The sequence below is a fragment of the Barbus barbus genome (genome assembly GCF_936440315.1).
Source record: "Barbus barbus genome assembly, chromosome: 42".
Classification (NCBI taxonomy): Eukaryota; Metazoa; Chordata; class Actinopteri; order Cypriniformes; family Cyprinidae; genus Barbus; species Barbus barbus.
This window is the reverse complement of record NC_136720.1, coordinates 22,008,503-22,152,681: the sequence shown is the minus strand read 5'-3', so window position 1 is coordinate 22,152,681 and position 144,179 is coordinate 22,008,503. Positions and strand designations below refer to the sequence as shown.

Below are 144,179 nucleotides of genomic sequence, written 5' to 3'. Positions count from 1 at the left end.
TCTGGGCCTTGAACGTGGTAGTTCCATTGCTGTCTATGGAGGGTCAGAAAGCTCCCGGATTTCATCAAAAATATCTTAAATTGTGTTCCGAAAATGAACAGATGTCTTACGGGTTTGGAACGACATGAGTAATTAATGACAGAATTTGCATTTTTGGGTGAACTAACACTTTAAGCAGGTTTTCTTCCACAGGTATGTACAGTAGAAACCAAACCAGATATGCATAAATGACTTCTCATGCTGTAGACCCATCACAGTGCCAGGTGGTAAAGTTGCTGTTCTGGTTTGAACAAGATATTCTTGTTGGTTAAGACATTTAAGCAGCTCAGCAGGAAGCAAAGCATGCTGGTGACGCAACATATGCTGGTGATTTTTCACTGGTCTTTTCTGTAGGGGTTATGCTGGCTCTGTCGAAAGTGGCAGCAAGCCCACAGTTACAAATGCGCTGTCCATCATAATCGCAGCACCATCCCAGAATTCCCTCCACGGCCCGGTCCACAGGACCTCTGGTGCTTTCCTTCCATGAATCATGTCCAACTGCGTGGTAAACAACCTATTAAGTGACCTATTTGTCCGTGGCCGGTTCTGCTAGCTCACTCACTCACAGCAATTACTTTGGCTGAACGTCGGTGGAGCACTTCAGAATGCTTCGCTTTCAAATCGATGACCGCACCCCTCCCTCTTCGAGAAAAGGCACTCTACTGTAATATTAAGATTGCATGAAGTGGTTCAAAACTGTACTGTGAATGTATAGGAGATTCCTTGGCTTTGGTTCAAAAGCTTTAGATCTGCAACATATGTTTTTGACAGTCGAGTTTAGACATCTACGTTCCCGCTTCATGCAGTTCGTAGCAGGCGGTGTTAGATGTTAGCTGATGTTTGATGGATACTGATGCTGAGAGGTCAGGTGTCACACAGTGGAAGGATCTTACGGTTGCACCAAGAGTCATGCAACCGCACGCATGTCAGTTCCATTTAGTTATGAAGTTCGTAGTTGTACATTTCCTGCAATTGAGCTGTCGGTGCCTGTCAATCGGGGAAATGAACAGTGCTGATTGCACTGCTGGTAATTACAGAGAAGTGGGTTATTGCAGATAAAGCGCTGCTGTGTCAGAGAAGTGGGTTATTTTTAAGCATGTATTCCAGGAAAGACTGACAGGTAAAGATGTCTAAGAGTTCTGAGGCAATCATTCTTTGCAAAAGCCTGGGGGAACTTGAAATGATATAAATATGGTCAAAAATACACTGTTTTTATTTGTCGGCTTGAATAGTTTGAAAGAAAATTACTCCATTTCTTCTTCCATGTGTGAAACTGAGGTTATGTCCATATCTATTTGCGATGCTTTTAGAAAGCCAGTGGAATCACAATTAAATTGAGTTTTAGTGTGTTTCATTCCAGTTTTGAGGTCATTAATATGCTAGTTCAGTCTGAAAGTTGACAAAATCCACTTTTAAAATTTGCAGAGTTTCTCAAGATATAAGATGAGCAGGTTGTAGTGACTAGTACACCAGGACACACACACAAAATAATTTCAAGACAGCACATTCCTTAGCAGGAGTTAAAGTGCATATTGCAGGTTAAAAAAAAAAATTCAAATTAATATATAACCTTGTATGAAAATACCATATGAACCGTTAATGCAGGATTTGAAAATGTTTTACAAGACGCGAGGGCACAAATTTAGATGAAAAAGTGACGTTTTCCTGGACAGTTCTCAAAAAACGCTTTTTTTCAACATCGCGTCATATTACGTCACATAAGGTAGTCTGCTTTGAGCGCGCGCGAGTCAGTGTGTTTCGGTAGTTATTTTTATTTCAATTTATCATTGTCATGGTAAATTATTGTGTTTGTGGAGGTTACACAAACTCCAGCCTGTCAGGACATCGAGTCCACAGGTTTCCTAACAAGAAATAGGACGGTATCTTCCGGGCCTGGACTTCACTAATGCATCTGCTTCAAACACCGCAGTGGTGTGTAACATAACGATCACTTTACACCGGAGGATTATCATGCAGGCAATATGAGTTTCACATGAGATGCTGAAGCAAGAACTTAGTGAGACTCGGTGCGGTTCCTTCGGTGCATCGGGTCCCGGTCCGCCTGTGTTCGGCCGCCGGCGGGAGACATGATGCTCACGGATCCGTCAGAGATGCAGCTGCACGAAAATGTCAACTGTGCACCATAAGTCTTGTTTTTTTTTTACATTTGTTAACTACAAAATCAGTGAACATAATTATTTCAATAATGAGCCACAACGAGATGTGTATAAGTTGTTGTAAAGCACCGCAGCTAGCTTGTAAGCATTTGCAATATCGTTATATATTTAAAACCGTGTAAAAATGTTACCGTATGAGAAGGCATAACTAAATGAGGCCATTCAAACCCTTTATAAAGTGCTCCTTCCTCTGTAAACTATCTTCTAATGGCTGACACAACACATGCAGTTAAGAGCTGCCCAGAACACCATAGGTCATGTCTGCTGGCCTGGAGAGGTCTATGCTCCTGTCTGAAGGGCATAGAGGCTATCTGTAGCACATATGGGTTCAGACAGCGTGCCTCAAAGCCTGGGTGTAGAGTCAGGCACTGCACATCAAGTGTGGGGGTCACATTCTCCACTAAGACCCAGTATGTAACGTATCTAACTCCCTGCAGCACTGACTTTCCTCAGCTGTGACCATGGCCTCGCATTTCCCACACAAGCACCTATGAATCAAAAAACGTGTTTCTCTCTCTCTTGCTCCTGCGGTGATCAAGTAACGTTAGTGTCGGATATTAACGAGTGTGACACGCCTGATCAACGCTTATTAGTTTCTATTACTGGTATCAATACTCAGATGACCAATACTAGCATTGCTATTGCCTGATTACATTAGTTAACGTGTGTATATCTGTAAGCTAACACTGATCTCTCACCAAACACCTGCCCTGTTCTCCTCACATCAACTCAATTTGTCTTCTCTGACCGTTGTTCTGTCTAATCCTGGCCTGTCCTGCTCTCTTGGCTGCATAGCAGGCTCATCATTTTATCTGTGGTCCGTCATACGAGTGTAAATACACATTTAAAATTTCCTCAGCGTCCGAACTGTCATTGCGATCCATTGTTTTCCTGTGGTTTAAATGGACCGCTCTCCCTTTTGATGCGTCAGTTCCGGTTTCAGATGCGGAAGTAAAATTATCTCCCAAAAACGACTCCAGAAGCATTAATAGCGTATTTTAAAGTATATTTTAAAGAAAATCTAGTATAAATCTATACATCGACTCACTGGAGTCTCTAACCTGCAATATGCCCTTTAAGACTTCCATTCCCAGCATCTGCATTTGACTGGCTGGCCGATTTCCAGCCCTAAATCTCCTTATCTCAGGAGACCTCTAAAACCCAGGATAAATTTGAGGGAGCATCTGAAATGGATTTAGAACAGAACCTTCAATGTTGTTTCTGACCGGTTTACCATAAATAAAAGTCGCATAATCAACAGTACAAAGCATGTGGCATCTGGAAAGGCTCCGGCACAGACCCTCCCTGATATCTCCTGATTGTTTAACGCAGTAATTCAATGATGGTATCAACAAAGATGATGGTTTTACAACAGACGTCCGAGCTAAGAAAATCACCAGATCTCCATCCGGCGTGACATTCCCATGACCTCCCGTTTCTCCCCAGCAGAGAAACGCACCTTTTCTTCTTATTGGCAGAACAAAGAAGATCGGACCTTTATAAGTCTTCCCAAAAGGACAAATAATAATCACTGCTGCTATTAAAGCAATATACACAAAAGCAATATATACAATATATTTACAATATATATTCAGGTTGTATTTTATTAAATTAAATTAAGCTTGCTGTGTTATTGGAATCTATGTTATTGTTGTAATCTCTTGATGTCTAATTTTTCCCGATCACTATTGTTTAGTTTCACATGCTTGGTGTGATTATTTAGAATTTAGGATCGTTTAATCTATGCCTTAACCGCGTAATAGATAAAATTGATATATGTACTTTGGGTATGCAAAATACTTGGTGTTTGATTTTGAATGAAAGCTAGTTGCGTCAGCAATAATTTGGTGTGGATGAAAGTTGACTTTTCTCATCGTAATGTATGATTAAAACACTGATAGAATATGTTATTCATTTTATGAAATAACTCAGCAAAGGATTTCGCACGGAAAACTGAGTCGTGTGGGGCGGGGCTCCGCCCTACAGAAACACTTGTGATTGGATCAAACAGAAAAAGTGACAGACTGAAATCAGCCCAATAAAGACAGACACCCAACTTCGGTGTGCTGTTGCTTGCTGCTTGTTCGCCCGCTGTTTGAAACTTCGGCTCCTCATCTGATCGCGCTGTTAAGCGCTCTCAGCCATACACCATCTGGCGAGGATCCACACATGCCTTCAAAGTTCTGACCAAAGAAACTTTAACACCTGAGGCCGAAAGAACTCTAAACAGACTTCCTAAGAGCGTCATCACGTCACAGACAAACCAACCAATTGCAAGAGGGCATCCCCAGTGACATCGCACAAGGACGACTTCAGCAGCCAATCTGCACCCGGGGTTCCCTCAACCAGGAAAGGAACGAAACAACTCAGAGCAAGTAATCAAATAATTCTCCATAATTCTGCTGGAAACTGGTTGCATTCATCTTTAAGAGTAAAGATAGTAAAGTTCCTTTCTTGTGACTCCCTCAGGTTGAAGTTAGAGCATTCTTGGAAACGAGCATTAGAACCTTAAACTCTCTTCAAATTAAAACAATTCATTGCCTCCAGCGTGTATGTGTGTTTGTGTGTGTACGTATTCTGTTTTGTGTTATTTTAGCTTAGTAGTGTTGTAGAGTAGCAAATAAACTTTGATTTATTAAGAAATCTTGTGTCTGGTGCTATGTCATTTTCAAGTCTTAAACTATTTGCCAAAGATCGCGTTACCTATGCTCATGAATTTTGAGTAAAAGTACTATTTGGTTTATTTTATTGTTGGCCACAAATAAGATAAAATTGTTAAAGATATACTGAATTTAACGATTCGCTGGACGAGTCTTTAAAACCTTAGAAATTCTACGTTTTGATTGGTATCATATCAATATCGAATCTTAAGAATAGATTCCCTAAAAGCTAAATTAAAATAAGGGCTAATCCTTACAAGGTGATAGAATTGAGAAATGACACATCAGAGAGACTCATTTTGAATTACAAGGTGAATGTCTTTGGATGGTCGTTTGGATTCTGTTAGTGGGTCGTCTACTTTAATAACCACATTCTGCTGGTGGGAGGATGAGGGGTGAAAAAGAAAGCAAAAAATCAATTTGATAAAAACAAGATTTGGCAGTTTGGAAGAGCAGAGAATACCAAATTTGAAGGGACAGACTTTTTAAAGTTGATGTGTGTAATTTCTGTGCTGCTAACATCACCAGAGAACTGCAAAAAATGGTTGTTTTAAACAGAGAAAATGTCTTAATGAAGAAATTACACATCTCTTAGGTCTGAACGTCCCTACAGTGCCCTTTTTGAATACTCAAACATGTTTACCACTCAATCATTGTTGATTTTCTCTGTAAATGTTTGATTTTTTATTCTTTTTGGCAGAAATGTATTAAATGGTGAGTCAGCTATAGCAACACATGGGTCGCTGATTAATTGATGACTCAGGCTGTTCTCCAGAGCTCTCAGTCCGAGGAGATTTGGTCCATTGTAGCCACTATGACAGCATAAGATTCATTCTTTTCAATTAGTCACTTTTTATATTGCTTTGTATTCATCAGAACATTTGAATACGCTGAAGTTTTAGTCAATGTTAAACTGCCGCATGCATTGCAATAACTTAAATGCCAACATTGTCAAAATTCTGTTAACTTTCTATTAACTGTGCATGATTTGTAAGGAATACCCACTTTTAAATATCCGATGGAATTTGAATATTCTGTTTCACTCTAAAGTGAAATTGCATTTTGAATGCCATTTCATATTGACTTTAATAAAGGTAAAAGACGGCACCCGCACACACACACTATCAGAAATGCTGCAAGTCTTTGTTTTTCCTCCTCAGAGATGTTCAATTTTATTGGTGCGAACATTTTAGATGATAATTCATCTCTTTGCTTTTCATACCATAACACCTTTCAGCATGTTGTAACTCTTGGTGTCATCCGCACAGCAAGAAATTGTGGCTACAAGTCATCCTAATGCAATTAGCACGGCTTTTTTTAGCCATAATTTGATGTTTGGGTGCCCTATGAATGTGAAATTCCTTGAGTTGGCTTCCTGCTTAAGTGAGTGTAGAAAGGAAGCTGTTTCCATTGGCTTTCTTCCCAAGATTTTCTCTCCTCTTTTAATGTCTCTGCCCTTTGTACAGTAAATTACTAAATATTAATCGGAATCAAACACTTGTGTGTCTCATGCAGACACACACATCAAATGCACATGTCCAAAGAAGAAAGCTGTCGAGAACCATGCCATTTCGGTGAAATTACTCTTGGAATCCCTCTCCAGTCATGCACCATAAGTGAGGTACTTCTTAAATGCATAAAACATCTCTGCCCATTAAAACCGTGATTCTTCCACTAGTAATTTTGTCTAAGAGGTCTAAATGCAATTTGAATGAAATGATGGTACCATCTAGATCTCATTTACATGCTAAAAGTGCTTTATAGAAACTTCAGTGGAGATTTTTCATGATAAGCTTAAAGTTTAGCGTCTGCCCCTAAAACTAACTTTTCCTATATGAATTATGATGTTTTAAGGGTTCTGCTGTAATTTAATTTCTTTTGGCTTTGACTTTTTTTCCCCAAATCTCATTTTGCAAATAAAAAAAAGCTCCTTGAAGAATACAAGAGGTTTTACAAAAATTAATTTCGCTTCAAATGAGACAAATTATATATATATATATATATGTATTTTCTCAAGAATATAATTGTTCATAGTCCCCGCATTACCTGTTCTTCTGACACTATATTTTACAGACTTCTGAAATGAACAATCTTCAGCCCACCACTGTGGTTGTTTAACTTTAAATATAGACTTTTTAATTAGAATTTGACCTGCTTCATGTAAACAGTCTGTCAACATCTTAGCTGCTATATTAGGATCTTCTTCCACTGCAGTAGAAAAGCCACCTAAAAAGTTCCCATTCAGTCAATAAGAATTTTTGCAAAAACCCTCTCACCATTTGTTCCCTATTTAAAGCTTGTCTAAAGTCTTACATCACTGATTTGTCGACATTTTTGTCCTTGATTCAACACTACTTAACCTCATGGTATATGATAATGGGAAGCGATCAGAAATATCTACATATAAAATCTTTAACATATGTAAAGAGCTCACTGGATATAATAAAATAATCAATCACACTACATCCAGCTGCTGACATAAATGTTATCTCTCCATTTATATCTTTCCCAGTTCTTCCGTTTACAAAATGAATGTTTAAATTACGACACGTATCTAAAAGACTGTCACGGTGCACACACGAGGGAGGACACAGGAACACGCAGACAAGGATGTAAACTCAAATATGTCTTTACTTATGACATCAAGGCAGGGCAAGACACAGACAGGAACACCGGGGAGTAACGAGTAGACCAGACAACACGAACCTCAAGCAGGAACTTAAATACACGCGCTAATGAGACAAACACACCTGAACAGAATGAACTAATAATCACATGAAACAAGGACAGGAAACAAACCAAATAAGGAAACATGAGGCGGGAACACATGACAGACACGACAGAACCCTGACAAAGGCTGTGTCCAAATTCAGGGTCTGCATCCTCCTTAGGATCCTTCCTACCCGGTTGAAGGAGGAGGGATCCTCCGACGTCCGCAAAACCCGGAAGTCGGTGTTTGTGAATTTGGACAGCCTACCCTTCTTTCAGTTCCCTCCCTTACCCGTTGCTCATATCCTGTCGCCTAGCAACCGTGACAGCGCCAAGCAAGAAGCGGGAAAATGGACAAACAAAGAGTTATTCTCCTCATTTTAATTCTTTTGGAAGAAATAAAGCAATTAAATAAATTAAATACTTTCTTTGCTCGTTGTCGGAGAGTTTTTTATATCAGACTACAAGACAGTCACATCCAGGTAAGCCATTATAGCCTATTTTTATTTGTTTTTAAGTATTCTACTAATTTCTCCTACAAATTCATTGAGCCGAAGCATAAACTTTAGCTTGTTTTGTCAGAGAAACTCCTCTCCCACTCCGCTACCGCTCACTTCGTCCGCCATTACGCTCTGCCGAAAAGAATTATGGGATAGGTAGGACGGGAAAGGATCCACCACACCCATCCTTCCAATTCGGGGAAAAGGAGGACGTATTTGTGGGCCGCATTTGAAGGATCCTACGAATTTGGACAGCCTTCGTCGCGGCGCTGTGACGTAACATCCTTCAAATGAGTACTCCGAAGGATGCAGACCCTGAATTTGGACACAGCCAAAGACAGCGACCAAATGAATTAACAACCTTATCTTTTGATTTTCTATACGCTTCAAAATGATCATTACTATAATAATTACCACATGCAATATATTCAGAATCATCACACTCAATGTAATCACATGCATTATCAGTTCTAGCATTAAAATCCCCTGCAATGATTAACTTTACATCTAGAATTTAATTTTCCAAAGAATAATACAATTTTTCTCTTCTCTATCTCTGTATGAACTAGATCCCTCGGGGAAGATATAAGTAAAAGTAAGAACAATGTTATCCTCAAATAATCCACTCTTTTTGTCGGAAAATAAAAATATACAGGCAGTTGCTTGTTCACAAATCCGAGAAAAATATTACACAATAGAATCATACATAAACACAGATACCTCCAATATTAATTTACGACCAAAATTTGACACACACTTATGTACAAGACAAAAACATGTATAATCAGCCAATAAATGACAGAACTCCGTCTCCGTCATGACCAAACTTCACTCAAACAAATAATAGAGTTTCCCCGCAATGTGTCCAATAACTCACTATTGTTGACTTTAGTCTTTAACCCTTGAACATTCCATGCGATTATAGTGAGTTCTTTGGGCCGAGGCCGTCATCCTACCTTACACGAGTGTCAGATGTTCCTTCATTGTTCAATCCAATTTCAACCACAGACTCAGACTCGCTGTCATAAGTAAAAACTCTACCGTCCACAAGTAATTTATCAAAACTTAGTGACATCCGTATATTGGGTTGATTTTGACGTAGCGCTTGCATGTAGTTAACCAACTTTCTCTGTATCTCACACGCCCGAGCACTAAAGTCCTCCGACACCCGAATTCGGACATTTATTCCATTATCTTCAGTGTTACTTCGTTCACGCCATTCCCGTGATTTCTGTCGTACGTCCTGTAGAATATATATATATATATATATATATATATATATATATAGCCTATATATATGTAGATATTTTCTTTTGTTATTATGCCTATAGAATAAGTCTATAAATTATTTTTCACCAGTTTTATCATCTGATAGGTGTAATTGGCAAGTCAGATTGCTAACTAATGACTTGATGAATTTCCTGAAATTGTTGACACAGATTTGGAAATATCCACATGCATTTTGTTTATTTATTCTTTGCCCTGGGATTGCATAATGGGCTCTGCATGTGTATGGACGCTGGTTGTCTTTGATTTTGCTGTGTCACATGGGGACATGGAAGGAGGAGTAATCCATTCGGATTTAATAATTTAAGCCTGGCCACCTCATGAGGAGATGTCTTGAGTGTCTAGACACTCAAGACATTTTCCTCCTCCTCTAATTGATTTTTATGACGTGCCCAGATTTGTTCATCTACAGAGCCAGTGCCCAGCAGATATATTTGCCATGCAGAGAATTATCAGACGGGTTCGGGCGAATTACAGCAGTGGCCTGTTTGTCAGTCCCTGGCTTAATCTATAAAAACATGATTATGTACACAAGGCTTACATAGATTTGCCCCAACGTTGTCAGTGATTACACTTCAACTCCAAAGCTTTCTTCTGTAGGTCATTTAGTGTAGCTGCTCGATGGCCAAACACACACGTACAGTATCTCACAGAAGTGAGTACACCCCTCCCATTTTTGCAAATATGTTATTATATAACCATGAATGCCAACGTGTACAGTGACATACTGAAGCATAGACTGGGCCGCAGGGCAGTATTCCAACATGATAACGACCCCAAACACGCCTACAAGACGACCACTGCCTTGCTAAAGAAGCTGAGGGTAAAGGTGATGGACTGGCCAAGCATGTCTCCAGACCTAAACCCTATTGAGCATATGTGGGGCATCCTCAAAAGGAAGGTGGAGGAGCGCAAGGTCTCTAACATTCAGCAGCTCCATGATGTCGTCATGGAGGAGTGGAAGAGGACTCCAGTGGCAACCTGTGAAGCTCTGGTGAACTCCATGCCCAAGAGGGTTAAGGCAGTGCTGGAAAATAATGGTGGCCACACAAAATATTGACACTTTGGGCCCAATTTGGACGTTTTCACTTAGGGGTGTACTCAGTTTTGTGGCCAGCGGTTTAGACATTAATGTCTGTGTGTTGAGTTATGTTGAGGGGACAGCAAATTTACACTGTTATACAAACTGTACAATCACTACTTTACGTTGTAGCAAAGTGTAATTTCTTCAGTGTTGTCACATGAAAAGGTATAATAAAATATTTACAAAAATAAGATACTATGAATGCAAACGTTAATTCTGAATGTGATGCTAGCATCTCAGATCTTTGTAAGTTTGCTTCAGTTGACACTTTGTAGGAGTATTCAGAAGCAGAAATTGTGAGCTTTTAAATGGAAGTCATCAGAGAGACAATGACCAGATGTACTGCAGCTGCAGTAAGTGCTAAGATGACACAGCCTTGTGTCATGTGTCCATGTGCTCCTTCTCTTTTGTCTCAATGAAAGGAGAGGAATACATAGCAGCGAAGTACTGTACAGAGAAAGAACATTTGATGTGTTAAAGGATTAGTTCACTTTTAAAAAAACTTTTGCTGATAATTTACTCACCCCCATGTCATCCAAGATGTCCATGTCTTTCTTTCTTCAGTCGAAAAGAAATTAAGGTTTTTGATGAAAACATTTCTCCATAAAATGGACTTCATTGGGGCCCAAACGGTTCAAGGTCCAAATGACAGTTTCAGTGCAGCTTCAAAGGGCTTTAAACGATACCAGATGATGAATAAGGGTCTTATCTAGCGAAACGATCGGTCATTTCAAAAATAAATAAAAAAGTTTAAGTTTTATAAGCACAAATGCTCGCCTTTCTCTGTTCTGTGATGCGCGTTCGTGACGTCACGTAATACGCAATGACGTTGAAAAGGTCACGGTTGACTTAGGCGGAAGTACCGAGTCAGTGTTTACAAATGTGCGGAAGGAGGACCATATACACATATTCAAATGTCTTTGTGTCAGTTTATCGTTTAAAATGCCCATTTCGTGTGCGTATCCTGGGTGTTTTAATATTAAAAAGCCTACTGACTCGGTACTTCCGCCTACCTCAACCGTGACCTTCATCGTCTGGTATCGTTTAAAGCCCTTTGAAGCTGCACTGAAACTGTCATTTGGACCTTGAACCGAAAAATTGAGACATTTTGGTCTCCCCGCTCCCGGCAGTCTCTGCATCTTCATCTATGGATTGCGGCCTGCAGTTCCACTGCGGCCCACAGGGCCAACAGGTCCCACTTTACACCCAGTCATGTGCTTATTTAGGAGAGAGGACTCATTCAACCCCAACAGAGTCAATATTGCAACTTCGGCCATCGAATGGAACCATCCAGACCTTCTTCAGAAGCTTCACGGGACTCTCGTTCTCGTTGCAAGTATCCAAATGCAAGTATCGTTCCCTGCACCACACAGAGGTTTGTTGTAAGCTATCATATACTGTGCTTAGAGACTGATGGTTCTTTCAGATGGCCAACTCAGCCTCATTTCCCCTGTTTCTGTCCGGTTTCATTCATCGAGTCTCACTTACCCTTCCCATGTACCATGTATGTATGTGTGATGTGTGTGTGTGTGTGTGTGTATATGTATGTGCTTGTTTAGTCTAGTTATTTGTTTGTGATTTAGTTAATAAAACTTTGCGCATAATAGATATGAGTATTTGTTTCTGATTCTCTGCTTGCAATAAAGTCAATTTAATGATTCGGAGTGTCTATTTACACTAAGTGCAAATAGCCCATCTTGATGGCAAAGGCTATTTACACTAACTCCGCCCACTAACGTGTGATTGGGTTAGTCAACAATATATTGTTCCTTGGCCAGGAAAATAATCTTTCCTAGAATTGATAAATAATTATATTGTCTGCTCAGGGGACGGACAGATCAAGTAATTGTAATATCGATTCTGCTAGTCAATTCTAAGATCTAATCTAAATATTTATTATTAATTATAACCAGTTATAATTAATAATAAATATCCCCTTTTAAGCTAATTTGCTACAATGTTTATTTAGCCTGAAAATCCCTATTCAGCCACGTGGAATTTAATTAAATTTGATATTTAATTGAATCAATGTGCTTTTACACCTTTTGTTTTAGTTTCCTATAGCTATAAGGACATTCTACTTTTACTCTTCATTTTGACTTTATTCCTCTATTCTATTTTATCTCATTTATTTACCTTTGTTTCAGGCTGAATATCCCTATTCAGCTAAGCTGAATTTAATTGCATTTGAAATCTAATTAAATCAGTCTGTTTATTTACCTCTCCTTTAGTCTTCTAGAGCTATAAGGGAATTCTACCTTTACTTTTACCTTATTTTAGTTATTTTATCATCACCATCTTCCCTCTTTGTATATGATTACAGTAGTTCTAGCAATTGTTGCTTCCTTAATGAGTTGTACAGATAGCCTAATCCCTGTTTCCTCTCTGCCCCTCCTCTTTCCTCAGTGCCAGGCATAGTACATTGAAGTGCAGTTACTGTTCAACACAATGTAGGCCCCAGATAGAACTAGAAACACTTCCCATTGTTTCTTTTTCTTTTGATCTTGAGGTATTTGGTGTGTTCCTGTTAGCTTAGCTAACAGTTTAAACCTAGGTTTATGAGTCTTGCAGCATCACCCACAAGTGACATCTGCTTAGCCATATCTCCTAGCAAAAACTAAATAGGTAAAATCCTTCTTCCTTTTCTTTTTTGATTTCATCTTATTGTTTTATTTCAGTTTTATTTGTTTATTTGTAGAGGAGATATACAGTACATATTTGGACTGGGTCTTTTTGCTTTTGAGAAGTTACTATTTGCTCTTTATTTATTCTCATTGCTGTCTAGGAGAAACATTTGAGGTATTAAAAAGAAGTCATTTGTGATTTATCTCCCCTAAATTTCCAAACAAGCTGTTTTCCACTCAGTTTTCAACCAGCATTTGTGAGAAAAAAGCTCACAAAGGGTCGATATCTGACGATGTTTATTCTTTCTGCTGGTTTGGAGATGCAGATCGTTTGCATGCATTATCACTGCTCCATAACAGACCAGTACCCCACTGGGCCAAAGAGTCTGATTAATGAACCAAACGCCCACAAAACAGCGAAGCGATGGACACAAACACACACACTGGAGTGTCTAAACAAAAGGACTATCAGTGTTGACTCAACAAGAATCATTTTGTCTGTTTTTGTGATGCTCTTTTAATTCAAACCTTTTTCTGGAGAAAACATTTGGCAAAATCCACAAATCTCTAAGGTGCCAGGTTGTTGCTGTGAGGTTGTTAAGCTGTTCTGAGTGGTTACTAGGTGGTTGCTTTCTTCCTAGTCTCTAGATATGGCTCAAGTCCTTCATTCTTTGTATGAAAAATTTGCTGGGTGGATTGTTTACAAAAGTAATGGCACACCTCAATGTGTGTCACAATTTGAGGCATCATGTTTGTGCAGAAACTGTGAGCTCCCTTGGTTTTGTATAGTACTATTCATGTATTAAATTAAGATAATGTAGTAGTTTATAAGAGCTCATATTAATAAGGTTTCAATTTTGGCTCTTGGAACCCATCCTGACAAAGATGAAACCTAAATTTGCCTCTCAATTTGGCAAGCCAAAGGCACGTGGCAGATTTTCGGTATGCATGGATTCTCTCAAAATTTCCAAAGGGAACAGAGATTATCCCTCTCAAGAACTACATTTGCTCAATAGCTCTGACCAAAAGGTGCCCTTCTGGGTATTCATAGCTGATGGATCTTATTATAGTAATGCTTTCTAAAAAAAACCCATCTCTATTGCTCTTGCTGTGTGAAAAGAGTACTTCTCTACTACATCCAAAATGCGCATCCAATGGACACTTTACTATCCCATAAATCCATGGGAAAGGATTTGTGAATGGCAGTGTAGTGAAGAAGCATGACAGATGTACTGTAGTATGTCCAGATTACATTTATTCTACACACATGCATATTATATAGAACATGTTTTTTTAATGGCTGCAAAGTAGCAGCCTAAAAGTTTGTTGTGCAACCTGAATATGATGGATAAAATATTGGGTAACACTTTACTTAAAGCCTTTATGTATAATGCATTATAAAAGTAGTTTTAATGCATTAATTATGCCTTGTAATACATTTTACAATCTCGTGAATAATTGTAACCACAGTTAATACATTATAACACTTATCAATTCATTGTTACACTATGCATTTTAAATTCAGTTATAGTAATTTACAACAATATATTAATGTATTACAACACAAATTATGATTAATTAATAAATAATAAATTACATTATGTAATTTATTAAGGCTTTTAGTAAAGTGTTACCAAAAACTGATATGGTTTTCAGTTACCATAAAACTGGCAAAAACTTTCTGGCATAAAGATTCACTTTGAATGAGCACCCAAGACATTTCTATTGACCACAGTTTCACAGAGGCTTAGGAAATGGATTCTTTCGACCACCCAGAATACCTTAGCAATAAGGAAAGCACCTTTCACATTTTCTTCAGAGGACATAAAAATGTAGTTTCGGTTGGATCTGAACGCATTTTAAACCTCATATGCTGTGGATCTTAGATGAAGGCACACAGAGTGTTATGAGCCGATGGAGCTGTTCCAGTCACGTTTATTAGCTGTTTGACATTCAGGCAGAGGCGACTGAGACAAGGGGGGTGGGGTAGCCTTGGAAACCCTCCATATCACCACACGTGTGAGCTGCCATTGGTGGAGTCTGTCCTGATGTGTTCGGGTGTCTCTGAGCAGCTGATAAGTATTCCTTGTGTCTGTTCATGAAGAAGGACATCCCTCCTCTCTTTCTTTCTCTTCCTCTCACTCACTGAAGACACTCTGTGCCTGTTTAAGCAGGAATCCTTTTCCCCTCGCTGTGAAACGAGGCCAGGTCCATTCCTGACGTCTCAAACGAATGTGGAGCGAATTCAATTTCACGCACTTTACAGACAAACTGCCCTTTCTGGCGAATATGTGTTTATTTTGGTCATTTTGGTAATGACTGAGAATGACTGAGAATGTTAAGGTGATCGGACCAGTTTACTAAAACGCTTGGACAGGCATTAACAAAATCACTTGTACGCTAATCCCATGTGTGCGTCGATGTAGAATACCGCAATGCTCGATAGTGCTTCAGAGAGCTGGAGACTTAATTGATTTTGTTGTTTGACGGGACTCGGTCAACCTCTACATGCCTGTATGTCCTCCCAAACACGAGCAGACCGAACCAAATGGGAATTATTCAAATGCAAACAGCCTTCGTATTTACAAAACAAGCTGAATCTGTCTTGGGCAGGTTGGCATGTTTCATTTGATTTTTCTGGGCTACAGTTGAATTGCATGGCTTTTTTTTTAGATGGCTATATCGATTCAATGCAAAGACAGTCTCTATGGCAACCTATCAGGTCTGGAAGGGAGCTTTTCCGCCCCCTCATACACTTATGCCAGGCATAGGCCATGGAGACGTGATATGTGATGGCTCCTATAGCTCTGTGACAGCTGTGAAAACCATCTGATTGGACGGCTTCCACTTCTACCATCATTACCTACCCGTATGGAGTCCAGCGACCGCTTTCACTTAAGAAAAGCGCAAACGGCCTGGGGTGCGCTTGTTTTGGCCTGTGTGACTGAGTGTAAGTAAGTGCTTCAATGCAGAAAGTCCAACCAAATGGAGCTCCGTTCCAAAGCTTGCTGTTCATATAGGCAACATATTTAGGGATCATAGGCATGCTCCTGATTTCAAAATGCAACCAGAATTCCGGAAATGTTGGGACGTTTTTTAAATTTGAATAAAATGAAAACTAAAAGAATTTCAAATCACATGAGCCAACATTTTATTCACAATAGAACATAGATAACATAACAAATGTTTAATTTTATACACAAAATGAGCTCATTTCAAATTTGATGCCTGCTACAGGTCTCAAAATAGTTGGGACGGGGGCATATGTACCATGGTGTAGCATCTCCTCTTCTTTTCAAAACAGTTTGAAGATGTCTGGACATCGAGGTTATGAGTTTCTGGAGTTTTGGTGTTGGAATTTGGTCCCATTCTTGCCTGATATAGGTTTCCAGCTGCTGAAGAGTTTGTGGTCGTCTTTGATGTATTTTTCGTTTAATGATGTGCCAAATGTTCTCTATAGGTGAAAGATCTGGACTGCAGGCAGGCCAATTCAGCACCCGGACTCTTCTACTACGTAGGCATGCTGTTGTAATAGCAGCAGTATGTGGTTAAATAATTAAGAGGTTCCAATCAGCTAAAGATGTTATGAAACTGCCTGGAAGAGGATGTGTGTGTGTATATCTTCCTAATGCACGGTGAGGAGGAGAGTTTGAGTGGCCAAAGACTCTCCAAGGATCACAGCTGGAGAATTGCAGAAAATCAGACTCCAGCATATTCAGTTGTCAGACAAGACTGGAACTTCAAGTGGCACTGGCTTCTATGGTCAGATGAAACAACAAAAAAAGAGCTTTTTGGCAGCAAACCCACCAAATGGGTTTGGTGCAAATAGGGATAAAAAGTACCCCATGTCCACGGTTAAATATACTGCTGGATCTTTAATGTTGTGGACCTGTTTTTCTCCCGGAGGTCCTGGACATCTTGTTCAGATGTATGGCATCATGGATTCTGTCAAATAATTGGGTGCCAATAACAAACCTGCCAACCTGTATGCATTTTGCGTAGCGGGCACACATTTTGACCTCAAAGTACGCAGGTACGATTTGTCACTTTAAACTACGCAAAAACCTGGTGACGCCTTTGTGCACACACAAAGCAATCAAGCAACAGCAATGAAAGAGAACTTCGACCAATCAGAGCGCGGGGTTCATTCCCCATCTAGCAAGAGGGATGATTGACAAATGCGTAGACCTATCATTAAAAAGAGACTGCAAATAGACAGTAAAACAAAATCCAGCTCGGCCTCGTACCTTTTTTACTCCCGCCGTCTGATTTCTTAAAAGAAGACAGTACACACGGTACTTACAACTAAGGGAAACGGGTTGGGGTGGATGTGGAAAGTTACAATATTGAGTTGAGTTAACTTAATCCTCTGGAGTCGACGTGATCGCATTGATATTGAATAGAATAAAAGCACACATTCATATTCAGTCAGATCTGCTGCGGTTTACTTGTGTTCATATAGCTGCACTCACTGAACAGCGTCCTAATATTAGGACTTTTAGTCCAAAAAAGTGCACGTACTTGGATAAATACTGATATATTTGCACTAGAGCTTTGCCCATGTCCTTAAACCTTTAAAAAAGTCTTACCGGAACATTCACATTTGCGTTCACGCAGCTGCTGACACAGTTACCGTGTTTGGGTAACCGCTTCACAAACAGTCTTTTCAACTACACAGTATTATTTCTGTATTACAGTCATTCATAAGTTAATAGTTCAGTTATAAATACTGATGTTTGTGGTAGCGATCAAAATAGACCTTTTGAAAGTTAACTGGCGCTTCAAATAACGTTTGTGTCGATTGCATTTTCGCCACTAGTTTCAATTTTCAAGCTAGTTTGCCTATTCATCAGGCATTTAAGTTGGCAACGTAGTGTAAAGTTATGTGCTCGGTTACAGAAAAGTGCGTGTGTTCATGCCTTGCAGCTAAAAACAAAAACAAAAAAAACCATGACATCAGATGAGGACACTGACAGGGAAAGAGAGAGTAGCAGACCTAAAAAGAAACCAAAAAGAGTCCATGCCCCACAGCAGTTCCTCACAAAATATCAGGATATGATACATGCCCCCCCCCCCCCCCCCCCCCCAAAAAAAAAAAAACTTTTTCAAAGGTTGGCAGGTCTGCAATAATAGTGCCCAACATGAACTAGAGAACGCATTTATTTCACAATGAGATTTCCCCCCACTTTCTATTGTTTAACTTCAATGATAGGTTAGAATTTTGCGATTTTTTATTTTTTTTTTGAATGAAAGATTATAAGGATAAACAATGTAGATTTATTTTCACAGCCACATTTGCTCATGTTTACCAGTGGTGCCAATATTAGTGAAAGGCACTACTGTATGTAGCCTAGGTTACTAGGTTTTTCTACAAAACTTATCTCTTGCATATCCTGCTAAAAAAAAAAATCAATTAAAATCAGCCTAAGCTGGTTTGATAGTTTCCAAACCTGACCAGGTTTTAAAGGGTTTTTTTGGGGGACAATTGTCAGCTATAGCCAGCCAGCTAAACACCAGCTGAGAGCAGCAAACCACTTCAGCCTAGTTCAAGCTGTTTTTTTCTAGCAAATATATATATATATACACACATAAGCCAGTACACCACGTCCACATGAGCTGTAGGCAGTAATTCTAATGAGCTGACAGCTGCAGGCTGAGGTGCTGTTTGTCTAGCACGCCACTCAAGGTAAAATCGATCTCTGTAAAAAGCTGTGCGAGGAAATGTATGTTTTTTCCCCCTCATGCATAGCAAGCATAAAACCTCCACCAGAGCAATAAAAACAAGCTCACTGGTTTTAGTAATCAAGGCCAGGTTTTTTTTGCTGTGAGTCAGGTGTAATTTGTGAGTACAGTGGAAGCCGTGTGTGAGCGCCTCAGTGGAGGTAGAGTTATAGCTGCCAGCGTTTGCAGAGGTGAAAGTCAGGGCTGTCGACTTTGTTTCACATCCTGTGGAAGCTGTGTGCCTTGTTTCCTCACTTCTCTACTACCATTAAAGGACTTGCTGAGGTGAAAAGAGTGGTGTTATTTTTTTTTTATATTTTCTTTTTTTATTAAACATGAGATCACTCATTCACACTTTCCGCACAATTTTATTTGAGCATCTGCTCTGTGAGGTTTGGAATGTCTCATCAACCTTCACAAAGAAGTACCATGGTAGCAGATAGTAATACTGTATTATATTACTTATATATTAATACTGTAACATGTATAACATGTTATATTGCATACCCATATTCAGATTTATATATTATATTATTAATTTTTGGAGTACTTTCCATTACAAGGGGAAACACTATGGTACCGTATATATAATATTTTAGGGGAATGGGATGCAAATGAGCACCTTCTATAATCTCTATGTGCAGTGCATTTTTTCCTGTCTTTGACTAGAATCATGTTTATTGTATTGCCCCTATCCAGATAAATGTATAAATAAAAGAATTATTAAATTACTTAATATTTAAGTAAATTATTGCATTTCATAATTATATTGTTATATTATATATTTATTATTATATACTATATTACATTTTATTATATATACTATATTACTTTATATATACATTTATAGATGGTAATATAGTATGTAGTCATTTGTGGTAATACTATGGTACTTTAAACCATATTTATAATATTTTAAGAATTATTCAATTATTTTCACATTTAAATACATAATTTCATTTAATAATTGTATTATATTATATACCTTTATTATTATTATATACTATATTACTACGGTATGGTGCTGGTATCAAATTGTAATACTACTTTGAACCATACCATGGTACTACAATTCATGTGATTCAATTGAAGTGATTTTCAGTATCATAATATGTATCCAAATAGCATAGTAAAACTATCTGATACTATCACTGTACCATAGTATGTTTTTGTAAGCTTATTCTGGTGTAAATTCACTATACAGCGACGCACTGGTTACTGGTTGGAGGACTTAAACTTTATTTAAACCAACACGTTTTGGAAGAGTATAAATGTTGTCGTCGACATTAATTACCATTGCTGATGTAATCATCAGCAACTTCAGCTTATTTACAAGACGGCACGAAGCAGGAAAAAACCTCAAGGCTGCACACTGGTCACCAGTGGAACATGTTGAGAAACACTGTCCTGAAGTTTTCCGTGTTCCACCGTTAGATGTTGCACTGAAATGCCTTCACAGTCTGATCTCTCTATTGCGTGTGGCGGTAACATATGCAGCCTCAGAACCCTGTGATGTGACCCCATGTGAATCACTGGCGACGTTCTCCACGCTGTATGGAACGGATGATGTTAGCGAATGTGTATGCACATCAAAAGAGGAAGCCAGACGTTTTGAGATCGCCTCAAGCCTTATTTCTGATTTTGTACGAACAGACAGTCGTTGACGGCTGTGGGGACAAAATGCACAAGAATAATATCTCACACATAGCATCTCTGCACTTCATCATTACTGCGTGTGGCTTCTGCTGTCGGCATAGGCTGACATTATTATTTTTTTAGCCTGAATAAACATGGTGACTTTTCGCAGCTCCCATGCCGAATGCATCGTTACCTAATTATTCTTTATTCCTGTAGGTATTAGAATAAAGCCTGTTTTAATCGAATCTCCCCAGACATCTCTTCAAAATATGCCTCGGTTTACTTGCACCTACTTGTGTTTCCACCTACACTCCACACCAAATATACCCATCACGAACTAGCCATCATTATCCAAAACACCTCCTCTTCATCTCCACAAACAAGCGTCTCGCTGGTCCCTTCCTTTCAGGTTGGACTCGGAGCCGAGCATCTGTGCTGCGTTTTTGCCTTCAGCAATGGGAATGACGGCAGAGGTTGTGTTTATGCCTGGTCTGAGCACTTGTCAGGCAGTGAACGCTGGGCCTGGAGCGGGTGATTGAAAGCGCTGAGGCTCCAGTGGACGGAGGAGACACTTCCTCAATCCATTTGCAGCCTTCTTTAGCACCTTCGGATGTGTGTCGGTTTGTGTGTATGGAGCTGTGTCCCTAACGAAGCCGTATATCCCTGCAGTACACTTCTGCTTTCACTAATAATAAAAAGGTACTTTGACATTACTGTGGTTGTTTAGAAATTACCAAGGTATTTTAGAAATGCATTTTGGATATGTAACCATGGTAATATTCTTGGAAGTTCTGTGGAGTACCATGTTAGCAATGTTATCGCCATAGTACTGTTGTAAGGGTAACAGTAACAACCAATAACTTTTTGTTCTACCATAATAATAATAATAATCATCATTTGTTTTCAATCAATTAGAATGTATAATTGTACTATACATTTATTTTTTAATACATTATTACTTTTTGGAAAGGGTACCAATAACTTTGTTTTACCCATAATAATTATGTATTATTATTATTAGTAGTAGTAGTAGGAGTAGGAGTAGTAGTTTAGTACATTTAGTATAACTAAATGTGTTTTTAATAATCTTTTTTACAAATTTATTTTTAGTACATTATTAGTAATAATAATAATAATAATAACGACATTTATTACTATACATTCATTTTTTAATACATTATTACTTTTTTGGTAAGGGTACCAATAACTTTTTGTCTACCCATAATAATAATAGTAGTGGTAGTAGTATTTAAAATGCATTATTATAAATGTCTATTTAGTAAATTATACTACAAATATATTTTAATACTTTATTAATAATAACAACAACAACAACAGTATTTGTTTGTTTGTTTGTTTAATGTAGCAAGGATACACTGTGTTTTTGGGTTTATACACCTAATATCCTACTCTTTCTTTTTTTTTTTTTTTTTTTTTGGAGTCCCATGTAAATACCATGGTATATAAATTGTAATCATTTATTTAGTACTTGTTTAATAACTTTAATATCTCATAACTTATTAATTATGCTACCTTGGTACATGAATTGTACTTAACTATAGTAATTATTAGGAGCATGCCATTGTACTTTTTGTAAGGGTTTCGCTTTGATTATGCTTCCAGTCAGATGTAATTATGTGGCATTGAGTCTAAGTGTAAGACCCACTTTATATCTTGAACTACTATGTACTTACATTTAAATTAAATATTTGATATAATGCACTGATTATGTATATACACATTGTACTTATATTTAAAAATACCTTCTTATAATATACTGTATGCTCCATCATTTTTGTAGTTACATCTATAATTATACTATTAACCATACCCCTATACCCCTTAAGCCTAACCAAACCACCAAACCTGTCTCTAACCTTAACCATTTCCCTCCTCAATAGAAGCAAACGTGATTTGCAATACAGCATTTTTACAACATTTCATTATTTTTTAACATGCACATATTAGTTAAAGACTGCTAATATAAAGTGAGAACTGAGTGGACTGTATATAGAATAAAAGACATCGTTATTGAGGCACAGGAAGAGTGCGAGTGTGTAACAGAAAGAGCACAGGAATAAAAGAGCATGACACACTGAGATATACTCATCTAACATTCACAATCTCACAGTGTACGTGTGTATGATAGAGAGAAAGAGAATGAGACAGAACGTTGAGAGTAGCGGGGGAGTGAAACTCTCTCGGAACAGTTGGGATGAATCATCCAGTTTTCACCTCTCTCCGAGTCTTGCAGTAAACTGTTCTCATGGTAAAAAAAAACAGTACACGGTAATGTTAACACGTGTTCTGACCAGGCCTGATGCGTCAAGTTTCCAACTACAAGTAATGTGTCTGTTTACACTGAGAGCATATCTGATGTGATAGATAGATTATTATTAACAACAACAACAACAGCAATAATAAAACATTTTATTAGTAGTAGTAGCAACAACAATAATTATAATAATAAATAATAAAAATGAGAATTGAATCTTGAAAACAAAGGAGATGAAATGATGGGGAATGGAGTTTGGAAATTGTTGTGAGCCAGATTCGAAATAATATTTTCTGTTTGAGCACCACAACTCAGTGGTTTTCCATATAAAAAGTACTTTTGCGAGTTCTAATGAGGATGTCCGAAACAATATGTTATTGCTATGGTCCCGTGTCCAAAAAAAAAAAAATTGCACCATGCATCAACCGCTAGCCCACAGCTCCAACACTATGCTAACATTTCATTCGTCTTGGCACTTCACTAATCGGTATAGACTGCTGCCGAGGTATCCGGGGCCGCGCACTGCTGATTGCATTCTGTTGTGAACTCACAGATGACTAATTACCATAAAAATAAACTGAAGTGATTGGCTCAGGATGAGTAGCTGTCCAGACTGGCCCTGTGACAAACCGCAGAAGGAAAAAGTGAGAGAGAGAGAGAGAGAGAGAGCAACGCAGTCAACCCCTATTTCCCGCGGGACGTTGTCTCAGGAGTGACCTGTCTCCTCGCATTGAGAGCCCACGCCGTAGCACAAGACGACACCTCACCGTGATTCATCCACTGGAGCCACCGCCACCAGGGCACCACAGAGGCCCCTAGGGGTCCATGGGCACACTTCTCTACAACACTTCTCCTCCTTCACTATCTCTCTGTTTTGTCTTCTATTCATTCTCAGCTCTGACCTCAAGGAGTTCAGAGGGTTTTGGATCCACGTGACAGACAGGCTTCAGTTGACTGACTGATAGCAAAGATTGAATAGTGACTTAATGGGTAAGAAGCATCATTAGAGAATTGATGTGTCTGTTTTCATCAATCCGAGGTCTGAATGCAGATTCAGAGTCTATTATATGCTAAACTTGACAACATAATGAAAATGTATGTTTAGATTCATGTCATGTGTGTTGGGAACAAAATGTATGTGCTTGCAAAGATCATTTACAGTAATAACGTTACCATTGAATTTAGTTTAAAATGTAAATGTTACCATTTAAAGTTTTCTTAAACCATAGTCTGCTGGTCTTTGCTGGTTTATGAGGGTCTTAGGTGGTTGTCCATCTGTTCTGCCAGTCTGATAAGTGCTCTAAACCTCTCTAAAACCTGCAAAGAGATTAGTTTGAGCAGGCTTGGAGACCAGCTAGAGTTTAAGATGTTGTTTTTCTAGGCTGTATTAAAGTCTGCAACAAATCTGTCAGTTAAATCCAACTGTAATTCTGAATCTAGAGGTTTTAAGAAATATATTAATGTTTACCCTGCTGAAAAGGTTATCTTAAACCAGCCTAAGAGTTAGGTGGTTTTATGATGGTCTTAGATAGTCATCAATCTGTTCTCCAAGTCTGACAAGCAGAAAAATGCCACAAACTTTTCTGAAACGCAAGGCAAGTATATTTATATAGCACATGTCATACACAATGGTAATTCAAAGTGCTTTACATAAAAGGAAGTAAAATAATCATAAAAAAATAATCACAACAATAAAACAGGGAATTAAAAAATTTAAAAAAGATTTAGTTTTAAATCAATTTAAAACAGTTAAAAATAGAAAATGATTATACTGTACATAAAATACAGTGCAATCAGTTTGGACGTAGCACAGTGATCATTCAATAAATGAACAGCTAGACCGATGAGTTTTGAGTCTAGATTTAAATGTGGCTAATGTTTTAGCACATCTGATCTCTTATGGAAGCTGATTCCAACTGCGGGCAGCATAATAGCTAAAAGCGGACTCCCAGTAGACCAACACAGAAGATCGGCTAAGACTAGCAAACCAGTTTAGGCTGGTTTAAGATATTTTTGTTCCAGGTTACGTACAGATCTGCAGTATCTCTGTTAATTTAATCCAACTGGCATTCCAAATCTAGAGATTTTAGGATATATCCTAATATTTACCCTGCTAAAAAAAGGTTCTAAAATTGTCTACTGGTCTTATCTAGTTTATAATGGTTTTAGCTGGTTGTCTATCTGGTCTCCCAGTCTGATTAGCAGAAAAGCAATCATAACTTCTCTAAACCGGTCAACAAGGCTAGGAGATCAGCTAAAACTAGCAATCCAGTTTAAGATGGTTTAAGGTGTTTTCTTTGCAGGTTATAAGATCTGCAACACATCTGTTAATTTCAGTTAGACTGCAATCCTGAATCTAGAGATGTTAAGATAGATTTTAAGATTTATCCTGCTGAAAAGGTAATCTTGAACCAGCCTAAGATGGTCCTGCTGGTCTTATCTGGTTTATAATGGTTTTGGCTGGTTGTCTATCTTGTCTTGATTAGCTGGAAAGCCCTCATGACTTCTCTAAAAACCTGCCAACAAGGCCAGCTAAAACCAGCAATCCAATTTAAGCTGGTTTAAAATGTTTTCTTTCCATGTTCTAGCTCCTCTGTCAATTTAATCAGACTTCAATCCTGAATCTTGAAATTTTAAGATATATTTTAAGATTTACCCTTTTGAAAAGGTCATCTGGAACCAGCCTAAGATGGTCCTGCTGGTCTTAGCTGGTTTAATGATCTTAGATGGTCACCCATCTAGTTTCCCAGTCTGACTGGCTGAAAAGTGCTCCAAACCTCTCTAAAACATGGGTGACCAGCTAAAACCAGCAAACCAATTTAGGTAGGTTTAAGATGTTTTTTGCCGTGTTATGTTTAGATCTGCAGCACCTTTGTCAGTCAGATCGCAATTGCAATGAGATCTAGCTCAATTGAATCAAATTATTCAGATCTTTAACTTTATTAAACTAGACTAAGATGTTTTGCTGGTCTTAGCTGGTCTGGTTGAGTGGTTTTAGAGGGTTTTTTGTGCAGTTATAACCTACCTTCTCAAGCCACATGAAGGCATTTCATTCTGATTGCATTTTAAGTCAAATTATTAATGAATCATTAGGCTGCATATAAACTTAGCAACTGCGGTTATTTATCAAAAGTTGCGTTATTGTGAATAGCATGAAAGGACAGTCGTTTAACTTGATTGCTTCTGCAGTTTCCACAGTTTCTGCAGAGTCTGCAGAATGCCGCTCTACATCCTGTTTGTAACATACACAACACTATATAAATGCGTACAGGGAGGGATGAGGTAACTTGGCAAGCCCACAGGTAACCCAGAGAGGGAGAGAGAAAGATTAGAGAGCGTTAGGAGCTATGTGTGATCCGTCCTTGGGAGCTTGGGATGTTTCAATAATGATGTATGAGCACTTGGCCTCTTGGGATACCCAGGATGTAACCCAGATTCTGTGCTCAGACGTGCGAGAAGATGGATGACTGTGTTGTGTGTTTTATGTGTTTTATGTGTGTGTGTGTGTGTGTGTGTATGAGAACGCAAGGCAGATCTCCGTGGTACGTGCTGCTATCATGTGTCAGGTAGCCTGCTCTGTTTTAGCAGTGAGATAATGCTAGCCTTTCAGTCCCCAAAACAAACTTATTCAATCAGTATTTGTGTATATTACATTTTTCTACGTGGCAGCTACACGTTTCACTGGCTTTCATTGCTGCCTGAGTGTGTGACCCAGCACAATCTGTCACAGTGAATTTCATCCAGACTGCTTTATTCCAGTTTGAGCTGTCAGGAGTAAAAGTGTTGTTATTGCTCCATCTAGTGGCTGCAACCCTACTTTGTCAATAAAATAAGTTTAAAATAAAATACAAATAAAATTTTTTTACTTAAAAAATATAGTAAAATAAAATAAAAAACAAACAAAATAAAAAAATAAGGTACAAATTTTTAAAAAAGTACAAATAAAATGCAAAAAAGATAAGAAAATGCAAATACAATGCTAAAAATGAAAGTACAAACAAATTAAAATGCAAAACATTAATACTAATTAATAAAATACTAATAAAAAATGAAAGTTAAAAAAAAAAAAAAGATTAAAAATAAAGGTGCTTCACGATGCCATAGAAGAACCTTTTTGTCTAAATGGTTCCACAAAGAACGTTATCATCTGAAGAACCTTTCTGCTTCTTTTTTTTTTTTTTTTTTGTGGCAAAAGAAGGTTCTTCATATTATAAATAGGTATGAAAGAGATCGTTCTCTAAATAACCTTTGACAATGGTTTTTTTGTGGAACCAAAAATGGTTCTTCTATGGCATCGCTGTAAAGAACCTTTTAAGCATCTTTATTTTTAAGAGTGTAAAGATAAAATACAAAAATAAAATACAAAAATAAAGTATAGATAATAAAAAACTATAAAAAGGGAAAATCTTAGTAATAATATAATGCATCCTTTCAGTGATTTAGATTGAAATTAACTTATGGGTATGTTTGTCATGAAGTTGGTACATAATGAAAAATGTGACATTATATGCAGATTGGTGAAGCTCAGCAACTTTTAGAGTCCGCTTTAAGATGCCTGTACTTTCAGAAAGAAAGAAAGAGAAAAGGAAAGGGTGCCAACACATAACACATAATTAACTGCAAAGCAAGCATGCAAGAAACATCTGAAGTATTCACGCCTCAGAAAAAATCCCTCATGTGATCGTAGCGTCATTTTATCGCTTGACTCACGTGTCTTTCATCTGTGAGAGGGTTTGGGAATATTATGTTCCCCCTGAGTCACTTTAATAACAAACCCTGCTGAGCTCAATGGAAACGTACGAAGTTAGTCAGTGCAAACTGCATATTAAAACCACAAATGGTGCAAATTCTTCATTTGGTTTTGTTTTGAATAACTAGAATATTTTTTTGGGGTGACTATTATTTATTAACTTGAGTTGTTTTTAGTGGTCCAGTGTTTAGTGGTCAGTTTATTTGAAGCATTTTTCATTTGCTTTCATGTTTTTTCTACTGCAAACCTACATAAAATATAATGTGTGAATGCCTGGATCATCTGCAAACACTTAAACACTGTATGCAATGTAAATACATGAAACAGAAGGACAGCACATAAATGTGCATTTTATGTTATTATTAGCTAAGCTTAAAAACACATTTGAGAAGTTTAGATGCCCTTTGAATGTCCTTAGATGTTAATACAGTATCATTTTTCTGCTCTTCCAGTCACCAGACCAGCTCTAACCAGCATGAACCAGCATGGTTCAATGTGGACATTTATGCTGTTTTTTTGTTTGTTTGTTTTTCCTTATATAATCAGACAAATATTCATTGAGTTCACTGTAGTATTTTAGCCCTATTCAGTCTTATATCTTATGTGTGAATAAATAAGTAGGCCTATAACATTCTTAGTTTCCTCCTTATGGAGATTTTAGTGCTTTTAAGAATAGTTACATAAATGTTAATAAATGTTGAATAGAGGTATTAAGAACAGTAAAACTATGAATGTGTGCTCTTGTTGTGCAGATAAGCAAGTCGAGTTGTACGTGAGGTCAGCAGCCAAACACCGAAAGGTCAGAGTCACAGTAGACTGGATCATATGACTGCAGCAACACACACACACATCTCTATTACACACTCACATACAAACAGAGATCATGCATTTGCCCACAAGTAAAACAAGCACATGCAAAGACCAACACACTGGCAAATTCAATATACAGCGTTGTATTTCATCTCAAAATTATGCGTCTGTCTCACTAAACACCCATAATCCAGTTCAACGAGACATAAAAATCATGCCATTCTTTTGAGCCCAAACACATCATGTTTCTATGTAAATTAGGCTTATGATAGATTGCACCGTATTCACATATGGACTACTTTTATTATGTTTTAATGGCATTTTAAAGCTCGAGTCTCCATTCGTTGTAATTGCATGGAGAAGAGCATGAAAACTCATTGATTGTGATTGTGAATAAATGAGGGGAATTTTCACTTGTGCGTAAATTAGGTTTTTAAGGTTTTTAGGTATGAATTACTTAGACTTATGTTCACAGATCAGAAGGTCGAGAAGCCCTGTCCTTTCTCCAGCCCTCATATCTCTTCCTCTCTCTTTTGGGAACAGAGACATGATGGGATTTGCAGGAAATGTCACGTCCGTCACACACTGGCTACATAGTGCATTCAGCATGCCTTTGTATGAACCCAGTTTAACATTACATAAAGGTACAGTACCAGTCAAAGTTTGGACTGAATATTGTTCCTTGTGAAACTTTTTGATACTAAGGCTCATGAAGAAATTATTTTGTATACAATCATAAACTGTGCTTAGATGTATGAATTTGTTTGCAAAAAAAGGTCACACTTTATTTTAAGGTCCAATTCTCACTTAGTTTAGTATTACATTTAAAAGACTCCTGTTTTAAATGGGACTTTTAATGGGAACACAATCGAGAAGAAAGAAACAAACAAAAATGCCTCTTAAACCTCAATTTGTCAAGTGATTTTGGGCCCATAGAATCACTTCGTGTCACTTTTAGTTTAGTCTCAATAAACTCCTAATTTGCTGCTTATTAATAGTTAGTAAGGTAGTCAAGTGTAGGTATTGGGTCAGATAAGGGATGTAAAATATAGTCATGCAGAATATGTGCTCTATAAGTACTAGTAAACAGCCAATATGTTAATAATAGGATTGCTAATAAGTAACTAGTTAATATTGAGAATTGGCCCTTATACTAAAGTGTTACTGGAAAACAATATTTTGTGTAATTTTCCAGTTAAAATATCTAAAAATCCTTAAAACAAGATACATGGCCACAATGTTCTTTTTTTTTTTTTTTTGCACTATATGAAAATCAGACATCATAGCTTATGCACTGTTGCTTGTGAAGTAATTTTGGGGATATGTTTACTGGGAATCAAGGCAAAAAAAAAAAAAAAGAGTAAATAAAAAAAAACAAAAACAAAAAAAAAAAAACATTTTGTATCTATACTTTTGACTGCCACTGTATATTATGGAGATCTAACTGTGAAAGCAATTGTTGCCTTTGACGTTACATGAATGTTTTCTGTCATTTAATTATATCACAGAACTGGATTTGCACATATCCACTATTTTAGCAGCTTGAGTTTAGTATTATATTAAAAGACTTTTAATGGGAACACAAGTGACAAGAAAGAAAAAAACAAAAATGCCTACTAAATCTAATTTTATCAAGTGATTTTGGGCCCATAGAATCACTTTGTGTCACTTTTCATTTCAGAGTCACACATAATTTGACAACAACTTCCTCAGAATTTCAAGAACTTCCTGTCTGGTCTCAGTCCACATCGACAGCCCCGTCCAGACGCTGCTTCACGCCCTGGCTCCACCACCAGAAAAGAGAAAACAGATAGAGGGCCATGCAGGTCGGCAGGTCGTAGAGATACACCGTTATAAAAATGACAAACAGAATAACATACAAAAGAGCCTTGGCCGTGTGACCCAGCGAGCAGAATTCTCTTAACAGCCTACTGCTGTTGTTGCCCACCCAGGACAGGTGAATGCTGGGTAACGGCGTGAAGAGTTCATCCTCTCCGTCCAGTCGCTGGGGTTCTTGAAAGTTTCTGAGGGTCTTCCCAAGCTCAAAGTCCTCCTCTGCAGAAGTTACCTCTCTTTCCTTTGCAGATGTTGTCCGAAGGAGGTGCCTGGATGGGTCAGTGCTAACTGTTGGATAGGTAGGTAAGTGGGTGGGTGCAAATATGGTAGCATGAATCTCAAACTCTTTCTCTTCTCCATCTGTGCAATTGTCACCCACTGCTCGGGAGTCCTCTATAAGCTCTTCTGAATGCTTTTCATCCTCTTCAACACTAGCAGCTTCTATCGTCATCTCATTCAGTCGCTCCTTCATTTTAAGTCCTTCGTTTGCCTCAAAACGCCTCTCTTCGTTTTTCAGTAGCTCTGAATTGTCTTTGTTAAAACTCTTGTTCGACGCGCATAATTCGTTCTCATTAAATGCCTCACTCTCGCACGATGAAACGCTCTGTATTTCTGTGCTGTGATCCGTAGTTGTCTCATCTTGTCCTTTTCTACTGCTTTCCGTGTCCTCTTCATGTAGTTCTCTACAAAATGCCCTCATTTCCACCTGCTCCTTGCTAGCATCTTTATTTATATCCTTCCTTTCTGAAGAAGATCCCTCGGCCTGTCTATTTGTGAGTGGCACGTCCATGATCCTCGTAAATGTCAGGGTGTCTTTGACCGCTCTCTGTGTGTTTTCTGTAACCTTTGAGGTGTCGGAGCTGCCCGTGCATTCTTCAGGTGAGATTCCATCTCCGGCTTTTGAATTCTGAGTCTCGGTGTCATGTGCGGCTCGAGTTTCGTCCCCAGGGTTTGCTTTGGTCGTGTCTTGACTCAACGATCCACTTGTGTGCTCGTGATGTGGGGCTTGGCATTCACAAGATGCCTCTAACTCGCTTCCCGTCCTCTCTGGCGCTGATCCCTGGGCAGAACATGGTAGGCTAGTGACCCTTGGCTCTTTCACTAGTTGGTAATCCACAACCTGATCTCTAGAAAGACTCGTGCTGAGATCATTTGATTGCTCTACGTGATCAGATTTTACAGTTTCCATTGCTTTCCTGCCAGCAGATTCTTGACTGTGGTCTTTCTCAGCTCTCTTGTCCACCATTGGGACTAAAACTTCTGACTCGGGAGGAACACATACTTGGTCCTGCATATCAGTGCCGTTAAGAAAAGTTTCCCAGGCCTCAGAAGCAGATATGGCTATGTGATCTTCAACCTGATGTCTTGTTTTACTGCAGACATCGAGAGGGTTTGCTTGAGGGGGTGTTGTTGTGGTATTGCCCCAATCCAGGGAAAGCAAAGGGATCTGGTGGTACATAAGTACTGGTGGCGTGTCCATACCATATCCTTGTTGGCTGTGAACAACCGGCAAGTCGGTTCTACTTGGTATAGTCAGCTTTGGGATGGATGTGGTACTCTCATCTGTGTTGGAATTACATCCCACCTGGGTTCCCATTGCTTTCTGAGAAAAGTAGTCCTGCACGCGAGCCAAACGAGCAGCTTGACGTTTCCTACGACAATCCACCTGTCAAAAAAAGAGCGAAAAAAGGTGGTTTTAAACAGACTTTGTCATATTTGTAATGAGAGGCAGTTATTCAGTGCAATATATTGTTGCAAAATGCATGAATTTATCCTTACTAATAAGTTTCTGCTTTGTATTTAAAGAGATTGTTCACCCTATAGCGTTGTATATTTATCAGTAAACTACAAACTGGCAAACTACCCCTTTTATGGGTGAACTACCTCTCTAAATGCCTGTCTTTGTCTCTGAACCATGTCTCTGAGCACTCATTGACCCTACCAGAGTTTTGCAGCAGTCCTTAAGGGATTTGGAGGAATTGATTCCTGCTTCTTTCTCTATTTTGTTCTCCCTAGTATGCCCGGCCTTGGGTGTGACTTGTTCTGGAAAAAAAAATAAACTCAGACTCAGTCTCTCATCTTCAGAATCAAAGTTCCCCATTCCCAGATCTCCACATAAGAAACCCACCTGAGATCTCACCATTCGCCTCTGCAGGTGTCGCCTCCAAGTAGGTCATTTTACTGTAAATATAAGGCAGGTTTTCAATCACACTCACCAGCCATATGTTCAAACATACCATCTCCAGTCAAAACAGAGTGCTTGATTGGACAACCAGAGAAATACGTCTAGTTTTATTGAGCAACTAAGTATACCTACCTATTTAACCATGTTTAACCATGTTTTTTAGTTCTGCTGTGCATCTGTTGCTGTAAGGTGTTCAGAGTCATCTTTAGTACTGCTATGCAATTGGTGGGATGTTTTGGATGGTTGCCAAAGATTTTGCTACGTGATTACCATACTGCATTGCACCAAAATCCTGTTTTAAAGACTTTTTTTCTTTCAGTGTACATATATGGGATTTTTTTGGACAGTTTTATCATTTTTAAAGTGATAGTTCACCCAAAAATGGAAATTCTGTCATTAATTATTCACCATCATGACGTTTCAATCGCGTAAGACCTGCGTGTTTGCATGTGCAAACAAGGCCCAGCGTATCCGGGTTCTATGTCAGAACGCTGGCTCCTGTGTCAGCAGCATCACACGCATGCATCGTGGTACTCTCGTGAGCGTGCGTCGACTGACACGGAAGAGAAGAAATTGTTGAATAAAGTCGTAATTTTTGTTTACTTTATTTATTCTCGTAGCTTCATAACATTACGGTTGAACCACTGATGCCACATGGACTATTTTAACAATGTACTTACTACCTTTCTGGGCCTTGAATGTGGTAGTTACATTGCTGTCTATGGAGGGTCAGAAAGCTTGGATTTCATCCCAAAAAGTTAATTTGTGTTCCGAAGATGAATTAAAGTCTTGCAGGTTTGGAACGACATGACAGAATTTTCATTTTTGGGTGAACCCTTTGCAAGTCTGATTACTTTGTAAAAGTAGCAACACACATCTCTTAAACAGTCTGCATTATTTACAGTAGCATTCACATCCAGGATGAGTTATACACCAAAGTTCAAATCCCTAACACTTAGCTTGAGTAATAGTGATGAAAGTGTCTGTTTTTGCAGTGTTCCCCACCTGATTGTTTTAAGGCAGCTCCTGATACCTTTTTGGTTACTCTCCTCTACAAACTTCTCCTTTTCACTCTCTTTCTTTTTAAGATCGCTCCTTCGTCTTTGGTGGCAGAAGACAATGTAGTTTGTCCCTCCATTGTTGGCCCAGAAGGTTCCTACAGCGCTTTCGTACCTCAGACAGAACTCCACCCGCAACCCTTCGTCCTGGAATGGAGGCGTCAACATGAGATGGAAAGAGAAACAGTCGGTCTCGCCATCGCTGGACCCAGGCATGTACTCCGCCAGCAGGTCAAAGTGGCTCTGCCAGCCGTCCAGAGTGACGCGGATGAAGACGGCCTTGTGGAAGGAGAGGTTAAGCACGTGAACAATGCCCCGGATCGTGGTGGATCCAGGGAGCAGTTCAATGCGCTCCAGTTCCAGCTTCTGCTGCTGAAGTCTCACCTCCATGTCCTGGTGCAACGCTGGGACATTGAAGAGACATGAGATGTAGTATTCCTCACCCTCTCTACCATCTGAATCCAGCCTTGATGAATCTCGATTGTCGTACTCCTTCACGGAAACCAGGTCCAGACCAAAGGCATCCGCAAATGACACCTTTCTTCGTACGGCTACCGGTGGGGGCTGGGGTTCCGCCTCCTCGGATTCATCTCCAGAGCTTCCTTCTAATACCCTGTCCACCATTTTCTCCAATTTTACATTTTCCTTGTTGTTTTTCATTGTCAAGTCACTATAGATGGGAGGCTCCAGGTTGCAGGAGACCATAGAAAGTACAGGCTCTTCCCCAGACATGCCTGGGTAATGCTGCATGGGTAAAGTCTGAGAGAACAACACTAACCGCCTGAAACCCTCACTCACAACTTGACTAGGCACAGAGCGTCAGGTTGCAGCTGAATATTGTGTGGTTGCCAGGCTTAAAAATAGCTGCGGGTGCTACCAAACTATGCTGGTCTTCCTGATCAGTAATGTCTGGTAGACGTGGGACACTTTGATGTGTTCATGTCGTCTGTTGAACTCTGCTGAACCTGATAGCTTCGACTAAATGCTTTTGAATTATGTATGCATATCTGTTCTGAAACAACACAATGCTTCTGTTTGGAAATGTAGAACAGACCGGGGCTGGTTGTCACATGGGAAACTGGCTCAAGGGGCGATATCAGAGTAACTACAAGTTTAAATGCTTCTGGTTTTTCACATGCATATTGGTTTCAAACACCTAGATGAAACTGTCTTACAGAATAAAGAAAGATTTTTGTGAATTCTGTTCTTCAAATTAAATTTTGCAACGGTAATATTTTATGTCTGTTGGCAAGTGAACACAATATTCAAATTCAAATAATATGTCAGGTTGAGAAATGTTGTCATGTTTTTACAGTTTATATAATTCATAATTATTTCTTCTGGACAAATATTTTATTTTACTGTTTATATTTTGACTGTTTTGTTTTATATTAGTTTTACTGTTTAAATTGAGTTGAAAAGCCTTTCAGTCTGTAATGCATTTTAAATGCATATTGTTTAAGATGGCTTTTATTACATTCAGATATTATCTCATATTTCAAAACAAAAGTATTTTATAAAAATAATTGTCAGTGATCTGTAGGTTCCCATTGTGAAAACTTACCCCACTGTGACAACGTGCTCTGCCATGGCACATATTATCACACAAGATCAGTTTGTGTTCAATAAACTGTATGTTTTTATATAGCCAAGAGGTGAAGAACTGAAATTGACTGAAATCATTCATTTATAAAAATGTAAACTTTTTATTTTATTTGTATGTGCTTCTGCCTTTATTGTATAGTTATTTAATAACTGTAGATCTTTGGGAGTTGTGAATTCCAGAAAGCTTTTGCTTTGTGTTGACCACTAGGTGGCAGTGTCTAACCAAAGTTGTGCGCACAATGTTTGTTTCTTTGAGACTCAAAAGTGGTTTCCAAAACATTCCAGTAGGTGGCAGCAAACCCTTGTTTCATGCAGTCTTCTCAAAACGATTTTCCTCCCCTTAAATCCATATAGAAAATGCAAGCGTTTTTGATTTCTTTGTGATAAAACCCATGAAACGGTGCATTTTCTTAATTAAATCTTTTATTTAAATGGCATGCACGTGGTGAAAAGAAGGTATCAAATATTCTATTTCTGATCAATTAAAAAATTCCTAACACCTCTGCAGACATCTGGCAGATATTTGTTATCAGATTTTGGAAGTGTTAAAACATTCTAATAAAACCAAATCAAATTCTGCTATGCAGTGCATTTATTTAAATATGCATGGACAATATTTTGATGATATTTTTTTTTTTGCATACACATATCATATTTAATGCAGGTAGTTTTTGCTTCCATAATATGTAATGAAGAGATTTAATTCACAAAGGGAGACTTGTGATTTTATCAATCTTTGATCTGAATATAATTTTTCCCCTGTTTTATACACATGAAAATTTCAAGGCAGTAGCACACAGTTACAGTACACTTATGATTCATAACTCACCATTTCAGTATGTGTATCAACTAAAGAGCTATAATAATTCAAACACATAAATGTTCAAAAGCAAACATTATTTCACAATATCAGCTGATTACTCAAATAAACAATATTTCATCACAATGGAAAAAAAAAAGATTGCTGATGATCTACAGTTGTTCAACCTGGGGTGTGTGAACTGAAGCAAGTATTAATAAAGTATTCATGCTCAAAGAAATAAAAATGCTATGTTAAAAATACATAAAATAAAGCCTGAATTTATGTTAAACAATTAAGGAAATAAAAAAGAAAGCATTTTCCAACAAAGCACAAGAATTCTCAGTTATTCCTTTGTTTCCAACACTCCTCCACATTGATCATCTTCAGATTTTATACACAGTTTAACCTCCATAAATGACACTTTTATTGACTTTGTTTGTTTCATAATTTATTCATAATACATAATAAGCTTGTATCAAACACGAACACAGATAAATAGGAATTCAAATGAAAGAAATAATAATAATAATAAATAAATGATAGCACACACGCAGTCCTGTTCCTGATATCTACTGGTATTTAAAAGACAAAACAAACTCCTTCAACTTCTAATGACTGGATTGTTTACCCAGCAGGTGGACATGACGTCAGGTGGGGTCGCAGTACGCCAAAAAATAACAACATGCGCGTCCGCGTTAGTGCCTCCCCGCATTCTAATAAGCTAGTCCCCCCCCCCAAACTCGGACGATACATTGCGATGTATTGAATCGAGATACAAAAAAACAAGCCTCCGCTTCGCGTTGCGCGTCATGCGAGCGCATTCAAACAGGAGTCTGTGTTATTCGAGCGTTTTTTTACTGTTGCATCGGTAATAACAGCAGCACACTGACTGAAGACAGCAGCGGAGGAATATCAACAGCGTGTTGTGCGTTTGTTTTGAGCGCTTTTTTAAACCACAGACTCGTAAACACGCCAAACTTTGCATCCGCGAAGGAGATACATTTGGTGAGTTTTCACGTTTATGCTTTTCATACGAGTTTGACTTCACTGAGAAGTTGCAGGCGGCTTGTTTAGTGCTTGTTGGATGGTTTATTTATTGTTTTGACAGTGTTTGCGGTGTTAGAGAGTCTTTAGAAACAATAAACATCCGGTGACAGTTTTGGCATATTTGATTATTGCGCGTGTTTTATGCCAAGCAACTTTTGTTGTGTTATAGCAGTGGTTATTTGTGCGTTTTAGTTTTAAAACAACTTGTGTGAAACGTTAACATGCGTTAGTTTGTTACTGAAAATAACAACACAATTTCTATCTATTTAACAGTAAACGATTTTAGTTAATGCATTGCGGCATAAAATGTAAATATATGGAGAATTGCACATGCTCTATAACTGATTTCACTACATTTACTGTTTGTACAGTTATTCTCAAATGATTGAGTGTTTAATAGGTTTATAATTTTTTGTAAGTTTCTAAAAAAAATAAAAGAAAAAAGAAAAGAGCTCATTTATTAATTTTAATGCACTCCTGGAGTTGGCTGTTCCGTTTTTTTAGTTTTGGAATGTGTTTGTGTTTTTGCATGAAATTTAGTATTATCAGATTGTCACGAAGTGTGAAAAATACTGTATAGAAAGTGATATTATTATATATAGTATTTAAGAAGTAACACACACACACACACACACACACACGTGTGTGTGTAGTAATAAAGATAGTAAATAATGTATAGTAGATTTTATTATTATTATTATCAAGGTTAACATTAATCTTACCGTGGTTGCTTGCTCCATTTCCATAATCCGGAGTGAAATCTTCATTGCTTTAGAGCTGCTCACAGGAGCAGTGAGTGTCAGGATAGTAAGGTTGATGTATTGGAGTGTTAATGGACAGCACTCCTCTTAAGACTCAGCCACATCTACTGCCAGTGCAGTTTCAGTGGGTTCAAGGAATCTGGGACTAAATCAATAGGGTACGTGACACTTACCTTTTTTTTTTCTTTTTTTTTTAAACAAGGTGTATAGTATTACAGCTCCTATCATGGCTGTGATTAGCTCTGAGAGTTTTGGTTGCAGAAGCACCTTAGTTTCACTCCGGCAGCTGTGCAGGTGAAGTGCAGGTGTGCATCACGCCGCTTCGTCACTCAACGCTGTGTCGCTTCAAAGAGGCCGTAATAGCAGTAGTAAAATTTCAAATACACACACACCTCGGCAGCTCCAGACGTGCTCTGTAATGTGAAGCCCGGCCCTTTGTTAGCCCCACGCAGTTCTTCCCAGGTGATTTTAATTAGCAGTGTTTCAATGAGTGTGATGTTTCACGTACGACACGTGGAGGGAGGGAGGCACGGCTGACCCGCGACAGGAAAGAGGGGCCTAAATTCAAATTATCCCGATGTTTTTGTAGTCACAGCCTGATTATGGCATTCATCATCGGCTGGGGTGTGTGCAATGCACTGCTTTGCGTTAAAAGGAAAAAGACATATCCTTTTAAGATTAATGTGTGTGCATTTGAGTAAAATAAAATCATTTGTCTGATCATTTGTTAAGATGCCACTGCGAGCTGAATACTTCTAGGTTGTGCCTTTATTCGAATCGAGAGAAATGTGGGTGGGACTGTTTCATTGTTTGAAATCATGAGTTTAATTCTTTCGTATGGTGTCAAACAAAAAAATGCCCATCTGAACTTAAACTTAAGGTGTTTTGAGGGTTTTTTGTTAGTTCTCATACACATTAGCAACGTATTACCATGTGTGTGTTTTAATATACATCTCTAAACAGGGTCATAAAACTCTAATGGCAATTAAGCCGGAAAGGCTTCTGTTTGTATCCATGTTAACTTCACAGAAATGTTTCCATGACAACCTTTATGCATGTTAAGGCAACCAGAGGTGATCAAGTCTTTTTTTTTTTTTTTTCCTCCCTTTCCTTTCCTCTCACAAGAGTGGAATTTGTGTTGACAGTTCTGGCCTTTAATGGCACTTTGGTGCCGCGTAAAAGTATTTGTTTACCGGGATCATATGCTGCTAGCTGTCAGCCTTGCAGAGATTGACTTCTCCAGATAAAAGACCGTATTACATGCTTAAGAGGTCTTATGTGCTGTAATTATCCACATCATCCTAATGACGTTTGGTGTGCTTCAGTTCAGTAACTAAGATACTAAGTGTTTCCTCTGAGGTCACCTATTAGAAATAAGAAATGCTTTTTTGTTGTATTAAAGATCTGTGTGTCATTTTAATGCTTATTTTATGAATTTAAATGTTTAATGTTTTGATTAATGGAATGTTTCTTCGCAGTCTGAGGTTGCAATGCTCTAGACCTTTCGCTTGATTTTTTTTTTTCCTTAAACATGGTATATAATCACCAACTCTAGTCTTTTGACTGTGACGACGCTCTTTCACATTAACAATATCACATGACCTTTATGGAGAGGTAATAAAATCACCCACAAGCATCTTATCTTAGTACAAATGCCCTTGAAATTATTCATTGTATGCTTAGCTGATATTATCAGTGCTGATATGTTTTGTCATCCTTTTTTTTTCAATTTAAAGGCATGACAGGATCTCGTTGGCTGAAGGCACTGATTTATTGAGCGTTTTAGTCTCTGGTTGACTTAAAACCCCAGTCGTTGTGGATGAAGGGTCGCGTCATTTGTAGTAAACGGCAAGGTCAGTCCCACTCGGACCAAACTTGCCTGTGGCCTGTGACGAGAGGAAGTGAGGAAGTCGACTCGATGCTAGTTTGTGTGTTGCTGTTTACACTAGGCTTAGTTGCAGCAGCTATGCAGCATGTTTTTTTGCACATTATTTGGTTATTAAAAAAAGAAGTGTTTTTTTTTATTCTTTATTTAAAATTAAATGAAAAGATGTGTGTGTGTGTGTGTGTGTGTTGTGTGTATATATATATATATATATATATATATATATATATATATATATATATATATATATATATATATATATATATATATATATATATATAATGATATTTCTTTTAAAAATAATCAAAAAATTCTTTAAAACATAGATACTGTCCAAATACTGACCTTCATAGTGGAATCTCTGAGGACAATTCTGTGAGCATGAAAAAAAATTGTTTATTTTAGACACGTTGTGGAAAAACAGAGGATTTGTGACCGTAACGTCTCTTGACAGGCGTATTAGGCTGCAGAAAGAGCATCGGGCCTGAGGCTGCGGGCATATGGTGCTGCCTTCTGCTGGCATCGCTCTAGAACAAGTTGCAACACTGTGGCAGGGTCACGATGGGCTCAGGTTTGTTCCTCCTGCCCTCTCTAAATAATAACAGGGCAAATGAATGCTCCCTTTGTCTTTGACAAGGGCAAAGTGAATATTTTTAGTTTGATTCTTTGGCCCAAATTGTTGTTTTCTTGGTTTTGCTTAGTTGTTGTTGAGTTACTGAGCAGACGTTATTAGTTAATGTGTTTGACCTTCATGTTTCTCTATTGTTTTAAAGGAATTCCTGATTGCTGTGCTTGACATTTAATTTGTGTAGCAAAATATCTTTTATGCTTACAAAACTACTCTGGTATTGCCATATTTGCTTGGCTGTGATAACAGTAATACAATGTTTTGTTTAGTTTTTTTAGACCAGTAATATTGTTATTGTGGACATGTACCATTGTATTCTTCAAAATAACTGAATGGCATGTAAAACCATGGTATTTGTAAGAATTAGTGCAGAAAATTCACATTTTATCTTTGCTATTTATGTTATTTTATTAGTGATCTCACAAATTTAGAATGTACTGTATATGGATCATGATTGTGTTAGTCTTTCAGTAGCATGGTAGATACCAAAATACCTTTTTACCATGTTGCCACATTTCTTGTAAGAGTTAAGGAAGAAATCAGATATTATTATTGATATCTATTATCAGTTTTAGATTAGATTAGATTCATCATGAGCATGGTAATCATTCAGCACCATGGTAAATATCAAAGTATAATACCATCAGTGTACCATGGTTCCACTAGAGTAGCTTTTTTGTAAGGGTTAGTGTAGAATAATCAGATTTTATTATTAATATTGATGTTATTTTCTTTTACATACTTAGCATAAATCATGAATATGTTAATTGTTCAGTATGTATCAAAAACCACGGTATTTCCTTCTGGTTCCATGACTATATCACGATATTTCCACAGTAATTTATTCTGAGGTGTTTATATTGATTTTATATTTAGATATTCTAGCCTCTAAATTGATCTAACACTCATATGTAGTAAATTTAATAATTTCCACCAATATGAATCAATAGCACAATCATATTTTGAGTACTGAAACACAAGCATCCGTTCTGAACTGAACTGTAGCTATGACTCTGAGTGTGTGTGTTCAGAGGCCTGTGGGAAAGTGTGTGCCGTTCTTGTGTTTGGTGCTCAGGGATATCTTTTAGACTGTGGAGGGTTAATTATACTCCCTCTGACTCACTCTTTGTCTTTGATAGGGCCACTTACAGCATATGGCCACAGCAATACAATAGTTTATTTTTATGATATTTGATGAGTGGTTTTTAATTTAGATTGTCACTTCTGGCAACCAGCAGGGCAGATGGTGTAGATTTGAATGCCCATCAGAGCCTAAACACCCTCCAGGCAGCTGTTGTTAATAAACTTTTTTTCCCCTTTGTTTTTTTCCCCCTGTTTTCCCCCACGCAACACGTTTTAGGTCAAGAGGAGTCAAACCTGTTACAACACCTGTTTCTGCATATGTAAATCTGTTGTTTTGTCATTTCATTAAACAAGAAAAAAAAGGCAACAGTCCCTTGTGGTTGCAAATGCGACTGGCATCGAGCCCACTTGGCAGGGTGAAGACAGTGAGGGGAGGAGGGAAAGATACGTAAAAGACAACTGCGGTTTGTGTCGCATGACCGCAGGGCCGTTGGATGCTGCTTCCATGTGAGGATGTTTTCAGAAAGGGCCCCAGTGGAGAATATAGCCCCCCCTTGGTCTTTTTCATTCTCCGGAAGCTGGAACCTGGCACACGCGTGGCTGGCACACGCTTCCATTCAACCCCCACTGCCGTATTCCCATTGCCTTCTCATCATGCCGTGATGTCAGAGCCCTACTCTGAGCCACATGTGCCGGTCCCGTGTGTGCGCTGCCTCTGGGGCTAATTGCCCCAGCCCCCCTCTGTAAACCGCTGGTGCATGACGATTTTAATCCAAAATGCATCTTCGAACCCTCATATACATTCCCTCTCTCTCGTCCACCGCACTTTTCCACCCATTTCTGGGGTAAATTGTGGGATTTGAGTTGTAATCCCATCTGTGTACGCAGGATGCAACAAATATGCCGTGAAATTAGAGGTTATTCCTTGGCTTTGAAGATTACTGTCATCATTGTGGCAAATGCAGCTTTGTGTGCTGCACTGTTACAAGCGTCCATCTTGCGCTGTTATTCCCCTACCTGGGTGTTTTAATTTGGCTGTTGATTCGCAAGCTACCCTGGGTTTGGCTCGGACGGCCTCCTGTTTGAGGGTCCCCGTGGTGTGCTAATCTCCCCGGGCCGCTGAGGTATCCTTCCTGTGATTTAGCGTCTCTCCACGAGCCTCTCCGGAGCGCCACGCCATCCCTCTGTGATAGGGAAGTTCATTAGGGATGTGTCTTTGATGGGGCAGCTTTTCATGTGACGGCGCTCTCAAATACCTTGATGTAGAAGCTTAAGAAGCCATTGTGCCACGAGCGCGTCTTATTTAGATCTGCATAGTAAATCGACCCGAGTAAATACGGGAAGAAGCAGATGGAAGCAAGGAGATAAGGCCCAGACGAACAATCGCATTTGTATTTTGTTATGATGTTGACAGCAGCTAAAATTCACTAATCTAGCGCCACTGATCTGCATTTCAAAGAAATCTCATTTAGCAGCAGGGAGGATAAAGTTCTTTTCATTGTGGTCGCGCTGCTTCTTTTTTTTTTTACTTGCATTCTTCGTTAATTTATCTGCCGCAGATTTAACGTTGGGCCGGACGCAAGCATGCTGCATGTTGCAAAGGAGATCTTAAATACCCTGAAAGCGGTAACGTCTAGACTGTGAACCGGGGGTAATTACACGTCCGCTGATGAATGGAGGGAGTTTGAAGACTCATCTTTGTTCGGGGGGCCTGAATTGCTTGACTAGCGCTGATAAGGGCCGTTCGGCTCTCAGTCAAAATATATTACGGTGGCTTCCACCTCCTAACACGGGAATGGTATTTACTTGAAAAGGTAAAAAATTATTGTGTACTGTAATCTGACTTGTTCGCATAATGTCTTCTTTCATCTGCACACCCAGCAGAGGGGCCGGAGAGTATTCCTGCCCTTGATTTGAAATAGTTTATCGCGAATTTTAACGCCAGGCTTCATGTAAATATCAGACAGTGGCATTAGGACAACCTCTGCTAATGCAGTATGTGTGTATATAATTTGATAGTATTTAGAGATCTCAAATTGAAACGGGTCCGGTATTGTGTAAACCCGTCACCACGAGGTCATGCAATCTAATAACATCGGAAAAGTCCATTTAAAAGGTGAGTTTTCACAGTTCAAAGACATCGCGGTATTAACACAAACTGGAAATGAGTTGGGAATGAACGGGACATTAACGTTCTTCCAGAATGATTATTCTGAGCTTTTTATATTGCATTTCATTTCCAGAGTTTGTGTACAAGTGCACGCGCAAAAAGCACAGACAGAACGGTCTTAAATCTAATTTTGATAATAAATCTCTCATTCAAATGTTGACTGAGCAAGTGAGCTTAAATATACACTATTTGTGCTCCTAAACCGAGCATACTTCCGGAATTATGAACAGCATATACGTGCACGTGTAATTGAGTGCGTAAGATGTGTATCTTAATACTCTGGCTAATAGACAGTTTGTGCTATTTCCTCCAAATACTCAGTCTCAGTTTGTAACACCTCCTCAAACACAGGCGGTTAAAGTAGTAGCGGGTTTGTGTTTGCAGAAACGCTCTCCTAAGCAAACCCCCTCTTTTTGTACAGTTCAGGGAGCACATTCCACAGGATCCTGAAGTTGTTAGTTGCCTACAGGGGTCTTTGGAATTCTAGGACAGAGAGAATCCGAAGCCATTCGGCTGGTTTGTGTGTGTGTGTGTGTGTGTGTGTCCCATATTGTAGCTTCACAAGTGAACTGTACTCTTCAAAAAAAAAAAAGAAATATGTTACAGCTTGCAGTTTTTTTCAAAAATGAGGTGAAATGAGCTGCACACGCTCATTTAGTTGAACATATCTGTGAGTGTCAGCAAAAAAACAGCAGAAGCCTTGATGGAAAGTTTGATTTATACTCTGTTAGTTTTAAACTGCCAGGCATGGCAAGCTGTTTCGGGGGCAAAACATTTTCCCTCATTTCTGACGCATATTATTATTCTGGGTGTGATGTGTGTCAGTCTGAAATTCAGACGAAGGTATCGAAGTGCGTTTAAAAATTTACAATTGAAAATGTTGCTTTCTGAAAAAGGTATAATATCTTTTTTTGTTTGTTTCTTGACAGATTCTCTCATACTTGGACTCGGCTCTCCCAAAGCAACGGACATCAACTGAAAGTTTCCCCTCAGGGTAAGATCGAAAAACACAAGCTTCTCTTGTACTTCTGTCAACACTTTCATCTTTTTGGCAGATGCACTCTTTGAAAACGAGATAAAAAAACTAGAGTATGATCGTACACAACTGAGGCACGTTGACGTGAAACGAGCCCAAATCCAGTTATTTGATTGACCTGTCGTATTGATGGAGTGTGACAGACTTTGTTGTAATTATTTTGCCGTGGAGATGAAAAACACTCGCGTGACACAAACAGTAAACCTTGTCTGTCATTAGTCTCCTTAAATATCACTGACAACATGCTTACACTGTCATTTTTTGCTATTTTTTTGCTATTTTACCACATTTATAGCGTTTAAAAAGGTAATAAAAAAAAATGCATGCATCAAGGAAAAAATATGTATGTTTACACGTTTCCCATTCTGTCTCGGTCAGGATGAGACCTGGTATGGCCGTTGCTCATAGCGCAGCAGGAGTACTCTGAAACCAAGGCAAAAGTGGTGAGTAAAAGCAATCTTTAAAGTGCTAATTTGCATGTTCGGTCTGTCTGTCTCAGCCATAATTGATATGTCCTCTCAAAAATCACTTCCATTATATATTCCATCAACCACATCCAGAGAGGAGCGTTAATAACAAGGAGTCCGGGGACCTCTTAAAGATTCTTGATGCATCATGATAGTTGAGAGAGTCCACTTAGTTTCTGACGGCTTCGACGGTTATGGGGTTTCACGTTAATGGCAGTTGAAGTCAAGATAAATGTAATGTGGTGCATAACCCAAGAGGTAAAGGTTTGAAGCATGTTGTCCGGCTCCCTCTGGCCCTTCGTTGAAGCCCTGATGATGGTTTTGTCACCAAGTAAGTGACAAATACGCATAAGGAATCCCACCGTCTGTGAGAATGTGACCGCTGATTATGTGGAGGTTGTGGTCACCATCATTAGCAATGTAGACATTGCCAGACGGGCGGCTACAGTTGCGAAGGGCAAATGAGAGAAACCTGCATCTATTCAAAGCAGATCATGCCGAGGGCAAGTTCACATCATGTTTGATAATTTTAGCAAGAGATTTGTTGTCTTTTTAAGGGTCCTGATATTAGCCACTGTAGGTACTCAGTTGCTATTATAATTTTTGTTCTAAAGAGATAAAAAAAAAAATGGTATTCAAAATGAAAAACTGTGAAACACAGTAGGAGAAATGTTGAATATACTGGCCAATCTTCTACATGTAATGAATGGGGGGGGGGGGGTGGAATCTATTAAAATATGGTGCCTTTAGATGCAACGTGAAGTTTAATCACAAAGGAAGTTTAAGTATGTAGAAGTGAAAATGAAGTACATTTTTTGAAGGGTCCCCTGAAACTTTAATGGCAACCTGTATCCTCATTCATTTATAATCAGCACTTAATTTTATATATATATAAGCTTTAGAAGATGGGTAAGTACCTAATCTACTGGTGATTTGAGATGAACCAGTCAATGCACTTGCATTAATATCTTTTTAATAATAATAATAATTCATTACATTTATATAGCGCTTTTCTGCTTTTCTAAGCACTCAAAGCGCTCTACATTGTGAGGGGTGGTGTCTCCTCGTCCACCACCAGTCCAAATAAAATTTATTTTATTTTGATCTAGGAAAGAGCTAAGAAAGTTTCACGTTGCGCTAGCAATAACAGCCCACACTTTGCTGCCGATTTGCTAAACTCAGCGGAGTCCAGCGCTCAAATCGGCTCTGTCCATCAGTAAGGCTATTCCAAGCCATTACTCTGCCTTTGAGGTGCGGTACTGATTAAAGTTTGCATTTGCTGAAGAGGTTGGGTAGCTTGGCTTCAGGCTGGGGCTGAAATCCCCAGAAGTCACTGCCTCACAAGGCTAAGCAAAGCCCAGCTCCTCTCTCCCCACCTTAAAGAGATTTGAATATTAGTTTTTAATTTGACGAGTATCCACTTAAATCTTCAAAGATGAACTCTTAAAGCATATCTGTTCTGGAACAGAAGTCCTCTGATCAGTGCGTAAAAAAGTATAATTGCCGCCCAACTTCACACTGCCAATGCACACACATTATAAAATCTACAGCAATTACGCATATCTCACCCGAGTTTAAAGACGAGGGATGGCATTGCTCACTCTTCGGTTGGACGGCCTAGCATGTTCTTCGCTTTGAAAATTGATTTCTTGTTCTAGTAGAACGCCTGTCATTTCCATCTAAAGTGGCTCAGCGAGAGCTCTTCCACTCCCCAGAGTTGAGAGTAACCTCCATGGGGCTTTGCTCTGGACACTCGGAGCCGAGAGCTCAGAAGGATATCAAAGGAAACCAGGCTCTGTCTCTATTGGAATGTCTCATTGTGTGGCTGATTTGGGATTGGAATTGGAAGGTGGTTGAGGACGGAGATGAAGCAAAGCCCGGTTCCTCCTAATCTTTATCCCCCATTAACCCCCAGAACCCGAGCAGCTCCTGAGATCAGGTCACTGGTCAATCCCCCATTTCGATCGAATATTTTAAACTTAAGACTTTTTATGATGGATGGGAAAAAAAGTTGAGGCCATCTGAGGTTCACTTCATGGTTCTGGTCTTCCTCTTCTTAAAATCTCTTCGCTTCATTGTTTTGTCTCCGTAATAGAAAGAAGGATTTTTTTGGATTCTGCCCAAGTTTCCATATTCCCGTTAAGCTTGGTTTGGGAAAGGGCTCATAAAGCCATGCTGTGAGCAAATTTGAGCTCCTTGTCTTGCCCATTCACACATCTTTTTTTCTTAAACGTGATAATAAGAGGTTTGCAAAGTAAACTCTGGCAATAACGGTGGCGCCTTCGTTCCCTCACTTCCAGGCATTCAGGTCCAGCTAAAGTGAAAAGCTACATGCTAATCTTTCTCAGTGGCATCTAGACAGCTTTATTTACTCGCATCCCAAAAGACAGTGAGACAGATAGAAAAATAGAGCCAGAGTTTGTAGAGAATGGACAGTTGCCCCAAGAATAGAGTTACAAAAGAGAGTCTGCCATCATTCCTGATAGAGGAGACAGACTGAGTCAATGAGGTTATTGATCCAGCAGGAGTGCTATGCTAATCAGCCGTCTGAATGGGCCGAGAGTCAGTGTCCTTCACTGCGATTTCTGCTTGGTTTACTGGTCTTTTTAGTCTCTTAAAACATGCCCAGCAATTCTGATGTGCAGAAGCTATAAGCACTGGAATTTTTCCAAGTGGTGGGATGATTGTGAAACGAGACCCTCTTTTTGACATCAGAGCGGTCTGACACAACTCTGACCCCGATGGTCCAGGTGGCAGGAATTAGTCAGACGCTTGCTTGCAGGTGATCATGGCCAATGCATTGGTCTCACGCTGTCTCGTCCCCCGCCTGGGGTATATTTTGCGGTATACTCCCCGTGCGGTCATGAAATGGATCGCGGTGTAGAATAATCATGGGTGGATTAGGAATGAATGGGCGCAGATTGAATATACGAGAATGTGAGTCCAATTACCAATTTCTGCCAATTTCATTGGTAAGAATGTGTATTAAACAACCACGAGTCAGATTAGAAACTTATGTTCGGACAATTGTCACATCAACTCCAATTGAGTTGACTAAACTAGGATTATGACACGAAACATGCGATGGAAACTGCCATTGGTTTCTTGCAGCCAATTTATTTAGAGGCTTTGAACCAACTGAGTATGAAGGATTTTGGCCTCCTGTGGAGTTGTAAGACTCCTAGATTATGTGAATAATTGGCCACAAAAAGGATTCATTTAAATGTAAATTAGATTAAATTAACTTGGTCTTATTTTTTGTGTGTGTTTTATAAAATGCGATTCTTCACAAGAATTCTAGGATTTCAATGCATTTCTCGCATTTTTTAATTTATATATATATACAGCTAATGTTATTTTCGTCGGAAGACAGAAATCTAATACGTTAACAGAGTTCTCCCCCGCAACGCTTTGATAGCGCTGTTTTGAAATACTTTCTCCATTTGAACGCTTTGTCTGGCTTCATTCACAGGAAAAGCTTTACTACAAAAGATACAAGCCCACCGCTTTGTTCTTCACAATAATTTGATCGTGGCTTGAAAAGTGATCTTGCGGAAGGAGAGGTACTAGAGCCTGGAATTTGGCTTCCCCACCACAAACCACACGCCTGTACAATCAAACTGTGTCACGGTTACCTGCTTTGATAGATGGTGAAACTGTTTGTTGTTGGGACGAGAGCAACCCGATTCGGGTCACATGTCCGTCTAAGGCTGGAATGTATGTGTCGGAGCGACCGTGCTGCCAAATCCAAGAGTCTCTGATTTCTCTCCATGGCGCACATTTCACTTTTGTAACCCTCTCTCATGAAAGCCATGCCTCTGGGCCAATTCTGTGGTCACACTACCTGATTCTGAGGCTCGTTGAGTGATGTTGAGTGCTGAAGCCAGAGGGAGTCATGTGAGAGAGATTCCGTCTGCATAAACATGCCCTTCTTCTTCTGCGAGAGAGACCAAACAGACAGGGCGTCCCTCAGCCCACCTCACCTGTGAAGGCTTTTCAAATCTCTTTCACTCTCCTTTCCTGTCTGTCTCCCTATTCTTTTCCTCTTGTACTTCTCCAGCTGTTTCCTTCAAGTCCCGTTAAATGAAACTCTTAAAGAGCCAGATACTTTTTCCATCATTCCGGCTGGTGAGGAGGAATTAAGTTAAGCTCTAACGACAGCATTTTTGGCCTGGCGATTACTGCAGAAAAAATCTAGACTAAAAATCTTATGGTAAAAATCTTGAGTGTAGTGTAGTGCAGTCAACTTCAAAACGCCTTGTTTGAAAGTGTAACCACTAATTCAGTTTCTTGATTTGTTTAAATAAATTAAAATTTGAATTTGAATTGAAGTAACAAATAAGATCCAGAATTGGAATTTGAATCTTAGGATATAGAATATAATTATTGGAAATTCACAGAAATTGGATTAAAACCAAAGTGTCATTTTTAATAGAAAAGACAAGACAAAACTTTTGAATGTTGGTTTTGTTTGAAAGTTTGTCTAAAAAAGCCTTAAAGTTTGAAGGACCGGATGGATGGATGGACAGATGCATTGCTGTAACTGTGATTTTGGGTTGCTTTTATGAACTGGGGGCCAATTTGAGTTGAATTTCAAAATGAATGTAATGAAAATGAATTCCACAGATGTTGTTGATCGAGTATTTAAGTTTCATGTAAGTAAAATGAGTTTTGTTCATTTCCCTTATCTTCTTTCTCGTCCCATCCTAATATTTCTCTCCTGCTCTCTCCAGACCTATTTTCATCACTTAATTCTCTCTTTCTTTCTGTCATTCATGGCTTTGCTCCCATGTTATTAGATGACTTTCTCTCGCGCTCTCTCTCTCTCTCTCTCTCTCTCTCTCTCTCTATCTCTCTCTCTCTCTCGCTCTCTCTGTCTTGCCTGTCTGTCTGGGGCATGTTGCACCACACACACACACATACACAGATGGATGCAGGCTGACAGTGCTGCCACTGGACTGATTGAAACTCATGTCTCAAAGTTGCTAATGCTCACTGAACCATTTTATTGAAGATAAAGTAAATAAAATAGGTTGCCTTATGAGAATTCACTGAAATAGACCAGAATGATCTAGAGAAAACACTCGCACACGGTGAGCAGATGCTCCTCTGATTGGTTCATAGATTCCAGGTGAATGCCTGGGATGAGCTGTTTTCTAGAGGTATGGGAAAGCTAGGCATTTCACAAGTTCAATGTTTTTTGAGAGGCCTGAGAGAACGCAAACGGCTCAATTTAAATCTCTTTCTAAGGAATGACTTTTTTTTTTTGTAAAAATACTTGACTTGTATACCACAGAGCTCAGTCATTGCTGTCAGTTGATGTAATCCAGTGTTTTCTTTTTAGTAATTTTAAGGGACTTTACAGCTTGTTCGTACTACACAAGTAATTTCATGAAAGGCGCAGAGATGTTTTTGATGTTTTATGCTGTCCACAGAAGGATTTTCACCACATAGTGTAGTTTAATGCTGTACAATATCATAAAATGACACGCGTTACCATCTTAAGGTATAAATTCAATCTATTGTGATGCATCCTCTTTTCATAATCCAGTCAATTCCTGATAAATAAAATAAAGACAAAAAAGTGTATCACACTGTGACAATAAAATTGATTGTGAATTCCATTACATACTGACTTTAAAGACATGATATTAAGTCATATGTATGTCGGTATGTTTTCAAAAAAACAAAAAAAAACTTGATTTTGTAGAATTGCAAAATTCAATATCTTCACTTCTAAAGCAACTTTAAAAATACATGCCTTATTCTGAAAATTTAGTCAATTGTCTTCTAAACCTGTAACTGTACTACAGTTTAAATCTGAATTAGATAAGCGAGAAGATGTCCTAATAGCATTTTGCAGTTAACAGAGACCACAGGCCTTGTCTCGGACCGATCCGAACATGTTTGTCAGTCTTTTGACTGCATCTTTATCTGAATGAACAGCAGGTTTAAACACCGAAGCCGAACAAAACGAGTCACATTCAATAAAGTCCTTGTTCCCTTTCAACCTCGTGAAGAATCATCCACGTTCTCTATACATTTACATTTGTCCAAATTTTTATAAAAAACCTCCTCCCAGCGCAGCATTCTCCCTCGAAAGATAAAGCCAGCGTTAGAATGTGATTCCCTTTGGCTTAGAGGAGGTATAGGTGTCACCCTAATACATTAGCATTGTCCTCCATTATAAATATTCTGCCAGCCCTTCCTCAGTCGGCTGCCTCTGAATGCTGCCACTCGCCGTGTGTATTGTGGAGAGCGCCGGGCCGTTCTGAATCCACTCTGTCTGTCTTTTATCAAACATCCCGACGCTTTGATAGTTTCCTCATTTATTTAGTGAATAGTTGGAGAGGAAGAAAGAAAGAGAGAATGAAAGAAAAGAGTTTTTACATTATGTAAATGGCGGAGGGGGGAGTTCATCTCTAATCTTTCGCACGCTCATCACGGCAGACTTTTGCATTCCGTGATACTGCCCTCCTGGAAACCATTGTTGGGATTTCTAGCCCCGTTCCAGCCCTGCTCAATGCCTTTTAGAGGATTTTAATACACACGCCTTTCCTCGCAACGACGTTTACAAGCTGCCGTTCAATAAAATCTCAAGTACCTCAATGTTTCCTTTGACTGGTCGCAGGCAAAGCATGAAGTATTATGAATGATACAAGAACATAAGAGCGATTTTTGAGTGTGTCTGCGTGTGCTCGCGTTGTATAATGCACTAATGCGCTCACACGCAGGGTCCAAAAATCACTTTTTACTGGATAGCGGGTGAACCCATTATTTCACACTGCTTGCGAAACTGTGAAGCTTCAAAGTTTTCAAAACATATGCTACTTCCGTAATCTAGTGTAATTATGAGGGAAGTTTGGGGGAAAAAGGAAAACTGTTTTTCCAAAATTCACTTTTTACTAGATATTTGGTGAATTCACAAATATTACTACTTGTTATTTTTCGCTGGCTGTGAAAATGTATTTTGCATTATTTTTAAACTAAAAATAATGAATTTAGCCTGTAATGCCACCTGTTAAATAAACAGAGGCATTGTGATTTTATTCCTCATGGTTTCATTTATGGGGGCTTACTGCAAGAAATGTCACAATATTGAGCTTTGGAGAAGCAAAAACCATAAAACCATGTTAGATAAACTTAAATTTCCACAAATTTGTGGTTCGAGCAATATAACGATGTACCTCTTTACAAAAAAAAATAAAAAATAACTCTTTCACTAGATGATGAATAAAATCTGTGTTTTTGCTTTGTTTTTATTCACTTCATGAAGGTGCTGTAATTTGAATCATTATATATGTATGTTGTAATTGTGCATGCAAATAAACAAATTTACCATCAATACACATGATGCATTTATTACATCCCCTGTATTTTCTTAATGACGCCCCCTAACTTGGAAATTCAGGCTTAAAGAAAGTTCTGAGCCCCCGGCTTGCAATTATGACATTGTGGTGATGTTCATGTTCGTTTGACTCGTAAGTGTGATCTTTCCGACATGACTTGAACGCACCATTAAATCAACGCGATTCTTTCTCACAGTTGGATTAAAACCAAATAATGTTGCATTTCTTGAATTTTTCAGCCAACTGGCAAGCATATCCAATTCTTAGTTGTGTTTGACGCTCAGGGAGTGTTCATTTTGGACCCTGCGTGTACAAACACACTGTATGTTCGCAAGACCGCCCTTCGTGCTCGACAACAAACTGACAGCGCTAATGCAGGGTAATTATTACCTTTAAGTAGGGATAAGAAAGGAATTGTTGACAGCAAATTGGCTTTTAGCATGCATCTTGTGCACCTGCGTGTTGATCAGAGTCTGTGATACACACAGCCAAGAAGGCTCTCTCACAGCATATACACACACTTACAAGTTTGTGCATATATTTGCTGTTTCTCCACGCATATGTCTACTAATGAGCTTTCTAAATATAAAATGTATCCACTTCACCACGAGAAAGAGGTGCTTGTGTGGCTTTTTTCCCTGCTCAAATTGTTTCCTTTCATTGCCTTGACAGCATAGAGGATTAGCAGCATAACCGCTAACAACCATCAACGTGTTTTCACCGCTGTGTCACATAGCATAATTTATTTTTTTGGTACCCCCCCTTTCGCTCCCTTGATTCACAACTAAAAATGAAAAAAACAATGGCTTCGACCTCCGGTGGCCCTTTCCAACATACAGTGAGTTAAATGGTTTGTAAGACGTTTAATTACCAAATGGTATAATCATTATTCATCTCATGATTAGTTGTATAATATTAAGTGAATCTCCTCCCTTGAGTACTGTGTTTCACAGATCAATAGATTTAGAGCTGGAATAAGGGGGAGGATTGGACAAAATATTCCTCTGATGTTTCTTTAGCAGACCAATCTCTCATTTATTTATATAATTAGCCTTCATATATGTTTAATTAAATGCAAATTTAATCGTTCTGGCTACTGCACTATATACGCTTTATACAGCATGCAACATTTATTATAATGTATAAGTGCACAAAAAGCAATAAATACATGTTTAAAACAGCATTTATTATATATTTTTTATAAATAATAATATTAATTATATACTTTTTATATAATGTGAGAGGAGGGACTGAGAATAATAGAGCTTGTTGACAGTAGGCAAAAATAAAAGTCTTAGAAATCGTAATATTTTGTGCACAATAAGATTTAAACGGGGTCAATTTAGATTTCATACTAAACCTAATTTTGATAGTTTCAACTCTGTAGTGTTTGATTACATGATATGACGTTTTATGAGGTTTAAATGGAGTATGTTTTCAAACTATAAATGAAGCGCAGATGCTTTTGAGTACAAGTTTATCAGATGTTCCCATGTCATGCTTTCTGGACAAGATCAGATTGCATTAAGATCAGTAGTAGTTAATAGCAGCCAACGTTTTACCCTCAGATGCTTTTTGTCAAGTGTTCAGGACTGAAACGATCTGCTTATTTTCCCCTACAGTGCCACAGATTACATTACGACAGGTGAGTTTTGTTCTGTTTTTTCTGATGTAACTCTTCACAGTTGCTGAACCGCTGCTTGAGAATCAACTCGCACACATGCGGGGTCTTACCGTTATTCACTCTGATGTGTTTTGCCTACTGCTCCGCCGAGACGTTTCTCTGTCTTTAGTCACCACAAAGAAGAAATGACAGATTACAGGCTTTTGCCAGAGTACATATCAGTCTGTGGGCTTCCTGGAGATCAAGCCTTGAGGTCAGCACTTGAGGAATGCCCAGACACATCACTGGATGGCACTGTTTCCATTTTTTGCTCTCCTGAAACCCCTTGGCTGGATCAACAGGGTTTGTTTTGTGCAGGCTGAGAGCACTTGAAAAGGCAGGAGCTTTAAGAGAGCCGAGGGCTTCTCAAAACTCTGTCCCAGTGCGGAAGCATGAATCCTGGGGAAAAAGCCAAGTGATGGGATATATAGTCCAGAAGAATGTTTATTGAAACATTATAATTAGGTCTGTTTATTTTATTTTTGTACAGTATAATTATTTAAGAGAATATCAATATTTGATTAGAATTATATTTTATTATCTAATTTAGCGTGTTTAATAGATGCAGTGACAATAAATTAAGTAGTTTAAGTAGTTTAAATAGGGAAGTTGGCATCCTGTGGAGTGATCTGCACTATAATAAACAGCATTTGCTAATAAGTTTTTATTATTTGCACTGCTTTTATGAGCTGATTTTAATGAAGTGACTGCTTTAAATATTTGTGCATTTAAAAAATTATTTAGCACTCTGCAGGACCATTTAAAATGAAGCAGTGAAGGCAAAAAGACAACTAGTTGTGGTATCTACACCTTCTCTTATATATTCATGTGGATTTTAAATTAAAATCTTAGTTTTGTTTAAAAATCTACATTATGCATTTTCATAAAAATGGGTATTTTTTTATATTTTTTTGTTTTAAAATCAAGATATGACTTATTTTTGAATTTCCAGCATTCATCTGTGTGCACATTTTTACAACAGGAATTTTGTGGTTATTCATCTGTTTAAATTAATTAAATTAGATTCCTCTGATGCTGCCAGGCGTTCAGATGATAATTGCATCAACACGCCAAAACATAATAGCGCTCTGAGTGTTTCCAGCGCAGTTCATTTCAATCTAAATCCAAAGCTCCTCTGGCGAGACCGTGTGTTCAGAAGACCCCTCATCTTCATCTGGAACATCTCCTCCAACTTAACAATTTATCAGGGGCCAACTTGTAAAACTGCGGTCGGAGACGTTTTGTTAATGAACCGTTTACAGAATCGTCGTAGCCAAATGGTAGGGCTGATATTTGACATGCTCCAGCTGTTCGCTCCCTCCAAGGAGGGCCACTGCTGATCCAACTCACGATTTTTAGACAAAAGCTTGCTCGGCGGAATGGACGTTTTGAGCCTGTCATACAGTCGTAAATAAAGGTGGGAGTGTAATTGAGTGATGTGCGCCGGGGGAACAGCGAGAGATTGAAGGCTGTGTACTGGTAAATAGATAATCACACAAAAGTAAATGGGGTTTTCAAACCTCAATCTACTCCGCCAGCGTGAGCTCGTTTGCATGTTAATCACCACAGCGATTTCCCTCATCACGAGGAAGTCCGCACTCTTTCATAACCAGCTTTTAATTGCATTTAAAATGTCACAGAGGTGAAACACATGTAATTTAGCCATAACTGTGTCCAAATTAATGGCCTCTACTCAGGCGTTCCATTCAATGGACTCAAATGAGTTTGTCACTTTGGTGTTTTGAGCTTTTATTTATTTATTTGAAATGCATTAGACAGCTTCTGAATATATCTCAGTGAAGCCACGCATATCTGTTCGGAGGGTGCGTCGATTTACGAAAAGCACTATTAATTCCAGGTTATTTCTCCTGAATGCATTTGCCTGCACGCTAACAAGGGAAACCGGATGAGATTAGACGAGGGTGAAAAAGTCAGCAGACTAGATTTAGAGAAGCCCCCAAAAAGTTTATTTTCCTTCATCACCAGGTGTTCTAGCACATATAAATTACTGAGTTGATGTTTCCATAACAGAGCGGAGGGCACTCCAGAGAGCCAAACCTGCAAAACAGACATATTTAATTTTTCATAGAGGAGGACCATCAGGAGCAATAAGCCAATATTCTCATTCCCTTTTTCCAGATGCTTTCTCTAGGATTGCATCTTTCCAAACCCTAGCCTTTACATTTTTCCAGAAAAAAAGGCGGTTCTGCCGAGACCTACATGAAAGAAGAGAACTGTTGAAATGTTAATTTTACCATCTGCTGTCGAGGCCTGCTACCTTTGTGCGAACGAGTGTGTGTGTGTTTGTGTGCGCGCACTCTCTCCCTCCGTCTTAAATTCCCAGCGGTTCTGTTCTGTTTTATGAATGTGCTGGTATTTTGGTTGTTTGAAGTTTTTTGGATCTGGGAGTTTGAAAGTCTTAGACTTAGAAAAACAGAATGCCACAAGACGCACCGAGTGACAAACCGATTATCCTGCCCTCGTAGTCCTGATGGCTCGTCCCCTCTGCGTCTTCAAACAGTTGGAGCCTCATCCGTTCCGGTTTGCATCAGTAGCCCTAGTATCCCAGGAACTTCATGTACCAGTAGCTCAAAAGCATTTCTGCTGTGCAGACACACATTGAGGTGTGGCATTTTTTAAAGTCCCATATGAAGTTGATTTATTATTTATTTACATTTAGTCTCTTCCAGGCAAACGGGAAAAAAATTGGAATGACTCATGCTGCACTGCATAGTTTGTCTAAACTAATGCCCTCTAGAATGCATATAATGTGCACCTAGAAATACATAAACCATATATAATAATCTATATTTTAAAATGCTTCAAAAATATATAAATATTTTAATAAAAATGAAAATACAAATGTGTGTGTGTGTGTGTGTGTGTATATATATATATATATATATATATATATATATATATATATATATATATATATATATATATACATAAAATGCAAATTTTTATATATATATATCCGTATCTCACAGAAGTGAGTGCACCCCTCCCATTTTTGTAAATATTTTATTATATCTTTTCATGTGACGACACTTTGCTACAATGTAAAGTAGTGAGTGTACAGCTTGTATAACAGTGTAGATTTGCTGTCCCCTCAAAATAACTAAACACACGGCCATTAATGTCTAAACCGCTGGCCACAAAAGTGAGTACACCCCCAAGTGATAATGTCCAAATTGGGCCCAATTAGCCATTTTCTCTCCCCGGTGTCATGTGACTCGTTAGTGTTACAAGGTCTCAGGTGTGAATGGGAAGCAGGTGTTAAATTTGGTGTTATCGCTCTCACTCTCTCATACTGGTCCCTGGAAGTTCAACATGGCACCTCATGTCAAAGAACTCTCTGAAGATCTGAAAAAAAAGAATTGTTGCTCTACATAAAGATGGCGTAGGCTATAAGAAGATTCCCAAGACCCTGAAACTGAGCTGCAGCACGGTGGCCAAGTCCATACAGCGGTTTAACAGGACAGGTTCCGCTCAGAACAGGCCTCGCCAAAGAAGTTGAGTGCACGTGCTCAGCGTCATATCCAGAGGTTGTGTTTGGGAAATAGACGTATGAGTGCTGCCAGCATTGCTGCAGAGGTTGAAGGGGTGGGGGGTCAGCCTGTCAGTGCTAGGACCATACGCCGCACACTGCATCAAATTGGTCTGCATGGCTGTTGTCCCAGAAGGAAGCCTCTTCTAAAGATGATGCACAAGAAAGCCCACAAACAGTTTGCTGAAGACAAGCAGACTAAGGACTAGGGGTGTAAGAAAATATCGATACACGTGAGTATCGCAATATTTTGTTTGGCGATACTGTATCGATTCTCCAAAACGGAATATCGATTCATGGCAGTTGTTTTGTTTTGAGTTCATATCCCGACCGCTAGATATCAGTCTTCATCTCTGAACTTAAACAGTAACAGGAAATACTAGCATCAGGGCACTCCACTAATGTTAGCGTTAATATAGTTCGCTGCCAGTAATGGAGGATGAAAGAATTGTTCCAGCTCCCGTTTCGGTGCACAAAGCTGAAGTGTGGCGCCATTTGGGCTTTTGTGGTAATGTCCGCCCCGGGATTGCAGCGCGAGCGCAACCTCGGTTCTGCCGCTTGCCGCGTCCCGTTTTGAAGAGCCTTTGCGCGGGGTGCGGCGGGCGCTAATGTCGCTGCACGGCTGCAGCTTTCTCTCGTAATTCGGGGACATTTTGTGCAGTTGGGGCGATGCTCGCGTCGCGGTCTCGCGATTCCACACGGAACATAAATACAAACTGAAAAACCTGTGAAATCCAAGTTAAAAATTTCTGAGAATGTTTAACATCTGTATTTATTTGATTGTTTTACAATTGTTTTCATTTCTTTAGGAATCCATGCACTTGAATATTTCCCCCTTTACTCGTACTGCACAAAAAGTGGTTCAATCATGTTGAATGTTATAGGGACTGATTATTGCAAATGCAGATCCCAGTGTGTTCTGCAGTGTGTTGGTTAAACTATTTTTATTTATTTATTTTTTGCTAAGGTTTGCATATGGTGGTGTGTTCTTAATAACAGCTTTCCTAAAAAATATATATCCTATTCCTAAAATAAGAAATATCCCAATATATTGCCTTGCTTACAGTATTGCAATGTATCACAATATATCGTATCGCAACCCCTGTATCGTGATGCGTATCGTATCGCCAGATTCTTGCCAATACGCAGCCCTACTAAGGACATGGATTACTGGAACCATGTCCTGTGGTCTGATGAGACCAAGATAAACTTATTTGGTTCAGATGGTGTCAAGCGTGTGTGGCGGCAACCAGGTGAGGAGTACAAAGACAAGTGTGTCTTGCCTACAGTCAAGCATGGTGGTGGGAGTGTCATGGTCTGGGGCTGCATGAGTGCTGCCGGCACTGGGGAGCTACAGTTCATTGAGGAAACCATGAATGCCAACATGTACTGTGACATACTGAAGCAGAGACTGGGCCGCAGAGCAGTATTCCAACATGATAACGACCCCAAACACACCTCCAAGACGACCACTGCCTTGCTAAAGAAGCTTAGGGTAAAGGTGATGGACTGGCCAAGCATGTCTCCAGACCTAAACCCTATTGAGCATCTATGGGGCATCCTCAAACGGAAGGTGGAGGAGCACAAGGTCTCTAACATCCAGCATCTCCGTGATGTCGTCGTTGGAGGAGTGGAAGAGGACTCCAGTGGCAACCTGTGAAGCTCTGGTGAACTCCATGCCCAAGAGGGTTAAGGCAGTGCTGGAAAATAATGGTGGCCACACAAAATATTGACACTTTGGGTCCAATTTGGACATTTTCACTTAGGGGTGTACTCGCTTTTGTGGCCAGCGGTTTAGACCTTAATGGCTGTGTGTTGAGTTTTTTTGAGGGGACAGCAAATTTGCACTGTTATACAAGCTGTACACTCACTACTTTTCTTCAGTGTTGTCACATGAAAAGATATAATAAAATATTTACTAAAATATGAGGGGTGTACTCACTTCTGTGAGATACTGTGCGTATGTGTGTATATATATTTTTTTATTTATACACACTAGGGATGCACCGAATCCAGATTTTTGGGGTTCGGCCGAATACCGAATCCACTGTTTAAGATTCGGCCAAATCCGAAACCGAATACCGAATCCTACTCGCATCCTTAGTTTTAACATCGGCAATGTTGTGTACTGCTTAGGGTCCTTGCCAAGAGGGCTGCATTGGGATTGGGACCCAACGCAAATCTCGCGGGACCCAACGCAAATCTCGCGGGAGCGGGCGGTTTGAACTTTGCTGCGGGCGGGAATGGGCGGCTAACCTAGCGACATGATGTCATTGTCAACAAAATCAAAGTACTTGAAGTCTAAAGAAACGCGCGGTAGCCTAAGCGTTTTAGATGTCCCCGATAGCCCAGGTTATATTCATCTTCCCTACCAGTGCGTCAGAATACATGCAGGTCAGGGAAAGGAACAAACATGAATCTCTTTAATAATAGCAATACAATAAGTTTTTTTTTCCTGCGGGACGGGAGAAGACACAAAATCAATGCATCTCTATTATCGTGCGGGAATAAATTCTCAGAGTTTTGCGGGTGCGGGCGGGAGTGGACATACATATTGCGGGAGCGGGCGGGAGTGTAACACACACGTTGCGGGAGCGGGCGGTAATGGTCAGAAATTCGGCGGGCGCGGGATGAAGAAAACAGTCCCGCGCAGGGCTCTACTTGCCACCACGAGACAAATTGGCATTGCAAATTGAACATAAAGATCGACTTGAATCGCCTTCTTTTGGTTGAAAGTATACTGCCAAACAAAACTTTTTTTGCTTACGAGTTCCATTTTCAGATTCTTACAGCCTACTACATTCGAACGGGTCCTATGTAAACACCTTCACGTAATCAACGGCCGTGTGACGTCGTAGCGCAAGTCTAGGGTTCGGTTTCGGTGGAAAATAAATCTATGGTTCGGCCGAAACCGAACCCCGTCAAAAAGCCCAGGATTCGGCCGAATCCAAATCCTGGATTCGGTGCATCCCTAATACACACACACACACACATATATACATATACACTCACTGGCCACTTTATTTGGTACACCTTGCTTGTACCGGGTTGAACCCCCTTTTGCCTTCAGAACTGCCTTAATTCTTCGTGGCATAGATTCGACAAGGTGTTGGAAACATTCCTCAGAGATTTTGGTCTGTACTGACATGATAGCATCATGCAGTTGCTGCAGATTTGTCGGCTGCACATCCATAATGCGAATCGCCCGTTCCACCACATCCCAAAGGTGCTCTATTGGATTGAGATCTGGTGACTCTGGAGGCCATTTGAGTAAAGGGAACTCATTGTCATGTTCAAGAAGATATTCTGAGATTGTTTGAGCTTTGTGACATGGTGCATTATACTGCTGGAAGTAGCCATCAGAAGATGAGTACACTGTAGTCATAAAGGGATGGACATGGTCAGCAACAATACTCAGGTAGGCTGTGGCGTTTAAACGATGCTCAATTGGAACTAAGGGGCCCAAAGTGTGCCAAGAAAATATCCCCCACACCATTACACCACCACCACCCCCAGCCTGAACCGTTGAGACAAGGCAGGATGGATTCTTTACGCCAAATGAACAGCTTTCATGTTCTTTACGCCAAATTCTTACCCTATCATCTGAATGTCGCAGCGGGTGCCGGTGTGGTCTTCTGCTGCTGTAGCCTATCTGCTTCAGGGTTCGACGTGTTGTGCGTTCAGAGATGGTATTCTGCATACCTTGGTTGTAACGAGTGGTTATTTGAGTTACTGTTGCCTTTCTATCATCTCTAACCAGTTTGCCCATTCTCCTCTGACCTCTGATATCAACAAGGCCTTTTCGTCCACACAACTGCCGCTCACTGGATATTTTCTCTTTTTCGGACCATTCTCTGTAAACCCTAGAGATGGTTGTGCGTGAAAATCCCAGTAGATCAGCAGTTTTTGAAATACTCAGACCTGCCCGTCTGAGTATTTCACTAACAACCATTCCATGTTCAAAGTCACTTAAATCCCCTTTCTTCCTCATTCTGATGCTCAGTTTGAACTTCAGCAAGTCGTCTTCACCACATCTAGATGCCTAAATGCATTGAGTTGCTGCCATGTGATTGGCTGATTAACAAGTTGTGTTACCAAGCAATTGAACAGGTGTACCTAATAAAGTGGCCGGTGAGTGTGTGTGTGTGTGTGTGTATATATAGATAATTAGTCAACTTTTAGAGTATACTAGTGACAGACTTGTACTAAGAGCCATAAAACTTGATTTCAAGGTCTTTAACTCGCTCCACGCATTATGAATTTGGGAATGTAACTACGAGTTGGTCTCCCTTTTTAGACAAATGAAAAAAGAGCCAACCGAAACTCGAATCCCATCAAAACGATTTTCTTTTTAAAAAGCTAACACTTTTTAAACTACATTTTATCAGGTCTGCCGACGGGGTCCCTGCCAAATGGACAGATTCCATTGTGAGATTTGATAGTTGGCAATTAAGCCGAGACATCCTGAAATGCGACTGTGCAGAGTTGCAGAGCGTTTGCCTTGGCTGGGTTCGGATTGTTTAGTCTGCTCTCATTGTGAAGCAGTGCTGTTTCTGAGCAGCAGTTGACGGTTGTTTGCAAAGCGCGGGGGGAAAATGTGAGAGGCCACCATTCCCTGCCATTTATTTATTTTTCCCTGTCCTTGGGACTGGAATCGTTTGTTTTTGTTTTTTTGGTTCCTGTTACTCTATTCTTTGGGAATTATGCTTTTTCACTGTATATGTGGCTGCTGAAATGTAGACTTTTCATGACCTCACTGTGCAGGCTGTGTTTCATTAATGACCAGCTCTGTGGTTTGTGTAGAGGAATAGTTTTCAAATGACACCGTCTTGCATTAGTGCAAAGCAGCAGCTGCAGAGAGGCTGAACGCAGCCAATTATGTGGCTTTGAAAGGTGTGAAAAGTTCAAGTCCCATTGCAGGAGCCTTGCATTTATAATTTGCGTGTGTAAATTTTGTTTTGTGCATGGTGTGTGTGTGTTAAATCGGAACTGCCGGAGACTTGTAAAAAAAAAAAAAAAAGTTACCTGCTAATGAAACATTTTTCTTTGATTCTGTGGCAACTTGTCAGGCGAATTTGAATGTTGACCCCTTTCCGTGTGCCAGCGTAATTGCTTTGCCACTTTCCTCTCACTTTTTAAGTAATTAAAAGACATTTTAAAATATTTTTTTGGCTCATACCTTGGTGGCAACCATCCACCCCGATGCATTTATTTGTCAGGAGGAAACATTCAAATTGGTCTTTAATTGACTGGCGTTCAATACAGACCACTTAGTAACATAACCCTGAAGCTCTTCTCGTACGTGTGCATTTTGGACTACTGTAGCCACCGGTTTGCTACTTCTACAGTATTAAATGTCCTCTGGGTAAGCTTGGATTTGTCCGGGCCAAACAAAAGACCCCTGTTTAGTGCCTGTGTCCTGCTGTTCGACTCTTCCTCTGATGGGGTTCTTTCATGATGCTAGTTGAAAAGTTTGCTTCATGCATGTTTCGATGGTTTTTGTAGGTATTTTATTACGGTGTCGTAGTTAAGTTTGGTTGCTGGCACAGAGGGTTCAGTTGTTAGTCTAGGGGTGTAGTTTGAGCAGAAAGGGCGATGGGGGCCGAAACTCAGTGAGCCTGAACAATGGAAGGATTAGCTAAGAGTCCAGCTATGTATTTGAAGTCATGTCTGAGTTTGTTTGGGGAGGTGGATGTGCGTTTAGATGACCCGACGGCAGCTGTTGGGCACTTTTAAACCGTCAGAACATCCTTCCATTCCTTTTCCCTCCTTCCCTTCTGCTTTCCATCCAGTAAAATGCAGAGAGTCTTGTACGTGCCGAAGTCCTGATGAGGGGAAAAATGTTGGAAGTATGCCGTGGGCTTTGGTTTGGATGTGTGAATTCAAATGGGTCGTGATTGTAACATTCGCAGTTTCTTCTGTTTTGAGTGTGATTCTTCAGATACAAGGATGTATTGAAGATGTTCGTTAAGAGTCGCACAGCAATTCATCAAATAATTAATCAATTATTGCTCACTATGATGGCACTATCAACCGAGGAGTGAATTAAACCGCAGCTGAGCAGCATCAACATATGTAAACATTGTAATAGCATGTGAAAAATGCAATCTGATTTCTATTTGATTCAGGTTATATAGATGAGAGACCTTTATCGAAACTTAGACAATGATATTATACAATGAAATGGGAGAAAATAAAGTTTAAAATATATTTTGCCTTTCCTTTGCATATATGTACACTCTCAGAAAAAAAGGTGCAAAAGCTGTCAAAAGGTATGCCTTTGTATCTTATTTACCCCTAAAGTGTGCATACAAGTACCTTAAAGGTACATATTAGTACCTAAATGGTACATATTTGTACCTTTTTTGTACAATGTACAGTGTATGCATGTATGTTTTGAAACCCACGTGTCTCATTCTATCTGTACAACTGTACTTTTTTTCATTCCTGAGTTCTCTGGGAACATTTTATTTGGCTTATTTGAAAACACTTATTGTGGCTTGAAAGGCCCTTTTCCTGTGCTTTAGCTTCTGGTACAAATAGTCTAAGCTTTTTACGGTACAGAGCAATTTGTACTTTGAATAGAAGCTGCTGTTTAAGTTTGTTTCAGTGTTTTTGATTGGCCTGTATTTGAAAATCAAATGGGGACTGTTTTTCATAGCAAATGCTTCCATTTTGAACTCTTATTTTGTTATTTAATATTTTTTCCCCTTCCTTTTGCATAAACGATTACAATTTTTGTTCCATTCCAGGAATTAATGGAAACCATTTGCATCGGGGGGAATGACATTGAAAACATGCAGTGCGGTTTTCAATGTCATCACAGGCTACTTTTTTGTGGCTAAAATGACAGAAGAGGGCTGCTTTTAAGTACCACACAAGCAAACTGATAAGTGAATCATTCCACTCTCTAAACCCTTTTTATTGGTACTTTAATAACCACTGTATTATAAATTATAATGTATTCCTCCGTTTGCTAATGCCCTTCAATATAGCCATCTAAAATGTGTTCTGAAAGTTATTGTGGCTACCTTTTCAAAGGCAAATCAATTACATGTTTTTGGTAATGCACCATAATTCCGCCGTCAATGGACGAACGGATGAATTGAAGCGATTCAGAGTGGAGACGTTGTTCCTGTGATGTTTTTTGTTTGCACTCTGCACTATTGACTGCGCCCAATCAAGAGCAAGTATTCATCCTCCATTCCCGCCATAATGGAAACGGGTCGTCGGAGGCACCTGATTACGACCTCCAGTTATGTTCGGCTAATGGAATATGGAGTTCTCGTTCACCACGTGTTGTTAAAGCAATTCGGCCAAAAGTTTTCCTCAAACTCGACGTTTAAAGAGTTCGCCATTTCTGCCAAATTGCAGAGCGCAAGACTTAAGAAGGATATCGGTAGTGAGATCTTCAGGAAGTAAAAATTGCCACTTGCATACTGTCTTTGACCGACCGTGCCAAAGCTTAACCACTCCACGAGAACATGTGCCATTTAGAAAGATATAAAGGAGTGATTTTATTACCCAGTACATCTCTCCTCAGAAGCGATTTCATTTCTCTTTTCAGCCGCCACAGGAGTCTTTATTTGATCTCATATTCCTGAATTGAACTGCCTCAAACTGGCCGGCCTCAGTTTATTTTCATTTGGAAAACACATTTTCTGTTCAAGAGGACACGGGGGTAGTTGGGATTGAGGAGGGGGCTGTCAGGCTCTGTGTCGAATGTAAATGTCTTCTTTTAGTCACTTTTCACTGTAGATTATTGGAGTCTAAACTTTTCATTTTCTCCCACCTGGAGCAGATCCGACGTGTGTCTGCAATGCCTACAAACGAGACCGTCGAGTCTTAGTCTTTCACTTCGAGTCTTCGTTGGGTTTGAACTTTTCAAGGAGCTTGTCTGCTTGTTCACAGGTTGTTAATGTTAAATTTTTGGGGATTCTTCAATTATGGCAAACACTTCTTGTTTATATTGTCATCGTTTTAAGATGTCATCTATTTTAATAGTGGATTGTCATAGTTTAATATTGAGTCTAGGGCAAGGATAAAGCAATAAAATCTGGCCTATACATAAAAGACATTTGAAAAAAGTTTCAAAGATGGTTTTAATGTGACATTCATAAAACAAAAATAAATGTTAGTTTTAATAAAGATCAACCCTTCAGCCATAAAACTGCTTATAGTTGAAGAAACACCCGTTTGGGCCACGATTGGGGTTGGGAATTGCTCTTCTCCTTGCGTTCTCAGGCTGTCTGATGCACCCAAACAACTCTTCCCCGCTTCAGATTTTGTCATGTGTTGACACAGATGTTCAGGCGTGTGATCCAGCACGAGATGTTTTAAATATCGGTGGTGGGGTGAGACCGTCTAGTCCAAACAAGGCTGTCACCTCGCTAGAGTCTGATCATATGGGACTTTATCAGGACTTCAGTGTCTCTGTTGGATTCTCCCGCTAATCACACCTCTCTGACCTGTCTGATGACAGCACTATGAAAACATTCAGCAGTTTTCAGAGACCAGAAACCCTCAGCCACCCCTGCCCCTCTTTCTCTCATATTCTTTTTTTTATTTGGCTAGCCTCCATACAGCGAATTACCTCCAGATGTAATTCCTATCCCCGCCCCCCTACTGAATTAGTGGCTAGTAAAAATTAGGTTTAAATTAGCTGCGGCATGGAGAATGGTTAAGTTTGAAATTTCCTTATAATGAGTTTATTATTCTTTGGTGGGATGCCATTTTCCTGAATTAATTCTCTCTTTTTTTTGAGTAATTGCTGTCTGATTGAATAGAATCAAACCTCTGGATTGGATGTAGCTCATGGTACTTTTGAGGTTCTGGTGTAATGTGAAACGGGCTAAGACGTGTCCAACTTTCCTGCTGCTTTTTATCGTTATATTTTTCTGTTTTCTTTTTCTCCCAGTCTTTGTGATTTTTTTTTTTTTTTTTTTTTTTTTAATTTATTTATTTATTTATTTTTTATTAAGAAAATATTTAAAATATTTGGAGTATTTGTGATCAGATTGTGTAAATCTTCATGCTTTAAACTGCAAATTTAAAAAATAAGCCCAGTTTATTCTCATATATATCCAAGGAAAGAATTTGTTCAATTCACTATTTCCAAATATCACATTTCAATCTTATTGAGCAGAAGTGTGTGAAGAGTCACGTGTGCTTTTTGTGATTAATTTTGCTAGGCATGAAACTTGACTTACTATTTTGGTAGTAAATTCAGAGCTAGCTTGGTATTTTAATTTGAAGAATGAAGATTTGGGCAGACAGAGCACAAGCTTTTCAGACATTTATATATAAATTAAATTTATTATAGAGAAAGTGTTTAATTTTTTTTTCATTAGAATCATCTTTTTCTCCTTTTATCTTTTGAGTTAAGTGTCAGAACAACAAAAACAAACATGTAACTTTAATGTTTGTTTGTTTGTTTTTGTCTTGTTGGCAAGTGTTGTTAAATTTATTAGCAAAAAATGTTTTGTTTTATTTTCAACCTTCTGTCCTTTATCCTTTGTCCTTTATCCAATGAATTGGTTTGGTCGTGTTAATAAACATGAAATGTTACCAACAAAAAGTATCCATTTTCTTTGTTTTGCGATACAATAATCAATGTTTTTTTTTCATCCCGTCTTTTATCTTTTGAGTTGTTTAAGAGTCTAAAATACTAAATATTACTGGGTTTTTTTTTTTGTTTTTTTTGGTCATGTTGACAAACGTGTTGAGTGGTCATCGTTGAGTACTTGTCATGTTGCCTTTCATCTTATTACAAGTTTGGCAGCCCATTACCTGCGTTTCTCCAACAATGCGACACTAATACAAATTACAGCCTTTACAGTATGATAATATCTCTTGAGCGAGAGGAAGTCGGCTGCCATTCAGTTTGCTTTCATCTGCCGCCAATCTGCCGCATAACAGGTAAACTGCTGTGAGCTGCACTTGCTTGTATAAATTTACCCACACAGTCAAGTCTTTGATTTCATCAACTCATCTAATTCAAATGCGCTTTTGAAGGAGCCCACATTTTAAGGGTAGACACAGAAGAGCCAATTTAACCTGGAGTGTCTGTCTCGTTCTGCGGGGCTTTCTGTTTGAAGTGGCCGGTCAGCTTGAACTGTCTGACTTCTGTCATTTCGATCTCTTTTATTTCTCTGCTGAAATGTATACTTCAATCCTCCCTACAGATGCTAGAGTGGAGCAGGTATCATTAAACAAAGAAAATGAGAATGAGAGAGCGCGAGAACGTCGTCGCGGCTGCTGGGGTTGGTTTGTTTTCAATAGGAACTGAAGGTAAGGCCCTTTTCCTGGGGCCGCTTGCTGAGCCTGTTGATATTGAGTCGAGCAAACACTCTCTCTGGGATCTCCTGTCGGGCGTCCGGCCAGGGTCGCAAATGAAAGTCACATGTGAGGAATCCTGCGCGGGGATCCTCTGAGCTGAAGCTGGCCCCCGTCTCGCTCCTGGCCCCTGAGCTTAATTAGCTTTTTAATGGAGGTGCCACCAAACGTAGCTTATTTAGTGGCACAGATAGCGGCTTATTTTGATGTGCGTTGCGTCTCGGAGCTCTTTGAGGCTCGGGGTTGTTATTTTCAGAATAATGCTGTGGATTAAACACGCATCTTATCTTGCGCTGTTGTGATAGTTGAGCTTTGCTCCATCCCCCTCCCTCGCCTACTGAAGTATATATGCAAATACATTTGGGGACTATCATTATAGGCTACTTAATAGGACTTCATTAAGGTTCCGCCATGCAAGGCAAAAGGAGGTTGCCATGGGTACGGTGGCGCTTAAGTACAGTATATTATAATGTTTAGCTGCCTGTTATATAATCATTGTGCTCTAATGGTCCATTTCAGGTCATATCGATCGGTGATGAAGAACATCATTAAGATGAAGAGAGGCCGTTCTTATGAGTTTGCCATTAATCTCAGTTTTTCTTTACGTTTTTTAACTCAAAAAGAGAATGGGGTATGGATAGATCAAACCATGGTAATCGGACAGAGATTCTCTTGCCTTGTGAAATGGCAAGAACATCCTGATCACTACAGATGCAACAAATTTGAGCTAAAAGAAATAAGAGAAGCTGATTTTTGATTAGGACAAATAATTAGTGGACTTGTGGTTTTGTTTTTGTGGTGGTGATATATTACCAATATATGCATATATAATTTGCTTAAAATAATATTTCAAAATTTAATTATAAGCAATGAGATAAATGTATTATTAATATAGATTAATATGTAATTTAATGTAATACGTTGCAATTAAATGTGTATTTGTTTGTGTATGTGTGTAGATAGATATAGATAGATATATATATATATATATATATATATATATATATATATATATATATGCGCAAATATATTGTTAATCATTTAATATATTTTTAATGATAGAAAATGAGACACAGCTACAAAAAACTAATTAATAACAAAAAAAGAAATGCATAATTATAAGCAATAAGTATATATGCATTTGTTTATATGCAGATCATGATGATGATTTATTATTATGATGATGATGATGATGATGATGATTTATTATTACTATTATTATTATTATTGGTAACGCTGTTTGTAGATTTTGACACAAGGAGGAACTAAACCTTCTGTTAGTCAACCAAGCCAATGGTTATTGACTTACACAACAATCTTAAATTAGGTAAACAGCAGCTGATCAGTCTGGGATGCGTAACTCTTAATGAAGGCTGAAGGTGTTTGATTTAAGTTGACTGTGATTAGGGACTAATATACTTTAAATTTGCAGTGTTTGAGTGTTGCATTTTGTTTCAAACTCATACATGTGCAAATAAGTGTACACTGAGGATACAGGCAGACCCTCAGCTGAGAGTTTATTAGGGCTGTTTACAAGCGCGGAGTGCATTCCACAGGCTCAGTCATCTGCCGAATGGATCGGAGGCGGAGATGAGCTCAAGTGGATAACTCTCCAGCCAGAGAACATCTTTAATGCTGCCGGCGTTTCTGTCAGGCCTGAAACACACATCAGACTCTCAGTGAGTGCACACACTAGCTCAGCTTAATCTGCTGTTAGCTCAATCTTTTGTGGTGGTCGACCGGTAGGAGTTTTTCAAGGGCTGATGCCAGAATCTAGAAAGCAGGGTGGCTGATATAATACCAACATACTAGGTTTAATTGGAAATGTGGAATTCAAAATTTTATCTAATTAGGTATAAACAGAGATCTGACATTTTGAAAAAGAAATAAGATTCTGCACTGTTTCTAGGTCACCTTTTTTTTCCAGTTATCATGTACAGATGGTCAGATTTTCAAGACTACTTTGGATCATCTAAAATCATGCAGGAGAGCATGATTATATAGTATTATACTAGTGGAGTTTGTGCACATTATTTTTTTTTCCCAACTTAGTTAATTTTTAAGTTTTTTTTGTTTGTTGTTAAATTACAAATTATACAATATTGTATAATTTTTTTTTCTAATGATCTGTCCAACTTGCATAGTACAATTTAATGGCAGCATTTTAGATTTGTACACCTTATTTCATGCAGTGTTACAAAGATTCACCCCAAAATTGTAAAAATGGCTTTTTATTAGCAATTGACAATCCTGTCAGATTTTAAAACTAACACAAGGGGGAGGTAACACCTCTTGTAATCGGCCAAGGAACATAATTCAAATTTCATCCCATTAATCACTAATATTTACCATGCAAGAGTTTCATTTGTGGTTTTGGTGTTCTCACTGATGTGATTGTGAAATAAAAACAGGATTTATATGTTCAGTGTTGTTTAATGGTGTGGTTTTTGCCACTATGAAAGAGCCTAGTGGTGTCGTGGCTCCAAAAAGGCCCAGTTTCCCCCTCTAGACACCTTCCGGAGGTTTGGGGCAGGGCGTTTTGTGTCTGCTTTAATTGAAAATTAGTAGTTAAGGGGGTTGCCATGGAAATTATGCCAGTGCTCGAAGACACCAGCTCTGCCACCACACGAGTCCATCCCCCCTCACCCGACACTTTCTTCTGCATGCGCTCGAGAGCTGCTGCTGGAATTGTTTGTCCTCATTGACCTTGCGGTCCACAGCCCTGTGAAATGAGGAGGAAAAAAAGAGAGGGAGTTAAGTGAGACACAGACGGAATAAAACCAGATATGAGTGAGAACTGAGAGTAGCTAACAAGCGCTAAAAGCTAAAGCGGCCTGTTTGTCTCGTGAAGTGAAGGTTAGGGCGCGATGTAGCCTGTAGTGGTTGGGTCGAAATGTAAATGTGATGCATTAGACATAATTCCTGCAGTGACGCTGAAACCTAGAGGCCTTCCATGCCTGCCGGTGCAACCTTTTACACTTCCTCATAGAGCGTTTGCCCTAGTCTGGAGGGGTGGAGGCCCAAAAAAACAGCGTTGGCTTGAGCTCACCAGTTTCTAATGATATCATACAGTTAAAATATGTTCCGGTAGAGCTGGTAGATAATCTGATTCTCGGAGCCTGTTATATCATGCTCAGAGCGGGGAGTTCAAGTGGTCTTACGGTGCATGGAGTTCTTTTTTAGCTAAATAAATCTGTCATGCTTGGCTTGGGTGGATCGTGCACAACATGAAAGTTCTTGCTCACCATGATGTGTGCATATTTTTAAGACCTTCTACAGTTGTCTATGAGGTAATTGTTTTTATTAGAGCTTGAATAGTGAATTGCTTAGTTGTCCATTTCCATATAAATCGTGCTTTTACGTCAGTCTTTTGTATTTAAAATCTGCTCGTTCACATCTCCCCCGTTTACCAACAGCTGGTTCCTCGCTCATGTTCCAGCGGCGTCTACGCAAATGCTCCCCTCACTTTTCAATCTCCATGTGGCGATGGGAAGCCTGCAGCAGATGGACTTGGTTTTGCATCTGCCGCGTGCAGACTGGCCTTTGTACTCCTCTCCTGGGGGAGAGCGTGGCTCTCGTCTCTGCGAGCGGATTCCTGTCTGCGGGAGCAGCTAAGAGAAACATCTGTGGCATGCGTGGTGAGAGAACGAGAAAAAAGGGTTGACAAACAGCATTAGTTTACAATACGAAAGCTAAAGATTTTGAAGGTTTAATTGCATGCAGTAAATGAGCAAATATGCATGTGTAAAAACAAATTTGCAAACCCATCTGGTTTCCAAGCTTTTATTTGTCCATTCTCACTCTCATACTTCCCTCGTAAGAACTTTTTTGGGTTAGCTTGACCTAATAAGGAAAGCAGCAGCAGGCGTATTTATTTATTATTTCCACCATACTATCACTCAACTTGCTAAAGGAGCCCTCCATCAATCTCCAAAGGGAAAAAAAGGAAACACAGGAAAAAGAAGTGCCACCCCTCCACCTCCCCACTCTGACAATCAAACCGCTGATTTTTGTGTACGATTAGTCCTCGGGTGCCAAAACAATCAAGAGGTCTGCTTGATTTGTTTTAATTACAGGCGTAAAAATGCCACGGGTTTCTCGGACGTGATCGGACAAGAGGCGCTCGTGTAAATACCGCTGTAAATAGTTCACTGATGATGGCTTTGACAGTGAACGTCAGCTAGTTTTTTCTTTCTTTCATTCTTCATACCCCCAACCTCTCTCTTTTCCCCCCTCCTATTTTTTTTTCGTGCTCTGATGCTGTTGCCTACCAGTGGCATCCTATTCCTCATTTTTGATGCAAGTTAATGCTTCAAGGCTTCTAAGAATATCTTCAAATGCCTCTACCTTCAGGGAGTGGGATTGTGTGTCGTTCCTCAAAAGGTAGGTTACTTTTTCTTCCCGGCTGAGATTGTTGCATTTTTTGGTTTTTATTTAGGAAAATGCAAAGCTCGCTAGTTTGACTTGCAAGAAGGTCGCATGCTGGCTAATCTCAATGAATACAAAAAAAATAAGCAAGCAGGAACACGTACCTCACGTTTTTAGGGGCTTGGGACGTCCTCCACAGCTGGCCGCGTGTGTTAAATCCCCTCTCGGTTGGAGTCCGAATGCATGAGAAAGAGAGGAGAAGGAGAGCGAGAAAGTGTGTGTGCGTGTGCCGTGAGCCGCGTGCTCAAATGAGAGCAGCGAGAGGCTGCTGGCGGAGCGCGTTCCGAGTCCTCGGCTCCGCACGCAGGCTGTGAGAGAGACACTGGTGCACACGGTCACACACACACACACACACACACACTCTCACACACTCGCTTCTTTCAGTCAGCAACTCGGTCAGCTCGGACTTCCTTAAAAAAAAAAAAAAAGATAGAAAGAAAGAGGGAGAGGGACATTTTTCAAGAGCATTTTTAGATTAGGAAGCCCAGCAGTAAAACCTGCAATGGTTAGTTGCATTTTCAGATAATTTTCGGAGAGATTTAATGCTAATGATGCCAGTATTTCCAGTGCGTCACAAAAGGCAGAAAAGCTCCAGGTCAGGGTGACACATTTCCATTTTAGGCACTTTTTTCATCACCTCCCTTCGTTCCCGGCCGGTCGCACGGCTTCCCAAAGCCCTGCGTCTCCTATTGGGCCCTGTCTGCGCGCTGTTGTAATTGCTCGGTGACAAGTGGAGATGAAGGAATAATTGTCAGGAGATAGGGGTCGTTTTTTTTAATGGGTGCACTGCTGATTTAAGTATGCATGAGCGACGCGTGAGGGACGGGGCCAAAGAGGCTCTTGTTTATGATGCGAGTCTGTATAAACACAGTTGGAGTGATGACACTGATAATCGCACGCTCTTCCCCGTGACGCCCGCCTCTCCGCGAATCACCCTCTCCAGCCGTCCCACACCGCTCACCTGCAGGTAATAAAGCTACCTTTTCCTCCATCCATCCATGCTTTCCTGCTTTCATCCATCCATCGGGTCTTTTCACTCTCGCTGTCATTCCTCAAGGCTTGTGCCGTGCTCCGGCTTGGTTTGTGGGCTGCTTTCATCTGTGGGTTAATTGCTGGTGATAATGGCAATGACGATAATGAATGTGGTTTTGTGCGGGTGTGTGCGCGCGTGCCGTTAAGTGTGTGTGAGTGTGTGCCGAAGAACAGTGTGCTTTGACTTTGCCTAGTAGGTGATTTTATTTGAAGTGAAGTGTTTGTGGAGTTTACAGTGTGCTGGTAGGAAATTAAATCATTTGAGTAATTTTTATAGTTTTTTTTGTCTGCTGTATATTAAGAGTTAAATAATTTTTTGAGTAGCTGTTGCCATTTTTGTAGGGCAATAATTGTAAAATTCTAATTAATGTACGTTTTTTTTTTTTTTCTTTTTCTTTTTTAATGATTTAATATTTTTTTTAATTTGAAAGAGTTAAGATTTCATAGTCACCTAAAACTTAAATGAGCCTATCCCATTTTGGAGGTGGGGTCAGTAAAATGATTAGCCCTCAAGTACTAATTATCCCTATCAAAGGCGGGCAGATAATTTGTTTACTTAAATATTCATAAGGGTGAGTGACGCTCGCTATTGGGCTGTTGTGAGCATATTATTACGTTTTTATATGTCTTTGTGCTGGAATGTGGACGTGGTCTTCTTTATAATTTAATACTCTGATGCATAATGAGCTGCATGATTACTACATACTATATAGAGAATCAGATGGATAATTTACATTGTTCTCCTGAGTCTGTGTGTAATAGCTAGTTTAGTGCGATAAAATGTTGCATATTTGGTGTTTTTTTGTTTTTTGTTTTTTTATGCAAATCCCCTCGATTGAGCTTTTTCCATGCCTCATTGTACACTCTTTCCAAAAATAAATAAAAATAAAACAACAAACAAAACAAGAAAAATATGAATTTCAAAAATTGTTTAACCAAAACACATGTTTACCTACGTTTTGTATGTGGCAATTAACACCGCTCATTAGCCAAGGCGGTTATTTGTTTTGAAAGTTTAACCAATCACTTTGTTATGCTAATTGTGATGTAATTTAATTTGAGTCCCGTAATGATGATGCCGCTATTATCCCCATAAATGATGCAGTTAAGCATCACAGCCTTATTTGCATGTGCTTGAAGAGGGAAGCTGGATGAGACGACGCCAGCATCACTCTCGTTTTCCTCCCTCTGTTCTCCCACGTCCCTCCGGGTCCTCTTCGGCCCGTCTGGGCTCATTGATGATCAGCCTTTTTTATCTGATATTTTAATGTGAAATGAATCGACTGGTTACTCTTGCCGCACAGATGTAAATGAAATAATTGAAATACCAGACTATTAAAAAATGCAAATGGATTTCTTCAGTCGAGGCATCATCACACAGTGAAGTCATGGAGAAACGATTGATTTGTATTTTTTTATTTTTTTTTGTGCGCATGTGTGTGCACTGTACTAGTTTGCAATCTACCTCCTTGAGTTCACATTTGCACATCAAAGTGCTGCTTTGTTGGTGAGAGGTTAATTTTTAATCCATTGATTTCATGGCCTCTGGTTTGGACATGCAGATGGTGGCTGATTAGTTAGCGTGTGTGCGGCTGGCGTGTGTGTGCTCGAGTTCCTGCAGTCGTGTGGTTGAATTTTTAAGAAAAAAAAATCAATTTGAAAGTCCTACAAGAGGATCCGCTTCCCTCCTGAAATGCACTTCTGAGAACCCTTCAGCCCGGGCTCTCGCTCTGTGACTAAGTCTCCCTTAAAGACTGCCCATTATCTATTTTGTCGAGGTTTTAGACTCGGGGTAATTTTCCTCGGGAAAGATTATTTTTCTCTCGACCAATCTCGCCTGTTACTGCCCTAATTGGTTACATAAATCTTGTCGGGTATGAATGAGAAATGTTGGGGTGTTGTCAAGTGTAATCTTCACCCTTATTTACCAATTCATTAAGATCTATCGATGCAGGACCGGGCCGAAAGAATGACAACATAAATCAGAGCGGTGCGACATAATGACCCTAATCAGCCTCAAATAAGTGGAAACGTCACCATGAGCTATGTCTCTCCGCGGCTTCGTGTCTGTGTGGCGGCACCAGGGCCGTCCCGGTCGTTAACGCGGCTTCGTGTCCCAGGCAGGGGCGAGTGCGCTTGCCCCCTCCACCCCAAGGCTTTTAATCTCGCCCCACACGCAGCCGGTGTCACAAAGGATAATTGCGGCATGAAATGAAATGAAATATGCATTTGAGGCAGGTAAATAGTGTAAGACGATGGATAAATAGTGAGAAAGAGAGCGAGGGAGAGACTTTCTCTTCCTGCCAGAGATGATTGGAGCAGACAATGGGGCCTCCTACTTTTATAGGTCAATTACTGGTGATTAGGTGGGCTGAGTTAATTAAAGAAATTACCCAAAATGCAAGCGCAGGGACTGCTTGATGAGATACCAGCGTCACTGTCTAGTCACCCACTTTTGGAGCTGCTTTCGTTCGAGAGGGAGGTGCTTGCTGGGTAGAATTTGAATCAAACGGAAAGATTTTTTTTTTTTTTTTCGGAAGTGCTGGAAAATCTGAACGAAACTCCAGCTTTGTAGGTCACTTTGTTTAGCATTTATTAATTGTGTTTTTTTATTTCTCAAGGATTTGGTTTTGTTTCAGGGCTTCTTCAGGATTTATCGCAGTTTTCTTTGTCCCCTTAGTCTGTGTTTTTTTTTCCCTCTCTCTTTCTTTTCATCTCCCTCTCCTTTTCTCCTTCTTTTAATGTAAATAGCCCAGAATTAAGTTCTGAACATTCAGCGCTGAATGAATCGAATCACAGATGGTCTATTTATCGTGAATTTTTTTTTTTCTTGAATGTGTTCTCATTTTACCACTGATAACAACACTTGATTCGGTTACTTTGCATACTATTAATCCTGAAAAGCGATGTATTCATCCTCCCCTTTCATTTTTGTACTCGTGGTATAAATATGATTTCCCTCATGCTCTTTTTACTGTATAATCTCGTCCATTGTGAATCACTTTGAAATCCCTCTATCTGAGAAGAGGGTGCCTGTAATATTACAGTACATTCAGGTTTAGAGGAGAGTCATTAACGGTGTACGGCGACCCTTAAGAGCCAAAAAAGACTGCTGGCATGCACGGTTTAACTTTTAAATAGCATTTTTTTTTTTAGCTGTTCAGTGGCATTTTTAATTAGTATATTCCCAATTTCACATGTAGTACAGATGCACGGGATGAAATTCAAACTTTGCATCATCATATTCAAAATCTGGCATTTTGATTTATTAAGCATTCCCAACTGTTAAATATTGGAGAATAGCAGAGCCACGCTGCTTTATTTTGTATGCATTGTAACTTATGGCAATGATGAATTAATTTCAGTGGAGCACAGAATTTGTGATTATTTTAAATGGTATCCATATCTTAACTGAATCAGAGCGGGTGAAGCTAGCAGACTGTGAAATGTAATTTTTAGTATTTTTTTTTTTTTTTCCCTGTCTTTTTTCACCCTTCCTTGCAATGTTAGGATTCCGGGCACCTGAGCAATGCACTGATAATGACTAGACTTCTTGGATCACAGAGTCTGCCTTTCCGATGCCTCCCTGAAATAATCATCAAGCTCTTTTTCAGGTCTGTTCTTCGCGTCCTATCAGGGGAGAGGGCCGCCGGTTTCCACAGGAGGGGAAAAATGAAGTGCGTCTCGGCGAAAGTGGATGATTTTTGTGAGTGTGTGTGTGTGTGTGTGTGTGTGAGAATGTGTTAATGTCACAGTCGCAGCCTCCAGTGCCCCTTTTCAGCGACTTGTATAAAACATATCCCGCGGTTTCCAAGCGCTTTAGATGATGGAAAACTTAGAATCGCGATATCCGAGCTCCGATAAGAAGGGTGCCGCATTTGATAATGAGGCAACATTTGTGGTTGTAAAATCAGATCAGCTCAAACGAGCGTGAGTAACTTTACTCCTCCGTGATGAGGAGGGGGTGTGTGTGTGTGTATGAGAAACATCTGGGCTATATTTGTGGCTTTCCCTCCCCACACCTTTCTTTGCAAACCCACCCACCCGAAATCACAGGCGTAGCCCTTGAATGCGCTGTCAGGATCCTGTCTGGGATTTTTCACCTGATGGAAAGGACAGATTTGCACAGCCTACGATTCGAGAGCAAACATTTACACAGCCAGAAAGAAGTCGCAAGCGTGGTACTGTTACAGCGTTTAAAGCACAAAAAACACACAGCGAGAAAAGAAACGGATCCAAATAACATCTTTTATTCCATAAACGTAGCGATTTGGTTTTTATCAGCCTTCTTGAATACTCACCGACTTTCTTTTAGATGATGACTCTTATCAAGATGATATGGGTAATAACGGTTCACAAGCTCAGTGTTTATCACAGGACTCGTCCAATTTTGCCAGTGTCAAATGGGCTGGAGCTTGTCCACACTAAAAGACTTGCAAGGGCTGTAAATATGCTCCAATAGCATGAACCCTTGACCCCAGTGGGTTTTTTAGGAAAAGACAGTGTGTTCTAATGATAGGCAGTTGGCCCCAAGGGTCAAAGACAGAGAAACGGGGGTCCTACAATAGACATGAACAAAGACAGACTTTGGGTGCTGGCTTTCCTCTCTCTCTCTCTCTCTCTCTCTCTCATTCACGCTCGTGCTTTCTCTTCGTCCATCTCTCTCAGGCGGTACAGTACCATACAGACTACCGCCTGAGTGTCATTCACTCAGTGTCATTCAGACACATAACCCACCCACCATCCTCCTCGCATCCGCTCCATCGCGTGGAAACGATCGTGAGCGAAGATGTGTTTCTAATTGACATTGTAATTGGCAGATTTGGATGCTGCCTTCAGATGGCTAATTAATTTATCTCACCGCTGTCATTAAGGTTAAAGCAGCACCTGATCTCTCTGAATACACTTTGCATACATCTGCATGAGCATTATGTTCGGTTAGACACCTACATGCCAGTTGTGGATCATGTGGATTTAGAGGATACAGTGTTAATAATGTGTGTTTCTATAATGACAGGATCAGTGTTCCGCATCATTAAACCTAAAACCAAATTTGAAGGGAAAAAGTTTTTTTTTTTTTTTCTTCTTCTTCTTCCTCCCAATATTACATCAAAATGTCATCCATTCTTTAGTTATTGTAAAACAAGTGTGGAATAATCAGTTCGTAGAAATCATATTTGAATTTCCACTGTGCAAACTGGGATTACATTGATCTGAAATGTAATTTTAATTAGCACTTTTTTTTTTTAGGTTTGAGTAGGAACAGTGTCCTAAACTCATCCCTCACTTTTTAGTCTCCTTCATTGTGGCATTAAAAAACACTCCATTACGTTGTTCATAAAATTCGCGTAAAGGCAATCAAGCGGCCCTTCTCTGAATATTTTAAACATGGGGCATGTAAAATTTATGCCTAATTTGAATACTTATTAGTCGCCTAATCTCTACGGCAGCTTTGTGTTTCTTCAGGAGAGATTCGTCAACCCTCACACTGTGCTGAGTCTCTCTCTCTTTCTCCTGGTCTGCTAATCTTCTGCACTTTTGTTTGTTCCCAAGTTGACCAGTGCATAGTTAGGTGGTGTTCTTTTTAAATAAAAAAGAAAAAAAAGAAAACTCTTGCTTCTAGTGTTTCTCATAAGACACAAGCGTGCTGTTAAAATGTCATTTGCTGATCTGAAAAGCAGCCGTGGATTAGAAGACTACCTCTTTGTTGTGTCGTGTGTTTGATTAGCACCGTTCTTCTTCTTTTTTTTCCATGGCTCGGCTGTCGAGTTACTGTAGGCTCTCGTTCAAAGATCGCTGCTAATTGTCCATACGTAGCAGGTGACAAAATTGATGCGTTTAATCTGTGGAAAGAAGGATGGCGGAGCTCTCAGGGAAATAAATGAAAGTGTTGCTGGAAAAACGAATCCCTTCTAAACATTACATGAGATTAGGGATATTTTATTGTGCGTGCTTGTCATTAGCGTAATTAATATTGTTTATGTTTGAATGCGCTGAAATATGAGACAGTCCATCATCATTTTCTGAGAGAAACAAAATGTGTAATGGGTAGAGAGGAGGGATTCGATGAATATGTGAATGACGGAGTGTGTATTAAGGCTCTTGTGGGTGTATTAGCTATGCAGAACACACCTTGAATTGCGTTTGTTGGGTCGGATGATTCTTTTATTTATTGCAAGGATCTCCACAGATCTTAGCAGGGTTCCTGTGAACGTACACAGCACTTATGCAGGGAAAATTATAAAACATTTATTACCAGAGAAGAGCTAATATGCATAATTTATGCTGTTTTTAGCACAATCATTAGTGATATTCGTGAAAGTTATTTTTTTTTTTTTGTGCCACCACTCTCCCCTGTTTTCATATCTAATAGATGCCAGGGAAAATTAATTTAATATCTTTTCATTTATTTGCCAGAGTAAAAATTGACGTTTGCGATTTTTGTTCTGTTTGAATTTGGTGTTTGAATTTTAATTGTGCTCGGCAGACGGCACTAAATATACGGAAATAATGAATATTTGAGTGTGTGATTAAAATAAAAAGGAGGAAGAGGACTAGATGTGACATAAGCTTTTTTTCTCTCTTCATTTGCCTAGCTGGCGAATTTTATTTAGCTTCAGCTAAAAGAAAAGACCATTATATCGTTCATCACAGTACAGAAGCATGTGATTTGTAATTCCCCCTCTTCTCCCCTCACCTCCTGTACCAAATTTTAATTTTGCATGATTAGCTGTGCGTCATTAAGCAACTCCGTTCAGTCGAGACGCAACGGGGATATTTTAAGACATTTGAACAGAGGGGAAAAAAGGGCTTCATATGTGTTGTATTTCAAACATGCTCCTTTGGAAATTATTCACACCACAGTAAAGTCACTAAATGTATTTTTAAACACACCATGTGATGTTTATCTGTGTGTGTGATGATTGATATGCAAAAAAAGGAAATACAATAAAAATAAAAACATGATTGAACAAAATTAAAAAATAAATAAATAAAAGGCAGGAAGAAACGTGCATCTCTTTGTATTGCTTCATTTACACAGTGAATGCATAATTCCACCCCCTCCCCCCGTTAAATGCTTTAATTTGCAAAGGGAGCAGAGGTTGATAATGGAAAGCTTTTTTTCTTTCTCGCCCCCATTTTTCCTTTTTCTTTTTAACCCCCCCCCCCCCCCCCCCCCCTTTTTTTTTTTTTAGGAGGCAACTAAAGGGGATTGTAACAAGAGCCTTAACCGGTGCCTCTTAATCACTTCTAGGTATTAAGTCATGATGCAGGAGTCGGCCAATGAGACAATAAGCAACAGTTCAATGAGTCAAAATGGAATGAGCAGCCTAAGCAGCCAATTAGATGCTGGCAGTAGAGATGGAAGATCAAGTGGGGAGACGAGCAGTGAAGTAAGCGCAGTCGAGCTGCTGCATCTGCAACAACAGCAGGTAAGTTGCGTCTCTCTCCCCCCCGTCCGTTGTCATCCGCCGCGCTCGGTCTCTTTCTCTCTCTCCCTCCCTCTCTTTCTCTCTCTCTCTCTCTCTCTCTCTCTCTCTCTCTTGCTGGCTCATCAGGCAGCTATTTGACTGACACCCTTCAGTTGTGCACATTTAGACAGGAACTGGACTGTTTTGTTTTATTCTTGATTTTACTTTTTTAGTGCTCGTTTAGTGGCGGTGTTGATTTAAGCTTACTCTAATGATTAGGATTTCAAGAGTTTTGTGCAGAAATCTGGCTGTATTTGAGCTGTTTTTGACTTGTTTTGGAGGTGTTTTGGTGCTTCTTTGCAAGAAGCGTGCCGCTGAGGCCGTGCATGTGTGTTTGTGTGTGAAGTACGGAGCCTTGCTCATGTTTCTTTGTTTGTGGCCACTAGAGGGCCTCCTTATTTGACTTCACAACACTTTATGGGATGCCAAGCAGCTCATTCACTCCAGAAACCTCAACTGATCAGTGCATGTTGTATTTGTATCAAAATATATATGCGTAGGGGATGTTTGCGTTATTATTTTGGCTTTAAAAGCAACACAGTTGTGTGCTGTATGTATGTATGTGTCTCCGTGCAGTGAATGATGGGTTTGACAGCTCACCAGAAGAGCATCATGAGAGGTCAGGCTGAGCTCAGGGTTAGTCTGCAGGCGCTGTGGAGTGTGTGTTCACTTATTCACTCGCAAGTGTGTCATTGGATGTGAGTATGTGTCTGAAAACAGAATTTGTGATTCCTCAGGCATTGTTTGTTTTGTTTTCAAGGATTTAAGTAAGACTTTCAATACTTTTTCGGTTTCCATGGGAATATTTATACTACTAAAATACTTATGTAGGCCAAATAATTGCAAAATTATTTTAATAATGTAACATTTTTATAGTTTTTATATATTTTTAAATGTATATTTAGATTTTTTTATAATACTTAATAATATATAATTTTTTTTATATTTTTATTTATTTATTTTTTTTGGCAGCTTAAGTTTATAGCTATTAAATGGCAGTTCTTTTTATTTTATTTTTTTGTGTGTGTGTGTGTGTGTATGAATGAATGAGTGGCTCAGTCCTAGTGACAGCAGCTGAAAGCAGCCCATGGGCCTGTGGGTAAGACAGGATCAGTGTAGCAGAGTGAAGTGTGTCCTGCGGCTCTTTGTGGGCCCCTCTGAAGGCCCCCCCTTTCATAGCCACCCTCTCCAGCTGGTGATTACAACGGCACCCCCATCTCATGGCCTCTCCTCCCATTCATCATCACACCGGCCGTCTCTCTCTCTCTCGGTGTCTCACACATGCGTCTGATTGGGGTCAACCCCCTGCTTTCTCATTACTGACTTCTGTTTTAACCTGAACACTTCAGCGTGTGTTAGATAGAGATCAGTGTTTGGTGGTTAACGCTGGGCTCCTTAAAAGTGTTTTTGTAAACTTGTATCAAAGCCATTATTGATAATAGTTCATATTTGTGAATTGTTAGTAGTAGTTGAAGTTTTATTGTTATTATTATTATTATAATCCTATTGAAATATTAAACAATGAACATCTTAATTATAGGTTTATATTAAGTGTGTGAATTTAAATATCTATACAAATGTTTATATATTTGGTTTGTATTTGTTATTATGATCAATAAATTATAAACAGACTGAAATAATAAAGTATTACATATTAGGAATTCTAATTAATTAATGTAATTTAAAATGAAAGATAGATGCTTTTATATCAAATGTTTTTGTTTTTATTATTACAGTAAACAAACATAATTATAAACAATAAAAATAAAATATTGATATTCTAAATATGAAAGTATATAAATATGCATTTAATGTAAAATAAATGGTAAAATGTAAACAAATCTATTTTTAATAAGAAAAATTGTAGGTTCAGATATTATTATTATTATTATTATTAAACAGAGTACAGTAAAAGCCAAAAAGCCAATAAAGCAACTTGCCACAGAAGCATCTAACCAGATGTATTATTATTATTATTATTATTATTATTATAACGATGATGATGATTACTATTATAATATTCATTATTATGTAATAATCACTGTTATTGTTGTTACTTGTTGGTAGCAGTAGTTAATATTATTTGTATTGTTTTATTATTACTGTACACAAACATAATTAAAAGTATGGTAATAATAATATTATAAATGTGTATGCAATATAGATATAAATTGTATATAAATTAAATTTTATTTTATATCACTAATAATATTAGACTAGATTAAACTTTGTCATTGCAGAGTAGAGTACAAAGCCAACAAAATATAGAACCATATAGAATCATTACTTCCATTATTATTATTATTAATGTTGTTGTTGTTGTTAGTTACATGTTAGTTTAACAGTAGTTAATAGTAGATAACAATAACAAATAACGTTGATTTTGCTGTATTCAATTGTAAAATTTCATTTTTATTCATATTTAATTCTATTTCTTTCATTTATTATATTATTATAGTGTTATTATTCCTGCATAGCTGCATATTACTTGAATAGATTTTGTTATCTGTCTGTAGATAATCCGCACTAAGAGTGGAAGAAAAGGGCAGTGTAAGCAGAAAGAGTGAAGAGAGAAGAGATAAGTGCCATAGAGACAGTGGAGAGAGTGACAATGTTTCACTTACAGAGAGCGAGCGGGAGAGCGCAGGCAGACACATTGAAATGAGTGGGCCAGCTAACAGGCCTCGGGAGGCTTTTTAAAGGGAGGCCAGGTGCTGTTAACTTCACACACTTCCTGCACAATTCCCTCTCTCACACACCACAGTCAGAGAATTCCTACACATCCGCCTAATAACCACCTAGATCTCTGAGTTTTGGTGCTGTGTGTTTGTGTGTGTGTGTGTGAGAGAGAGATGAAAGAGTCCAATTAAATATGACCGTTAGTAACTGAACTATTGAACTATTTTTGTCCATTGCCAAACTTTCTTACTCAGAAATTACAAATTGCCTTGTGATCTTTTTTTTGTGTTTTATTATTATTATTTTCAGAGAGTGTTTTACATTTGCTATACATTATATTTCCATTATAATCATCTTATGGAAGAAGCATTGCAGCACTGTATGTTTTTTTTTTTTTTTCATGTTTCAGCAAGAATGGTGGTTAAGGACATGGACTTCATTGATTTGTAGGCTGTAGTTAAATGAGCTTTTAATGTTGTTATATTTATAATGGTGTCTGCATACAAGAATGTTTGCATTGATCTGTGGATAATGTGGTTTGATATAATGGAACCTCTAGATGATTGTTCTCGTTTAATAATCTGTGATCGTATGGATTTATAGTGTAGCTAGCCATACTCTGCCATTTAACTTCCTGTCCTGAGAGGAAGTTCTCTGTGGTATATTAGTAAAATGGGCGCCGTTATAAAATCCACACGCCATGCATTTTGCCTTTATTCATTTGAATTCAATTATAGACTCTGCAGTATTTTATACTATATACATGCCATTGGCTCTTGGAATATTTCTGTTTTTATTTATTTGTTTATTTTTAGATCAGTTCTGCACTTTTTATTAGCCACTCTTCCACATGTATTTATGAATGTCGTGTCCAGATGCACAGGACATTGTTCATTTTTTCCCCCTGCTAAGAGCGATTGTTACAGGAAGCGGTGTGTAAGTCACTGGCCCGGTGTAAAAATGACAGCAATTAACCCGACATTTTAGCTTGAGGAGAATTTAAGATGAGACGCCTGACAGCCAGTGTCAGCCATATTTCCCCCTCTTCTTCAGGTGTAAGAGCAAATGAAATTGGAGGTAGTACCGCAGTTGAGGGAGCCACTTGGGGAGGAGGGAGGAGGTGTCCATGGAAAACGAATTATCTAAATAGGACTTATTTTGCACTTATTTACTTCATTTTCCACAACGATTTTCTGCAAATCCAAGAAAACACCTGGAAAATATCCATAAACAGAAGCATAACCGAGAAAAACCACAGTGCTAATTGATATTCAATGAGTCTGACTCCATCATCACCCCACAAACAGATTAACACACATGCATGCGTTCAGAAGAGGTGGGAGGGAGCGTCTCTAGGGGTCCATTGACTGTCATTCAGGAGGGGAAAGTAACAAAGTAACACGGAGACGCCACACAAACAGCCAGTCTCGCTTCCATCTCCCCCGCCGTCCACCGGGAGCTGCGAGTGCAACATCTTCAGGCAGGGTGATGACTGTTTTCGCCGCTCATCAGCCAAATAAAAGCCCCTCTGATGCAAATAGCGCTTTGCCCTTGAGCATAATTTAAAGCAGTAATCACCCCTGGAGTCTCTACCGTGCAGATAGCGAAAGCGAGGTGACGGTCTCATTTACACTCCAGCACAAAGAAGCTCATTAGCTTTATCACACCGGCCTGAGACTCCTCCACTACAGTGTGTAAATAACACACGCACAAGCACACACACATACGGTTTCACCAGAGCCACATTTCAGAAAGCTCTCACAAAGATTGACGCTAGAAACAAAATAAAACACGTTTCGATGACTTGCCGTTGTATTTTACAGTTACAATTTCACTATCAGCAGACATCATTTTGACATATAGAGGCGTGCTGCTTCTCGCGATGACACTGCAAGATATAAGCCTCTCCGTGACAGATGTGCGTGCTTCGTTCCTCCCTAGACAACAGCAGGCATTATTCTATTATCGCCACTGAGCTCAGATCCTGGAGTGGTCATTTGTGTTTAGGCCACATAACATGTGACTGTATGGAATTTACAGTGCGCCTGCAGTAGTAACTCCATTTCCCATCGGCCTCTCCAGAGACCGAGCGAAATGTCAAGCCGTGGCTTTGAAAGAGAGATCGAGCGAGGGACAGGACGAGGAGGGGGGATCGAGAGAGAAAGGAACAGAGTGAAATCTGCTGGAAACAAACACTCATGAACATTGCTCATGCTTGGGCGGCACTAGTAGCGTCATGGGGGGGAAACACAGGTCAAAGACATGCAGGTGAAAAACACACACCTTCAGCCTTAGAGTTATAAATGAAATGAGCCACGTTTGCACATTTAGGCAACCAGGGAGAATTTTTTTCTTTTGTGGAATAGAAATATTTATACATTGCAAAGGTGAACCTTTACCTTACGGTGCTTATGTAGTCCATCTGATTTTATTTTTGATTTTTTGAAGTTGTTTTATACATTATTAATCCATGATTTTACAGTTTTATGTATTCATACTTTTGAATTTTTATTTTACTTTGCAAATATTTTATACTTTTTATGCATGTTATTCTGTACTTTTATAAATACCCATCTGTTTTTAATGTATACTTTTTGTATTTTTTATTTAATTTGATACCACTTTATTGATTGAATGGTGGAGAAGGCTAGAGGCGAGTGGGATATTGGGAAATGTTATGACATTTCCCAGTTTCAGACTCTCCTTGTCCATGGCTCAATGTGTTAGCGTATGGGCTAACCGTTAGGCCACAACTCTGAACAGCCGCTTGTGTTTAGCAATTATGTTTAACCTCTGAGTGTAAATAAAACTCCAGCAGTTGGCCAGTCAAGATCAATGACCACTTCACATATCATTTCCTGCTGTTTTGATGTTTTCTAACAGCCCTGCCTGCGGAAATTAATGGCACTGAAATCTATAACGGCCCTCAGGGCAGAAGCTTCCACTGGAGACAAAAGTGACATACTTTTGCTCTGGATTACGTAGTCAAACCACTATTTTAAGACTGTGGAGCAGGTGCTTATGGGTAGTGTAGTTATTTTCCCAAACCTTGATCAACGAAACGAAAGTTGTATTTCTCGAAGCAGGTGATTCAGAGCAAGGCCCCCTAGAGCGAGGAGTCTTTTAGAGTCGCCCTGAACTCAAACGCAATAAAAACATGGTGAGGAAACTGGAGCATCCTGAACCTCATCCTCCCAGTATCTCTGACAGCCTATGACACCACAAACCATTTAACAGAGCTTAAAAAGCTCTCACATGCAGATGCCCGGCGTCTTAAGCTGACAACCAAGAGGCAGGATTTTCTAGAAGGCAGCTTTGGAGCCTTGTGAATTTAACAAGCATGTCTAGTATTACAGTTTCTCTCCGGTTTATCCATGAATAGTAACAAATCAGCCTGTGAAACGCCTGCCTGGGGATGTTTGTATGTGAAGGTTTTCCGGAACAAATATTAAAATGATGTAAATCTGGTTAAGGAGTTGAGGGCTACGATTGCAAGAGCTGTTGTCTCCCCCCGTTCTTCCCTCTTTCCCTCTTTCTATTTACTATGCACAAGGTAGTCAGATGTTGCCACTCTTCCACTTGAATATTCGAATTCCATAATGGCAGAAGAGAGCGAGCGGGAGAGAGATCATATGAGTGGCGTCTGGCCTGGCTCATAGCTCACTGCCCTCAGACACTGAATACATATGTAAGAGACCCTCTCAGCTTGCAGCTCTTCAGGGCTTTTCAACAAATGCTGTAAATAAGCCCAGCCTCAGCTCGCAAATACACAAGAGGCTTTTCAAATGCACGCACATGTCACTTAGCCCAGGCTTGCAGGCTTTCTCAGTGGGTGTTATTTCTGGGGGCTCGTCCGGGACATTGTTTATCTTTAAAGTGTAGGATCGATGCTATATCCCCTCTCCGTCGCTGTCATTTCAGCCCAAACATCTCCATCATGAGCTAAAAAAACCACAGAGAGTGTTAGCATGCACAAAAAATGAGAACTAGCGGCATACACTGCATTGTGCGTGAGAGGGATTGAGCGAACGTGGCGATAAGGAAATGCTGTCGTCGTATGCAAAACATGAATTAAGGTTGTGTGTGAGGCTTCATGCTTGATTTGACGCTAAGCTGATATTGCTTTCACGCTTAAATCTTCCAATGCTACTCCATTTCAATTGAAATGTGATTGTTATTGCTAGAGGTATTTACCAGGAGTTATTTGATGCATGAATTTGCCCGCTAGGCATTTCCTCAGTTGTGTGGCAACATAGGGTGCTTGTCTCGGTTTGGCTTAGCAGAAGTTGCTACTAAAGCAATTAGCTGTGATTTTTACCATGATTAAGAGGTTTTGGGGGGCTTTTATAAAACATTGGCAAAAGCAATATGATCAGATACTGTAAACCAATGTTCAAAGCCAAGTATTGTAGTTAATTTGCTTAACTGCTTGATTTTAGTTGTGCAAATGTTGTCTGTTTTGATATGGCTCATCCAGTCTTATTTTAAATATTTTTTAATAATTATATGTTATATACTTCATCTTGTGTATCTTTTGATTTAGATCACAGTTACTACTTTTTAACAGCCGATGTAATTGTCTAGTTATGGTCAGACATGTTATGAATGGAGTGATGATGCTTTAGGGATGTTCATCAAAGCGTAGAAAAGGGAAAAAAAGAGTGAGACAAGGAGGGGGATTTCTCTCATGGTCGAACTAAGTGAACGACATTGTGATGAATTTTCTTGTTAGGAGAAATTACATCCACTAAGTTGAGCTACCTCAGCATGAAATTGAAAAAGAAGCATTTCTAGGCCATTTCCATTCTTGATTCAATGAAAGATGTAGATTAGCTGTTGGGAGGGGAGGGGGGACTACAAAAGTATGACTTTGTTCACGCTAGGTTTCCGAAATAAACCTCGTAAAAAGCCATATAGGCCTGTCAAAGGGTTTGTTTACGGGAGCGAGTGTAGTCAGGCAGTTAGCCGGCTGATTATAGCAGATACATGGCATGTGAATACACAGAGCCGACGTGTTTGAGTGAACACGTATGTTTATCTGCGTATTGAATGTATCTTAATCGCCGCACGTCTAGGGGTATGTGTAACAATCCGTAGCTCTTTGTAATCAGCCTGAAACCCTTAGAACAGATCTGTCTCTCTCACTGAAACGTTGACTGATAGGCACTGTGTGTCAGGAGGGAAGATAACTCTACCCCAGCTCAGCTCACTCAAAAGGTCAGGCACGCACTGTAATTGGAATATTCACAAGACAAACGCCACAGTTCGCTGGCACACGTAGCCGGGAGGGCCCGGGGCCCCAGCGCTCCTTCAGTGGGGAGGATTGACGGAGATGCATTGGCCCACCACCAGCTAGATGTAACGCTATTAACTCTGCTGATCTGCAGCGCAGGCCAACGCTCATTGAGATGGGCTGGGAAGATCCATCACCTGGGCTGAATGGACTACCGGCCCACCGCAAACTAATGACAGTTGAACACTCAGGTAAATGGAGTGAAAACAATAGTTTGTCTTCGCCTGGACAAGGTGAATAGTTTGTCTTTGTGCTCTTGTAACCCCATTCTATTTTGTGGTGAAAAGCGATAATATCGGAGCACCATTTTTGAGCTTCCTTCAGCACGTATTTTCCAGCTGGAGGAGAAACCGCATATTGTTCAACAACCTGCTGTCTGTGGTTAGTTACACGGTAATCAGGGGTTTTTGCTTTACATTGAAGGTCACAAAGGGGCCAGTCGACCTTGTGGGTAACAGTGTAAGAGCTCGTCGTGGACCACACATACTTTTCACAGCTCTTTTAGAGAGCTGCCAGGAGGGTGATTAGGCGATATATGTACAATTGCCTAAATGAGGATATATCTCATGAAGCTACTATACATACTAACCCTAATATACGCCTAAAAGAAAATGGATTTGCATTTTTAGAACATTCCTACCTAGAGTACATATGTGTATGTTTTGGCACAAGACCCGTGCAGTTTGTTTTTCATCGTGGTCATGTGTATTGCTGTTGAGACCCTGCACAAACACTTCTTTTGTCAATGGGACAGAGATTGGCGTCTCTTTCCCCTTCTGCGAAGAGTCTACACTTTGCCTCTAGCTGTGTACTCTGCTGTCTGAGCCTCTTAATAAGTTCTTGTCAACAAACGCTATGCGAACAAGTCCGTTCGTTCGGCCTGACAAAGGCTCTGTGCTGTTCTTTTCCTTCTTTTTTCCTCCAGCCTCACTCTAAATGAAGTGTGGCATGTGCTCTCTCTCGTCCCTCAATGCAACATTTATAAAGAGGTATTCCTCCGACCGTGTGACGCTCAGTGGCGTGGAACTGCGAAAAAGAGATGGATCGTAATCACTTGAAAAATAAGCCAAGTGCATCGAGCACATGCTAGGAGTTACTCATTTGCTGCCTCACTCTTCCTTTATTTCCTTCGCTGACCTGCACTTGCTGGCACGTGTTGATGGTATAAGTGAAAAGCAGTCTACTTTCTTGGTTGTACCTCTGTAAGGAAGGCAGATAAAAGGCCCAGTAGAGTCACCTTATCTAAACCCAGATGATATACAGCAGTTGAAAGCAAGGGCTTTACCAAAGCCTGCCTTTGAGAAGCAGGGAGAGATCGAATTTCTTAAGTAAAGGAGCCAGACAGAGATGTGGAGAAACAATGTCTGAGCTCCCAGAGGTTTCAGAACTGATCTGTGATGCCTCTTTAAGTCATTTAAGCATCTTTAAAAGGAACTGCATTAGATGTTACCAAATTTTAAATTTTTAAAAAATAAAATGTGAGTTGTTACTGTGCAAATTGTACAGTTTTTTTTTTTTCTTTGCCACAAATGTTTTGTCCACCAGTAAAAAAAATTTGAATCCAAAAGAAATAGCGTTGCTCAATAAGCAAATAATTTGTAAATTGTATGTGTAGATTTGTGAAATATATTTAAATAAATACTTTTTAAATATTTCAGTTTTTTTTTAAAATAATTTTTATAAAGTTAAATAATCAAAATACTTTTTTAAAATTTAGAAATTTAAATTTATAAATTAATTTACAATATTTGTTGAGGCAAGGGAAATGTTGGCAGTGAAATTTGAAGTCTTAGCTGGCCTTATTAAGCAAGCATAAAAATTGTTGAATAGCACACCTTTCCTCATCAAGCTTCATGAATGTAAGTACCATTCATGTTTGTAGCATAACCTGTCAAAGTTTAAAACTAGGGTTAGGGATCGTTCAAATCATTCTAAGTAACAGTAATAGTGATGCTCATCTTAGCAAAAGCAAATAATTAGAGTAGAAATAGTTTTTCTCTCGCTCTTCTATGTACGTTTCTGGATTTCTATGGGATACAGATGTTGTTTTCAGTACGTGGCCCCTGCCATCTAATTCCCTCCACAGGTTGCTGGCGATACTGTAAACTATTATACGTGGTCCAGTGCAAAAGTGCGGCGCAGATTTGCAAGAACCATCCATAACGGTGTCTGCAGGAGGCAGGAACCATATGAATGTTTGTGGTTGCAGTGAACGATGGAAGCCGACTCTGTTTGGCCTGTTATTGCTGGCACTGTTTCCCCAACGAGGGCCATGCACACACACATACACACACACACAGACAGGCACACATTGCTGTTGTCTGCGCATACACACTCACCCTGATGGGCCGGACAGACTCGTGTTTTGTCTCCTTGCACTTGAAAAAATAAGTGTGAGGTTACACAATGACGCAGATCTTTGTTTTCTCTCTCTCCCTCCAGTAAATGCCTGGCTTTCTAGGGTAGAAATGAGCGAATTCATCTCGAATTCACCAGGGAGGGCTGAGCTATGCCTCTGTGTTTACAGTGGCAGAAAGTTAATATAAATTTTCATCAGAAGGGGAAGTTTACACATATGATTCTATTTGTCCTTCATTATTAGCACCTGAGACTGGGCTGGGGAAGCATAATTGTCTACAGACACAGGCCAAATAGATGCAAGGGGAAGGCAAATAAGCACACCCCAAAATAATTTTATGGTTGTGTGTTACAATCCCTCTCCGTGGGATCCTTAATCTAGAAAATCAATAAACAAGAAGCGAGCGAGGGAGACAGAGATGTGAGGCGCAGAGCGAGGAAAGACGGGAACTGCGTATGAGAGATTGAGAGGAAAAAGCCGGAGAAGGAATGAAAGGAGAAAAAGAGAGAGCGCAGCTCACAGAAGCTCATTGTTCTGCCGGTTAGCTCGCGCTTGGCCCTGCAGCTGAGGAGCGTCTCCATGGACCGGCCCACGAGCTGCACACACCGCTGATTTATTGAGTCACACATAAAAACACTCATTATTCCCACATCCTTTTCTCTTGTCTGAGAAGTATGGCGTTTGGCTGAGGAAAAACACTCTGTGTCTGTATCCACAATAACTAAGATCTCTCTCTCTTTCTCTGTCTCGCTCGCTCTCCTCTCCTCATTTTTTATTTGTGTCGGCTGCTGGAATGGATGCTGTGAGCACGCGGCTCATCCTTACTGGACATGTTGTGTCTTGGGCCATTTTCCCACTTGAGTCCTTTTTAAAGAACTAAAGTCAGACCTCACAAGTCAAAGTCATTTATTTGTTACATATGCACATGGTGGATAGACAGAGTTTTCCTTTAGCTAAAGCCAGAAAAAGAAGAAAGTTGAAGACTAAAACAAGCCACAGAACAAAGGGTGATGCATGTTATTTGTAAGGAAATCTAAAAAAAAATCCAAATGAAAGTGGCAAGTTACTAAGTTAGACAAAAATTATCTTTGTATTTACAGAGTCTGGCCTTAAAAGTGGATTCAGATTGTATTGTTTTTAAGATAATATATTACTTTCTTTCTCGTCACATTTTGTTCTAATTATAAATTGAGTTTATTACTAAAATTGTCATTTATTAATTTGTTATATTTTACTTGGTATTAGTTTAAATTACTTTTTTTTTATTATTAGTAGTAGTAGTAGTAGTAGTAGTAGTAATTTTCCTAATCAAAAATATTTGTGATTTTGTTATTATTATTATTAAAAATACATTCATAAAATAATATTAATGCAATTTTTATTTGATCTGATATTAAATAGAGCTTGTTAATTGCTTGAAAATTTAACAATGTAATCACCTGCTGCTTGTCGTGCCATCTGAGAAGTTCTGAGTTTGATGCTATTCAGAGCTTTCATATAAAAACAAAATTCAGTCCAAATTTAACATTCAGGTTGCTAGTTTGAACTTTGTTTGTCTCCATAGAGCCAAATGCAGCCTCAGTCTTTGCAGCTCAACAAGGCCGCCCAGCCTCCCCGATAAGCCCTGGTTCACTGTCGACTGGAGCGCTAACACAGATCACAGCTATGGATGACCTTTGATAAAAGGCGGTCTGTTCCGCCCTTGTGTCAGTCAGCCTCCTCACAACAGAGGTTGGGACATTGTCCGCAGACTGACCTACTGACGTTGTCCAAATGGACCTTTAACGTTTTCAGCTGTCATTCATACTGACGTGCATGTGGCACCCAACGTAGGGCTACTGCAGGGCTATTATGTCCTCAGCCCACGTCTTGTTTATGAAATCCGTGCCTGGAGCGACGCTTTCTATTCATGAGTGGCTTGGCCCCTCATCAGACCCTATGTCCTAAACACACTTACATAACAGATATGGTGTCAATATTTTGCTGTCGAGAGTGGGGCCCTATCTTTGCACAGGCCACGCAGACCACCGGCCAATCAGCTCTGTTTGTTTGTTCAGCTTAAACTGTTTGTCCTTTGTTTTTTCGTGGCAGCCGACTCCTGTCGGCTTGATAAGGGTTGTGCTCTCTCACTCTATCTCTGTCTTGTTGTGCGTGTTTTCCATAAGCCGAGGGTTGACGTGCCCTCTGCGACTGCAGGCCCGGAGATTTTCTGAAGCACAAAACTTCCAACGAAACACGTGTGGCATTCTAATCTAGAGTTGTTCGGGTAAGCTTTGTGTCTCCAAAAAAAACATTGATTGAATTAAAGACATTTGAAGACATTTGCCAAAACACCCCACCCTTGTGGACAAACATTCTCAACAATCCACCATGTTTCCGTTCTCAAACAAACCTGCTTCCCTTAGCTAGTTTTTCACTGTAACATTTGTTTGTCTCGTAATGCATTTGGTCACAGTTGCGACCCTAAAAGCTCGGTTCAAGTGCTGATCCTGGGGAACGAGGATGCGTTTGTAATGATGTGCCAAGCTGCGACTGGCTGCTAATGCTCTTCATGCTTGTTTTAGCGCTGGGAACGTTGCGATGTATTCCTCATTACCCCTGTGTTAAGTCTAAACACAGACTGTCTGGTGAAAGGGGTGAGAGAGTTGACATATGTTTCTTTCGCCTAACTCTTTTTCTCTCCGGTGAGCTCCTCTTGGCTATTAATGTACCCGAGGAACGCCTGTGTAAACGTTCGTGTTTCTTCCCCCCGTTTCGAGTAACAGTGACCAGTATCACCTTTCCCCCTCGACCTCGCTATCTGAAACCAATTACTGCTGATCCATTTGGGCAGAATCATATTTTCATAAGGATTGCGAAGCCCTTGCAATCATGTGTTTGTGCGTGTATCTTCCATGTGCACTTCATTGTACTGAATGTGCAAGTTTGTTTCTTTCTGTTCTTTTTTTTTTTTCTCCCCCTCCCAGTCCTTAGAGATAGATATCAACATCAAATATGTTCCTGAGTGCCTTGTTATTTACGCTCCAGCCCGGGTTCTCCTTGAGCTCCTAGCTCTGAGGAATGTGATGCATTGTGCTGTTTATACAATGTGTGCATTAATGGATGGCAGCCTGCATTTCTTCTGCACAGCAACAAAACTTATAGGACGAAGAAAAGCAAAGCAAAGCAAGCAGCTTCCGTCCAGCAACACTTCAGTGGTTGCTTTGCTTTTGTTGAATCTGGAAAGCACCTAATATGCCTTTGTGTTGCATTCTGGGTTTTTTCGCACAAGGGTGAATATCAGCTGTATAATGCGGTGTTGTCACTAATAAGGAATGTTTTTGTAGCATTACAGGACAAGGACAGATGAAAAATTCTGTTGGAAACATTAAAGGAATAGTTCGGCCAAAAAGTGAAAGTTCTTTCATCATTTACTCACCCTCAGCCCATTATTCCAATCCTTCGTGACTTTCTTTTATTCGTAGAACACAAAAGGCAAAAATTTTTCTGGTCACTCTTCCATATAATGAACGTCAATGAGGACTGAGACTCCAGAATGGCAAAAAAGTATCATTAATAGTACCTCAAACGGTTTGTGTGACATATTGTTATTTATTCGGTCAGTTGCAAAATTATAGTCTTATGGACTGTTTACCATTGTGTTCAGATCATTGAATTCAAGAACCAGATCAGTCCAATTCAAATTAATCTTATAGACTGGTTTGTGAACAGATTCAATGAATCTGATTCTTTTGTTTATGAATCGGCTGTCTGTTCAGTCTGTTCTTTACACAAGAATATAGAGACATTTTAACAAATTTTATGCATTTATGGTGCTTTTTGGTCTTCTGAGACCAGTTTTATGTACAGAAGAGACTGAAACTTAAGCCGATTCATTAACAAACTCTTTAGATCAGGGGTGCCCACTGCCCAACCCTGTTCCTGGAGATCTACCTTCCTGCAGAGTTCAGTTCCAACCCTGATCAAAACACACCTGTCTGTAATTATCAAGTGCTCCTTCAGATCTTAATTAGTTGGTTCAGTGGTGTTGATCGAGTTGGAGCTGAACTCTGCAGGAAAGTAGATCTCCAGAAATATGGTTGGGCACCCCTGCTTTAGATTCATTTAACCTGTTCACAAAACTAGTCTGAATGATTCATTCAAATCATACTTAACTGATTCGGGAACTTTTATTGTCACTGTTTTATTGCAGCTTACCAATTTACAATCACCTTTGTTATTTTGAAAATTGGCCCAGAATAGTCTTCCAAATTTGTTTCACTGAAAACCGAATGAGTTTGGAACGAGGATTTTTGGGAGAACTATCCCTTTAAATGTTCCTCTAATATGCAAAGTGGAGTTGATTACATTCCCCCTTCCCAGCGTTCACATTCATATTGGAAATGCCATTAAACGTCTCCGTCCGTGTGCTGTGGGAAGCGCCACTCTCCTGACCTCTACCATGTATTGAATGACTTCTTTGACTTTGTCCTTTTATTCATCAGAGGACAGCGAGTCTGTATCGATCGGGGCTCGGATAAACATTTCCTCCTGTTAATTGTTGTGCTAAAGCCATTAGCCGACCACTAAAGCCACACAATCACAATCACCGCTTGGATGGGCATGAAATCTCCCGCAATTTACAATCTCATCCACGCGGTCCTGCCGATAATGACTTGGTGAGGGTACTTATAACTCACTCATGCATCCGAAAGTACCACGAGGACCATAACTAATCGATAAATGCATCGTTTAGAATGGAAAAATAAGGCAGGATGATTTGCAGAAACTCTTAGTATACTACTTGATTAGTTAGCAGAACATAAACCCTTGTTTCCCCCCTCCCCAAACCTTACAAGTATGCTCCATTCAAACTGCAAGACTCCGGTTGTTGTCTGTTTGGTTCGTTCAAAGACAGGACAGGACAGGGCAGGGAACTGAGTTGAAGTAGTCCAGCTCCACATCCTGGTGACTGTTTACCATTGTGTTTGAATCATTGAATTAAAAAAATTGATCATTTTATGTAAAGAAAAAACTGAATTTTTGTAGATTCATGAACAATTTTGAACCTGTTCACAAAATTAGTCTAAATGATTCATTCAAATCAGACTTATCTGGTTCTATAACTTTTTGTCACTTTGCAGCTAGCCAGTTCCCATTCACCTTTGTTATATTTAAAAAAAAGTTATCCAGAATATTCTTCATAATTTTATGTTTCAGTCTGTTCTTTAAAGCTATAAAACTGACTTCAGAAGACCAAAAAGCACCATAAATGCATAAAAGTAGTCCAAACGACTCTATATTCTTCTGTACAGAACAAACTGAACAGACAGCATATTCATTCATTCCCAAAGACAAGTATGCCACAATCAAAGCACAAGACTCCAGTTGTTGTCTGTTTGGTTCGTTCAAAGACAGGACAGGACAGGGAACTGATTTGAAGTAGTCTCCTCCACATCCTGGTGTCCCCTGAAGTATCAGACAACGGCTCTGTGTGTGTGTGCATCAGAGGAGACAGATCGATGCTGTTAGGACCCAGCGCCACTGTGTTGTGTTTGTTTACCAGGAGCTCGGAGAGCCTGGCTCCTCACCGCACAGCCAGACAGACAGTGGCAGCTCCTCACCCTGTCTCTTTATAATTGATCAGGGGGATGGCTGCCTTCCCAGCGGGTTAAGACGTGGCAACTTTTCCCCCTATCTCTCTCTCTCTCTCTCTCCCCCTCTCTCTCTCGTTCTCTCCCCCTGTTTGCTCGGCATCTCAATGTACTAGTTCAAACATTGTTCTCACCAGCTGGCAGAGCAGTGCCATATGCACATCCTGTCAAGGCAGCTGTTGTCATGGATACTGGCAAGCACCAGGAAATAAAACAAGCCCTTGATTCTGCTGGTTTTTTTTTTTTTTTTTTTTTTTTTTTTTCTTCGCACCCCTCGACCTTCGCTCTCCTCTTCCCCGACAGATGAAACACGTGTGAAGTTATTGTATTGTTTATATTGCTTTATTTATTTTGTTGCTTTCTCCTTGTGTCGGGGCGCTGAGGCCGTCTGTGGCTGTGTTCACAGAGTCGTTGTTCACTTCTGTCTACGGTCGACATACAACTCCAGGAAGTCTGGAAAGAGTTGCTTTCCTTTGAAGGCGTGTATCAGTATTCCTGTAGATGCATGAGGAACACTGTAAGGTACATCATTTCAACCTAGCTGCCATCAGGCTTACACACATATACTGTAACATGTTTGTTTTTTGTTTTAAGAAAAATATATAATAATAAAAAAACATTTTCTGAAGAAAAAGGAGTGGATGTTTGCTTATTAAAAGTTGGTAGGATGTTAAGGGCGATTGTTAGTGCTATTGCTTTGGAAATGTGGTGGTTACTAAGGTGTTCTGAGGTGTTATCTGAGCATTGATATGGACATGTGGGTGGCTGGGACATTTCTGATGGGTGGTCTGGGTGATTGCTAGTTGGTTGCTTATTGGTCAAATTTAAAAGAGCCCAAAGGATTCACTCATACAATGTAAATCTATGTTTTTTCACCCATTTTTTCACCAACATGCTGGAAATCATTAGTTTGATCCCCTATAAACAAAAAAGTAATGGCTGTCAATCATGTCAGTAGCACAAACTAGGGGGTCAGCCGATTATTGTCGCTTATATTAAGCATTTGATGGTTATCATATTAGTTACTTTCAAAACCGATTTGCCGATAAAATATTTTAAAAGCATTTAAAGAGATTTTTTGTCACAGTCCTTGTTATTCTTAATTTTGACATTAATTTTCATTTTTACACCAGACATATATATATCGGTACAAAATATCAGTTATCGGTCTACTTGAACTGTAATCTGTATCGGCATTAGCCCTGAAAAACACATATTGGTCGACCCACACAGGATGAGTTTAATAATTAGGGTTGAAGATTTGAACAAACCCCTAATACGAAGTATGAACAATAAGGACACTTGCCTTAGCCACCTAATATTCTGTATTGTTGTATGACATTGGAGAAGTAGGTATCTGGAGTGATTTGGCGGAGAAGGGCCGGCATCACCCCTGTGTTCAGGGGCCCGGCAAATGCTCAGCTCCTTGTTAATTCACTCCTGAGGTAATCTGATGTTGATTTTGTCAACTTTAATTACAGCTTCTAGGAACACTTCACATCGCCTGCCTCTACTTCAAATTGATATTATGAATATGCAAATGGGTCGGTAATTTGCAGAGAAGTGGGTATTTCAGCTGAGCACACACTAGACAGGTCAATACCACTGACACTCTCTGTGTGTTTTTTTTCCCTCGTGCTCTTCAGAGGTGCTAGACAAACTGTATTTATCTTTCATCACGGCTTCATGGATTATCATGAAAAATGTATATCTGAGAGATGCTTCATGGCTCATCAACAACAATGAATTGTGTAGTGGATGGAATGCGCCGGGTAGATGTCACCTTTCAGTGTTTGATATTTGAGTGTGCCAGAGTTGAAGGGGAGGAAGAAGGATGGGGAAAAAAACTAATTTTGTGTTTCTTTTTCTCTTTTCTTTTCTTTGCAGGCCCTACAAGCAGCAAGGCAATTACTCCTACAGCAACCAGGCAGTGGCCTGAAATCTCCAAAGAACAACGACAAACAGCGTCCGTTGCAGGTGAGCAGTTCCTCGCTAATCTCTTAAGTCCATCCATAATACATGGCGCTCTGCAAAAGATTTCCTCTGTTCCAGCTACTCTGTTTGACTTGGCAATGTAATTCTGGAGCTGTCAGTAAAATTTCAACCTGTCAGGCCTGCCCTTCTCCAAAAGAAATCAAACAAAATACCTCACACCTGAAACATTTCTGTTGTCTACAGCTACATTATCTCAGCTCCTCTGTTGGGCAACTTGAAATCTCTCCTGGCAAAGATATTGACATATTAAAGGAATATTCCATGCTTAATTGACAGCATTTGTTTCATATTATTGATTAACACAAAAAAAAATATTGATCTGTTCCTTGTTGTCTTTAAAAGGCAAAAATCAAGGTTGTAGTGAGGCAAGTGAATGAGGCCATTTCTGTTATAATTTATTATTTGTGCTATAAAGCTGTTTAATTCAACATTTTTCAAGTCATTTTAGGGATTTTTAAATCACTCTAAAATCATGTTAACTCACATTGTTAATGTTTTGTGGAGAGAGAGTGAGTTTTAACATTTAAAGATTGGGCCCCATTCACTTAAATTGTAAGAGCCTCACTGTAGATTTTGCAAAGTCAAAATTAAACATGGTTAACAAAGATTGAAAAGCTTTTGGAAACTTTCTATTGGATTATTTACAATAAAGTTCTGCAGAAACCAAACAGCAACTCTTCCTGGCTTCCTGTAGCATTGTGTATCCTAACTAGATGTCATTTGTACCCCTCCAAGATAATTTGCTATTATTGATTCCTGCTGGGCCGCATCGCTATTGTCGGTGATTTGGTAAAGGTCACAGCGGCAACGCGCACGTCGCATCCCCTATTACCAGACCTGTTTACTTACCCACTGAGTGCCGATGTGTTATTTCTCTCACATCCCCACAAAACAAACGCGCCGCCTCAAATTATGTAAGCGCTTGACATCTGCCAGGCTCCGTATTTTTAGGTTTAAATTAAGTGCGAGAGAGAGCGTGCCTTCCTCCCTGCTAATAAGTGCTATCAGCTAGCAGTGGTTTACCTCATTAGTACCCCGTGCATTTAATTAAAGGAAGGGAAAATTGGCGTTAACCCTTGTCGTTAATATTTTCACAGAGTTTAACAATGGCGACACCTTCTCCAAGAGTCACACCCTTGTGTATCTAATTATGCGGAAGTTAAAGATTCGGTGCCTTTCGCTTTTAATATATTCAGACCAGTTTGGGCAAATATGGCTTTTGTATTTGGGAAAGTTTTCCTTTTGTTTTATTATTTTTTGCCTTCTGTGCAAAGATATTAGTTGTAAAGCAAAGCCTAGGTGGATGCGCTTTCATGTATCTATTGTAGTTTCTCAGCCGTCTGTATACTCAGAGAATGGATTCTCGGCACACAGCGTGACTGCAAATTGCCGTGCGATACTTACTGAGGAAGCCGAGTGATATTGGATGAGGAAGGTCTGTGATAACTGGTGGCCCATGACCGAGCCCCTGACTCTAATAACACCAGAGGATGGTAAATATTGAATATTTACATTTGCTTATGCCATCCTTGCCTCATGTTAGCCATATGAATCAATATGAATCAGTGCTTGTTGAGTGCTGTCTTCAGGCTGTAGTTAATCAATGCCGTCGATCCTTCTCTTTATTAACTTATTCTGTGCTGTTTTAAATGTCTAGTTAACCTTTATTTCCCAAAAACTATGTTTAAAGAAATATTCCATATTCATTTGCCCAATTAAGCTCAATCAACAGTTTGTTGATACTTTTCTTAAAAAAAAAAAAAAAAAAGTTCAAAAATCACGATTACGGTGAGGTATGTACAATGGAAATGAATGGGGCCCATTCTGAAGCAGAAATGTGAAGCTTATAATTTTATAAAAGCAATTCTTCTTTTAAAACTTGTGTATTATTTGAGCTCTGAAGTTGTTTAAATCTTAATTTTTACTGTTGTTTTAGGGTTTATGGAGGTACATTGTCATAGAAATAGTTGTAAAATTGGATATAACTTTACACAGGTTAGAAAGCAGTTTTTCACACTAAAATCATGCTAAAACACATCTTGTTCTCGTCTTGTGACTGTACTATTGAAACCATTCACCTTCGTTCCATTCACCTCCAATGGAATATTAATTTAAATATCTTTTTGATCGCTATGCTTTTAAATGCTTACAAAAACTCAATTCAGATCATGTGCGTGTACTTAGACATGCCAAGTAACTAGCATTTTGAAAAATGACTTATTTACATAAAAAAGTAAACGCCTGCTCGTTCCCTGGCACTGATGAATCCACCCCTTTCCCTGTCCAGGAAGGGCAGGGAAAGTGATCCATAGATCATGGCGTATAAATTATTTCCTGCACGAGCATCGAAGTGCTGCAGCTCACGGTTTTAATTACTTGTATTAGTGTCTAAAGCCTGTCGGCTGACTAATTCTATCCAGCGCTTCATCTTGCGCTTTTGACGTGTTCAGAAGCCGCTTTTCCACATTTGCGTAATGTGACAGGTCTATTATTACCCCGTAAGCCCAGAGGAGAAGTCAATAAACACCTATTTCTTCCCCGTAAATCCTTGTGCCTTCTCCATGCTGCTTACAAGGATTTCCCAAGGCACACAACAGTCCTCTCGCATCATACCGCCTCTCCCTCCGAGTAGCAATATCTCCTGCGCGTTTTATACACTGACATTTAAAACACAAATAAAAAGCGAGAGGACGAAAGGGAAGGGGGATTACAGAAAGCTTGCGCGACTGGCAATTGTGTCTCCTGCCCTCTCAATCAGCCCAGCTGCCATTCTCCAATTATATGCTACATGCCGGTTTGTTTGTTTGGCTCTGTGTGCCGCCCAGACGTCTCGTCCTGATGGCAGGATGGGCATTTAGCAGTGTGAAAACACATGTTAGCAATACTGAATACTGACGAAACAGCGGTTAGAAGCTAACAGGAGGATGCTGAACAAACAGAGGCATGTGGGTGTGTTACAACGGGCTGTTGTGGCGATATAATACAGCTGTCTAGGTGTCAGGAAGGTGTTTAAAGAGGTAGAGTTGACCTCTGACCTGTTGGCGGTGTGGGCTCAGAGAGCGATATCTCAGCATTAACAAGGTCAAATAACCAAACAAAGCAATTTCAGCTCACTAGGGTGCAACTGCGGTACACTCTACAGCATTTGCGTCCGCGAAAGAAACATACGGCCAATACTTTGACCTTTTTTTGTTCATTTTAAACCCAACCGGCTTTGCTAATGTAACTTTCACAACCAAACATCCTTCCGGAGGCTTCCTCGTTCCTGCGTTTGGGAAGGACGGCTGAGCGGCTCGTTGCTCGCGCGTATTCCAAGACGAGAGAGAAGTAGCAGATAGCTCAACCCAATCACTTCCTGAGCAGTGAGCCATCCTCAGAGTGTCGCCAATTTAAAGGTCAGCGACGCGCCGCTCATCTGAGCGTCAGACTCCTGCGCCATGTTCCTTAAAATTCATCTACTCAGACCGCCAACTGGAACCGTGCACAAAGCCGCTGGAATTTATAAAAGGAGACTCGTGCCCTCATATTAACATTGATTATTAACAGCGTTCACCCAACAGTAGGGTTGTGCTCCATTCAAAATTACAAGAATTTGAATTGAGGTAGCAAAACAGAATGCAGAAATGCAATTTGAATGTAAGAGAGAGTTAAAAAAATTGACATTCAAAGAAGTCAGTAACACTGTAACTTAACTAGTGTGACGTGGCAAGCAATGGATGGCAAGTAAGATGTGGATCTAAATGCAAGACTTTAAATAAAAAGAAGGAAAGGAGGGAACCACAATAAAACAAGGGATATTTATATAGGCTGGGTTAATGAGGGTAACAAGAAGACAAGACAGAACAGGGGAGACAATCAAGGGGAACAAAGGAACTACAAAGAGACTACAAAACTGGCACAGGAAACGGAACAGAATTACAAATTAAAAGTCTTGATGGAAAGTTTTGATAAAAGTTTAAAAAGCATTGAAGTTTGAAAGTTTATAGGCCTCATTGGTAGAGGTTTGTGTTTAGATTTCCTATCATTTTTGAGCATTCCAGTAAAAATTCCATTTCAGTTTCTGTGAGGTATGACCAATTCAGTTCAAATTCCAACAAGGTTCAGTCACTCCAAAACGAAGGAGGAGGGAAAAATTGTGATCTTTAGTAACCAGGAAAGCATCCTCCTTTACCCCGGATACCTGAACTAGTGGGCAGCGTCTGTAAATTGCAAGGGATTCGGTTTGCAGGGGCTCACATTGCAATGCAAAGGAAGTTGAAGCACAACCCTTAGGCAAGAACCAGTGGAACGGTGGGAGTGGGGGAAAAAAATAGTGCCATGGCACCTCTTTGATGTAGAAGCAACAACTGTACCTTCTGACAGAAGATGCATGGGAGTAATAAACCAGTTCCAGCAGCCCTTACACATGCAGTCTGATTACTCTGGCCAGGGTGTTAATTGGATCCTAACTGGCAGATCTGATACGTGTAGCCCGGTGGTGGGAAGTCGTTCCAAGTGATGAACTATAATTCAGCGAGCTGCTTGAAGCTTGTGTAATTTACTGTGTGTCACTTGACGAGGAGAGCGATCCAACAGACTCCCTATTACCTGCGACATCACAAAGCTTTCAAGAGAGGGAAGAGGAGGGGGCTGATGCGGAGTGAGCGAGAGAGACAGATTTCCCTGTAAATGCCACACGATGATCCGTTTCAGATATGGTAAGAAACATATTTGAGGAAAACAAAGGAAGACAACTTTCAGACTCATGTAGACTTCGTTCTTATCTTACAAACTATTGAAGATCATATTTGGTTGATTTTCTTTGAGCGGTTTTGTAGTACGAGATTTACTCTTCCTCTCATAGTTCCCTTTAGAAAGCCCATTAGGCTTAACTTCCTGTAGTATGCATTTGATCCCTCCCTACATTGACAAAAATGAAAGTGTGGTTATCTAAATCTGTGTGGAAGATCCGTTGCATCCCTGTTAGCTCAAACAGAGGCCACATCCAATCTATCATCATTTGAAGTGCATTACACTTCCCATACTGTTTAGCTGAACTGTAAAATAAATCAATTTAGGAAAACATTCCTGTAATCTACTTAACTCCGATCCAGAGAGCATCCGCATTGATCTTTTAATCCAAGTGATCACTGTGTGAGTATGTGTGTATGTATGTTAGCGTGTTTCAGGTTTAGATTAGCACAAGTATGTTTATATTGTAAATGGCTCACAAATCAGTGAGTGTGCGTATTGGTTGTCCCCAAGTAAAGCAACTCCATCAATAAACCCTTGACTGTGAAGCCATTAATTAATGACTGAATTAGCAACCCTAGCTTTACCAAAGTGGAAAGGTCAGGATCTTTTCCAGAGTCCAAGAAAAGCCCCATTCCTTGAGAACGAGAGAAATTGGGGAACATAAGTATCTCTGGCAAGTGGTTCTTTAAAGTGGCCCCATGAGGGACCCCATGATCAGCCTGAATCATCTGATCCAGAAACTTCTTTCATCAAAAGAAATCAAATCACTTCTTACAACATATTTTAGCTAGTTTGCATTTATTTTCATTATAGTTATTTAACACGGCTCTCTCAGCCATTGTTGCTGGAAATACACCAATGGGACATTTGATGTGTTTTCAAGTACTGCAGGAAGGCTCAAGTCTTGCATTTTTTGTTCTTATGATGTGGAGTTGACCGTCGAGACCCGTTTTGGCATAGCGAGAGCCCTGTAATGATTTGCTCGTTCTTCAGGAGGGCCACTGATGTTTTCTCATCACTGACCAATTTAAAGCCATTTTTTCTGCTTTCTCTCAGGTGCTTAGCCTCATGGCTCTAAAGAGCAGGTCAATGGAGATCAGCTTGTATCTATAGTTTTCCAATAGAAATCAAAGCTTCATGGATTGTCATTTTTGGATATGCTTGTTGTTTAAAAGGAGAGTGAGAAACACATGTCAGTAGATGATCTGTAAGTAAATTTTCTCACAGCACAAGTGCTTCGAGTGCAGACGATTGAAGTTGATGCTTTGATTCATGAAGAATGCCATTATCTGAGAAGTTTTCTAGCACTCGTTGGGTTGCATCATTGCCTCTCACAGTCGTATTCTTCATTTGGCATCCTGCGAGGGGAAAAGACCCATTGTCTGTGACTGTTTACGGCTCGACCCTTCAGCAAACGCTCATTAATTATGCCCCGTCTTGGCGAAATCATTTCGGGGAGAAGCAATTCAGCCTCTGTTCCTTTCAATTCACCCAGCTTGTCAATCATCGCCCCCCGCAGTATCCCGCGGAATGGAGGTGTTATATTCCGCCAATTATCATGTCATATACTCGAAAATGTAAATGAACGTGTGTGTAAAATTAAATTTATGGGTTGTCAGTGAAGAATAAGAACCAGGAGAGCAATTACTTATCTGCTTTCATCTTTCAATCTCTGATATATCATGCAGAAAATGCCGCCGTTAAATGCTGGAATTAGCATTGAGCGCGACTCGGAAGTGAGTGGGCCGAAACTTCAACTTTGTCTCGTCTTTTTTGTTTGGAAAAGCGATGAAATGAAGATGTGTATGATCCGTCGATCTGCTAAAAAGCTAATGAGAGGCTGAGGGGCATATCCTGATTTAATTTTATTTCTCGTCGCCTCATTTTGAGTCTGTCTTTGGCAAGTTCAAGGCGAAAATACAACACACAGTCAACTATGGTCGATAAATAAACTTAGCGAATTGTTCTGAAATTTACATGTTTATTATACTCACCGAGTGCAGGCGAGTTGATCGTTCGTTATTCAGTCCGTAGCTCATTTAAATATACAAATAATGGGCGTAATGAGAACATCTCCTCTTGTATTTTCATGCTTTGGTCTTTATATTGTCATTTAGGCCGGCGCAGAACCCTGGCTGAACCTGGGGGTAATTACACATCACAAATGTGTCTTACGGTTTAATAACATTGAAGGTGTAAGCATACATTTGCATAATTACATGCAGCTCTTTAATTTGTGACTTTTTTGCTTTGTTCCTTTTGTTTTTTTTCTTCCGATACCTCCTCCCTCGTCACACCTTTTCTCCCCAAAGAGAGACAGACAGAAAGGAAGGAAGTGTTTTTGTGTGTGCGCTTCCCTCCGTGGTGGTGGTGCTCGTTGAGTTTTGGGGCCAGTCTAATGAAGAATGGTGCTTGGATTTGTTTGAATATGAATATGAGTGGGGATGGAGTGTGACCTTCAGCTCCGCTACTCAGTTCATCAGGATTAGTCAAGCTTGGCGCTCAGGAGCGCTAATGCATAATGACTTCTAAAATGAAAAATGTGTAGTGACCATGCAAATGTCTCTGCTAATCAAAGAGGGGAACCTGAGCTGGGCCGAGCCAAGAGACTAAAACAAGGACGTGTCAAGGCCCTGAGAGCTCAGACATACGGAAAGCAATCAAGCAGTCTTGATTAGCCGGCGCGAGGAGTTGCTCGGACCCCTCGCGACGTCTAATGGAGCCTCACGTCTTTTTCTCAAGCTCAGAAACCACAACAATAGAGATGTTTACCTGTCATGATGCCAAAGGCTCGGCTGTCTTGATGATAGACAGCATCTGTCGAAGCTGCTCTGTTGGACGATACAACATGCAGCATGCTTCATAAAGTACAAAGAATGCCCTGAAGAGTCAGCTGTAGACAGGTGTAGCGTCCAGGAAAAAAAAGGAGGGGAAAACTGTTTGTCTTTCTCAAAAAGCATTTGTCTGGCAATTATTTTTATTCTGTTCATTGTGCAGTTTTAGACACGAGCGCAGAATCGAGCCAAATTAATGTAAATGTTGCGTGTTTCCAGAAAACTCGCTTGCTTTATTTCAATGCTAGGCTGCGAAAATATTTTCTTTGTTTTGTTTTTTAGCCGAAAAAGTTCCCTCGCACAGTTTGACAGCTGGTTTTTTAATGATTCTTATCATTTAAAAAAATGACATAAATTTTTTAAAATGACATCTCGTGGAAGACTTGTGCCTCTGGCTGCTTTCTTCCAAGCGTGCAACTTGGAAACTTCAATGCGCAGCGAGAGGCAACTGGTAATTCCCCTCACCTCTGTAAAACAGAATGCTTCACAGCAGCTCAGCTTCAATCAGGAGTTTCTCACAGACTTTTCAAAGCTTCAAACCCTCAGCAGCCTGAATCCATGCTACTTAGCTTAGCTGCTCCTCAACAGGCCATGTGTCCGCTTACGACCCACAGTCGGCTCTGGAGATGTGCGTCTTCCTGCCTGCCTTGTGTGTTGTAGCACTAGAAATCGCCTGAGGGAGTTGAAGGGTTCAGCTAATTAAGGTCCTCCTCTATTTAAAGCGCAGTACTTTTCCCATTGGGAGTAGCTGACAGAAAATATATAGAGTAAGAAAGTACACATGCACTGCCAAATGACTACATATACTGCACTCGCACCATTTCCAGAGAGTTCGAGAAGCGCATGACTTTACAGTTGAAGAGTTTTCACGAGACATGGCTAATGTGTCGTTCTCTCCGTCTCCATCTTTCTTAGGTGCCAGTATCTGTGGCAATGATGAGTCCACAGGTGATCACACCCCAACAGATGCAGCAGATCCTTCAACAGCAGGTCCTTTCCCCCCAACAGCTCCAAGCCCTCCTACAACAACAGCAAGCAGTCATGCTTCAGCAGGTGAACACACATAAACACCCTCTTACTCACTGTCCCATATGCAGTCAAGTTTTGAAATGGTAGCATACAGATCCTCTCATCTGTCCTTGACATACTTAGATCAGAGAAACAAATACGGACAGGCGTGTAATTAGTTGTTTTCAGTGGGGACGTCTTTTGGGGACAAATGGAGCACAGAAACAAGAAAGTCAAACAAAGTTAGCTGTACGTGAACTTGAACACTTTGAAAAACACAAGCTTGCTTGCTTTCATGTGTTGTTTGGTTCATTAATGTATCCTCATTGCAAGATGCATTGCGTTGTTATTGTTGCAGCAAAGGCAGATAAAACGAACTTTAGCGTAAATTAGCGTGCTCTCCTACATTCTTCACTCCTTCTAAAGGTTTTCCTTTTTATCATAATAAAGCAGCAGTTTGAAGATTGAGCAAGTTTGTTAAAGTTAATTAAACTATCAACATGTTAGCTAAAGTAGCTATAGTAGATATGACATTTGTAGATGCTATGTTTGTTTTTTGGTCTTTTGTGACTGTAAACCAGCCTGAACTGTTTTCTGCTCTTAGCTGGTCTCAGCTGGTCTCCTTTCCTTACCAGGCAGTTAATGTGCTGTTGGGCAGGCTGGGAGACCAGCTAAAACCCAGCTTGCCCAGGCTGGGAGACTATTTTTAACCAGCTAAGACCAGCAAACCAGGTTTAAGCTGATTTTTCAGCAGGCGTAGTACTGTAAGGACATGAAATGATTAGGAAAAACAGCTCAGACTTTGATTGTCCGCATGAGCCACCACATCATATCGAAGCATGTGAGTTAACAACTAGACCACGTCTCTGACAAGAGTAGATTATATCTTCAAAAGTGATTTTTCAAACTCTCCAAGTGAGCTCTTCATTAAAAACATCTCCATTAACTCAGTTAGCCTTGATTGTAATTAGGTCTGTATAAACGGTGACGAGCGTCTTGTGCTGAAGACGTCTCCCGCTGAAGACGTCTCCCGCTGAACGAGACGGGAGAGCTTGGCTCCTGTATTCCGACGATGAGCTCCTGAGGACAGCACTCTAAGAAGAAGAGGAGAAGTGTGCTAAATGCATTAATTCACAATGATGAATCCTCTCCTTTGAGTGCGTCACATTCATTTCAGAATTTCACTGCCTGTCAAGGCATCAGAGAGGAAAAAATATATAGGCAATAAGATTAATTGTTCCTCTAGCGGTAATGTGCAGCTGCATAAAAGTCCATATGGAGACGCATGATGAGGGGAAGTGCTGGTCTCTTTGTCTCGACCGGAGAGAGATTTTATTTATGATGTGACATGCAGAAGCACATCCAGGCATGTCGTGCGGCCTGAGGAGCCCGGAGTCGGCTGCGAATCTGTTTGTTCTGTTGTAGCTCTGATTTGAGGTACGGCCACACTTATGTGGGGAAAGGGAAATAAGTAAAATATAAATTTTCAAGCCATATACAACAGCTGCTTTGTTTTGTCACAGATGTAGCATAGCGGTTTGCACATTTGCTCTAGAAGCTGTATTTGCTCCAAGCAGTTAGTGCGAGCACTTTAACTTTAGAACATGAGAAATACATTGATATTTAGATACATTATCAAGCCATATACATCAGCTGGTTATTTTGTCACAGCTTTAGCCTAGCATTTAGCACATTTGCTCTTAGAGTTTTTACATTAACTGCATCTGCTCCTAGTGGTTAGTGCAAACGCTCTAATAACAAACTTAATGGGAAACAAGCACAAAGTACTATGAAATATTTTAAACCTAAACAATCATTGTTTTTTTGTTATAAATTAGCCTAGCGGTTAGCACATTTGTTCTAAGCGTTTACACTTTCGTATGGTTTGTTTCTCTCCACACATTGTAATAGAGAATGTCCATATCTTTCCACAGCAACACCTGCAAGAGTTTTATAAGAAACAACAGGAACAACTTCATCTACAGCTTTTGCAGCAACAGCACCCAGGAAAACAAGCGAAAGAGGTACGATAAACACACCAATACACACATGTAAAAGGCAAAGTGATGGTTTTCCTTGCGTTCACCAACCACAAGCGACTTGTAAATCAGTCTGTGCTGTCATTACGCTCTTTTACCACAGAGGAAACTTCTTCTGAATGCTACCAAACGATGCAGAGAGCTAATATTAGGCAGACAACGTTGTCAGGTGTCTCAACTCCGTACATGGCAGCAATTCAGAGTTACGCTGACGCTAAAATGCCCACTTTAGCATACCGCGCAGGGTCCGTTCGCTAATGAACCACCGCGGCAGGTTTGGGCCAACGAGCAGAAAAGTTCGACCGCAGCGAGCTCATAAATCAAACTGACAGTCAGACCGTGGATCCGTCTAACAGACAAGACAGAAGGAGACTGAGGGTTGCTGACACGTGGGGGGAGGGGGGCGCAATCCAAACAAAACTTGCGGAAGCAGTTAAATTGATCAGCTATGTATCGTGGACGGGAAACATCCCCCGCCGCCAGAAGTCTCTTCAACTAGCACCTTCTACCATTGTCTCTCTTCAAGCAAGCCATTATGCAGGGCCTACATAAAGCAGGACTGACCTCCCGAAGGCTTTGTTTCTGTTTGGATTTGCGAATAGATTTTTTTCAGGCCCCCGCCATCAAATATGGAATAGAAATTGCTCCCTTATTTCTCACGAGACGGCGGGGCAAATCCACACGGCTCACTCCATTATGCAGTCTGTTTTCCAGTGAGCGCATGACAAGTTTTGCCTCTCTTTCTCTTGCTCTCTCATCCCTAAACTAAAGGAGTGAGGTCTTCCTCACCGTTCTTGACTGAAGGTCTTCTTCTGGAGTCTGCTCAGTCCTACCGCTAGTGTAATTCCAAGCAAAAATTGGAAGTTTCACTTTCCTCCTGTAATGGGGGTCTTTGCTTTCTTGTCACTGAGTAGGTTGTAATGTATTCTGACAGGGGAGGAGGTAAGGGAAAGCGGATGGGATGGGAGAGAGAGAGAGCTCAAGCTAACAGGGTCTAAGCAGAAACTAGCTCTCAGTTTGCTAATGGACCTCTGGAGACTTTGTCCACAGAAGCAAACTTCAGTCATTTTTAAGCCAGACCTCCTAAAAAACAGCTAATAAATTGAGTCTGTACGACATGGAAATGCAACTACTACAACACTTTACAATTATGAACAGCCAAGACTAAAGAACAGTGTCTTGTCGTTTCATCACATATGAAATTATACAAACATTGAGCCTCATTTACTAACAGAATGAATTTGCATATATGACAATTTACATAAAAATGGCATTACAAACTAGTCCAACATAAAATTGTCTTGGGCTTGATTTATGAAATATGAGAATACATTTTTGTGTAAAAGTGTAAGCTCTATTTACAACGATTTATGTAGTAATGGTTTTACAAACAATTTAACACACAAATTTGATCTGCTGTTGTTTCATGAATGAGCCCCAAATGTTTGCTCTTTAGTGTTTGGTTCTAGCTAATTGTTGTTTAATTTCACTTAGTTCAGTATTACTTTGTAAAGTTAATGTATATCTATTTTACAAGTTTATTTATGTCCATATTATGTGACAGTTTACGCAAAATTTTCATAGCTGATGTTTCATGAATGAGATCCAATGTATGAAAATGTTTACTGTAAATACTATGATTTTCAGTTTGATTTCACTTAATTAAATGCTTTACATTTAAAGGTTTTTTGTCATGTGTAACGTTTTACACAAAAAGTGTTTTATATGGGTGTTTTGTTCACTGTGATTTTGCTAATCCTTTTTGTTCGCAGGTAAACATCAACGTTTACCTGATTTTACAGATTTATTTTTATCTATGGATAGATTTCAAGCACAGTTGCTGTGCTTTGATCACTGAAGCTCTGCATTTTTTCTGTGGTTTCCGCCACTGCTGCTGCAGCTGTTGTTGTTGTTTTTGTTGTTGTCTTCGCCAGCTTATGCAAGAGGCTTGACTGGCGGTAAACAGGGCTCGGAGGGGATGGGGGGGTGCTGTAAATCTCTCTCATCTTCCCTCCCTCTGTCACCCCCTCCCTGTGGCCCCATAAGCTGTAATGGACCATTTGAAATGCAAGACAATTAACTATCAATGGTGGAAGGAGGGGGCTCCACACACCCTCCCACCCACATCTCACACACAGTTTTCAGTCCACGCAAACAGGCAAAGAGAACGAGGCGGCTAGGTTTCACTTGGGCCACATGTAAAACTGAACACACTTTCTCGTCCATGTGTGTGATTAGTGCTTTGCGTGTATATGCTCACTCACTCTCTCTCTCTCACTATAGCAACAGCAGCAGCAGCAGCAGTTGGCGGCACAGCAGCTGGTCTTTCAGCAGCAGCTCTTGCAAATGCAGCAACTGCAGCAACAGCAACACCTGCTCAACATGCAGAGGCAGGGCCTCCTCTCTCTGCCCCCCGGCCCAGGACAGCCCACCCTTCCCGGACAGACTCTGCCGCCAGGTAACATCCTCACGTGATCATCTGAGAGTGTGCGCGTGTGTCTATGTCCTCTTTTAAACTCACCTTTTTTGTTTCTTGCTGCATTTTCCTTGCCATTTCAGTTTTTTTCCCTAGTTCTCTTTCTCTCTTGCCTGTGTCTGTGTGCTTGTTGTTTTCCTCTCTCCCCCTCTCCCTCTCCCTCTCTCTCTCTCTCTCTCTCTCTCTCTCTCTCTCTCCCTCCCCTCCTTGCCTGTTGTTGTTGTTTACGGACTCGCAGTGCGAGCTCAGAGCACTGAGGAAGACGAGCTGTTGCCATTTGCTTTTTTCCTGGAACAAACACCTGGTGCTACTGTGTTTATCGAAATGGCGCTGGATGACAGTAGTTTGAAAATGGCTCTTAATTGGAGTATAGCCGGGGTGACACAAAGCGGAATAGTCATTTCATCATCCAAGGGATTATATGGTTATTCGATTCTGCACACAGAGGCTTGTTTATGAATGCATAATCATGTGCAGATGAGTTCCTGGTTGCTTTGCACTTTCGGATACCACGGAAACAAAGGGAGGGATGAGCGTCCAGGTCGATCTCACGCCGGTTTACCTCCAGATGCTTAAGTGTGATGCTCAAGTTTCGCAGCAGAGCAGAACAGGTTTACCTACTTTGTTAGAAAAGGGCAGATGGGAGCTCATGATGACAGTTTTGTGAATGATTGTGTCTGTAAACCTGTTTGTGACTCTCTTGCAGCTGGTCTGAGCCCCGCCGAACTCCAGCAACTTTGGAAAGACGTCACCAATTGCCACGCCATGGAGAACAATGGGCTAAAACATAGCGGCCTGGACCTGAGCACCACCAACAACTCGTCCACTACCTCCACCAGCAACCCCAAAGCTTCTCCGCCTATCACCCATCACGGCATCTCCAACGGCCAGTCCCCGGCCCTCAACAACCGGAGAGAGAGGTACTCTACAGACACATGCTTGCCCGATCACCATTGGCTCCTTGAGATCCAGCTGGATTAGCCATGTAAAGTCACTTTGGATAAAAGCGTCTTCTCGGTTTCACTCGACACAAACTCCAAATCCCTTTTCAGACATACGAGATCACAAACCTCCCGATAAAGGGTCTCGTGTGCACAAGAACACAAAGGCATGTTAACAAACACAAACCAAACAGCCGTTTAAACTACTTTTCATGTGCGACACGAAAAAGGAAAAGAACAATTGATGTGTTTGTTCCCATTTGCAAAAGGAAAATGCTCATTCCTGCAGGGAGGGGGTTGTGTGTTTTTGTTTGTTTGCTCATCAATAGTTTATTAATGTCTGGATAACAGTTGAAATGAGACAAAACCTCCCACGAGACGGCGTGCTATTGAATGCAGCACCTTCCGGTATATCAAACGCATGGAGGTGCAACTTTCAGTGGCAGGAACACACAGCTCACCTCACTGTACATTAAGTATTTAATACCTCGCTTTTCTTTTGAAATTGCTTTGCTGGCGCGGCTTGTCATGTAAATAGAATACACTATGCCGGTGTGGCATTTTCTGAGCGTTTATACACGCAACAGCCCTTTCATATGCTCCGCGGCTGCTGTAAGACATAGATTCGCATATTTCTCCATGTATTATTCAGTCTGTAGCGGCCATATGTTAGTACATAGCAACAGCCGTTGACTTCACTGGGGGTGGATGTGTTGTGTAATTGGTTTCAAGTACGTAGCATCTTCACAGAAAGCCCTTTCTTGAGAGAGATATCTTTAGAGGCAGAGAAGAAAAAGGAAAAAAACAGAGAGAGACAGGGAAATAATTTCAGAAATAGGTTAGACTTTTCTCGTGTGTTGCCGGAGTCTCTCGGGTCCACGGTCGTTCGTAATCATGGAGTGTGTTGTGTTGTCAAAGCCAGCTGCTTTCTAAGATGTGCTGGATCGATAACAGCAAGGTAAAACAGCCGGTGAGGTTTGTGTCTGTGAGCGTGTGCCGCACACAAACACACGCCATGCTGGTCTGCTTAGCCTCACTTTCGCACATTAGCCCCTCAGCACCATTAGAACTGGCGGCCGTAACTTACCACAATGTCTTTTCACAACAGGTTGTGTCCTTAAAAACACCCGTTCCACTGCAAATGAATCTCCTGGTGAAAATTAAAGCGCAGGGACTTTAGGTTTTCGGCTATTTACACAAGTTGTCCGTAATGGCTTTACAAGGTGAAAGTCTGTGGAAAAAATGTTGACGGGCTATTTACTTAGCCTGGCCGTGTGTTTTTTAACACACTCGTGTCTCCTCAGTAATACTCTGGATCAATAATCACAAGGTAGCGTGATGTCGAGGGATAGCATGTGTGTTTTTTCAACTTTTATGAGCATCAAGTCCACTGAATTGAGCTGGTTTGACCCAACTTTTGGTCATAGTATCCTGACAGGTACCACGACCACGTTTTAATGCTCATTATTTGTCTTTCAGTTCACTGCATGAAGAGACCGGAGCATCACACTCCCTCTATGGTCATGGAGTGTGCAAGTGGCCAGGATGTGAAAGTATTTGTGATGACTTCGGACAGTTTTTGAAGTAAGTGATCATCAAGAGACCATAAGTGCATTTATATGCACTTAAAAAAATTCAGTTGGCCTAAAGCAGTAATTTCCCGTTACAGTAAAGGAAAATACAGTTTTCCCTTTGTGTCTCTTTTTTTATGCTTATTAGATGCTTAGTTGTTACTTTTTCAATTTAAAAAGTTTTCATACCTCAGTTCACGCATTTAGCTGTAAATCCACAAACCGGATGGTGAATCAGATTACTCAAAGGCACCTGTCAGCCCATCATAGGCTGGCGCTCAGAAATGGCTGTGCATTTCCACGGCTACATGAGTGGATGATGGGCTGGCATTAAGCGGCAGAAGCTAATGGCAACCCACATGTTGTCATGGCGCAGCTAACAGAGTGAAATGAACTCTTCATGCTCCATCAACAATTTGGTTAATTAGCTCATTTGTAATTGGTCGGCTTTGTTGCCAGGACGTGGGTGGGGGGACATCAAAGGAGAAGGTGTTTGCAGTGCTGGAGATTGCAGGTTATCATGTTGCCACTCTGAGGAAAGATCCTCACCATCAAAGAATAGAGAAAAGGGTTCATTTGAATATTCTGATTAGATCCCTAATTAACTGTGAAATAATAATCTGGTGCATTTGGTGGGTGTAAATGTCCACGTCAATTCTTGTAAACTGCTTTCGAGAGTGGCAACGTCGTTCTATTCTTTTATGAACCAGCTAGACACAGTCTAAAGAGTCCACTTCAAACAAATCAAGAAGTTACCATTTAACTAGTTGGTCATGACTGTCAACCAAAAGACTGCATGTACCTCAAAGTACAGGGTTAATTATCCTCGTCTGCCCCATTGACATTTGTTTATTGTGGCACAGCATGCATCAGAGATCATGTGATCATTTCCCACCAAATTCAGCTTGTATGCAAATCAATGGTTGAAGAGAACTAAATAAAAAAGCTCGTTGTCTGACAGCCTGTGCAATAGAATGCCATTACAGCAATCATCCTCCAAATCTTCGTAGAAATGGGGGCGAGACACCCAGAGTCAGAGACGCCCGTACTGTAACTCGTACATGAAAACGCTCCCACAAAAGGCAGCGTGATCTGAGCCAGCGAGATGGCGGGTGGCGCCGTGCCTTGGAGGAGCGATTGTCGGTGTCAGAAAGAAGCTTTTAATGTCGTTCGGAGATGCCAGTCACTGCTGCGTATCATCCAGGTACACACGCTTAAAATGGTTTACATAAAATAGGTGTCAGATTCAAATGGCACCTTTGATGGGGAAGCAGGGGGCGGAGGGATTCACCCAACCTGCGCGGGCTTGTAGCTTGCGGAGGAGAAACCAGCCACGGTTTTGTAATCTTTGTTGTGTTGCTGAGAAAGTTGTCAAGATCAGCATTTAAGCGCAGCTCTGCGCTCTTTCATGCACGGTGCACCTGGAGAGGGGTAGCCAAGAGGTGCCTGGCACGTTATATTAGCTCTGAAGTTCAAATAGACGTGCGTGAATGTGCGTGCAAGCATGCGGGTACACCTCGAGACGTGTGTATTAATGCAACAAAGCACGCTTCTTGTGGGTCTAATTCGGGGCAACTTATTTGGGGGTTATGTGCAGCTAAAAGAGGGGGCTAATGAATTCATAGCGTTCTAATGTTGTTCTGCCACGCAGGCGATTTTGTTATTGTTTAAGCTCCAGATTGCTGCCCTAGTTCCCTTATTGATTTCCTCTCACATGTTTGAGAAGAATCAGGATGAGTAGGGAGAGAAAAATACAGACATACCAGCTGGCCTGTAATAAAGATTGACGTGCTGTCAACGCAGGCTTGCCATTTGCTGTAGCGTCTTTCCCATGTGGACGCAATATGAGATTGTGTATCTCAGTAAACAAACTCTTGCCTGTTCTAATGTGGGGAAATGAATCGTTCTTTTCACCTATTTAACATTTAATACTGGTGAAGCGACCTGCCACGCTTCCGCCACTTAGAGTGCTACGTCTTAAACTGGGCGCTAATGAAAGCCAACAGGAAGTCCCAGGTTTCATTAATCAAGCCCATGTCCAGTTGAAGGTCATGAGTCCTTTAGAGTCATTTGAGAATTAGCAAAATGATTTGATTGGTCCATGTTGGCTGGAAAGGCCTAAGTAATTCCTGCTTTATTAACTCAGATGATTTTATTCTGTCTGTGGTTTTCGATGCACTTCTCAGTCCGTTGCGTACCTGTTCATCTGTTTCTTAGACCATCAGAGCCCTCATTCCCCATCTCAAAACAAAAATCAATATGCCTATAAAGTGACCCATAAATTACAGGCGGCTCCAGAGATGTTTGCTCAGAGCGAGCGGGCGGCCCCGTCTCATTCTCCTCTCACCTCTCTGTTTGAACTAAACCCAGCGCCACAGGCTCATTAAGAGATATTGGTGACTGCATCTAACCCCCCTCTAGCCCCCTGCTTTTATCAATGCATAGTCAAACACCTACTGCCTGAATATTTCATAGCCATGCAGTAATCTGTATGTTATCACCAGCACTAACTAGCTCTCGCTAACGTTAGCACTCGCTTAAGACTGTTGTGCTGTATTTTATTCTGCTGGCTATTAAAAAAGGTAATTGCGATTTCATTTCTCAGAATTGCTACTTAGTATCTCACAATTGTGACTTTATAGCTTACATTTTTTTACTTTATATCTTACTATTGGTACTTTATATGTCACAATTGTGAGTTTAACAATTTATTTCTTATTGTAACACAATTATTTTTTTCTTTTAATTTGTGACTGTATCTTGCTAATGTGACTATATTTTCCCATTTTCTTATTTTTTTCTCAAAATTTTTGACTTTGTATCTAACAGTTGGGACTATTTTAGAAATTCTTTATTTTTCCACATAATTGTGACATATCTTTCAGTTGTGACTTAGTGTTTCACAACTACGACTTTGTATCTCAGTTGCGACTTCATGTCTCAGACTTGTGACATTCTCATATCTGTGCTTATATATCTCAAAATTATGACTTTTTGATAATTGTGGCCCTTAAACTGCATAAAGAACCTAGTATTTTACACTTTCTGACAATTTCATTTATTTTATTTATTCTTGGAGAAGGAAACGTGCTTCCATTAGAAAAAAAAGAACTCACGTTCCTAAAAGAAACAAGGAAACAAGATTAAGATCTAGATGGCCGCTAATGAGAAACGGGGCGTGCGAGATAAGATGTGTTATTTAGCGAGCTACCTGTCGGGACGGCGGAACTAGCCAGTCGTGGCTTTTGAAGCAGCTGTAATTTATGACATCCACCATACATCAAGTGCGTAAGATAGCATTATGAGCATTGAAATGAAAAGGGTATTTGCAGCATTAGTTCCCTGCGAGGGACCTGATTACATGATTAATGAAATGCCCCTTTGCATGCGCATTCTGAAACAGCAATTAGGCATGGGCCGGAGAAAGGCACCGACTCCCCAGTCATCCTAGGCATTTTTATTTATTTTTTTCTGTTCAATGCTATCTCACTCTTGATTTATAATGGAGAATATCTGAGCATTAGACCTGAAACGGTTACAATAGCAAAAGCGGGCGTGATGGAATGAAATAATTTTAAATGGGCACGGGCGTAATTGAAAGGTAGCGGCGGTCATTGTGTTCTCAAATGTCCTCTGCTTTGATTGGCGTGTTTGAGGAGGATTATGAATACGTTGTTATTTTGCGTTTTGCACATAAACAATAGCTGACGCTATGAATAGAGAATGAATGGGAAAAATGCTTAGTAGTGTTAAAACTAGCTCGGTGTGTGTGTGTTTGCATGCGAGTGTGTGCGTGCAATTTAAGCTCACACTAATGCACTGGAGGTTGTACTGTAAATGATCATTGAAGGGTCTGCAAGCTAACCTATAATTACAGGAAAGAGAGTGGCAGCATTGGCATTTCACAAGCATGTCTTCTAAAAGAGCGCTTTGTGGGTTTGTCACCAATGATAATTTAGATAGAGGCTCATTACCGAACATCACAACACTTTTAAAAACCTTTTCGCCTCTGTGCGTTCGCCGGGAATAAAGGTCTATTTTAATGGCGGGCTTCTTTTGTGTCCTGCAGACAAAATCCAATCAAGGAAAACCGCCATTGACTGCTCCTGCAGTCTAAAGTGGGGCTTTTTTCTGCGTAATATTCTAATGAAAGGATGAGTAGATACATTTAATATGTCGGCGGAATAATGCACTCTTCGTAGGAGGCGCTTTTTAAACGTTACTCGAGTTAAATTGCATTTATTGTATTTATTTCTTGATAAATGTAGAAGACAAAACCTCTGCGCGAGGCCTTTTGTACGCCAACATCCCTCATACGCCGTTGTGTTCTGAGCGCTGCCTCTCATTCGCATGACAGTCGAGCTATTGTGATGTTAAACACCGGCTTTCAGCGAGCACACTTGTTAGACGGCGGCGGTTTGTTAAAAGCTAATGGGATGGACGTCCTGTAATTCAGAAATCATATTCATCAACAACAGTGGTAGTTGATCAACAGCAACCGTCTATTATTAGTTCAGCCTGTGTATATGTGTATGAGGGGTTGGTTTCTCATCCGTTTCTCCTGTTCGCCTACAGGCACCTTAACAATGAACATGCTCTGGACGACAGGAGTACAGCCCAGTGCCGAGTACAGATGCAGGTGGTACAACAGCTAGAGATACAGGTACAGTAGACACATGAATATAAGCATATACGCATTTAAAGAAACAGTTCACCTAAAAATGACATGTCTGGCATCATTTACACACCCTCATGTTGTTCAAACCTGTATGACTGATGTTCTTCTGTGGAACACAAAAGCATGTGTTTTAAAAAATATATATTAGTGTTTTGGTGTTACTTTGTTTCATACAGGTTTAGAATAATATGAAGGTGAGTAAATGACAGAATTCTCTTTTTTGGGTGAACTTACTTTAAAGACAACATGAAATGGCATTCACAATGCTTGTTTGATTTATAGGCTGATTTCTCTACAAATTTTAAATATTGTTGCATTATCGAAACATTAAACCAACCTGACTCAACTTAGCTTTACCTAGTTTGTGTACTAACTTATACTTCAAACTTTACATTGTATATGTCATTTGGATAAAAACATCTGATAAATGAATTAATGGAAGCAATGGTAGGTTGCGAGTAGGACTGTCTGCTTACTGCTTATCCAGTGGCAGACAGTCGAAGTGTTCGGGAAACGTGTTTGAAAACAATCGTTATTTATATATTAGTCCTTAATTTAGAACAAGATTGGATTTTATACATCAGGCTTTGATGGAATTGTGAAAAGTGGGTGTTCAGTACCAGCATGTTTTGCTTGATTTTGATTTCATGTTGTCTTTAACACACACTTGTTCAACTTTAACTGCTTTTTTGCAGCATAACACCAAACATTTTGTTAATTAGCTTGTTGCCATAAAAAACTTAAAGTGCATAAAGTGAAAAAATGCACAAGGGACACCTTGAGCAAATCCATCCCAACAAAGGTGAAAGCCATCACAGGCCTTTATAATTGAATCATGGTTTGTGCTTATTTTCTATCCCGTCCAATTAATATGCGCGCATCTGGGCTGGACTGTGTTAATTAAATACACTTTGCACCTGAAGGAACCTCTAAAGAGAGACACTATTTTCAGTAGCTGGAGCGTGACCTTATTAAGGTGTCACGCTGGCGAGATAATGAGAGCGGTGATTGAGGGATGCTATTACTCAGCGCTGCGGCCATCTCTCCCGCCAGTTAACACTCTGTCCTTTGCCTCACACCTTCCGGTGCATCATGGGATGTGTCGCACAGGGTTAAAATCCATCTTTCTTCTGTTAATTTCAAATAAATAACCAGTTTCGCTTGCAGAATAATTGCGCCCTGTGCTTATTTTTTTATGTAAATCTAGCTGTTCCCTTGCGTTTGAGCATGCAAAGAGCCACCTCGCCTTTGTAGTACGGATTGCTTTCTAACCGTGGCTCCTCTAAGCCCTCGTGATGCCCATCTGAATGCAAGCCAAGCGTTCCCCTCAACCTTTAAAGGTTTTTACGCTCGGTGAAACCATGCCTATTTATTTGCTGGGCTCTTGAAACAGAACAATGAATAATTCTTGTTTATATGTAAAATAACAGACGGACATCACGATTTCTCCCTTGACTTGTTCTCCTGTTCGCTGATACCACAAAGCCGACGTGCTTACACTGTGACCAATTACAGCAGCACTGCTGTTTTCTGTCCTTCTGGGCTTTTTTTCCACTCTTTTTGGCGTTTTTTTTGTCCTCCGTCAGTGGTAATGAGGCCCGGTTCAGAGCTTGAATGCCGGCTCACCGGCGGAGTTCAAGGCGGTGCACCGTGCGGGCCAGTCTCTGTCACTCTCTGTGAGTTAGATTGATGATAACAGATCGCCGGGGCACTAACTGGACCTCGGAGGACCTGGGAGGAGGCAGGGAGGCGGGACCGACTGGCACTCTGTTTGCGGGACCCCTTCACCTCTCGGCAGCTGCTAGATCCAGTCCAGCCCTAACAGTGTCCACAGGACTTTGAGTCGCCGACCAGGACCCTCTAATTTATGGCCTGAGTAGCTTGTTACTGTCAGAGCTTTGCTGACCTAAATTCTGCTATTGACAAAAAGATGAAGTGCTATTTGTTTTCCGTGACCTCCGAGCACCACCTTCAGCTCTCCATCACCGCACCACGAGGAATGGTTCTCTTATCTTTGCTTTAATCTGCCTCTCTCTCGCTCTCAGTGGTTCTCAACTGGTTTTGCTTCAGAACCCAAGGACATCAAGTGTCCAACACTGTACAAAAATGATTCTTATCATCTAAAAGTAACAATGTCCTAAAAATCACGCATAAAAGGGAATCATTTTTTATAGTATGGCTATATACCTGAATTTTACAGCATTTGGTTAATGTGAATTTTCACACATACTAATATATTTTAAACTTTAAGAATTAATATTCACCTAAATTAATACATGCTGTAAAGAAATAAAGTGAATTGTTATAGTTCATGATGCCTAATGCATTATAATAAGGATCTATAAGGGAACATTTATCAATACTATTTATTAATATTGCCAAGAACGATATAGGCCAAATTTTTTCACATGACAAAATTCAACCTTTTGTTTAAATGCATAAAACAGACACATACTCTGAAATAGTTGTTTTTAGAAGATACATGATGTGTTTTCCTCTCCTTTTTAAAAGTTGATAAACCTGTTTATTGTTCTATCCTAACTACACTCAAGTGTATAGTTATTGCATTTTTTATTTACAATTAGCACTGTTGTTTTGCAGCTGTCCATGGGTACTGGAAAAGACCTCTGGCTGTTTTTTGGGTCATGTCCCGCCGGTTGAGAACCACTGCTTTATGTCTGTGTCTTTGAGGCGAGCTTCAGGAAGCCGGTCCGGCCGTATGCAGGATTTATTACAAGCAGACAAGCTTGATAACAAGATGTATTACTGTGGTAGTCTGGGGAAAATCACTCATTTCTAAAATCGGTCTGTTTTCTTTTTTCACTCTCTCCCACCCTCTTTCTGCTAACAGCTTTCTAAAGAACGTGAGCGTCTTCAGGCGATGATGGCACACTTGCACATGAGGCCCTCAGAGCCCAAACCATCACCAAAACCGGTGAGTGCATATTGGTACGCGTACAGTAAACAGGACTCGGATGTTAAATGAGCTCGCTAAACACGGCTGGAGGATGAGAGGAGAATGGGATTTGTAATGCCTGCTTTCTTGGGACCCTATCAGGACCGAGAGCATTAAATCATACACCCGATCTCAGCCAAAAACGCAGAGCCATTACACTCTGATGGCTTTAGCACAGCAAACAACCTGTTGGCCGGTAAAAGCTGTTTAGCTCTGCGACCGCAGGCGCACTTAAAGTAGGGGGAAGACGCTTCGTTTCAGAAAACAAACAGTTTGAAATGACAGATGGAAACTGCGAGAAGATTATCTGCGAAGAAATAACCCGTAATCTGTAAACATTCAGAGATATAGCTGTGTATTTGGAGAAAAATGGAGCAATATATGAAAACGGCCCATCTGTCTGGATCTGCCTGTAGACAAAAAACATCAGATTTCACCCAAAGACGTTCTTAACCATTAATCAAAAGCAAAATACAAAAGACATGTTGTGTTATGCTGGAAATTAAAGTGTTTACAAAAGAGAGTAGGCTGTGATAAATATTATTTATTGGAATTATTTATTAGCTATTCAATATTTTGCGGGGGAAAACATTGTTAGCGTGTTGCCGCCGCTTAGCAAGTAGCTAATTTCACCAGCATAATTTCTTCTCATCACCTCCCACCATATAAAGCAGATAATCACAAGACAGAATAATTATCCTGTAAATCCATCAGGAATCGACTGCTCACCTCTGTCGATTTATTATTCAGGGGTTTTTTTCACGTTTTTATCCTCAGAACTTCAGCAGCTCAGTGAAATCGACTCTAATAAAAAACGTTCAGCCTATAATCCACCACCACATATGAATGAATAATATTAATGAAGTATTACATTACATAAACCGCACATGAAAGGACTGCTAATTGCATTTGATGATGAGCAATTAATGGCGAGTTCTTAAATAATCAGCGAGGGTCTGTGATTTTTTTTTTTTTCTTTCGGCTCATTCCTTTTTGTCTTAGTGCAAGTGTCGGGCTCACGCAAATGCTTTAACGTTATCTGTTTCGCAGGTACAAAAGAGAACGTGTATCCAACCCACAAAAAAGGATGTTACAGATAATATGGCGGTACTTTCACGCCCTCGCACACACAGGGCCGACAGAGAACTGTCCCACATATTTGATAAATATTAATAGTGCGAATTTATTAGCACGACAAAATGAGCACCAGCAAATCCTCAACAGCTATCAGTAGCCCAACACAAGGTGCTGGTACACTGTTATACGACCCCATTTAAACTCTGAATGGCACTTCATTAAATGTTACCTTTTGGCCATGCCATGGATGGCTGAAAATCAAAGTTACCAAGGCTGCTAGTCCTGAATAATGAGGGGCTTTTTTTTCCCAACCCCTTCCTTTCCTCTCAGCCAACCTTGAATATATATTCAGATGAGCAGCGGTAGTAAAGGGCTGATCCCTGTGTCTCATTCACTCCTGCTCAGTTAAGCTTTAATAAATTCCATTTAGCAAACACCAGATTGTATGCCTGCAAACATGTTACGCTTGTTGCCATAACCAGGTGAGGAGAAGGGAGGAAAATCTTGTCTTAACATTTTAAATATACATGCAGCACCCTCTCTATCTGTTTCCCCGCTCACTACTGATAGGATTTATTGTGAAGTGCTTTTTTGCAGTGTTTGACAGTGTATCAAAACCTTTTTAGAGGAGTAGTGTGTAATTACGGGCTGATGTGTTGGTTTGGCCACAATGAGAAAGATATTAAGAGAGACAATCCTCAAATCTGGTGCCGTGACCCAGTCTCTGATGAATTATACAATGTATTATACACATCAAACTGCATTTTTGCAAGCAAGGACAAAGATGGGAATACAAATGGCAATAAATTTAGCACAAACACTTTATTTGTCTCGTATAACAAAGCTAGTTTTTGTTTCAGAGTCTGGGGGGGGGGGGCTTTGTAACACTGACAAAATCTTTTGAAACAAGAAAATCTTTTTTTCCAACATGAATCAAATTGAAAATGAAAGAATATTTGTTGAAAATGTCAGCTTTTATTTTATTATTTTATTTTTTATAATGTGCAACAATGAATTGTTCATAAGACCAGGAACACCTTTAGAAGTAATGGGGGTCAATTTTGATTTCTTATTGACGTTAAGACACAAGTATTTACTTAGCATGTAATGTAATGTCAACAGCACAACCGTTTACCCTTTTGCTAAGACATCCCTCTGGTAGACAATGCGTCTCTTTCATTAATTTCCTTTCAAGGTCTTAGTTCCAGTCGTTAGCCAGGATACAACATTCCCCTAGAGGAGTCATTGATTTCTCGTGAAGTGGTATAGCGTGTGCCACTCTCTGTGTTGGCATTATCTCATTATCGTTAAGTGGAGCTGTAATTGTCTATAGAGCAGCCACCTGAGAATAGACGGCTTGACATTTTATTGTATTTATCAACACGTGCCACAAACGATTGTTGATGGCCAACCGGCGGTCGTTTTCAGTTCCGACAGCACCGGAATTCCACTTGCCAATTCGCAATTAAGGCAATTTGATTTGAATATGTAATGATGTCATTACCATTTGAAGGAGTTAACGGCGAGACTAAAGGTCAGGGTGGAATTTTCCACTCGGGTGAAGTTGGGACAGAGGATATGTGCATATCGATTAAAAAAAACCTGACTCTTGTGTTTGGGTAGTAAGACGGGAAGGGAGCGAGATGGATCACTAGCAAGGCACCAGGTTATGGCAGGAAGCCAGGTGATGTTCTTCTCACCGCGTTTGTGTTTTGCATCCAGGGAGCTCTTATGGGATAGAGATGGGCCGGGATAACTCACAGCCTGATCATTAGATAATCTTTTAACAGCGTGCTCTAATTAGAATTCTTATGATACAATTTCATCCTGTAATTAGTGCAGATTGGCTGCTTCCTCCTTTGCTTATTAGGAGAAACACAGCTGTAGGAATGAGCCAGCACTCGTTTAAATCCCTCTCTCTCTCTTTTCTACAGCTGAATCTCGTCTCCAGCGTCACCATGTCAAAGAACCTCCCCTCTGTCTCGCCGCCCAACTTACCTCAGACGCCCACCACGCCCACCGCTCCAGTCACGCCCCTTTCCCAGATGCCCCAGGTGCCCAACGTCCTCAGTCCCGCCAACGTGCCCAGCATGGGCGCCATGCGCAGACGCCACACCGACAAATACTCTATGCCCTTGTCTTCAGGTTCGTAGATGTTTGTTTTTTTTGTTCACTCTTTATGCAAATGAGGCTAAAATCAAATCATCAATATTCAATGCATTTTAATTACAGGCAAATATAAAATGATGCAATATTCAAGAAGCCGATGCATGTAAAAACATCTTGTTTGATGTTTATATTTACTGGTCTTCCGCAAGTGTTGGAGCAGCAGGGAAGGCATGAATTATTCAAACATACAAAATATCGACGCGGGCTCTAATTTCACGAGCGTGTTAATGTTTAAGATTTCTCCAGAGAGAGATTAATTAAAAATGTATTTAGTTGGACATGTAAAATGCTGATTTGAAATACCCCCCCCCCCCCAACTCGCCTCTCGTTTTAATTTGATAAAATCCTGAATGAATTCCTGGCGGAGACACGTTTAGCAATTATCCCAGGTGGCGACACTTGGGTCTATTTATTTATTTTTTTATTTATCTGCTGCTTTCTTTATTTATTTTTCTCCGCAGAGATCGCCCCAAACTACGAGTTTTACAAGAACGCCGACGTCAGGCCGCCGTTTACTTATGCAACCCTCATCAGGCAGGTGAGTGGGAAATAAATTAGCTTTAGCCTGATTAGATTGTAATTAATTGCTGCTTGAATTAAATCTGGGTGAGAGCGCCTCGACGCACTCTAGTTTCTAACGCGCCGCTTAATGGCATCTCATCGCAGGCTATCTTGGAGTCAGGTGACATGCAGCTAACACTCAACGAAATCTACAGCTGGTTCACGCGCACCTTCGCCTACTTCAGACGCAATGCCGCCACCTGGAAGGTAACGTGCTACGGAGGCCTGTGAGGGACGTGGGCCGATTAATGCAATCGCGCCTCTTTTTAACCTGCCTCCTGAAAAGGACGAATTCTCTCTTTATCTTACTCTCGCTCACTCTCTGTGACAAGTGAAAGAATAATTCAGCCTCTGATATCGTTTTCTAATTTGGTGCAATTAATAGCCGAGTCTTGACTGGGAGGTGTGCGCTCTGACGCGCTAATTACTAACCAGCCACTCAATCATCAGCACCTTTTGTTAGACGTGGCGTATTACTGCTTTCTCAGTGTCTCCTTTTCATTTTTCTCCCTCCCCACCCTGCATATTATTGGTTAATTAGTTTGAAAGATGGCTGTTTGCCTTGTAGACGCACTCCGTTACATCCCTTTTCTTGTTGTTGATGTCGGCCAAGGCTTCGTACACACTATAATTCATGCGGTGAGACAAAAAGCAAAAGAGAACAAGACAAAAATGGAGAGAGGGGTTAAGACCCGCTTGGCTCTAAAGCGCTAATGCCCCTGTCATCCAGGAAACACACTTTATTTCCCAGTACAAAAGGCCTCATTTGTATCTCTGTCCCAACAAATACATTGTCAGACGGGGATGAAAAGAAAAGGAGGATACAATAAAAACCATCCTCTATTTTTAGACAGGAGAGCGCGGTGCGTGTCGATAAGATACATGGCCCTTTTTCCCTTTCTATTTTAACTCCGACGCAGGTCCTCTCAAAGGTTTCTCCGGATCTCATCAGCATGCAAAGCATTTCCCAGCACTAGATTTAGCAAAGTGAATTAATTTGGATTTGGCTTGCTAATGATGCTGGTGTATGATTACAGCTCCACAAGGGTGTGCAATAGCTCCCCGTACAGATGCATGCTGGGCCACGACTCATTTACTGAGCGTGTGTTTGGAGATGCACGGATGAGCGTTTTTAGGCATTTTATGGCCTTGTAGCCGCATATGCATCCCTGTTTCCAGCTCTCTTCGCTTCTGTCCTTATCAACTCAATATTTTAATCTGGTCCCGACTGGAACAAAGAGGCAAAGCAGGGGCTTTCGGCATATTCGGGTCCCTCCTTCTACAATAGCGGAGCAGGAATTTCCATTTGGAGCCTCCCTGCTCTTTTGTGAGGGCCTGGGCACGGCCGGCTGGTGACGGGATTGTCATTTGATTAACAGAGAGAATTTTTAAAAAGGAATGAAAGGTGATTTAATATCTGTGCTTGGTCTCATCAGCTCAGCTTGGGGATCGAGCTCTCAGCCCCGCCAGCTTATTAGTTATAACTATATAGCATGCATAATAAAACTGCTCATTTGCTCATTAATATTAAAATTATCATATTCAGAGCCATGGGCATTAAGATCAATCAAATCCTGGGATTTTCAGGTCAGATGCGAGATCTGCTTATGAGGTTTTTTTTTTTTTTTTATTCCTCTCTCTCCCTTTTCTTAGAGCAAAAAACACCCACCCCTCAAATAAAACATGAAAAAAATGTAATATGAGCAAAGGTTATTGTTTGGCTTCTTTGCTACATGTTTTAATTAGATTCTTTTATGGCGACGTACAAGACTCATCATATTTCTTTATTTTTTATTCATGCTTCATGATTATGAGAGAGTGTTTGAGTCATTTTGATAAATTGAATAAATATGTTTTTAATTATTGCTTGCTTTATTTTTTTTTATAAACTTGAAACATCTACATTTCCTACTTATTATGGCCTTTAATCTTTAAATAACTGCCACAATTTAGTTTTAATCTGCCATAAAATGTTACACCAACAATAGTGTTCAGCTGTAGATGGTAGTCTGTGATATTATAAGTTAATAGTTTTCCCCATCTATGTGGCCTTGATTACACCAGCAGAAAGCTTTAATAAATAATAAACTTTTTTTCTTTTTTTAGTATATAATGCAATGATAAATCAGTAAATGCAATCTTTAAGAATTTGTTGTATATTTGTATGTTTAACAGAACGCAGTACGGCACAACCTCAGCCTGCACAAGTGTTTCGTCCGGGTGGAGAACGTGAAGGGCGCTGTGTGGACCGTGGATGAAATGGAATATCAGAAACGCAGATCTCAGAAGATAACAGGGTACACAAACACACTATAAATGTTCAGATGCTATTGCAGTCAGATTAATAGAAATATAATTTAACATTTGTGTTGTTGTGGTCAGGAGCCCAACGCTGGTCAAGAACCTGCCATCCAGTCTGGGTTATGGGGCAGCTCTCAACGCCAGCTTACAGGTAATGTGTGTGTGTGTGTGTGTGTGTGTGTGTGTGTGTGTGTGAGGTTGGCACAGTCAGTGAGAGTCTAGAAGGACACCGTGTGGTAGAGGCAGGTACCTTCTCTGCCAGCCTGGCCTCAGATTGATAGCAGCCTGTGCAAATGCGAGGGCATAATCATTAATATTTATCCAAACTGTCATAAATGATTTGGCTTCGGAGTGTCGGCCAGCGAGGTGCTCGTGGCAAAAACTTTAAAATTTAATTACTGTATATAACTTTAATGTGCAGGAGGCAAAAATGTCAGGAGTCTTTTTTTTTTTCTTTGACTGTTTTGAGGTAAAGTTTAGGATGGTTTCATTATCATGTGGATGCTCGGGCCTTCTTTATTCGCTATTCATTTGAGGCCTGTCTTTTAAGGTGAAGAGATTGTTTTTGCAACTTCGAAACTTTCCCGTTGTTTTTTTTTCCTGCCACAAAGGCAGTTCTCATCTGTTTTTATCATACTGATTCTTCAGCAATAATTCGGAAGTAACTCGATAAAAAAGAGGAGATAATCTGGAATGAGCTGGAAGTCATGCGCTGTGACATGCCGACTGCTGAAAAGGCTTGAAAATGCTTGAGTATAACTATTCCCTCTCTCTTTCTCCCATAGGCTGCGTTGGCGGAGACCTCTTTGCCGTTGCTGGGTAATCCAGGCTTGATGAATAGCGCGTCAGGTATGATGGGGGCGAGTCCTCCAGGACTGATGAGTGGCAGCCCGACCGGCCTATTACAGGGCACCACGCATGAAGATCTCAATGGCACACTAGATCACCTGGACACTAACGGACACAGCAGTCCCGGATACTCCCCACAGACCCAACTGTGAGTTCACACACACATATGCATGTGCATTTAGACAGTAAACGGCACATTAACGTTTATAATGTGACCTGTTTACAAAATATTCAGCAGGGCCTGATTTCATCCAACAGGATTTGATTGGATCATGAAAAATGGGCTATTTTATTAGCTAATATTTCTAATACTATCAATATAAAATTTGTATTTATTTTTTTATAATCATGAGGTACACCAGCATATGGTATATGGGGTCAATTTTGCTTTTATTTTGTATTTAAGATCCTAAAATAACTACTTATTATAGAAATAAAATGGAAATAATGATTAATAATATTTATAAAAAAATATACACAATTATTTAAGTTCTGAGTATTCACAAGGTTCCTAAATTGTTTCAATTAAATTCACTCATTTCTAAATTCATTCCTAAATTACCTTTAAAACTAAATTCACTCAGTTGACTAAACTTACTCATTGTTTTTCCAGTTTCATTCTGAAATATGTCATTTCATGAAAAAAAATGGGTTGCAAACTGCTCATTTACCTTCAATTTTAAGGGATGCTGTGCAGTCATTATAGTTTAGCAATAATAAAATAGTTAATGTTGATGTTATTTATTTTTTAAAAATATAAAATGTTAAGGGAAGGTAATTATAGCAAAAAGTGAGTTTTTGTGCCAAAAAAAATTAATATTGTACTTTTTCAGTAATAAAATAATTATTTATTAATTAAAAAATATATCAAATTTATTTATTTATTTTTTCAGATTTATTTTGCTTTGAACCAGCAGTGGTATAAATATTCGCAAAGTTCCTAAATTACATTTAAATTACATATGCATACAAAAAAAAAATCATCTAGACCTGAGGGTTAAGTGTACATTTGGTTACAGCTCTTACCTATAAATAGGTAAGAAGTGAAGGCTGCCATAATTATAGATTCCCTTGTAATTACCCCACTGTCCGCATCACAGAGGTTTAGATGTTATATTTTATGCAAGACCGTTCCTATTAATATTTAGCAGCTAACTATATCATTAATTACTTTAAAATCTTTGCCTTTCCATCTTTTTTAATGGCTCACAGAGAGAAAGAAGGAGACAGAGAGAGAGAGCACAGGCTGATGAAAGATTAATGCGGTGCCGGTCGGAGGAATGGTGATATAGAACATGTGCTTGCCCTAATCAGTGATGTCACTCATGCTGGATGGCTGTGTTTACCGAGCCAAAGATAGTAGCATGAGCGTTAAGGGCAGCAGGAAGTGTGTCGCACGCCGTCAGACCTGCACACGCACCGATTTCATGCATTTTCATGCACAGAGTTGCTAATGCTAACCCAAAGACCCTATTAGCTAAAAACACACTGTGCGCTCTGGAGATGTGTGTTAATAGGAGTGTGTTTGATTCAGAAGTGGGACAGTAGTGTGAAGTGGGCCAAATCTGAGATCTAGACAGAATCCCTGTGTATTCACTCCCTCAGGTTATTTAACTTTTAATAGCGGACAGTTAAGTCTGGTGTTTTTAGACCACCCCCTCTCTCTCTCTCTCTCTCTCTCTCTCTTTCTGCCTGTCCGTCTGTCATATTTTCTTTCTTTCTGGCCGAAGCGTGAAGACATAAATGCTCAATAAAGGTGAAGTCCCTGTTACATGACCTCTACATGCTCAAAATGGAAGAAATATGTTTTGTGAGTGGCTTTTTCAGGGATGCATTTAATAATGAAGAGGCTAAAGAGGACAACATATTCACATTTTGTCTCCTGAGAGACAGAACAATTCGACTAACCTTTCTCTGAACATGTTGCATTAATGGCATCAGTCAGACTAGATGTGCGTGTATGAGCACACGTATGATTTTTGACATGTTCTGTTTTCTGTGTCTTGTTCAGAGGAAACAAATGTAGTAATTTATTTTCATGCAAGCAAAATACAAAGATAATCCGACAGTTTTTCAATATCAAATTAAACTTAATTGTTATTTTTTAAATGTACTTTATATCAAGTGAATTTTCAATGGGTAAAATTAAGTAAAATTAAAATTTTCTCATTGTTTATCCATTGCTTACTGAAATATGTCATTTTATAAAAGTAAGATTGGTTAAATATTGCTAATTTTCCTTATTTAAGGAATGATGTGCAGTCATTATTGCAAAAAAAATTGTGCCAAAAAGAAAAAAAAACACTTAAAGTTTAGCAGTAAATATTCAGAATATATATAAATAGAATATATATTGTTCTGCAACTGACCAATCAGAATTAAGCATTCCAGAGAACTTTAGAAACACTATTAAGCCCACACACTTGCACAAACATGCTTGAAATTGGTAGTGTTTGCAGTCATTGCATTGTCTCTGATCATTTTGGGCATGGGAAGCGTCTTTGCTCAAGCGCTGTGCCAGTGTCTACAGACACACAGACTCAGGCTCCAGATTTTCTCATGCCAGCCTCTCATTAAACACAAAATGACTCATCCTGACATCTTAATACAGTGGAGAAGGGATGGCAAGGACTAATCACTTCTCTCTTCCTCTCTCCTTCCTCCTCCGACCTCACAAGCATGCCGCTGATTTATAATTAATGCAAATGAAAGCTGTAAGCCATGCTTCTTCACATTAGGAGTAAAGGCCTGTGTCGAGCTTAATGGCCAGTGGAACGTCAGACTGACCGGGATCATTTGTCTCGCTGTAATATCTTTAAGTATATCTGTTTGTTATTGTATGATAAATGTGGCCTGTGGAACGTTAGGTGAGCGTTGACGGTCAACGGTGTCTTTTATAGCCCTATCAAACATTATGACAAAATGGATGTTTACTAACATAATAGCTTCAATTATATGGCTCTAGTGTCAGTAAAATAAGACCTAATAAAAAAACATGGTGAATTACAATGACACAAATATTTTTTAATCACAGGTGAACATACCATGTACTAGTTTTTGATGCCAAAATAGATTGTAGCATCATTGTTATGTCCAATATTGCAGAGAAATTATGAGAATGAACAATTTACATAAAAATTCAAAAATTACAGTTACAAAAACTGCATAAAAGTCTGGCAAAGAAAAACTATGAAAAAGAACTTTAGTAATGAGCAGAAAATGAAGACCAATTAAAATGACAAAAACTTATGCAATCGCAGGTGAATATTCTCACCCAAAAGTGTTGTTTGCAGACTAAAACTTGATTATTTGTTGCTACATAATATCCTTAAGTATATATAGGGTTTGTATATAAATGCGGCTGGTGGAAAGTTACACTATTTTTGATGGCAAAATAGATGTCTGTGAACATTTTAGCATCATTATCATTGTACAAATGGCAGAAAAAGAATTTATGCAAATAATAAAGTTGCAAAAATTACACACAATTGTATAAAATTGCAACAAAGTTGTAAAACTACAAGAAAGAACTTTTATTAATGAGCAGTGACAGTCAAAAATGTCTTTTATAGCACCATTTTGTTACAATGACAAAATAGATGATTGCAAACAGTATACCAATGTTTTTATGGTTAACATGCCTGTTTAATGATGAGAACGAATGGAAATTCCAATAACGAATTGCATAAACCTATGAAAATTATATGAAAAAATAACAAGTAATGGCCGATGGACATGCTAAGGAGAGCGTATCTTTACTCAAGATTACATTGTCTGACGACCAGATGCCATTGTGCTTGAATTAATTGCTTTAATAAAGAAAGGAGAACTTTTTAATTCGCATTCGCAGGTATTTCTTGAGGGTGTGAAATATATCATTGTGGCGGTCCGGCGTAGTCGCCCCCTTTCTCTCCAGCGCACGTAGCCGAGTATAGGAGACAGAAACATCCCGGCGCTTCCACATCTGAATATTAATCTATTTTGCTATAAATATTAAAGTAATCTGTACCTTTTAAAATTCTTTTCATATTCAAAGTTCCCCGTGCCATTGATGAGCGCGACCCAGGAGAGAGCAGCCAGACACGGCCTAATACAGAGACTAGTTGATAAGGATTCCTCTCTCTTTCTCTCTCTCTCCAGTCCAGCGGGATTTCCAGATGCATCCGACGTGTCAGAAATAATTAGGTTTTGTCAGATTTATCATGGTAGCACAAACCTCTCTCCCTGCCAAGGGCCCGAGATCATGTTAAGCCTTGTTTGTGTATGACAGAGTTATTATTCTTGTTAGTAACCCTACTTCCGCTCTCATTTCAGCATCTCGCCGCTCCTCGCCAAACCGCTCCATGTTTTTTTCCAATTTTTTTACCCTCCTCCCTACATTTATTGACAGTCAGTAAAGATATTCATCCATTTGGAGTTAAAAACATGGATCATGGTGTCCGAGGCAACTGGCAGTCTGAAGTTGATTAATGGTGGAGTCTAGCTGCAGGTTGTCTCCTCACTTGAGAAGTGCCACCACGGCCCCTGCATATTAACGAAGGCCTGCACTTTCTATTAACAAGATAAAAAAAAAAAGCTCCACTCTCCCCCCCGCCCACCCAACAAACCCCCCCTATTTGCTCCAGGGGTGAGAGGATGAGGAATTCTCCATTATTTATAATGGGGCTGCAGCTACTCCTTTTTTCCCTTTTAAATAGCAGGTGCCATCAGTAAACTTCTCAGCGGCGAGCATATTTTACTGTCAACGGTTTCACGTTTCCACACGCACTTCATTAATCAGGGTTTAATTGCTGTTAACGCTATTTTGCAACTTTGAAAACACGGACATCTTGAGTTAAGGGTGCCGTGTTGAATGCATGCGTCTAATCTTTTTTTGCTTGTTTGAGTTACGGTTTTTACACTTTTTTATTTAATTACAGTTTTGTTATTAGATCTTAGATTTGCTTTTCCTATAGACTACGAAGTCTATAGGTTCTTATTTTGACAGCTTCCTGTGATACTTGATTCTGATTGGTCAGTAGCTGCATTTTTCCCATCAAATATTTTTTGTGTAATGCTGGGGAAACTATATACTAGCAGCCACATTTCTGTTTAGCTGTACTAGTTTCATGTCTTTTTCTTTTCATTTAAAAATATAACTTAACACTTAAATCATATTTAATGTCCATTTATTAAGTAATAAGTGGGATAAGATGGTCGTTATTGCAAAATAAACCTCTTTTACTTGTCATTTAGGTCCTGAATATCCTGTTTATTGGTTGTTGTTATTATTAAGACTATTATTAGTATTATAACACTACCATGCAGAAGTTCAGGGGCAGTAAGATTTTGAAAGAAATTAATACTTTTATTCAGAGAAGACGTATTAAATTTATCAAAAGTAACTGTAAAGACTTCTGTTACAAAAAATTTATATTTCAATTAAATGCTGTTCTCTTGAACTTTATATTCATCAAAGAAATCTGAAAAAATGTATCACAGTTTCCATAAAAATATTAAGTAGCACAAGTGTTTTCAGCATTGATAATAAGTAATGTGTCTTGAGCACCAAATCAGCATATTAGATTGATTTCTGAAGGATCATGTAACACTGAAGACTGCCGTAATGATGCTAAAAATTCAACTTTGATCTTTGATAAATATTTTAATGTAATATTTGATATTATTGTACTGTATTTTTTTTTATTTAAAGAAATGCAGTATTAGTGTAATCTCTTATGTGTTTGACCAGACCTTCCTCTAAATTTTGGATAATTTTTCGCTTACACAGGCTTCCAATTCACGTCAAGGAGGAGCCACTAAACATGGACGACGAGGACTGTCCGATGTCATTGGTGACCACAGCCAATCACAGTCCTGAGCTGGATGATGACCGGGAGCTTGAGGAGGGCAACCTATCGGAGGATCTGGAATGACTATTTTGCCCCACCCCTCCGTCGGGATTCTGCCCCTTTCAGGCATGCCCCTCAACTAATCCACAACCACCGCGAACGCAAAAAGACTGGACGCAGCAGGCGGGAGTATTTATTTAGCATGCATCTGGAGACTGGCCCGAAGAAAATCTATAGCGCAGATCTTTAGGGACCACAGATGGACAGACATGAGACGTCTGCTGTTTAAAACAAACATAAAAGGAAGAACAAAAGGACCAGATTTCATCCAAATCACCTTGGCCACCTCACACAACGAACACGAGGCTCACGGACCGAAGGTGAAACGGGAGCGAGTCCGTTTTGTAGAAAGCCAACGGCCACATATACTGCCAAAAAAAAGAAGTTTTAAGTTTGTGAATATCCAAGCCACAGTAGTCGTCGGTGTTAGATGCAATTGCTGGTTCAATTCAAGTTGTTGCTGTTATTTTTTGCACACAAGTAGTATCAAAAATTTGTGTCACTGCCTGTATGTCCACAAAATTTTAAAAAGGAAAAAAAAGCTGTTTTTTTGTTGTTGTTGTTATTTTGTTTTTGCCCCCCCCCCCCATCATTGTCGTTTCGTTATTCCCGCGACGTTGCTTACGTTCATTTTGAGTCATGTTTGCGGCACCACCAACTGTAAATGGCATTTCTTAAAATCACATCAGTAACACAACCAAGGTATCAAGACTGTTGCAGCCGTCCAAAAAAAGTACACAAAGTAGGTCTTGAGTCTCACTAGCTCCGTTTCTGCTGAAAACGTGAAATGTGATTTCTGATAACTACTGCGAACACCACGCTGAGAGGAAAAACACGAAAGAAAAAGATGCATTTCTGCATATTCTTCTAGTCTCTTTACCTCCTTGTTCTAAAGCTTTGTCTACCTGCAAAGAGTCACAGGCAACAGCTAGAAACCAAAGCCAACACTATCAACGGCCAATAGCTTAGACAGAAGCCGCCAGCCTCTTTGGTCAGTCTTCTGTGACTTTAACTAGTACAAAGAGAAGATTTTTTTCCACTAACTACCTTCGAATAACCTCTGGGATTGTCTCCTTTAGCCCTGTACAAAGAGAAAATGATTTTGATGTAATTTGATCGACAGACGGAGCGCTCTCTCTGGCCTCGTGATGTCGGTCGACCCCAAATAAAATGGGAAGACCTCGATTCAGTGACCGTCATGTGGTCAGGGTAGAGCGAGAGAGCAGCTATAAATGGATCATGACCAAAACAACCATTTGTGGAAGTGCAGAAAACGTTACTTTTGTATTCCTCCTTTTTTATTATTATTATTATGATTTGCGCAAGCCATCTTGTCATCGTTTTTACTAGTGAAATGTACTGTTCATTGTGACTGTCCAACGTTGTCATGTCTTAGGCTATATCCGTCAGTTTCTTCACAGCCGAAACCGAAAATATAGTAACCAAACTTTAAGATATCTAGTGAAGCCAAAAAAGTCATGATTTCAAGTCGATATGAAATGATGTGGCTTGGTTATATTGTAAAAGCAAACAACAGAGCCATGACAGGAAGAGGACGAATCCTTTTCCAGCTGACTTTGCTGTGCTCCATTGATTCAGACTCATTGTATAATTCATGGCTATATAGACACAGCTCGTGTTGGATCATGGGAAGGTTTGTGGTTAGACCATGTATGGTGTATAAGTAGCAACCGGTTATTTGAGGTGAAACGCTTCGATTTGAAAGTTGCTGATGTCATCGAGGAAAAGCGGTTGTTACTTTAAAGTTTGCTTCTGTTTTCAGTCAAACCAAAGTTATACAGACTTCTGCCTCTTCTTATACAGCGGATGGAGATGAAAATAACGCAAAGCCTGTTTCCTTTTCTTCTCTCTCTTTCTTTGATTGTTCTCTAATGCAGAAAACCCATTTGAAACGGATAACTGCTTTGTGTTGTAACCGATAATGTCAAAGTTTGTCTCTGTGTGTGAAACATACTGTGCAGTTGTTCCGTTTCGTGCCAAACCGAAGGGTTGGCTGCTAGTTTTAGCACACCAACACACACACACACACACACTAATAAGACAGCGAAGCTGGATCCAGGAACAAAGCGTATCCCTTATCCTTTGCTGGAGTCAGCAAATTGACTTGAAGATGACATTCATAATAATTTTATGGCACCAAATATAAGGACGCAGCGTCTTTGAATAAGAAGATAAAAAAGGGTTCTCCCACTTATCCAAAAAAGGCTTCTACCTCTTCACAACGCGAAAAAAATGGCAGATTGCACGAATCGTTAGAACGCCACCGACACATTTTTCCGCCCGATTCACGCAGGACGTCACCAAAAGCGCCAGTTTACATTCCCAAAGGCAGATGTGGAAGGTTTGCATTGAACTAGTTTGTCCTCAGAACATTTGTAGAATGAATATGTAAAAATACCTGTATGGGGATATTGTGTTATTAAAAAATGCATGTCTAAATTCATTTGGTGGACTGGAAATAAGAATTAATAAACGCGTATAATAAAACGTCAGGATGATGATGATGTTGATGGACTAAGTGCATAAAGTGTGCATACCTCAGCTATACTGTTTCCGGGAGGAGATGTTGATGATGATCGACAAAAGAAACTCTCAGCCACAGAATGCATATTACCTGTAGAGTTTGCATGGGTTTTGTAAAAACATTTTAAAAAATGTCTAAAATAGTTGCTTGCACATAATACCAGAAGAACCTCCAGATCGGCAATCTCCTCCAATAGATTTTAGGATTGTCTGGGTTTTTTCTGGGATGATTTTGTCTGTATTTTGATAATTGTGCATATTATGTAAAAAGATACAAAAAAAAAATGTTGGTGGACCCATGAATTTACCAGACATTTTTTTCTAAGCTAAAAAGATCAGTGTTTTTTTCTCCTGAATTTCATGAATTTTTACTGTTCTCTCATTGCTTGCTAAGAATAGCAAACCTGCTTTTCCTGCATCTGCGTTGAGTAGCTGTAAGGCTTTTCCTAATGTGTGTATTTATTGCTTGTACCTCTGTGCATACGTTCTGAAGCATTACGTCTGGCAGTTGAGTCATGTATCCTTTCTAATAACTATCATTCTCCGGGAATATGATCCCCTATGTATACAGTAAATTGGGACTGTAGCAAAAAAACATGTTTATGTAATTGGTGAATACCTTTTGGTTGTTTTTGACTTTTCGTTTGGTTTCGTTTCCTTCGAATCGAGACTCCTTTTTGATACTTTTCATTACCGTGTACTGTGTCCATATGTTACGGATTTCTGCGAGAGTAGAGGTCACGATTGAGAACTGTAACGGCCGTCATTATTTTCTGTATTCATGGCTTTTCACTGCTGAATAAAATAAAGGACCAAAACTAGGATTTGAAAAGCAACTGTCTACCTCCAACATCAGGGAGTTCTTACTTTTTTTGTACACATATATCTTTTATCCTACAAAGACACAGACTGTGGAAATGGGGCTGCATTATGCTTTTATGCGACGTGGAGGAATTCGTCGCAGGAACTCAAAAACAGCTTGGAAAAAAGAGGCGGGAAGAAAAAAAAATAATAATAAAACTTTAATAGCCGATTTACACGGCTTTGTTCCGGCTCTCGGCACCTCGAGTGTTGTTTAGACGAGGGGAGAGGAGCCGCCCATGCAGCCAGAGGTGCACGTAATGGACAAGGCCCTTGTTCTCCGTCCTCGTCTTTGATCTGAGGAGAGCGTTGCCCGGCGCAACTTACTTGAAAAGGCTATTTGGGATTCAGTCGGGCCCTCTATGGGGGAAACAGCACATCTTCATGCGTAGTTGCTATGTTTTTGGCCCCCTGTTGAGCTGCAGCGTGTTTACTTGAACGCTGAAAGCACGGCATGAGGGAGCGGTTTATTCCCCAGAAATAATGCACAGCGTCTGGGCATCCGCCTAGCACGCATATAGCCGAGTCTGAGATCCTTTGTTAGTGACTTTCTACACTTTGTAACCAATTAGAATTTATAATAATAATAATGAAACCAATCGATAGTCCCGCCCCAAACTCACGCTGTTGGTGGAGGCAAAATTTCAGACCCTTAATACATAAAGATCGACGTTTAAACCTACAGATGTCATACTTTCAATGGTCTGTACATTTTAAGTTAGTGTAGGAAGAAATGAATCTTAAAGCAATAGTAGAGAAAATTTAGGCTACTCGCCCTCAGGCCATCCAAGATGTAGGCCTGCATGAGTTTGTTTCTTCATCACAGATTTTGAGATATTTAGCATTACATCACTTGCTCACCAATGGATTCTCTGCAGTGAATGGGTGCCATCAAAATGAGAGTCCAAACAGCTGATAAAAGCATCACAATGAAGCGACTGCAGTCCATCAATTAATGTCTTGTGAAGCGAAAACCACGGACTTGGCAACACTGGTTTTAACTTTAAACCGTCACTTCTGGCAAAAAAAAACTTATGGAGTCCCATAATCTGTAATAATTCCTCCAGTGAAAAAGTCCATCCACTTTATCAAAATCCACCAACATAATTGTTTAGAACGGTTTCAGACTGTTTATGCTTGTGAAAGCTGCTTGATCTGTGCATATTTCTCTCCTGATTCAGACAAGATCACTTTTAAACTGGAGAAAGCAATTTTATGAATTCTGGAAACAATGGTTTGAATTTAAAAACATCTTGATGGATTTGTTTGTATTACCAATATGCAGCTTTTCACATTACAAGACAGTAATTGATGGACTGTAGTCATGTTGTGAATTATTGTGATGTTTTTATCAGCTGTTTAGACGGCACCCATTCACTACAGAGGATCCACTAGTGAGTAAGTGATGTAATGCTAAATTTCCCAAAATCTATTCTAAAGAAAAAACAAACTCATCTACATCTACATGGATTGCCTAAGGGTGAATGCATTTTCAGTAAATTTAATTTTTTGGGTGAACTGTTCCTTTAATATTGAAACAAAAAAATTGCCCTGTACCTTTAAGACAAATATGCACGTGTGTGTTAAATGATCTTATTTCTTATCCTGGTTTTACTCTGATCAAACAAATGAACCCTTTTCCCAAGGAAATGGCACGTTTTACTTTGGGTCAGCGCAGACAGATGTGATTTAACCTCATTTCTGCCTTTGAAATTGAAATGCGTTGACCACAAATTTGCAAGAAAATTGTAAAAGGCATGTAAAATAGTAAAAGCCAACTTGTCAAAGTCATGAGCAGGTGCTCGGGCAGGCCGTGATTGAACCCAAGTCCCTGGTGTGACCCGGCACTCATTTTCATGCATAACAGTTTTATCTTGACTGATGGGCCGCTCCGTCAGTGGCCTTTTACTCTGCAGGGATTCGACTTTACCACAAAGACGGAGCTAACAGGCCCCTGAGAATCCATCTTTTAGCAGGTCCTCCACTGGTCACTGAGAAGAATTTGAATTTTTTTAGGTTTCACCCAATCGAAACGCCCCCTGCGCCCAGTTTGCTGCAGTTACTCCAGCAGTTTCCGCGGCACGCTACCTCTCAGGACGCTATTCTTCCGTGCTTTTTATGCACTTGGAAGTGTTTGTGAATTCAAGTGAGGGATGGCATACGACGTGCAACAAGAGCCGCTGTGTACCACACAACATCAGAGCGAGCGCAGACATTAAAGTGTGAGCCACATTACAGACCCCTCTTTCAAAGGCCATGAAATAATAATGGCTTGTGGTTAGAGGTATCCGTGAGTCACATTTGCTGCTTTTCATAAAGTGGAGTTATTTACAGAGCAATGAATAAAAGAATGGGATAGCGGTGCAAGCCTTTTCCACATAAACTGAGAGAGCTGAAATAGGTCAGCATACATTTTGTTCTTTAGGTAGAGGTCTCACATTCACTAATGTCCTAGTCTACTAATAAAAATAGCATGTACTCCTTATTGACCAAAAAAAAAAATAAGACTGTTCTGGGTTTAACGTAAGTCAAAATAAATTAATTAGCACATAAAAAATAATCTGAATTCGTCCTTTAGTTTATAAAAACATGCAAAAATCTTGTTTATGGTCCACTCTTATTGGCATCTATGGAACCTTTAACATCAGTGGAACACTTTCAATGAACAAAAGGTGTTTTATAGTTTCAAGTTTAGTTTATTTCTAGAGCACATTTAAAAACAACAGTAGTTGACCAAATTGCTGTACATAAAGTTTCATATAACAAACAACAATAAGGTACTGTAAATAAATAGTATTGTAAGGCACGGAATAACGCGAGTCACTAAAGCAGGGGTGTCAAACTCATTTTAGGTTGAGGGCCAGATCGAAGAAAATGTCCCCTTGTGCAGGCCGAATTACCTTCTGTTAAACCATAGTTTGCTCACAATTACAAATCATATTAACCATACATAGGCCTACTACAATATAATTTACCAAAAAAATTTCACTTTTTTCAAAAATGATGCTATGTTATTTTAGGGGTGTGCAATACTGACACAATGTAATTTTCTTTTTTATTATTAATAATTACCATATTTTTCCGAGTGTGTTTTTGAGATGGTTTGTTTAAGGCTGTCATAGATAAATAAATATGACACTAAAGCCGCCAGTAGATGGCAGCAAGTCTCTGTCTTAATGAGTGAACCATTGACTCATTCATTCAAAACATTTGATTCGTTTAGAAACGAAGCTAGCAATTGTCTAATGGCCACTGAATCATTGACTCAAATGATTTGATCAAAAAGACAGATACATACAGATACATAAATACACACTGCTGCTCGGAGACGAAAAAATGGACTTACTACGCTTTGTTAAAAAATTTCAGAGATAAACAGACAGCATTGTGACTAAAAAGTTTATTTATTCTTTTTGCGGCATAGTTTTCGTGCAAAGGATGTGCAAACTTTATCAAGCGAGCACCGGCGGAAATAGTCGAGCGCACACCAATCGGTGCAGCTTTCAGACATGACTTTCTTATTTTAATAGTTCGTTTGAGGCGGTTTCTATGGCCTTATTTTAATGACAAAATGAATGTCCAGAACGCATTATTGTAATGCCAGGCCGCATCAAAATGCGCGAGCACAAATCTCTTCTCTCACAGGTGGATTCTCTTCACTCTCACACAAAACGCACGCGCTTTTACATGTGCGCGCTCAGAAACATAAATAAGCGCATATGACAAACGGATGTAAATCAGTATTTACAATTAGTCATTTAGCAGACGCTTTTATCCAAAGCAGCTTACAAATGAGGACATCAGAAGCAATCAAAACCAACAAAAGAGCAACAGCATGCAAGTGCTATTACAAGTCTTAGTTAGCCTAACACAGTACACGTAGTAAGGTTTTTTTTTTTGTTTGTTTGTTTTTTTTTTTAATAAGAAACAAGTAGATAGAATAGAAACAGAAAGCAAGTGTTAGTTTTAGTTTTGTTAGAGAATACATATGCAATTGATTGAGGGTCAAATGTGTGTGTTTTTTATAAATAAAAAGAAGACAGATGGATCAAATAAAATTAGAATAGAGAGTGAGTTAGAGGGTCAAATAAAGATGGAAGAGATGTGTTTTTAGCTGTTTCTTGAAAATGGGTAAGGATTCGGCTGCTTGGATTGAGTTGGGCAGGTCATTCCACCAGATGAGAACAGTTAATGAAAAAGTCTGTGAAAGTGATTTTGCGCCTCTTTGGGATGGCACAATAATGCGTCTCTATTGGTAGCCAGTGCAAACTGATGAACAGAGGCGTAACGTGCATTCTTTTCGGCTCATTAAAGATTAATCATGCAGCGGCATTTTGGATTAATTGTAGAGGTTTAATAGAATTGGCTGGAAGACCGGCCAAGAGAGCATTGCAATAGTCAAGTCTGGACAGAACAAGAGCCTGAACAAGGAGTTGTGTTGCATGTTCCGAGAGAAAGGGCCTGATCTTCTTAATATTGTATAATGCAAATCTGCAGGATTGGGCAGTTTTAGCAATGTGGTCTGAGAAATTCAGCTTAGCATCAATCACAACTCCAAGGTTTCTGGCTGTTTTTGAAGGAGTTATTTGATGAGCCTAACTGGAAGATGAAATTGTGATGAAGTGATTGCTGAAATTACAAGCATTTACATAGCGTAACAGTAGTAAATGTATCCGTCTCATCCGCTTTAACTTAAAAATGAAATATTGTAGTGAATAAAGTTTATTTGATTTTTCAAAATACTGTTTTATTTATTATTTTATTTTATTGTTCAAATCATCGGTTTGGACACCTTTGTGGGCCGTATTTGGCCCACGGGCCGTATGTTTGACACCCCAGCACTAAAGGGACATGGTTAGCTCCTTGCCAGCGGTAGCCTGTTACATTACAGTACATAAGATTTCACTTACCACATAAACAGAGTAAGGAGAGATGACTGAGGATGATGGTGAATGATTTACAGATCCTGAGCACCACTGACAAGCATCCGATCTTGTAAAATGTGTGGTAAGTACTGCTGCTCCATATTTTATGTAGGAGTACGAGCGATCGTGAATCTCGAAAGTGAAAGTGAAACTAAAAAGCGATCGTGCATTCGAAAGCAGTTTCAAGCATATTAATAGCGGCTCCCAGATGTCTGCATTTTATTTACAGTATAATTACCCAACGATATAACTGCGCGAGAAAGTATTGAAATATATATTTTCCCTGTGTTTCCTTCCTGCTGTGTGAACTACTGAAATGAGCTGCACTGTGAAACAGCCAATCAGAGCAGAGCTCAAAATTATTATTCATGACTCTTCCAAATAAGGTAATAACAGACCATTTCATTCTAGGGAGAAATCCTAGGGTTGTAAATGGACATGTAAAACCGTTTCTGGAGGATTTTTGCCCTTACCTAAGCCACATACCTTCTATGTAGATATCAGAGAACAATTTAAAATAGTGTATCAATGCATTCTATGCCACCTTTAAGGATAAAGCTGTAATTGAATCTATGGGGTGAGACATTCTTTAAAAGCATAATAGTGAGCTGATAGTTTTGTTAAAGCACTTATAGTAAGTATTATGTGCAGTAATGTTTATTATACAAGCTTTGAGTTGTCTAAGTCAATTATTTTTCTAGTTGGATGAACGTAAGTAAATGTGAAAAGTCCCTTTTTGGTTTGCTTGTGCACCTCATAGCAACACAACTCTGGGATACCCTTAGGGTGAGTGCATTTTCATTCAATTTTCATTTTTGAGTGAACTATTACTTTGACATTGAAAAAAAATTTACACTTTACCTTTAAGACAAATATGGCTGTGGGTGTTATACAATCGAAAAAAAAGAGAGAGGGTCTTTCAAGAACTGTTCACTGAAATGTTCTTTGGAGAACTAAAAATTGTTCTACCGTGAAATTTTGAAACCTTTATTTTTTAAGAATGTAAAGCCTTGCAATTGAAGTCTAAGGGGTGAGACTTTCTGTGTTTAAAAGCATAAACATGAACTCATATTTTTTGTGAAAGCACTTATATTAAGTATCATGCACAAATGTTTATTAGAAAAGCTTTCGATTTTCCA

At 39.8% G+C, this 144,179-nt stretch overlaps 2 protein-coding genes across 2 annotated transcripts; one reads left to right on the top strand and one right to left on the bottom strand.

Moving 5' to 3' along the window:
* Positions 1-27,794: 27,794 nt before the first annotated feature.
* On the bottom strand, positions 27,795-34,200 carry ppp1r3aa (protein phosphatase 1, regulatory subunit 3Aa). Its single transcript, XM_079404388.1, has 4 exons — positions 33,301-34,200; positions 32,239-32,291; positions 32,053-32,153; positions 27,795-31,776 (listed from the first exon to the last, which is right to left on the bottom strand). The coding sequence occupies exons 1-4, from the start codon at positions 34,101-34,103 to the stop codon at positions 30,013-30,015; spliced, it is 2,721 nt and encodes a 906-aa protein (XP_079260514.1). The 5' UTR covers positions 34,104-34,200; the 3' UTR covers positions 27,795-30,012.
* A 2,268-nt stretch (positions 34,201-36,468) lies between these two features.
* On the top strand, positions 36,469-135,236 carry LOC306861905 (forkhead box protein P2-like). Its single transcript, XM_079404387.1, has 19 exons — positions 36,469-36,765; positions 44,264-44,328; positions 44,749-44,813; positions 80,450-80,627; positions 98,518-98,607; positions 107,109-107,246; positions 109,136-109,225; positions 111,524-111,698; positions 112,423-112,636; positions 114,137-114,241; positions 118,804-118,891; positions 121,758-121,841; positions 124,874-125,084; positions 125,570-125,646; positions 125,775-125,876; positions 127,845-127,966; positions 128,052-128,121; positions 128,756-128,967; positions 134,590-135,236. Exons 4-19 carry the CDS (start codon positions 80,460-80,462, stop codon positions 134,732-134,734), a joined length of 2,091 nt encoding a protein of 696 aa, XP_079260513.1. The 5' UTR covers positions 36,469-36,765; positions 44,264-44,328; positions 44,749-44,813; positions 80,450-80,459; the 3' UTR covers positions 134,735-135,236.
* Positions 135,237-144,179: the final 8,943 nt, after the last annotated feature.

Coding starts and splice junctions, on each gene's coding strand:
- ppp1r3aa (XM_079404388.1), bottom strand. CDS start 34,103: ATGCAGCATTACCCAGGCATGTCTGGGGAAGAGCCTGTACTTTCTATG. Junction 32,292..33,300: donor AGCTGCCTTAAAACAATCAG/GTGGGGAACACT, acceptor TTATATTTACAG/TAAAATGACCTACTTGGAGG. Junction 32,154..32,238: donor GGCGAATGGTGAGATCTCAG/GTGGGTTTCTTA, acceptor TTTTTTTTCCAG/AACAAGTCACACCCAAGGCC.
- LOC306861905 (XM_079404387.1), top strand. CDS start 80,460: ATGATGCAGGAGTCGGCCAATGAGACAATAAGCAACAGTTCAATGAGT. Junction 125,085..125,569: donor CTCTATGCCCTTGTCTTCAG/GTTCGTAGATGT, acceptor TTTTCTCCGCAG/AGATCGCCCCAAACTACGAG. Junction 127,967..128,051: donor AGATCTCAGAAGATAACAGG/GTACACAAACAC, acceptor TGTTGTGGTCAG/GAGCCCAACGCTGGTCAAGA.